Here is a 109,057-nt window from a genome sequence, read left to right as displayed (position 1 = left end):
CAAGTTTTTCACATCTGGATTTGGGTATCCTCTGCCATTCCTCCTTGCAGATCCTCTCCAGTTCTGTCAGGTTGGATGGTAAACGTTGGTGGACAGCCATTTTCAGGTCTCTCCAGAGATGCTCAATTGGGTTTAAGTCAGGGCTCTGGCTGGGCCATTCAAGAACAGCCACGGAGTTGTTGTGAAGCCACTCCTTCGTTATTTTAGCGGTGCGCTTAGGGTCATTGTCTTGATGGAAGGTAAATCTTCGGCCCAGTCTGAGGCCAGAGCACTCTGGAAAAGGTTTTCGTCCAGGATATCCCTGTACTTGGCCGCATTCATCTTTCCCTCGATTGCAACCGGTCGTCCTGTCCCTGCAGCTGAAAAACACCCCCACAGCATGATGCTGCCACCACCATGCTTCACTGTTGAGACTGTATTGGACAGGTGATGAGCAGTGCCTGGTTTTCTCCACACATACCGCTTAGAATTAAGGCCAAAAAGTTCTATCTTGGTCTCATCAGACCAGAGGATCTTATTTATCACCATCTTGGAGTCCTTCAGGTTTTTTTAGCAAACTCCATGCGGGCTTTCATGTGTCTTGCACTGAGGAGAGGCTTCCGTCGGGCCACTCTGCCATAAAGCCCCGACTGGTGGATTGCTGCAGTGATGGTTGACTTACTACAACTTTCTCCCATCTCCTGACTGCATCTCTGGAGCTCAGCCACAGTGACCTTTGGGTTCTTCTTTACCTCTCTCACCAAGGCTCTTCTCCCCCGATAGCTCAGTTTGGCCGGACGGCCAGCTCTAGGAAGGGTTCTGGTCGTCCCAAACGTCTTCCATTTGAGGATTATGGAGGCCACTGTGCTCTTAGGAACCTTAAGTGCAGCAGAAATTTTTTTGTAACCATGGCCAGATCTGTGCCTTGCCACAATTCTGTCTCTGAGCTCTTCAGGCAGTTCCTTTGACCTCATGATTCTCATTTGCTCTGACATGCACTGTGAGCTGTAAGGTCTTATATAGACAGGTGTGTGGCTTTCCTAATCAAGTCCAATCAGTTTAATCAAACACAGCTGGACTCAAATGAAGGTGTAGAACCATCTGAAGGATGATCAGAAGAAATAGACAGCACCTGAGTTAAATATGAGTGTCACGGCAAAGGGTCTGAATACTTATGACCATGTGATATTTCAGTTTTTCTTTTTTAATAAATTTGCAACAATTTCTACATTTCTGTTTTTTTCTGTCAAGATGGGGTGCTGAGTGTAGATTACTGAGAAATAAAATGAACTTTTTTGATTTTTGGAAAATGGCTGCAATGAAACAAAGAGTGAAAAATTTAAAGGGGTCTGAATACTTTCCGTACCCACTGTAATTGTTACAGTCGCTACCCAGAGAGATTGAAAGGAGAAGTACGATTTATTCTCTTTCCAAAACCTAAAAACAACTTAAAACAAATGTTCCTAATGTAATGTTAGTTAGCTAACACTAGCTAACATCCTACTGAATGTAACATTATATAAACCTACTGTTCTGCTTTTTAATGACTGTTATAGTGAACAGAGACCTACCCATCTGTACAGGAACAGTGTTGATCCTTAAAATCGTTGTCCTCTTTCTCAATTGTCAATTATAATACGGTGGTTCACTTTTACACTGTGATCGGCAGGCTCTAGCTTCTATCTTTCATTTTTTTCCACGTCAGTTTGCACAATGCAACTGCAAAACTGTCTGCTTCTTTCTGGGATTGCCTTTTACAAAAATTAGACAATATTTCTCCAGGGAGTGCAGTAACAGACAGTGGCAGCGCAGTGCTAAAAGTTGGACAGTTTGTATATTATTTTCAAAATAAGGGCTGTAGTTTCTCCTTCCTTTGAGTATGTCCACACTAAGCCGGGTACATTTGTAAAACGCATCTTTTCCATTCTCCATCCACACCAACTGTTTAAATCTTGAAACAGCAGCTTGATGTTTCAGTGTGTAAAACAGGCGCTCACTCATATTAACAGTGGTGGAAGAAGTAGTCATTTTGCAGAATGATCCATTTATTATATAATATTTCTGGATTACAAATATTATTATTGATGCATAAATGTCTAAACATCACTAATGTAGCAGCTGGTAAAGGAGCAGCTCATTTTAAGTTACTTCATGCACTGCTGGGCAGCGTAATCTAACAATATATCAATTAATATTAGCTGGTTTATATTTAATATTAATTAAGAGTGTAAGTTTTAGTCATCTAGTGGTGATGGCTCACTGTGCATTTACATGCTCCTCGGACTAAATAAGTACTTAAATGATACATAAATGTATTAATGCTAATGGAAAATGTAAATTCAGCAGTATAAACTTTGTACCTTTTCTCCACGAAGTTGTACATTATATCAATTTAATTTCTAAATCCAACAACAAAAAGACTGTGAAAGCCGTCAACATATGGTCCTCTTTTAAAATCTTTATATAAACAGACTTATTTGTATGCTGTTCGTTATACTTCTTTATGTCCTATGTACACTTTATTACTGTTTTTGCGATTAATATTTGAGGAGGAAACGCGCTCTGTAGCCTGTTTGTCCGTTTTTCAGCTACTGTAGAAACATGACGATGCAACGTGGCGACGCCCATGGAGGGGGGGGGGGGGGGCACAGTTATGGACTCATAATGACTCATTCTAAGGTAATAAAAACATAACGGCTCATTATGTCAGGTGAAAACATAGTTATGGATCTTATATTGCATTTCTGTCAATAGATCCTCCTGAAAATGACGCACTGGACCTTTTAGCATTTGGGAGAAACTGCAGGTTAACCGGTAGCATGATGATGTTGCTGCACTTTGTAATCGTGTCCTGTATAAATACAATTTATTAGTATTATTATAATTTATGAGCCGCAATAAAATAAATATTTCTTCTTCGTCCTGTTGTCTGACAACAGGAACAGCTACATGGTGTGTGTGTGTTGACCCAGTTGTTGCTACCCGCTGACATACAGAGTTATCTTTACTCATCGGAGGCTGAGGACGATGGCAGCTGCTCTGATTAACCACGGTTGCCTAGCAACAGGTCAGACTGTTTACAGCATGTTTAAGCAGAGGTTAACAGACGCCTGCTGACTAACGCCTGGCGGGCTGCCTCATGCTGTACAGAGCGACGTTTATATGTTGTTTATGTCGGTGTATAAACCGGGCTTGAGGGTGCGTTCAGCTTGGGGTGGGGACAAAATGCACAGCTGCGATCAGGGACTGGATCCTCCTACAGCCGGCCCCACGGGGGCCTAAACTAACGATGCTTTCAGGTGCTCGAAATGTTCATCTCCAGGAAGTTTCCCCCCCCAAACAGAAATCACGTGTTTCTAGGAGGAGAAGTGACGGTGAACGTGGCGGGCATTCATCACTTTAAACAGGGTCAATAAATCCATGCAAGGGAGATTTTTCTGTAACAGTCAGGTTTCCATTCAAACGTGGCGTAAATGTAACAGACTTTTCTGTTTCATGTGAGGAAGGTGACCGCCTCCTCATCGCCGTGCCTCTTCATTTGCTGAATCTGTGGTACTTGCTGTCATCGATACACAAATCTTTCCACCTCGGTCAGGTGTAAAACCTTTTTTCTGCCATTTTCAGTGTTTCCATAAACAGGTGGCTGGAAACACACCTGACTCGTCTGAAACAGAAGGAACAACCCAAGAACACTGGGGTTGGTATTACAGCCTTTTAGCCTAGCCTTAGCGTCAGCTAGCTATTAAAAGGCAAATAACAGAAATCTTACTGAACAAACTTGGTTGGATGCAGTCACAGGCTGATAAGATAGTTCAACGTTTAGTTTGCCAACTTTTCAAAAATCAAAACGAGAAAACTACAAAAACTTTGTAGACGAATCCTTCTTGTTTGTCCGCCATCCTGTAAATATTTCTGTGAGCTACCTCAGGCGCACAGATTTCTGGGAAATAGTCTTCAAACCGACCGTTATGTGGGCAGTTTGAAGGCATCTTAGGAGACAGGAAAAGATAATTCGCTGTCCCCAGGAAGTTCCTCCTGGTTGAGAAATATGGCCTTTTTGAAATCAGAACACCAACGCACTCGTGTACTTGGAGTTAAATTTAATTCTGGCTTCACACTAGAAGATAACTGAGCCGACAAACCCGTCTGAAACCCTTTAGTATAAACGGCGAGTGTGTGGTCCTGCGTCTGGACCGAACCGTCGGGTTTGTTTTAAGATTAAAATATTAAAGTTTATTCTTTCGTGGTGTCTGTGGGATCCCACCTCAACATCTCTAAAATATCCAACCGTCATGTCTGTAATTGGAAGAATTAATGTAGAGCCCCAAATTCAGACGTCTGAACTCTCAAACATCAGTTTCAAGGTCTGACTCTCAAACTGGTCCTCACAAAACTAGAAGTACAAACACACACACACCTCAGCTGGGAGACAGTGATGGACGGGATTACACAGCAGTTTTATCTCATAACACACACACCTCATCAGACTGTATCTCCGTCCGTCTCCTCCCCGTGACCGAGCAAATGACATCAGGAAAGGGCATCTGGTGTGTGTGTGTTGATATTTCCAAGGATTAAAGGTGTTGTTGCTGTTGGTTTGGTGGAAAATATTCTCTAGAGCTGCCACGAGGCTGATGGGAAATATTTCTGAGGCGTAGCGTGTGCGCGTGTGTGTGTGTGTGTGTGTGTGTGTGTGTGTTAAAATGCATAAACAAAGTTTTCTAATCAGATGGAGGCACGTTGCCCAATTTCTTTAGAAATTCTTTAGAGAGTCTCAGTGTGCCCGGAGACAAATAAACATTTGTTTTAAGTATGAAGGGAAAGAAAATTCATGTAAAAGTAACGTCAGATGTTTTGTTTTGTCCGACCGACAGTCCAAATCGTAAAGAGATGTAGGCCATCGTGAGAAAAGCAGCAGATCCTCACAGCAGAGAAGCTGACACCAGAAACTGTTTGGACTTCTTTACTCAATTAAACAAATATATAAAATACTTGACAAATTAACAAATCAGTTAAATCGGTTGACTCTCTGGTGGCATTTATTTGTATTTTCACTATATTTAGCCTCAGCAGCTGTTGGGTGGACCTTCATGTTCCCCTCAGGGTGAACTGTAATAACTTTGATGATCCTCTCACTTTTCCATCTAGCACCATCCTCAGACCAAATACCTGCAGGACTAACTTACACCAGAGGGATCTCTAAAGGACAGCACGAGCAGGATGATACAGCAGCCTGTTTCCCTGGGAGTGAAGGTGGGGTTTGAAGGAATCTGTGTCATGCTGGGTCAGCACCACACACACACATTTAACCATTTATTTACACACACATGCACGAAAATGGTGCAGGGACACAAATAGTAAAGATAGTAGAAGATCATGGAGCGGTGCCAGCGTTGTGCCCAGTCTATGAATGTCTGAGACAGGGCAGGGTTCTTGCACTGGCTTTTTAAATAAAATTTAAGACCTCAAAAGTGTGGAGACAATTTCTTTAAAAGAAAAGAGATGCGCCTTTTTAAACGCACAAATTATATGAACATGACTCATTGACCGACCCTGCTGCTGGTCGATTGTCTCTGCCGTTGTGTTTTTTTTCCCCCTGCATGCTGCTGCCAATTTAACCCAATACAAAAAATGTAAACAAGAGAAGAGATGCCGATAGCTCTCTTTGAATGAACGAAGCAAGGCCATATTTTTCAGCACAGGTGAATGACTTTGCAGAATCTGAATCAGGGAACCAAACAACTGCATGGGCGTTCATACTTTCTGGCCAAGCTACTGCACAGGTGCACTGCTGAGAGGTAAACGTGGATAACCCATGAAGGAAAACAGATTCCGGTGAAAAGAGACACTTTGGAAAGTTATTATAGTCTGTAGTTATAGATGTGACAGGACGAGGTCTGTATGGAAACACCTGTACTTCCATCACTACAGCAGAAACTGATCGGGTCACATTTTTTAATCCTTTAAACTCACAAATACTGCAGCGAGCGTAAACACATACATGCTAACCAGACGTTTTACAGTAGGCCACTGTGCAATGTTCGAGCCAGCCTTAAACGCACCATGGTCATATTTAATACCTACAGCAAATTTAGGGTGTATTCAAGACAATTTATGACCTTAAGTAGGTCATCGTCAACCGCTTGTCCTGCGTACAGGGTCGCGGCGACCTTAATTTCACTTTTTTATTTTAAGACGCGGGAACCCTGTAGGGTCCCACGGAACCACGAGAACATAAAGTATAAAGGAAGGAAGAAACTAACAAGGCCAAAATAACAAACAGAACTCTTCTAACTGGGAGGCGGCGCTCAGTCACACAAACAAACAAGAAACACCAACAAACAGCTCACCTCCCTAACTAATACAAACCGAAGGTCAGCAAAACTCGCAGACCAGCCCTACATCTCTGACAAGGTTTAACTGACGCCGCCGCCATCTTCCCCGATTAAATAGCAGGCCGCCAATGACCTCACAGCGGGGAAATTAGCCACCAATCATCAGGAGGTTACTTCATATTTAAATATTAATCAGAACAGGTGGCGAACCATAACACACAACACGAATCGTGACCACAGTCGTAACGGGCACACAGCAGGTCTTCAAATACAAAGCACATCACTGAACTGGCATGGATACCGGTAACAACGTCTCCGTCAAAATCCAGCTGCATTCTGGTCCGCCCAACGACCAGCCTGTGTGCGCGTGTGCGTGCGTACGCGCCAGGCTGTTAAATGTGACGACGCCTGCGCCTACAGCCCCGCTCTGAGACGGTGTTTAGTCTTTAGTGACCTTGGTCATCAAAGCTAGAATCAAAGCTGCAGCCTACCTCCAAAACGAGCTCCTCGCTGATCACAACAACATCCGGTGTATCAGCAAGCAGAGTGTAAGAAAGTACTAGAATCACACACACACTGCTGGAGATCAATACGCTGTGACGGAGCCAAGCCAAGGTTGTGAGTCAGCACTGACTCCTCAGCTCTTTTAATCTCATTCTGTCCATCGGCAGTAAGAGTGAAGCAGTGTTTTTATATATTAAGCCTCCGAACCTTTAACCTTTGTTCACTATCTCCACTCTGCAGGCAGTGGTGGAAGAACAAGTACTGAGATCTTCATCAGATCTAAAATTAACAATTCAATTAAAGAGTTTTGTTCATTGTTTCACTGTAGGATCAACCGATGACCAGCTGCTCTGTCTTCCTTCATTAATATCATGTATAATATAGATAATATAATCCAAATAAATCCTCTGAGGGTGAATTAACAGGCTGTTCCAAGCTGTTAATGTAGAAATGTGGTTAATTTCCTTCCACTGCTGCAGAATAACTTGATCCCAGAAAATAGTTTCTCTCAGAAATTTACATTATTTCTCAGTTTTGCTGACCCAAACTTTGTCTTTACCTTCTTTGGTAGGTTAACATTTTATATTTTATATATAATATTAATGAAGGAAGACAGAGCAGCTGGAACAAAACTCCTTCATTTAATTGTTCATTTTAGATCTGAAAATGTCTGTTTTGGTGACGTAAACTTTTATCTTTTGTACCATTTTAAGTTTTTTTCACTGGACTTCAAGTACTTAGATTTACATAAAAACTACAAACATGGGGGCTGTTCCAACACTTCTGACTGGTGACACTACCATTCACAAGTTTGTAGCCCATTAAAATAACATCAAATTGATCAGAAATGCAGCGCAGAGAGTGTGAATGTTGTTTCCGCCATCAGCCCTGCGCTCCACTGCTGTGTTTATTATCGATCGTTATAGTCATTAGCAAAGCGCAGTAAGATATGTAGCCGTCATCTGCATATATACATTCTTGTTTTAGAACGAGCAGCTGGAGACGTCGGCTGCAGATGAGAAAACAGAAGCTGCTTGGAGCCACCTGAATGAATTTGTGCCATGAGAGAACAGACAGCGTTATTTGAGGTGTGCTAACTGAACATTAACACCTGTTGCATCCTTTTTTCCAGGAAACTTCCTAAGACATATTGAGAGTTTATGGATCCCAAATAATAAAAGTGTTACAGAAATCAAACAATATAAAATAAAGTAACCATAAAACTTGCGTCTATGTCGGTGCTGTTCCTTATTTCTGGGATCCACTTTCTGATCCCTGAACAGAGAAAGGTGTCCGGGCCAACGGAGGTTTAGAAAAGGGAACTACATGAAAGGTCACGCCACAGTAAAAGCTTCATTTCCTAAATTTACAAGCGTGAGAGGGCACATGCAGAGATGAACAGAGAGGATGCTGGGTAAACAGTGGGCCCGCTGTGGCTGCAGGCTCTGTTTATAGACTGGTGGGAGTCTGTTTGTTCAGCGTGTGAAGCTTCATTCACGGTGATGAGGCTCAGATTTGAGGCCTGAGGCGACACAAAGCCTCCTCTGTCTGGCCTGCAGAGAGAGTGTGTGTGTGTGCTGGCAGGATAGATGGACTTGTGAGGACTCGTGACAGCTACTGTGCTACCTTTATGAGGACGCTCATCATTACTACAAAATGCCACTTTTCAAGAGTCTGTTTTTATTTCAGGTCACTTTTCATGACAGCTGTTTTGTCACCACCGGGGGGCGGCTGTGGCTCAGGAGGTAGAGCAGGTTGGCCGTTAATCGGAAGCGGTTCCATCCCTGGCTCCCCCTGGTTGCGTGTCGAAGTGTCCTTGGGCAAGATACTGAACCCCGATTTGCCCCTGGCGGCTGTTCCGCCAGTGTATGAATGAGTGTAAATGTTAGTTTCCGTTTGAGCACTTAGGCTCAGTGTATGAATGTGTGTGACTGGTGAATGCAGATGTAGTGTAAAAGCGCTTTGAGTGGTCGAAAAGACTAGAAAGGCACTATACAAGTACGGAGGATTTACCCTGTTTGCTCCAGTTAGTTCCTGTTTGCTCCTGTTAGCGCCAGTTAGCTTCAGTTCACTCCAGTTTGCTCCAATTAGCTTCAGTTAGCTTCAGTTAGATCCAGTTAGCTTCAGTTAGATCCAGTTAGCTTCAGTTAGATCCTGTTCGCTCGTTAGCTTCTGTTTGCTCCTATTAGCTCCTGTTAGCTCCAGTTAGCTCCTGTTTGCTCCTATTAGCTCATGTTAGCTCCTGTTAGCTCCAGTTAGCTTCAGTTAGCTCCTGTTCGCTCGTTAGCGCCTGTTAGCACCAGTTAGCTCCTGTTTGATCCAGTTAGCTCCAGTTAGCTCCAGTTAGCTCCTGTTAGCTCCAGTTAGATCCTGTTCGCTCGTTAGCTTCTGTTTGCTCCTATTAGCTCCTGTTAGCTTCAGTTAGCTCCTGTTCGCTCGTTAGCGCCTGTTAGCACCAGTTAGCTCCTGTTATCTCCAGTAAGCTTCAGTTAGCTCCTGTTTGCTCCAGTTAGCTCCAGTTAGCTCCTGTTTGCTCCAGTTAGCTCCTGTTAGCACCAGTTAGCTCCTGTTATCTCCAGTAAGCTTCAGTTAGCTCCTGTTTGCTCCAGTTAGCTCCAGTTAGCTCCTGTTTGCTCCAGTTAGCTCCTGTTAGCTCCAGTTAGATCCTGTTCGCTCGTTAGCTTCTGTTTGCTCCTATTAGCTCCTGTTAGCTCCAGTTAGCTCCAGTTTGCTCCTATTAGCTCATGTTAGCTCCTGTTAGCTCCTGTTCACTCGTAAGCTCCTGTTAGCGCCAGTTAGCGCCAGTAAGCTTCAGTTAGCTCCAGTTAGCTCCTGTTTGCTCCTATTAGCTCCTGTTAGCTCCTGTTAGCTTCAGTTAGCTCTTGTTCGCTCGTAAGCTCCTGTTAGCTCTAGTTAGCTCGTAAGCTCCTGTTAGTTCATGTTAGCTCCTGTTTGCGCCAGTTAGCTCCTGTTTGCTCCTATTAGCTCATGTTAGCTCCTGTTAGCTCCAGTTAGCTTCAGTTAGCTCCTGTTCGCGCGTAAGCTCTTGTTAGCTCCTGTTAGCGCCAGTTAGCTCCTGTTTGCTCCTATTAGCTCCAGTTAGCTCCTGTTAGCTCCTGTTAGCTTCAGTTAGCTCCTGTTCGCTCGTTAGCTCCTGTTCGCGCCTGTTTGCTCCTAGTAGCTCATGTTAGCTCCTGTTAGCTTCAGTTAGCTCCTGTTCGCTCGTTAGCTCCTGTTAGCGCCAGTTAGCTCCAGTTAGCTCCTGTTTGCTCCTATTAGCTCATGTTAGCTCCTGTTAGCTCCAGTTAGCTTCAGTTAGCTCCTGTTCGATCGTAAGCTCCTGTTAGCGCCAGTTAGCGCCAGTAAGCTTCAGTTAGCTCCTGTTTGCTCCAGTTAGCTCGTTAGCTCTAGTTAGCTCCAGTTAGCTCCTGTTTGCTCCTATTAGTTCATGTTAGCTTCTGTTTGCGCCAGTTTGCTCCTGTTAGCGCCTGTTAGCTCCAGTTAGCTCCTGTTTGCTCCTATTAGTTCATGTTAGCTCCTGTTTGCGCCAGTTAGCTTCAGTTAGCTCCTGTTCGCTCGTAAGCTCCTGTTAGCGCCAGTTAGCGCCAGTAAGCTTCAGTTAGCTCCTGTTTGCTCCAGTTAGCTCCTGTTAGCTCCAGTTAGCTCCTGTTAGCTTCAGTTAGCTCCTGTTTGCGCCTGTTTGCTCCTGTTAGCTGTAATAAACACAGTACACAGAAACTAACATCTCTTTCTCCTTTATGTAGCTTAACAAGGCTGCACATGCTACCAGCCTAGCACAGGACTGCGAGCTTCATTTATTACTCCGCACCAAAGCAAAGACACTTAGCGGCAGCAGCTAAAGTTAGCAGGCTAGTCCAGTTAAATCTAAAGATGTTCCTCAGAGCAAGACGCACAACAAAGTGAAGAGCAAAAAGGAAAAGTATTTCTCCTCCAGCTCATCTCAGAGGGAGATATTTAACTTTTTACTTCCCTTTTTACTTTACAAAGTCCGATCTGAAGAGTTTATAAAATATGATAAAATTAAACTCCGACAGTTTAAACAAGTGCAGCTAGAACAGAATTTGGCTGACAGATTTTAATAATCTTTGAAGTCATGTAAAAACATTTCATGGTTCATGTGAAGAATTGCTGCTTTTCCTTTTGATTATTTTATCATATTTCCAATAATTTTGAGGTTTGGACAGAACAATCATTATGAAGGAGTCACGTTGGGCTCTGAGAAACTGTTACAACATTTCTCACTATTTATAGATTTTTTACAATCGATTAACGTAGAAAATAATCAGTGGATTGATCCACAATGAATATCTGATACAAACTAGTTCAAGCTCAACAAACTACAGAAGTGAAATCCTGCTTTGACATGTACGCATGATGAATAATCATACATACTTTAAGTATTCCTGATTATACTTTACTGAAGTAACATTTTCAATACAGTACAGAGTATTTTTACAGTGAGGGTTTTGGATCCAGCACTGCAGTAAGAGTTGCTCCACCTCTGAATGTTTAACCTCAGCTTCAGTCAGCGAGTCTCTCCGCCACCTTCTGGCCTTCAGCCGTCACTGTGTCACATTTTTCCCTGAGTCACTTCGGGCCAGCAGCTCAGAGGTCGGCTGGATAACGGAGGGAGCACGTGATCAGGGCGTGATCATGGTGACAGAAACCTGCACAAAGTTTTCACTGAACAAAGGCGATAAAAACAGATTCACATCTTTAATGAGTCTTTAGCAGAAGAACACAAGTGTTTATTCACGGGGTGGTTTCACTTTTGTGGCCTGGACGACAGTTTCAAGTCTTTAAATTTCACCAAACATGTGTGCGTGTAAACACAGAAACTTAAAGAGTCCTACACAACGATGGTTCTACCTGTGGGAGGACCGGTTTTCACAGGAAGACGTGTTCCATGAGACGGGCCCCCTCCAGGTCCGGGGACAGGACTCTGGTCCCGCTCTGGTCCAGCAGGACGGACCGGACGGCCCGGCCCAGGTCAGCACGGTTCAGCTCAGAGCACAGAGACGCGATGTCAGTCCAAAGGTCCACCGAACAGCTGCTGTCCTCCAGGATCGCCTCCTCCAGGACCCCTGAGAGGACCGAGACACACGGCGAGGTCAGAGGTCACGTGTTTCGTTACTTTGCTTCTTCTTCCTCCTGTTTTATTATCAACGATCAGATTCAGGATCTGTGTTTCCAGCGGCTTGACGCTGTCACTACAGAGGCACCGGGGATAAACGGTTTAAAAATATCACGCTGAAGAGCTCAGTGTTTCCCAACAAATTAGACGGCTCGCCGCTGTCTAATTTGTACCGCCATGAAGCGGTAACTCGCAACTCGTCATTATCTGTGTGCTGGTAAAGAATATTCCCAGGGGGCTCCATTGATGGAACAGGGTTCAAAAAGATGAAGCGTTGGAGTCTAAACATCAGATAGATGTGTTGTTGTAGGTTAAGGCCGGCTAAAGATGAGCTAAGAGGGAAACCTACAGGCACAAAGGGGAAGATGGAAACATAACAGGGACCAAAAGATCCTCCAGAAGAAACAACGCCATGTTAAGTCTCCAAAACTCCTTCATCACACCTGAACCTGGCTCACGTTAACTCTTCAACATGTGCGGCAGCAAACACACATAACGCAGGAGTTATCATAATGTTGGGCGTTACTAATCAAGTTAAAGTTACGCTGCTGTTTGAAGCTCAGTGTTTGTTCCCTTGATTTTCAGATCCTGAGTAATATTTCAGAAAGAGAGCACCTCACATTTTCATTCAGCTAAACCTTAAAATCACAGTGTGCCTGCATGAATGTCTTCGTCTGTTAGCTGCGCCCAAAGTTATTCATTTACAGAAGAGCTTTAGAAGTGTTTTCTTTTCAATTAAATGTCCAGATTCACGGTGCAAACTCCGCCAATAGGAAAGAAAAACCAGTTCAACACAGCTAAACATTGACTTCATTTCTCTCGCGCGTGTCCACCCTTTATATCTGCACAATGTGTTTATGATCCAATTGCTTCTAAGAGCACTAAGCCTCTTCATTTTAAAGTGAACCAGATTAATGCTTTTCACTTCTGGTGGCATGGCTCTGGACCCCCCAGAGGGCCCCGGGTCCACCAGCCATAGTCTGGGAAACACTGGAGATTTATGTGTCTGCCTTACAGTTTGTCTGTCGGTCCACGCACCTGGACCTCTGCTGACCAGGCCGTCCAGGAGCTGCAGAGCCAGATCCTGCAGCTGAGGGTCCGCCAGCAGAGTGGAAAGGGCCACGCCCACTGACAAGATGGCCGCCTGGCCCCGCTGAGGCTCCGTCAACAGCTGGAGGAGGGAGAGGCCGGGCGAGCGACACAGAACCCACATACAGTCCTCTGAAGAGAGAGAGAGAGATTCATACAGAGGTTGTTCTGATAAGCCCCCCCCCCCCCCCCCGCACACACACAGACCAGCTGTGAGGTCCTCGCAGTGCTTCATGAAGTCGACAGCGCTGTGGATCAGGCCTCTCCTGCACATGCTCAGTGCGCTCTTCCTGTGCAGCCTGCAGGCCTCATAGACGACGGTGGCCAACGCCAGGCACATGTCAGCCGCGCCGGGGTGCTTCTGAGCATGCTCAGACAGGATGTCGCCCAGGGCCTCAGAGAAGGTCAGTCTGAGAGGATAAGGACTGTGAGGACCTGATCAGCAGCAGCAGCGGGGATCAAACGCTATGATTGGCGGCGGTTTTTACTTGCTGTGGGTGACAGCGTGGGCGACGAGCCGTGTGGCGCCGTGCCGCAGGGCCCGGCGGACGACCTGCAGGGAGAGAGCGGCTGGCAGCTCGTCGCCGGCCGGGACGGTCATCAGCAGGGCCTGGAGGAAGAGCAAGAGAGGGGGGACGGACCCCGGGGGGCCCTTCACACCTGAGAGAGAGACAGGACTCAGATGAACCAATAAACACAAACTTTATATCCCAACGTTCTGGTCTTTATATATCTACTGTTCTTATCAGGTTTTTCTCTCATCATTATTTGTAACTGAAATACTGTGACTAACAAATTAAACCAGGGTTATGTCAAGTGAGGAAATTCTAGTTCCTGGTGTAAGACTGAAGTATAACTTGGTTCTTTAAAACTTTAGGCCACAGGGTAGTCGGGGAGGTGATGGAATAAATAATGTATTTCATTATTTAGAATTCGAGATGTGTACTTTATTCATCTGTGCTTTTGTACTTCCTCTTCATCTATGTTGATTTATAAAAATGTTTCAATGAGAGAGGAGACCACTGTGATTAAATTGTTGCCCCCCAAATTGACTGGAAAATGAAAAAACAACAAAAAAAAAGGTCAAATAAATCATGGAACGTCCAACTTATCAGGTTTTACCTTTACATACACGTCCAGCGGCGGCGGAGGAAGTACTCAGAGCCCTGAGTTCATGTGTGCTAATACCACACTGTAAAAATACTCAAAGCATTAAAGTGTTCCTGAGAGTGTAAGGAGGGAAATGTCCTTAAAGTGCACCTTTGAACATCTCCACGGTGTGGAGGTTCCTCAGGACTCCTCGAGGAGATCTGGCGGCGAGCAGAGCAGCTTCCTCATACTGAGCCGAATCAAAGAGCTCGATGAACCTGGCGAGAGGAGGAAAGGTTGACAGAGAGCCCGCAGGGTTCAGATAAACCGATCATAGCGTGTCAGTGAACGCAGCACCTGTCCAGGCAGTCTGCCAGGAGCCCGGACTCGCTGACTCCGGTCGGCTCCTCGTCCTCAAACAGCTCAGCGTCGATGCTGCGAGCGTCATCGTCCGTCACTGCGGGATCAAACACGAGGAGGTTTAAGTACTCGTGTGATCATTACTGCATTCTGAATAAATTACCATCAGTGCTGCAACAAGAGCTTTAGAAGCAGTAAAAACCGAAGGAGCTGTGTTTGCTGAACACATAAAAAAGCTCTCATGACTTCGTACCTACAACAAACCTACAGTAGTTTTTCTTTTTAGGGCTTTAAAACATTCCTACCAGACATCACACCCTCGTGGGACGCTAAAACTCTCTCCCCAGGTGTTTTTGTTAAATTAAATACCGCTGCAGTGTCTCACCGCCGGTCCGTCTGACGTTCTCCAGTGTGGAGCCCAGGAGTTCCTCCAGAGGAACCGGCTGCTCCTCGTCCTCCCAGCTGGACAGACGGTCAGACACGAACCTCAGACGCTGGAATCTGCAGACAACGGTTTGTGGTAACTCAATTATTTGCTCAATCCGTCACCAGGAATATAATTTCCACGACATTCTATAGTCTGCGGTTTTCCTGGCTATCATTCTGAGGGTGTTCATCCCAGCATGCTTAGCAAGATGCCTGTGAAGGTTCTCAGTCCTCCGGGTCACAGTTATTCAAGCAGGGCTCATATCATAAAGGGTCAGAGGACTCAGCTGCTCTCTAACTGGGTCAGTCTGCCGCCGCACGACGGCTTTTTACAGGAAAGACACAACGAGCTGAAAGCTGCAGGTTCAGCTGATTATTGTCGTTTCAAACGATGTCATTATTAAAATATTGATTACAGCCAGTTTAAAAGTCTCAGGTGAAAGTGATCAGTTTACAGATCAGGCTGGACTGTGTGTAACTGGCTGAGATGCTTCCTTCATCCTTCATCCCGACTCTTCCCAAAACATTCTGCAGCAGCGCTGATCAAAGTATTTACAGGTGTGTCAGAGAGGGAGGTGAAGCAGAGAACCAGTAGGGACGAGTAGGAACGTTCCTGAATGAACTCATGTTATGCTGACGTCCAGCCTTCAGCAGCCAAGACACAAGATGTGAGAATTTTGTTAAGTTCATTTTTCAAAGCTCCTGATGCCTTAGAGGGAACTGCTGGGACGCTGTCTCATACTGCTTCCATAAAACTAAACTAGTGTCTGAAAGCTGCACGCTTTATTTATTAACTTATTAACGAAATGTTCTGTTTTTCTGTTCAAGGTGTTTCTGATCTATATTCTCACATCTTTGTCTGAAAACAGGTGTAGAGCGAAATCAGTGCAGCAGCAGGTTTGCTGTTTCTGCTCTTACAGGACTTTCAGCCGGGCGTTCTCGAGGCTCAGCTGGTCTCTGTGGCGCTCGGCGGCCTGCAGCTCGGCGTCCAGCTCGGCTTTGACCTCCAGAGGGACGCAGTGACGCTTCCTGTCCAGCAGAGCAGCTCTCCGGTCTTCAAGACTCTTCAGGTGCCCGTCCAGAGCGTCAGGATCCTCAGACTCAGCCACCGTCAAACCTGGGGGACGAGACGGGTGAGATGACAGGGGGGGCTACAACCTACGGACGCTTTTCATTTCCCCAGTGTCTCCAGGCAGAGGACATTCAGTGGAATCACGTTCTCTGTCGGCTCTTTCAGAGGCGTCTCCAGCAGCTACACACTCTTTTAATGTCATTCAGAGTTTTTCAAAGTAAAAGCTCAGTTCAACTCCAAATACAGCATTACAGTAAACAAGCTTCTTGTGCTTTTATTTTGTAGGGAAAACCACTAAAGAGGAAGTGATTATGTGAGTAACTGTTGCTGTCGTGACTGAGATCTATTTTTAAGCTAAGCTATCAAAGCATTTATTTATTTATTTATATTTTTTGCCGCTAGATGTCACTAAATCTCACACACTGATCCTTTAACTGGTTTAACACGTTCAGCAGAGGAAGTCGGGGGCCGGGGACGATGAAGAAGTCTGTTTTTGTTTTAATGCAACCAGCACCGCATGGACCGGTACCGGGCTACAGCCCGACCGCTGAACACCACGTCTGCTTGCATTAAAACAGGCAGCACATCATTTATCTCCGACACATCATCCACTTCACTGGGAGCAGTTTCAGGAGTACCAGGGATCCACGTGGTCTGCTCTTTAGAGGATTTCTGTCTCTGGATCTCCTCTTGAAGTTCTGCGGTTTCCCTCTGGAGGACGGAGATTCTGGAACAGACACAAAGACAGAAACACAACCATGAGGAGGCCGACGATCTTTTCCTAAACCTACCCAGGTGGTTCTGTTGCCTTAACCGAACTACATCACGAGTCGGCCTGTCACTGGACTGACGGGGGAAACGCTCACGTCGACCGGTTTTGTTGTTTACTTGAGAGGATGTTGGACAAACTGTCGTCAGTGTCCAAACCTGGAACTGGTCCTCACTAAAGAGAACACACCTCTGCCTCAGCTGGGCGGCTCGTCTCTGGCAGGTCGTCAGGGATTTTGAATGCGACGTCGAGGCCGCCAGACTTCGCTGAGCCGTCCTGGCCTCGTCCTCCCTCCTCTGCAGCGCCCTGATGACATCATCGTACTCCGCCTTTATGGTCAGCAGAAGTCTCTTATAGGCCGTCGCTCGTGCAATCACCTGTCAGAAAGCAGACGATCAGTTTGACTAAACATTCATACATTTCATGGAACTCTACTCTACATATTGTTATTACACATTTTTCACACCAGAACCTCACCTTCTCACAAAAGGTGGTTTAGAAACTGGCTATTTATTGAGTTATTAATGTGAATCTGATGTGTTTTAGAATCAGAATAAAGGATATGGCCAAAAAAGCTAGCTAGTCCTAAAAATGTCAGGTCAGCATCTCAGAAATTAAAAACATAGTTCTTTTTGTGATTCGGGTCAAACATTTTGTTTTAATTTCAGTGGAAAACACAAAGGACGAAATAAAGTGACGACTTTGGAAAGTGTTAAACACGAACTTCGTATCATTTTAAAGGATTTTTCAAGCTCTTTCTATCTATGTACCATTTTGTTTTAGCAGTTGAACATGTTGAACACTTTGCTCACAGTCTATAATGTGTCCAAGTAAAACCTGTGCTCTTATTAATGGCTTGTTGCTGATCTGGCTGTTTAAATTCTGCCTTTGTTGAAAGTGTTACTGAAATAACGTCCCCATGTTGGACCCGAGCAGGAACCTCCGGGTCTGAAAAGTAAATCCAATGCAGAAGTTCCTTTAAGGCGAAACACCAAAAATATGATTTTCCTTCAATCTGTCAGTTTTTTTAAGTTATTTTATTATTACACCATAATCTTTAATAACATACATAAACATTATTATTTGTCTATCTTACACCAAGTCCATTAACCGCAGACTGAGTAAACTTTATCTTTGTGTATTTTCATCGTATATCTATCAGAGACGTGTTCATGTGACAAGTGTTTGGCAAGTGTGTTTCTAAAGCATAATTATAATAATTAATTATAATTGTTTCCTGTACGCCAAGTCATTTTCCTCGTCCTTCGAGGCCGTTAGATCATCATAACTTTACACGCTGTTTCTTTAAGTGGCATTTTATCTGTAAATATGTTTGGAAATAAAAGCATGTCACACATATGAGTGGTATATTTTGAACAAATTAAATATATTAATTAAATATGAGTCATTTCGTCTAGTTTCACTTCTGACTATTTTCAATGTGCTGGAAAATAGATTTGTCTGATATGCAAATCAGCGCATATTTAATGAGCAAATACCTCATTTGCAATAAACATCTATTTATGTTTACATACAGATTGTAAAGTTTCCCCTGATATGAGTAAAGCTGTCTGAAAAGCCTTCTTGACTGTGGTTCTCTCTACTGGCCAGCAGGGGGCGACTCCAATATCATTGTCTCTGAGAAACTGTTTCTACTTGTCAGCTGATTTATTCCCTCAGTAAACACTTTCCTGATGAGTTTATGGTCTCAGTCGCTAGTTTCAAGTCTTCTTCAACACAGCATGATGTTCATTTAGTAAATTATGGTCCCATTTAGAGGTGTGTTATAATCATAGACTGGATGATTAACAGACCTGAAATCAGATCTTACGTGGACAGAAAGCACATTAAAGCCAATCTATGTAGGACTACAGCTGCATCTGGATCAAACAGACATCACGTGCAAACAAACACAGCAAATGTTTGTATTTGTGAAACTTTAACGTTCATTTTAACGGAATAATCACAATTGTGGCTAAATAAGTGTTTGCAGTTTATAACGTAACCAGGCCTGACATTTACGTGATTACAGGCAATTAAAGAAGCCTGTTGTGAATATGTGTTTGTCAAATATCCTTGTTTATTATGTTTGGAAAACAGACTGTAGCCTATAATTAACATGACTTCCTGCTGAGTTATGTATAAAATAAAGACATGATCTCTTTTGCAATTATCCTTATAACTCTACATTATTTAACTTGCTGTGTACCAACCAATCCAGTCCTTTCTACCTGCTGAAATACTTTTAAATGGCCAAAACAACACATGAAACGCAGTATTCTACTTGCCTGAAAGTGACTTATTGCCTGAAAGGTAGATTCTGCCTCAAAATGACTTGATTATATTCACGAGGGTTAAATTTGACCGATTATAACTCACCTAGAACTTTTTTACCTCTTAAAATACCTTTAAATGGCCAAAACAACACATGAAATGCAGTATTCCACTTGCCAGAAAGTGACTTATTAGGTAGATTCTGCCTCAAAAGGACTTGATTTCATTCAGAAGAGTTATATTTGACAGATTATAAAAAACGAAACTGTCCCTTTTTTATTCCACATGTAATAATATTATGTTTTTTAATCACATTCTGACCACCAAACCAAAAATGTCAGACGTCTGGTCACCTTAGTTTCAATTCAATTAAATTCAATTCAAATTACCTTTATTGGCATGAATGTGTAACAACAATATTGCCAAAGCATCATACATACAACATAAGAACAATCAACCCCATACATTTCATCAAACAAGTAATCAAAGCGTAAAGTAATCAAAGCGTATGTGTGTTTGTGTTAAAAAAAAATATTAAAAATTAAAATAAAATAAATAAATTGGTAAGCGTGTGTGTTAAAAAAATAATATATTAAAAATAAAATAAATAAATAAAACAGTAAGCACGTGTGTGTGTTTGTGTTAAAATATTTATATATTAAAAATTAAAATTAAATAAATAAAACAGTAAGCGTGTGTGTGTAAAAAATAAAAATATATTAAAAATAAATTAAATAAATAAAACAGTAAGTGTGTGTGTGTGTGTGTGTAAAAAATAAAAATATATTAAAATAAAATAAATAAATAAAACAGTAAGCGTGTCTGTGTGTGTAAAAAATAAACAAAAATATATTAAAAATTAAAATAAATAAATAAATAAAACAGTAAGCGTGTGTGTGTTAAAAATAAATAAATTATATTAAAAATAAAAAAATATATATTAAAAATTAAACTAAAATAAATAAATAAAACAATAAGCGTGTGTGTGTGTGTAAAAAATAAAAATATATTAAAACTAAAATAAATAAATAAAACAGTAAGTGTGTGTGTTAAAAATAAACAAATATATTAAAAATTAAACTAAAATAAATAAATAAAACAATAAGTGTGTGTGTGTTAAAAGTAAATAAATTATATAAAAATAAAAAATATATTAAAAATTAAACTAAAATACATAAAACAATAAGCGTGTGTGTGTAAAAAATACAAATATATTAAAACTAAAATAAATAAATAAAACAGTAAGCGTGTGTGTGTGTTAAAAATAAACAAATATATTAAAAATTAAACTAAAATAAATAAATAAAACAATAAGTGTGTGTGTGTTAAAAGTAAATAAATTATATTAAAAATAAAAAAATATATATTAAAAATTAAACTAAAATAAATACATAAAACAATAAGCGTGTGTGTGTAAAAAATACAAATATATTAAAACTAAACTAAATAAATAAAACAGTAAGTGTGTGTGCGTGTGTGTAAAAAATAAAATATATTAAAACTAAACTAAATAAATAAAACAGTAACGTTAGATACCTGACTGAACACCGTGCGGTAGATGACGTACCGGAGCTCGTGCGGCCGCCCGTCCTCTGAGCACCGCAGCAGCCGCTTCTCGTGGTCGATAAACTCACGCAGAGTCTGGAAAAACCTCCCGTCGTCGCTCCCGGATCCCAAAATGTCGGGCGTCGAGCGTCCTCCTCTTCTTGGAGAGGAGCCGCTGGAGTTTCGCGCCACAGACATCGTTATTTGTTATTTACATCGTTATTTGTTATTTACATCTTTACTTGTTTACTCTTAAATGTCCGTTTTCACAACTTGAAGCCGTTTGGCAAACAGCCGCGTTGCTATGGCTACCGCGAAAGTATACCTGGGAAATGGAGTTTCTTAAAACAAAAAAACAACCTTTTCTCTTTAAATACACAAAGCGATGCGCCGTAATGTAGTTTTTAAAACTAACGTTGACGCCAAATGCGCTTAGTAAAAAAAGACAGACGCTAAAAACGGAAACAAAATGGAGCGATTATTTTCGATCGGGCAGCGTGACGGTTACCTACAGCTCCGTGCAAACGCGGAGAGAAAACCCCGTCGCTCTCCCTGAAAGCCCCTTTTCTCATGATCCGCCATTAGGAGCGAAGCTGCGGTAAGAGCTCCGCGTTTAAACCGACTAATCCTGACAAAACAGCGCGTTTTAAGAGCTCGTTTCAGCTCAAACTACAAGTTAAAGCTCTCTTGTGTTTCTTCGTGCAGGTGGGTTGAACGCCAGGATGCAGATTTTCGTGAAAACCCTCACGGGGAAGACCATAACCCTCGAGGTGGGTACAGCGTCATGGAGGGACGCGGCGTTCAGTGGCCGCAGTTAACCCGAGTTTTACTTACTTTACAGCAAAATAAGTGCGATAAACCCACGTTAGATTCTGTTATTGAGCATCTTATATTGTCCTTGTATGTGTTTAACTCCAGGAAAGTGGACGCCATGTTCTGTCCTACCTCTGTAAGCTAAGCTAACGTTAGCGGCTAGCAGTCACTGAAAGCACCGTAAACACGTGTGACAGACAGCGGCGCTCATTAACGCGTAAAAACTTAAAATAAGTGCACTTTTATGTCACATACACGTTTTGAGTCTTCATACCAAACACGTGACGGTAGATTTGACCGGAAGCTCGTGTCCTGACTTACCTGTCCTCTTCTTCTTCTCCTCTCCAGGTTGAGCCTTCTGATACTATTGAAAATGTCAAGGCCAAAATCCAGGACAAAGAGGGTGAGTTCGTGAATCCAACCCGTTTAGATCCGTCAGGAAACGAAGTCTGAGATGAGAAACGTTTTATTTTTCTTTATTTTGTACAGAAAGTTACAGAAAGCAACTAATCTGGCTTTCAGAAACAAAAGCCTAAAAAGTGGCTTCAGCTTCTTTAATGATTGTTTTAAAGAATCCTTATTGATAAAACAAGCAGTTTGTTTTTTGCTGTGGGGTGTTTAAAAAAGATTGATCAGCACATTAATGCAGAATAAAACGACTGCAGCCCTGCTGGAAGATGTTTAATTTTAGAGACAGTCTCATCACCCCAAACTAAACCTCCTTCCTGTTGATGACCTGATGCACACTTAGATAGAGATCGGCATCTTTCTGGCTTCATTGAAGTGAAATGTTCCGCAGCATCGTTGGACACGTTCAAGTGGAAACTTTAAATGAACATCTGAGACTCTAAACAAAGTTCAGCTGTAGTTTGACACGCTTTAAAAAACTAGAACAAGCTGAATAAAGTTTTATTGGTCAGCATCTTAAAGCCACGAGGACGACCAGACGTTATTAATCTAATGAGCTTTGGGGTAAAATGGTTAATTTTCACCAGCTCCAGTTCTGAAAGGGTTCATATGGTAAACAAAGTCTTTATCATAGTGTATATCATATCAAGGAAATTGGAAAACAGTCGTTGAGGTTACAGCGAAAATCCAGCGGCGTAACCTGTGGTCTTCTGTCTGCAGGTATCCCTCCCGACCAGCAGAGGTTGATCTTCGCTGGAAAGCAGCTGGAGGACGGACGCACGCTGTCCGACTACAACATCCAGAAGGTAAAGATCATGTGACACGTCTCATCACTACCGTGTGTGTTAAAGGCTGTTTAATAATCCAGCTGAGATTCTGATAGAAGCTTCTACAAGTTTCACAAGTCAGTGAATTTAATTCAGCCGGTGTAGAAACTTACAATGACAGTAAATCAGCTGTTCTCAAAGGCCGCGGGTCCGACGGACTCCACGCCACTCTGCCTCAGACAGGAACCCGCCAAGAGTGAAGTCGATCGGATCGCCGGCAATTGGGATATATTAACATTACATTTTATTTACGGAGGTACAACATGCTTCACATGGTTGAACACAAACTAAGAACAATTTAAAACTGATGCAAACGACAAAGTTAAAGAGAAACGATTCCACAACAGTGATGCAGATAAAATGGACGAGTGAAAGTGTGAAGTGACTAAACACTGAGCCTCAGGTCCAAACCCTCAGTGAACATCTGTTAAACTGCTGTATGTACAAAGTTTAATGTCCCGGCCCTGAGACAGGAGTGGTTGAGTCGATCAGATGAAAACTCGACAGACGCCTTCTTTAGAGTTTATTGTGACACAACGAATGGAAACTGTGTCGCTGGAAGTGACTGCAGCTTCTGAGACTCGGCTCGTTGTTTCGGCGCTGCTGAACGTCCGACTGCTTGTTAACGGTTTGTTTCCGCCCTCAGGAGTCCACGCTGCACTTGGTGCTGAGGCTGCGAGGTGGTGCTAAGAAGAGGAAGAAGAAGTCCTACACCACCCCCAAGAAGAACAAGCACAAGAGGAAGAAGGTCAAACTCGCTGTGCTCAAATACTACAAGGTACGAAACCGTCTGACTGATAAAGCTGAGAGTCAAACCTGCTCCGTCATGGAAGACGGTCACTGACGTGTAACTTCTGTCCGCAGGTGGACGAGAACGGGAAAATCCACCGGCTGAGGCGCGAGTGTCCCGCCGACGAGTGCGGCGCCGGCGTCTTCATGGCGAGCCACTTCGACCGCCACTACTGCGGGAAGTGCTGCCTCACCTACTGCTTCAACAAGCCCGAGGACAAGTAGACAGACTGGCGTTTAAATAAAGACGGAAATGTTTGACACAACTCAAAGACTCGCCGTGTTTATTCTCTCAGCTGGGCGGTTTGTTTCCACGGTGACTTGTGAGCAGCTTAGTTTCTGGGTGTCCCGTGATTCACTGAGGCCACAATTAAATTTGAGGATTGTGCCGCTGAGTTCACCGCTGCAGGAGGTTTAATGTACCCGACGCCTCTTCACAGGTTATGATCTGAAGACATTTAGCAGCGTTCAGACTGTCCTTTTATAAGAAATGTCCAAATTCTGGTTCCAGCTTCTTAAATGTGAATATTTATTTACTGATTGGTTAACATGATTGAAACAAGAGTTACTTGCAGCCCTAATTTGACCTTTTATAGAAGACTGATCTGGTGTGAGATGCAGTGTCAGGTTTTGTCCAGCAGGGGGCGCAGCAGACCTCTGAAGGTTAATGTTAAAGCTGATTATCAGCTCAGCATTTAGAAAAGACTGGACCGTTACACACTAACTTTTATATCGCTGCCATCTCTGAATAATTCTAAAATGTGCTGTATTTAAATTCAAGCAAATCTTTAGAAGAAGTGAAGTGACACCAGTATTCAGACCTCTAGGAAAAGTAATACCAGTGTAGAAATATTCGGTTACACTTCATGAATACTTTTACCACCTTAGTGTTGCAGCTGGAGCTCGTTTATATTCTGCTGCCTAAGTGATGTAAATAAAAGCTCGTTACTTCCGCTGCTGCACAATTACTTTATTTCTCAGTTCTGCTGATCTAAACTTTGTCTTTTCTGCAGCAGTGAAAGGAAATTAAAATAAACATTTTGTGCATTAACACCTTAGAGCAGCCTGTTAATATTCCTTCAGAAGCTTCATTTGGATCAATACATATTTAAATGTTAGAGTTGAAGCCTTCGTTTCACTAAGACGACGTCCCCGTGGTTGAGTCAGGTGTCCCAGTACTTTTGTCCACATTGTGTATTCCTTTGGGCGATCACCTGCTGAACTCTCGCTCTGAAAACTCTGGAGGGGAGAGTTGTTGCAGGAAGACACGTTGAGCCCGTCTGGCCCCTGGCGTCACACGGTGAGCCCGTCTGGCCCCGCCCACACTACTGCGTTTTGGTGTTAAAACAGACTTTTGCTACGTTTGCTCTCCCGTCCAGACTGAAACGGTGGAAATTTATTTCCTTTATCTGGATTTTGTTTAAATTTCACATTTGATACAGATGTTTCAGTTTTTCAGTCTATTAATTTAAACACGTTACCTTTTCATTTTTAACAGTTTTAATTTAGTATATTTTTTAACACACAGGGTTACTGATTTTATTTTTAATATGTATTTTATTAAAACAAAAACCTTTTACAGTCCTATTTACTTATTAAATGAAATGTATGAAATTAATTATGTAATTTATTTGTAGCTTTGACATTATTGTCATTATACATTCATGCCAATAAAGCGGATCTGAATTGAAAACAAAGACGTAAAGCGGAGAAATTTGAAAACGCTGCTGACCCTGTTTTTCGTTTTAAAACTCCAGAGAGTGTTTTTAGTGAAGACGGGACAAAAACAATGACTCGCGCTCGGCTCTCTGATTGGCTCTTATCAGCCAAGCAAAGCAGAACCACGACGCTGCTGACAATGTTTTTGATTAGATATTTTTATTAAAATATTTTATACTGTGTATGTCACCATGTTTATATTGCAACGACTCCCGGTCGGTTTCCCGCCGCCATCGCCGCTTTTAACTCCCGTGTTACACTCAGTAACGGTTCCAGCTCGTTATCGGTCCACGCTAAATAAAATCTGCATTTCTTTACTCTCTCGCCAAATCGTCTGTAACCACCACGCACGGCCACTAGATGTACGTTTTAAAACTAAAACTTTCATTTCAGGACCAACATGAGGAAACAGGATTTACAAAGAACTGATGCTTTAAATAAAAGGTTTGCATCAGCATCTAAATTTTGACCTTTTTTAAAAAATCTTATCAACCAACTTTTCTTTCTTTCTAGTTCTGGAATAAAAACTCTAGTATTTAAACATTTACAGAAAGTTTTCTCAAAGTATCAGATATTATTATTCAACTATAATACAAAAAACAAAACCACCACCAAGAACATCGAGATTTCATCGTTCTTTTAGGAAAGCTGCTGTGAAACCGGACAAAGAGACAAAGAGATCGTGCAGGAACTGATGTGGGAAAAGAAGCAGAGCGGAGGCGAAGCAGCTTGTGTACTAAAATAAGGTTATTTTACTTAAAAATCGTTACATTGGACAGACGGTATACAGAGTTTTTCATTTCCTTGGTAAACTCATAAGGCACCGAACCAGAAGCTGTACAACAACAACAACAACAGATTATTCTATACAGGCGGCTTCTTGCATGTTTATTACAGAGAGAGAAGCACAAAGTTACTGTGTGGTCACGTGCACGCCGTCACGTGCACGCCATCCCGCTGCTGAGGACAGAAACACAGTTAAAGAGACAGTCCCACATTTCAGGTAAGGTCCCCCCCCCCCCCATCTCTGTGCGGCGTCCAGGGCACAGAGGGGTCCAGCGCGTGGTTAGCTTAGCTTAGCTTAGCACAAAGACTGGAAGCGGGGGGGGGGGATGCTAGCATAGCTTTGTTGTCGCTAACTGCTGGTAAAACCACAAGGTCTCACTTTTACAATGCTAGGCTAACAGTTTCCCCCTGCTTCCGGTATTTATGCTAAGCTAGGCTAACCACATTCTGGACGAGTTTCCCAAATATTCCTAACGGGACACTTTTGTCCCCGAAAATGCAACTGAACCAACTTCCTGATGTCAATGCAGTGGAAAGAAGAAACTGAAGGTCATTTTTGGAATAAATTAATCTCAGATCGATAATCTGATTGGCCAGGTGAAACCTCGGTGGGAGGAGCCAAAGAACGACTAAAATCTGAGAGTTAACCCACGCAGCAATTTAGCGAAACCGCGCGACGAGGACGAGACACGGCAGGAAGTAGACGAGAGCTCCGTTAGTGATATTTTAACTAAAGATTCAAAATATCTTCTTTTCCTGACGTCTTTAAATTATTATTTTTTTCAACAAACAGCTGAACAAACTTTCAAAGTGACACGAGTACTCTGACCTTAAGTAGAAGCAGTAATACCACAGTGTACAAATACTCGTTACACCTTAATGTTTCCTTTATTTTCTGCGGTTTAATCTGTTATTATACTTCATCATCGTCGGTTTATTCTGAATTAATAATCTGCAGAGTTACTAAAGCGGTCGGATCATAAAGTGAATAAACTGCTCGTTATTGACCGGCACAGTTTAGATCAATCAATAATAGAAAATTAAACCGTCCTCTTTGAGTTTCTGTCCCGGTTCTGGCGTTTGTAAGATGCCGTATCTGTGTTTGTCCAGCAGGCGGCGCTGCATTCAAAGGCTGCAGGACTGAAGCTACACTTCAATAACTTGAGGTCGTTAATTCAGTGTTAATCTCTGAAATTTACATTTTATTTAAAGTGACCAACTCTCGCTCGTCAGCTTATCTCGTCTTCTGATTGGCTCTCCCAGCTGAACGGGATCTGCAGTTGGCTCTCTGGTCGTTTGGCTCCACCCACTCAGGTTTAACTCACCCAATGAGATTAACTCCTGCCACCAGAGCGGCTCCACCTCGTTATAACTGACTCCTAACGAACAGACAGACAGAGAGACCAGGATGTGGACAGACGGACAGGACGGGAGACGTCTCTGTAGCGAGCGGACGTCAACGCCACTGCAGCATCACGTTTTTAAAATCTTCTAACGAGAACATTTATTTACACATTAAAATTCAGATATCATAAAAGTACCTTACTTTGCTTTTTGATAATTAACTCTACTTTCAGAGTGGAGATATATTTCAATATGGCAGGAGAACTCAGTCCTGAAGAGGAAGAACAAAACAAAAAATAAATTGGCGTTTTTAGCGTTTTAGCAGAGTCGCAGGACGCCCGGGCGAGGCGGCTCCTTAAAATGAACAATAAGAAGACGATTCCAAACTTTCCTCTGCGCCGAGCCGACGCTTCCTCTCCCCTCCACAGGAAGTCGTCACCTAAAGTGTTTTAATCGTCTCGTTGGCTTTCACAGAAAGCGTCAAACTGTCTCGCCGCCATGAGCCGCTCGGCGGCGGCGGAGGAGGAGGAGGAGCACAGTTCAGCCCTGAGACGGGTCCTTTTTTTTATACCTCCCACTTCCTCCTCCTGATGAAGAAGAGTAACGGTCAGGTCGAGTTATGTTCTGGGTTCGGGTGAATCCGGTGGCGGCGGCGGCGGCAGTGGGAGGAGGAGGAGGGCGGTCAGATCTTGATGTCCTGGGACTCCACCATCTTGGCGAGCGTCTTCTTGACTCTGAGGATGGTGAGGCGGGAGGCGGGGTTGTGGGCCCAGCACTCGGACATCAGCTTCAGCATGGCCCGGAGGCACTGCGGGAAAAACGCACAAACCGTTAGTAACGTCTTTACCCAGAGGGCCCGCTGACGACATCGCCGCGAGACGTTAAGGTCAAAGCGGCGCCGCTAGCTCGTCTCACCTCGTCGCTGTTCCAGCGGTTGGACACGGTGGGCCGCAGTCCTTTCACGCACACCACCTCCAGCATGTCTTCGTACGACGGGTCGGAGGGAACCATCTCGTAGTACGGCAGCTGGTAGTCCTCCACGATACCTGCGTGCAGAGAGGACGCCACGGGCGTTTTTATTTCCCACCAACCTGCTGGACACTTTGTCGACTGATCGCTGAATCGTTCGGTCGACAAAACGTCAGAAAACTGCCAAATGTTTGTTTTTTGATCCAAATAAATAAGAACAAATACTTTGTTACTGCACTTAAGTAGTTTTTGTACTCGAGTATTTAAAGTAGGAAAAATCAGCTGTGTGATTCACTGTAACTAACGACGCATTCAAAGACCGTTTCAAAAGACAGGTTGGCTGTTTGTAAGATCAATAGATGTGAATGTGTTTTTACTTCAGTACTTTTAAAACCGGGCACTTTTTTACTTTCCTTGAGTAACATTTCAGAGGTTTCGGTGCAAGAAACACAACAAACGTCAGAAACTGTCACATTTCAGAGGGTGAAAAGCCAAATGATGTAATTAAAACCATCAGATAAATCTTCTGTTGGCGTTTTCAGCTCCGTTTAGTTCACGTGGAGCCGGCGGTCCGTTTCTGGGAGCTGTATTAAACATTTTAACATGAGAGCCAGCTGATGTTTTAATACTGTAAGTGAACAGCAGGAAGAAGCCCATCAGTGTGCAGTGACGTGTTCTCACCAGCAGGTGGAGCCACTGAATCTAACTATAATAACTGACTGACTCAAATATTATCAGAACTTTGGCCAATCAGAGCAGAGTATTCAAACCCCGGAACACCTGACAGAAACGATCAGCTGACTTTTGGACTTCTGATGTTTTGAGAATAAATTTAAAAGCATCTCATTCAACAGCAAGTGTCGTGTTTTAAACATGTGTTTCTAAACTGGATCTAATTCAACTAATTGATTATATAAAAGTTAATGTTGAAACAAACGGATCCTAAACGGGTTTTAATTTCAGACTTTCCTGCAGCTGAAGATGATTTCACTTCCTGATTTATCTGCTGCTATAAATGAGCGTTTTATTATAAACACTAACATTAAATAAAAGTATGATGTTGATTTCAGAGTTACTACATTTCTTATTCCTGAACATAAACAAAAGCCTACAATCTTTCCAGGACATTTTCCAGGAGGAGTCTGGAAATTTTAAAGTAAACATTTTAAATCCGTCCAGCTGGTTCTTTTTATTTCTTCATTTTTTTTTTTTTAGAAAGGTTAAAAAGGAGAATCCTGGGAAAAAAACGGGACGCTTGATGAGTTCGATTAGAGCTGCAACAACAAGTCAATTAATCAGTTAGCAGAGAGACGGAGACACGGAGCTACACTCGGTGGCGTCTCCGTCAGGTGTTAACGTGCGTGTACCTCCGGTGACGCAGCGTCTGGCCATCTCCCAGACGACGAGCCCGTAGCTGTACATGTCGGCCATGATGTACGCCTGGAAGTGGTTCTTGTTGAGGCTCTCGTCCAGGACCTCGGGGGCCATGTAGCGCCGCGTCCCCACCCGCGTGCTCAGAGGGACGTCCACCTCGTTGGTGTCGCTACGGCAACACAAACGTTCGTCAGTCAGATGCACGCGTGTTTTTACCAAATAATAAAACATCCTGACATTTTTTCATTTGAACGTTTTTTCACTTCCGCCTTGAATTCTGGGAGAGTTTCAGGAAACTGTTCTGGATCAGAGAGAAACTGGTTTATGTTTCCTCCACAGGTTTAACAAACGTGGGAAAAACAACGAGTCGAAGTGTAAAAACCTGTTGAACTTGACGGCGAGGCCGAGGTCGGCGATGCAGCAGGCGCCGTTCTTCTTGATCAGGATGTTCTTGCTCTTGAGGTCTCGGTGGGCGATGGCCGGTTTGCCCTGCGTGCCGTAGATCTCCGTGTGCAGGTGGCAGAGGCCGCAGGCGGCCGAGTACGCCAGCCGCAGCAGCGTCTGCGTGTCCAGCGTGCTCAGCCTCAGGTAGTCGTACAGGGAGCCGTTCTCGTGGTAGTCGGTGATGAGGAAGAGCTGCGTGAAGGCGCCGGTGCCTTTGATGTCGGCCGCGATGAAGCCTGCAGGGGAGAGAGAGAGGAAGGTCAGAGCTCAACCGATCATCATCGCCGCCTTCAGCCCGAGAGACTCTGAGACGCGACTAACGAGCCGGCCGGTCGGCTCACAGAGTAAAGACCCACAGCTGTGAGACAGTTTTAACGTTCTGTCACTACGGAGTCATTTTGTAAGAGACGTCTGGATGACGTTCATTCTTCTTAGAACGACTGGCAAGAACGTTCTCTGCAAGAACACACGGCAGTTCCTTGCATTCCTGGTTTTGAGAAACATCCGTCACGCCGTCAGACACCTGGTGTAAAAATCTGAGCCCTTCGGTACCTGAACATAAACCTGCTGCCGTTCAGTCGTCTGTATTCTGGCTGAAATGTTTCATTTAATCATTTAATTGTACAGTTTAATGAAATTGACTGTTGTGTTTTTTTATCTGTTTAAGCACTTTGTGCTGCAAAGACGTATATTTGTTATTATAGCAGGATCCATTTTCCTTCAGTTCAGGCGTGCGTTGGTTTCCTCTCTCTCTCTAAATGGATTAGCGTGTCTTCAGTCCATCAGAGCAGAGCGCCGTCCGTCTTTAACGGCGTGTCTCATCGGTCCGACAGGCGACCGGCGACGCTCGCTGTCATTAGTTTAAATCAACCAAATTAAAAATCAATCAGGGTATTGATCGGCCCCGGAGTCCTGCAGTCTTCAGGCTGCCGCTGCGTTTAAAGGGCTGCAGAGAAGAAGACCGCTGAAGCTTTTTAAAACCTCACATCCATCTGTCCTCCATCGGTTATGTCATCATTGTTTCTTATTCTTCAGGGGGTGTTTGGGATTTTCGTTTTTAAAGATGAAGCGTTCAGTTTCCTGAGTCAGTAAATAACCGTGATCTTAATACCGATCAGCTATTGATCATTTGGAACTTCTGAAATGAATTAAATTAGTTTCTGTGAAGTGAACGAAACGACGCGCATCATGTTCACACTGACAAAAGTTTTAACATTTTTATTGGTATTCACGATCTAAGCAGCTAAAGCGGGCGACCTGGCGAGCTTTAACCCTTTCACGCATACTGCTCACTACAGTGGACGGCCGTTTACTGTATGTACAGAGGCAGCCGCTAGTGTGTCATGCCATAACGCTGCCACCCGCTGGTAAGCTGTTGTAAGTGCAACTTAAATTCGGCAAAACCGAGATGGCCAGAAAAGCTGAGCAGCTCAGGTAAATCAAACTTGGTAACATCTAAAAGGAGTAATACAATTGTTAAACTTTCCAAGTACTGATTTTATGTTTGGAGGAAATTAATCATCTGTCCACTAACTGGGACATTATGCATCACCAAGACTTTGTTTTTCTTCAAAATGCTTCACGTGCACCAACTGTTTTGGATGTAAATCAGTGGATTTATGTAAAACCTGTGCAGATTAGTTCCATTATCTGAGTAAGCTTTAGTGTGTTGGAGCAAGAAACAAATTCCATGAGAATCAAGTGATGATGAACAGGAGGATCCCCGACGGTGCAGCCGAGGAGTCAGAAGTGAGGTTCAGCGTTTTTGCGTTGCATTAAACAGCATCAGAATATGTTAAAATGTGTGACCACTTTAGTTTAACAGCATTAAAAATATAGTTTTCACATGTTATATCATTTTATTCACTGGTTTGTTAAATACATATTTCTTCAGTTGATAGCTGACACGCTCGCCGTCCACCTCAGCGGACATTATTTTTCAAGCCTGAAGAGCAATAAAAGTCATTAAGTGGTTTTAAACATCCAGATAACTGGTATAAAAAAAACAGACCAGGCGTCTGATCGAGTTCATTTGTCAAAACGTGCAGCCAGCCTGTAAACGGGACAGGCGTCTATCGGGGGCTTTATTTTGAAGTGCTTTTATTTACTTCTACCTGTATTACTGTATTTCACCATGTTTGACTTTGACGACAGAAAGGACGACTCCTCTTTCCCACAGAGCGAGTTTTAAAGAGTGATGCTCTCAGTCAGTCCTCTGACCTGCAGCGACTCACTTTATAAACACGATATTAATGTTTGGTAACTTGTGTTTGTGAGGGGGGGGGGGGTTGCGGCCGGTACCGAGGATGTTCTCGTGTCTCATCAGGACGGTCTGGTAGATCTCCGTCTCTCTGAACCAGCTGGCTTCCTCTCGGGTGAAGAAGACTTTGACGGCGACCTTCTCCCCCCTCCAGCGGCCCAGCCACACCTCGCCGTAGCGCCCCTTCCCGATCTGACGCACCATCTGGATCTGCTTGGCGATGGTCCGCTGCACCTGAGCGAGACAGGAGGAGGTTTCATTCTGATTGTCTCTTTCAAACATCCAAACAAGGCTGCTGACCAACGCAAACACCTGACTCATGATGCTTTAAATACGTTTTTTCTGTTTGCTGTTTTTCTTTGACTGCTTCAAACATGTGTTGGCTGTTTTTAATCTTTCTGAACTGTGATGGTGAAAAAACTGAAGTAAGCTTCGTTTATTTATGACCTGGTTCTTCTTCCTTTAAACGTACAGAAAAGATTTTCAGTCACTTCTTCTTCTTGAAGAAGAACTGGAACACAGTCGGACTGAGTTTAACATTTTCACTCCACCTGAAGACATTTGGCAACGGCAGAGACTTTATCTTATTTACTTTGCCTTTTGGACAACATCTAAATTTAAGAACTTTGGCTTCTTTTGCTAAATTAAAAAAGGATTTTTGTTGTTTAATGTTGGTATCAGAACTAAAAGTATCACCAGAGAGGAAATAATTAAAAAACACCCAGAAGCCGGAATTATTTTCAGTTTCTGCATAAATCTGTCAAGCGGTGAAGAAAACAACTGATTTTTAGATGCATTGCGATGCTGACTTGGGCGATTATGAATCGATTCACAAATGTCAATAATCGATTATCTAGAGGTTAACTGATAACGTCATGTTGACGGACCGAAACAGACGGTGCAGCTCCGGAGGCGTGTGGTTCTACCGAACAGGGCGTCCTCTCCTCATTCGTCAAAGGACAGTTAAGTGATGGTGAAAACGAGCGGAGCAGAGGAAAATATGAGAGCTACGTTTCAGTCTGGCTGTAAGTTTACAGTGTCCGTTTATTAAAGTCTGTGTTGTTTTCCAACTACTAGACAGGCAGTCAGCGTTATCAAACATGTCCTCTTCAGACTGCGGTCTGGAAGCTGAGCAGGACGTTATTTGGCTGCTGTAAAGTTGGTTTGTTGTCATTCATCCACGGTGCTCAATACAGATTACAATAATCCACTTACAGGACAAGACAAACATGTAGCGACAGCGGACGAGACAAAACACAGGATCAGATATGTTAAGGTGGAGTGAACGTGGTTTGGCTGCAGCGTTGTAAAGTGCGAAGTTCAACACGTATCTGACTCTGTGCTGATAAAAACAGCAGCAGCAGAAGAAGTCAGTGATAACGCTGTAACCATAGCGCTGTAACCATAGCGCTGTAACCATAGCGCTGTAACCATAGCGCTGTAACCATAGCGCTGTAACCATAGCGCTGTAACCATAACGCTGTAACCATAGCGCTGTAACCATAGCGCTGTAACCATAACGCTGTAACCACGTCGTAATGCTGTAACCATAGCGCTGTAACCATAACGCTGAAACCATAACGCTGAAACCACGTCGTAATCATAATGCTGTAACCATAGCGCTGTAACCATAGCGCTGAAACCATAACGCTGAAACCATAACGCTGAAACCATAACGCTGAAACCACGTCGTAATCATAATGCTGTAACCATAGCGCTGTAACCATAACGCTGAAACCATAACGCTGAAACCACGTCGTAATCATAATGCTGTAACCATAACGCTGAAACCATAACGCTGAAACCATAACGCTGAAACCACGTCGTAATCATAATGCTGTAACCATAACGCTGAAACCATAACGCTGAAACCATAACGCTGAAACCACGTCGTAATCATAATGCTGTAACCATAGCGCTGTAGCCATAATGCTGTAACCATAGCGCTGTAACCATAGCGCTGTAACCATAGCGCTGTAGCCATAATGCTGTAACCATAACGCTGAAACCACGTCGTAATGCTGTAACCATAGCGCTGTAGCCATAACACAGTAACCATAACGCAGTAACCATAACACAGTAACCACGTCATAACGCAGTAACCATAACGCAGTAACCATAACGCAGTAACCATAACGCAGTAACCATAACGCAGTAACCATAACACAGTAACCATAACGCAGTAACCATAACACAGTAACCACGTCATAGCGCTGTAGCCATAACGCTGTAACCACGTCATAGCGCTGTAGCCACAACGCTGTAACCACGTCATAGCGCTGTAGCCACAACGCTGTAACCACGTCATAGCGCTGTAGCCATAACGCTGTAACCACGTCATAGCGCTGTAGCCACGTCATAGCGCTGTAGCCACAACGCTGTAACCACGTCATAGCGCTGTAGCCATAACGCTGTAGCCACGTCATAGCGCTGTAGCCACGTCATAGCGCTGTAGCCACGTCATAGCGCTGTAGCCATAACGCTGTAACCACGTCATAACGCTGTAACCATAACGCAGTAACCACGTCATAACGCTGTAACCATAACGCAGTAACCACGTCATAACGCAGTAACCATAACGCAGTAACCATAACGCAGTAACCATAACGCAGTAACCACGTCATAACGCTGTAACCATAACGCAGTAACCACGTCATAACGCAGTAACCATAACGCAGTAACCATAACGCAGTAATCATAACGCTGTAACCACGTCATAGCGCTGTAACCATAGCGCTGTAACCACGTCATAGCGCTGTAACCACGTCATAGCGCTGTAACCACGTCATAGCGCTGTAACCATAACGCAGTAACCATAACGCAGTAACCATAACGCTGTAACCACGTCATAACGCTGTAACCATGTCATAACGCAGTAACCATAACATAACGCAGTAACCACGTAATAACGCAGTAACCATAACGCAGTAACCATAACGCAGTAACCACGTCATAATCATAACGCTGTAACCACGTCATAGCGCTGTAGCCATAACGCTGTAACCACGTCATAGCGCTGTAACCACACCATACCACTGTAACCACGTCATAACGCAGTAACCATAACGCTGTAACCACGTCATAGCGCTGTAACCACGTCATAGCGCTGTAACCACGTCATAGCGCTGTAACCACGTCATAGCGCTGTAACCACACAATAGCGCTGTAACCACACAATAGCGCTGTAACCACACCATAGCACTGTAACCACGTCATAACGCAGTAACCATAACGCAGTAACCATAACGCTGTAACCACGTCATAACGCAGTAACCATAACGCAGTAACCATAACGCTGTAACCACGTCATAGCGCTGTAACCATAACGCAGTAACCATAACGCAGTAACCACTTCATAACGCAGTAACCATAACGCTGTAACCATAACGCTGTAACCATAACGCTGTAACCACGTCATAACGCTGTAACGCTGTAACCATAACGCTGTAACCATAACGCTGTAACCATAACGCTATAACCACGTCATAACGCTGTAACGCTGTAGCCATAACGCTGTAACCATAACGCTGTAACCACGTCATAACGCTGTAACGCTGTAACCATAACGCTGTAACCATAACGCAGTAACCACTTCATAACGCAGTAACCACTTCATAACGCTGTAACCGTAACGCTGTAACCACAACGCTGTAACCACATCATAACGCAGTAACCATAACGCAGTAACCGTAACGCTGTAACCGTAACGCTGTAACCGTAACGCTGTAACCGTAACGCTGTAACCGTAACGCTGTAACCGTAACGCTGTAACCACGTCATAACGCTGTAACCATAATGCTGTAACCACGTCATAACGCTGTAACCATAACGCAGTAACCGTAACGCTGTAACCGTAACGCTGTAACCGTAACGCTGTAACCGTAACGCTGTAACCGTGTGCAATATGAGCTACATTTATATTAAGTAAAGTTAAATTGCATTTCATTACTACCTAATACTTTGGATTGTTACAAATACGTTAAAAGTACCAAATAGTCAAAGAGTGAGAAAAATACATCTGTATCCTGTTCGTTTTACAGTCGCAGCCTCGTAATCGTAATGAGGTGCCTAGAAACTCACAGCTTTGAGGTGATGCATCGAGGTACCGAATCGCTGACCTGGTAATCGTGAGACCAGTGAAGATGTTGTTCACTGGTTTTTACCCTAATATTTACTTTTACTCTCCTGTTTTCGAGGTGATTTTTTAAAAATAATATCAGATGTTCCTTTCTTATGAAACTCTGTTTCTCCTCTCTCACCAGGAAGTGAGAGCAGGTCCTAACAGGGTAGGATTAAGATTTCATCTGCACTTTGACCGCTTTAGACTGTAGCTGAAACAATCTGGATTCACGGTGATGATTGTGAAAAAGAAGAAATAAATATCATGCGAGGTTTGAGTGGTGTGAGAGATGGGAATCAAAGAAGCAAAACAATGAAAGGCTGATTATTCAAAACACCTTAGAATTATGGGTAAACAAACAGGTTTATCAGGTAAATTAACCTGTTTTTATTTCCTAATTGACTCTTTTTAAAACTAGTATAATGTCTTTTCTTTGAATTGCCTTGTTGCTGAAATTAGCTCAACAAATAAACTCTGCCCTTCTAGCATCAGTTTAAACAGAAAAACATGACGGGACTGATTAAAGGCTGAAACCAGGTGTGACTCAGAGAAAACTGGAGATAGTTTTGACTAATTAAGTTTTTAACTTTGAGTCTGAATTGTGCTGTGTGTGTTTGTGTGCGTCCCGGTGCAGCGTTGTGTCCCTACCAGCAGGGGGAGCCCGGAGCCGCTGCCTGAGCTCTGAGACTGGTGGATGAGGTCTTTGAGAGACTCTCCAGCAGGGATGAAGACTTCCTCCTCCAGGTTCTTGTGATAACGCTGGCGCTCACTCTGCCACTTATACCTGCCACACACAGATAATTACATTTCTAAATACAGACGGTTTAATCAGCTGTTGAACAACCTTCAGTGGCTTCCAGCCGGGAGACGACAGGTACAGCGAGCGGCGCTGTGCGTCGAAGGGAAGGCAGCAGATATTACTGAAGCGGGAATAAACATCACAATCTGATGATCTGTTTCTAGGCCTCTGCTAGATCACGGCGATATTTTAAATATGAACGCCTCAGCTCACTGTCTGAAATCTGTCGGGGTCGGTCCCTAGAAACCCGTAGACTCACTCTCGGGTATTGTTTACAAAGCCGCACTGGGTTTGTGCGGTTTTATCATCGTGTGGGTGCCGTCTCTGCTCACAGGACTTGTCCCACATGTAAGAACAGATTTTAAAATAAGGTGCTCTGCCTAATCACCTTTGTGTTAAATATTGTGAGTTGAGTTGTTTCTGTATTGTTTTAAGTTATTCTTGCATCTTGGCCAGGACGCCCTCCTGGATCCTGAAGAGAACTTAAAAACAGGACGATTCTCAGGTTCTGTGGCGTCTGTCTTCTATAATTTATAACGCTATAACATTAATGAATGAATCACCTCACAGCCAACACAAGATGTCATCAAGCCCCATTCGACCCCAGCCTTTGGAAACGTTTCTACGTCCATTAAGATGAAAGTTGTGAATAATTTGTCGAACAGACGGTGGCGTTGATAACGCACAGGTGAGGTCCTACCTGTAGTAGCAGACCACGGTGACGCAGATCAGAGTGCAGCAGCAGACCGTCATGGAGATGAGGAAGGCCAGCCAGTGGGGGCTGCCTTCTGGAAACATCCGGCGGGGAAGAAAACACAAAACACTGCGGTTAACTCGGCTCTGCGTTGGCCTGACGGAGACCTTGACGGCTCCGGGGAGGGAGACGTTACCTGAGGGAGGCTGAGGGGGCAGCGTGGGCTGCAGGTCTCTGTTGCAGAAGTCTGTGTTGCAGCACTCGATGGTCCTCCTGGTCTGAGCTCTGGGAGAGTCCTGTCAATCAAACCGATCACACGGTCAACCCATTAGACCTCCTGATGCTCCTCACCTGAACAGGTACGATCTGCTCCCCTGTTGCTGCTGTACCCGGCGTTCAGAGCGGGAAATCATTCCCAGCTGACACAAACACAAAGTCGCTGCTTCTTTCACAGCGTTTTCATCAGCTCCTGTTTCCCGTCTCGGCCTGACCAGCAGTACTTTTCATGCTCCCTCCACATACAACAGCAGCGGTACACGGAGTACACAAATACTGTACTTCAAAGTACAGATACCCTTTGCTTAAAATCACTCCACTAAAATTAGAAGTCTTTCTACTTGGATGAAAGTACAAAAGTACCTGCTTTTACAAACAAGTAAGTGTCAAAAGTACTAATTATGGTACGTACAGGTTGGCCTTTCAATGTAATTCAGGCTACTCAGTTATATATGTGTGTACGAAGTATTCAGATCCTTTACTTCAGTAAAAGTACTAATTCCACAATGTTAAAATACTCTGTTGAAAGTTAAGTAGGTCCTGCATTGAAAAAGTTACTAAAGGAAAAGTACTCATTGTCCTGTTATATATAATACGTTAGATTATTCTTCTTCCTCCTCATTAACGTGAAGCAGGATGTTGCTGCTGCAGCTCTTTCTGAAATGTTCAGCTGACGATCGTTTCCTCCATCAATTGATTTTTTTATATTCTGAAAACAGAGAGAACTGCCAGAAGTCCAAAGTCTCACCTTCTTAATGTGTTTGTGTTTGTCCAACCTCAAAGTTATTAAAAATAAATTAAAATAGTTAGAAGCAGCAAATCGTCAACGTGCATGAAAAATGTTTTAAACCATCAAAGTTGTTGCCAATTAAATTTCACCGTCAGTCTAATTACGGCGTCAGCTGTACTTGAGTTTAATTTATAACACATCATATCTTGTAAACTCTTCGTGTGTTTTGTGTGTAAAAATCTGAAGCTGCCAGATAAATGTAGAGAAGTAAAAAGTACAAGAGTAGAAGGTGGCATGAAAAGTACAAATACCTCTAACTGGTACTTCGGTTCAGTACTTGTACTCAGTTGCCTCCTTCACTGAGCGCCAACTTACAGAAAACCAGCTGCACTCAAACACAACCTAAAAAGCTCCGTTTCACTTTCATGCACTTGAAGCCGATTCACAAACACGTCCGTGAGGGAAGATTAAACTCGTCTTAAACTTAAAAGTCCTAAGATTCATTTTGAGGACAGTTCAAGAGCATGTGGGACAAACTGACTAACTGAAGACAGACCAGTCCTGCTCCTGAGAGAAAAACCACACGGGCACTAAAATTCACTCAACTTTAGCTCCAAAATACGTCGATATCTGTTCAGATCTCAGGAGATCAGGTTTTCTGTGCGTATGTTGTTGTTTCATTATGTTTGCGAGGACTTGCATGCTGAGCCCAGCAGGTTTAAAGGCCTGCTGGGGAGACAGGACTTGGTTTAGGGTTCAGGTTAGAACCAGGTTAAGGGCCTCACGGTTCGATTACGATTCAGAGGGCCGATCATAAAACCATTAACGATGCATCTGGACGCATCATTTCTTTCTATACAGGCTCTCGGGATAATTACTAAGCATTTAATTTAACATTAAAATCCAAAACAAACATCTTCTAACTAGTTTGCATCCCTAATTTACTTCTTTAAGCTCTCAGCTTTTTCTTGACAGGATGTGTGCAGGACAGACCGGTGCACCAGTCTCGGCATGAACCTGATGTTCTCAACCCTTAACAAGGAGGTAAGTTAGTACTGATGACAAACTAACGTTACTTAACAGCAAAAGAAGTTTTCGGAGTTGAGGAGCTCCGCAGGTGGAGGTGTGTGCGCGTACCTTGCACTGGAAGTGTGAACCTTCATACTTCATGCAGCCGGAGGTGAGGATGGCCTCGCCGTGCTCGTCCTCCTCGATGATGGCGAAGCACTGACCGTTGGTCCTGAGGAGACGCACAGATCAATAAGAGATTTGAATGATTAGCTGATCAAACGGTTCTTCGCTCCGTTCTCTCAGAGTCTGGACTCACTGGCAGGTGTTGTTGGTGGCGTCCTCAGGACAGTGTCCGGAGCAGTAGCAGCTGAGGAAACGGGCCGCGTCCTCTGGCGCAATGGTCGAGTCCTCACCGGGCCGCCGAGCCTCGGGTTTCACCCCCGTCCCCTGCAGGACGTGGTCCGGGTTCTGACCTGCAGCTGGAGGGAGAAACCGCAAAGTGAGTCGGGACCAGATTCTAATTTACTAAACAACAACCTCGTGTGAAGTTCAGATCCAGGACTCAAACGGGGACACATCTCTGTCTTCAGCCCACCGTCACTGCCTCCTTCTGTTTACCTCCGCTCCTCTAACCCTCCCCCCTTCTCCCTCTCCAGACTTTGTTGTTTACTGAGCTCCCTCCCGTCTCTCCTCTCATTGGCTCGGACTAAAACCCCTCTGAGGTGTGTTCTGCCGTGCGTGTTGTCATGTCTGGACTTGAACTACCTGCACGCCTACTGTTTGAGCTGCCCCTCCTCCTCTCTACAGTTAAACCGGGTCCTTGTGGTTCAGAGTCGACCAGAGAATCCAACATCGACCGTGACTGACGGCGTCTGACTCGCTCACATTAAAACCTCCGCCGACACACCGAGGACGTCGGCGCTCAGCAGGGGAAATCTGCCCTCCGTCCAGACCGTAAAAGCATTTCGTCCAGTAAAAAAACGAAGCTGTAACGAAAGAGTTTCCAGTTTGTTCACTACCGGTCGGACGGCCATGTTTGTAGTCCAGTGAAAACCCTTAAATGGAACCAAAGTAAGCAGCAAACTGCCAAAGTCACCAAAAACGTTTTCAGATCTAAAATGAACAATTAAAGACATTTGTTCCTTATTTCACTGCAGGATCAACTGATAACCAGCTGCTCCGTCTTCCTTCATTAATATTATTTATAATATATAATCCAAATAAAGCTCCTGAGGGTGAATTAACAGGCTGTGTAAATGTGTTTCATTTCCTTCCACTGCTGCAGAATAACTTGAAGTTGTTAACTCATTAGTTGATCACTGAAAATTATCTTTTTCCTGACCTGAACTTTTTTACCTTCTTTGGTTTTTCTGCTGCAGTGGAAGGAAATTGAACACATTTTCCACGGTCTGACGCCACACAGAATTTTTGCACAACTGATAACATCGTCTCGCGGAGTGAATCAACTCCGCCCAGCTGATGTGACACCAGCGTATGCCGGGACAGTAATCAAGTCAACTCGCCGCGAGTCCAGGCCCGTTAATCGAAAGGTCGGGCGGCTCAATCCCCGGCTCCCCCAGGCTGCATGTCAAAAAACATCTAAAAACTGAACCTTGCTCTGTTTGGGACCGTGAGCTGTACTTTATCCGAGCTGCTGGGGAGATCTCTGTGTTTTCAGTCAGTCTCCACCTCCTTCTCTCATCCAGTACGGTAACGTAATGCACAGCAGAGTATCGGACAGGTAGACATTTAAAATGTAAACGACGTTATTCTCGTAATATTCTGCCTTCTCTCTGGACCTGTCAGAGATTCTGAACGTGCAGAAAGTTTTGAAGACGAGCAGAAGAGCTGCTGAAACACAGGAGCTGTTAAAATTAAATAATCTCTCTCTTCTTGGAGGTGAAAAGGAGCCACAGTCACATTTAAAGAGGTTACGTCCCCAAACAAAGACACAAAGAGGAGAGAAGACTGAACCATGACTGCAGATATTAAATAAGATGATCTGCAGGAGGAACAGATCTGAGAGCAGCACTGACTTAGTTTTGTTTCCCTTTACATAAATAAAAATCTAATTAACGGTTTAATGCTCAACATTTTCATATAATTCAGCTTGGAAGATTTCTTTAAAATCTCGTCTCGTGAGCCGGCGTCTCGTCAGACCCCGACGAGTGCGCAGTTTGTTTTTAACAATCCAGCGGCGATCAATAAAGGTTATTGTGATTCTGCTGAAAGGCCACACGGTTTGCTCGCAGGGTGAATTCGACAGGTGTCCCGTGAAATCTGTGCCGCGGCAAAACGGCTCAAATGAAAAACATGAAACTCAAAAAAGGACAAACAGAGCAATGATGTCATCGGCGTCTAGACCTGAAGAGCCTCACACAGAGCTCCCCTCTCAGGCCGGGACAGCTCTGATTGGCTGAGGGAGTGTGTTGAGGCTGGAAATGGAAATGGCTGCTCTGTTAGTGTGTGTGTGCGCCAGTTTCCATCCACATGTGTGTTTAATTGCGCCGGCAGTCAGAGTGGAGACTGAGGTCTGGCAGAGAGCACGCTGGGTAATCAGACGCTCTCCGTGTGCTCTTAAAGACGCAGCGCTGCTTCAGACCCGACTGTTTGTCTGTCCGTCCCGTCTCACCTGCAGTCGTGGACGCCGTCGTGTGGTATTACAGATGATGAGAGCGGCAGCAGAGAGAAATCAATGCAGCTGCAACAATTAGTCTGCTGATAATCCAATCAGCGTTTCCTCCGATGTGCTTTTCTTTTGTCTTTGGACTGAACATCTTCAGGTTTTTGAACATTTGTTTTCATTCAGACTGCGTGGCCATTTTTACAGTTTTAAAATATATAAATATAATTTCTATCTGACGGTTGTGTTGGTCCCAGATGTACCTTGGACACACGGATTAGGGGCGTTCACTGGTCGTTGTTTATGTTCTTTTCCTGTTATTTGTGTTTGATGGGTGTAGATTAGTAAGGGCGAGATCAGCGTGGAAAGAATATCCGCATTTATGTCGCATTCGCTTCTTCATACTGAGCAAAAGTTTGCATCATTATCCAGCAACCACGTGTGCTTTCACATAGCGGCCCAGATTACCGGAACCAGCGGCGTGCCGCGGCGTGGCTTTTCACAAACGGATCGTTCCGTCTTTCTGTCTCGAGTCTGTCACCAGCTTTCCTGCTCAGAGGCGGATAAAATCTGCTCCATACCTTTCATAAAGCGCATACAGCAAACCCCCGTGAAATAAGGCAGCGTGAAAGCTGCTATAAATCCAAAGTTGAGCAGATATACATCAATACGCAGAGAACAAACAGGGTTGCTAAATTAGAAGTCATTAATTACACATATAAGTATGAAGGAAGGAATGTGGTCGAGCTGCTGGTTAAAGCAGACTGGAGGGAGCGCTCGTTTTAGCTCCCGCCATGTCCCGGTCGCCGGTCGCTGTGGTCTGCAGACACAAAGTTAGCCGCTCTGCTCTCATGCAGAGAAACCGTGCGTTAGTCAACAGTGACTCAGAAAATATGCAGAGTAATAAAGTTGATAGGATCAAACTCAACACGGCGCTGAAGCAGAAGGCAGTGGAGGAGGAAGGAGTACTCGAGTAAAAGTACCAATACTACTATGTGAAAACAAGTTAAAGACCTGCTATGAAAAGGTTACTTAAAAGGATAAATCGGGAAAATGCATCTCAAAAAATCTGAATGTTGTGGATATAATTTATTATTTATTTGTTTTCATCTCAATGATTAGTGCTTACAGCTCATCTAAACATATTATTATATTAGGATAAACTATTTATAACACGGGAACTTCGACCTGAGAAGATCTCCGATCAGCTGTTTCACACCTGCTAAGGTTTCTGGTTCTGCTGCTTCACCACGTTGTACATTTTCTCTCAAATGAATAGTACCCAAATAAATGTCCTGTGACTCTTATACTAATACACACTACTCAGAAGAATTGATTTAGTCTTTTCGAGCTTTGGCTATAAAATAGTTTTACAGAAAAACATGTATTTATTTCTTTAAAGTAAAAAAGTATTCTGTGGGGGGGAACAGCGAGAGAGGAAAACCAAGAGGAAAAAGAGATGGCCTGTAATGAAAAGGTCGCAGGATCGATCGGACAACAGCAAACTTAAACGCCACACGGTCAATATAAGATATGGCGGCGGCGGCTGAGCTAAAGGGTCTTAACGAAGGTCACTGTGCAGCAAACAGAAAGAAGTGTTGCAGTGTTTGGAGCGCCTCACGCCTCGTGCAGAATACACGACGACGTCAGCAGAGAACAGCCTGCTATGACATCAGTGCGTACGTCTTCGTTGGCCCAAACGCTGCACAGGCGCATGTCTCTTAAAATGAGCCGGAGGAAGGATTTGTAAAGCGCGTGTCGTTCAGCCGGCTTGTTTCTAAGTGCTGGACTTACACTTACATCCTGAATCAGCTGGGCGTCGTCCCGCTGACGAGCCACGTGAGGTGTGTCGCCTCTCTCGTGTCCCTCAGCACCTGGACCGTTATACAGAAACCTCCTAACCGGCAGATCCTATCCTAACTGCTCGGTAACCGTGGTGATGAGGACGAGGAAGTGATTTAGCAATAGGCCATAACAGATTAACAGTTGCTGAGTCAGCGTTCATTTCCTAACTTTAGATAAGTGTTTTACAGAAACATCCTACCTTCATAAATAAACTCTCCTTTAAACCACACGGCTGCTCTTTCACTGCTTTCACAAGATCACTAAAAGGTCAAAAGGCGGAACTTGTTAATTGATTCTACCGACGTGTTTGGTGACCAAAACCCTCGTTAGTAGGAAGGCAGCAGGCGACGTGACGCTGGATAATGTGTCATTATGTAACATGATGTGAAGGCTTGATGGCTTTGATAAAACATGATGACGTCAGCCCGCAGCCTTTATTATTATTAATAGCCCCCTTTTTTTTTTTTTACCGTCATTATTAACTTTCCCGAGTAGCCTACGGGTTTCAGCCAGCAGCGGTTCCCTCTGCTCTCTGGACACTACAGTGGCCTGCGTCTTCATATCACTGTCAACGGACTGATTTCCTGTTTGACAGCATCAGCGCTCCGCTGGACGCCGGATATGAGGCGGAGACTGCGTCCGCTATTTTAGCCCTCTCTCTCTCTCTCTCTCTCTTAAATCTCCCGAGTTAAGCGTTATGTGGATTTGGATTTCTTGACGGAGGTTACTAACACCTCAGTGATCGTTGTTTCATTTTCCATTTTCAGTGCATGTTTCATTTAAAAAAAATGACCAAAAAACGGCGATTAAAAGTTGGAAAAATGTTGGATTGAGTATTTAGGATTTCCTAACCTGAGAAAAGATAAAAATCCTTAAGTTAGTTAGGATTTGCTTCTGTCTTAACTTCAGACTGAAGACAGGAACTTCCTGTAATCCGGCCCCTGGTCTCAGTCACAGAACAAACGTTTTGTGTTTCGCTGCTTCAAACTGCTTTGAGTCCAAGTGAGCCGGGGCCAAAGCAGGGATACGATTAACATCCAAAACTGACTCAGGTTAGTTCTTACGTTGTCTTTTTGATCTGCGGTGTCACACACACACACACACACACACACACACACACTCAGGCTTCAGCAGCACTGAAGCATCTAAATTACAATACTCTTATTTTGAAGGGCTCCTATGTCGTGACATTTTGTTTCCTCCTGAAATCTTTAATTCTGGACTTCACAGCCATGTATGATATATATTACCGCACAGAACTTTCTCTTATGATCCATTGTAGTGTCTTTATAGGAGAATATTAACTGTAAATAAAAATCCAGACGTATTGGAGCTGGAGTCTGCAGGGTTTCCTTTCCTTCCATTCAGCATTAAGGTAGAGGGTCTGCCATAAACGCACATGTGCCTGCATCCTAAATCTCGTCCGTGTTCGATCCAGATCTCGTCACAGAAAAACTTGTGTGCTGTGATATGAACCTGATCCAGGTGATCACCGGCCTCTGGCTGCTAAAGACTCGTCATGATAATTAACTAAAGCAGAGGATAATCATGTCCAGGTTACCAGCAGTCAAACTCGCTTCAGTGCTGGATGATGTGTTCATTTAAATTAATTAACTCCAAGTCCCTTCTTAAAACTTTCCTTATGTAGTTGATTTTATTTATCTTTACCTTTTAAATGTATTTTAATTTCAGTGTTTTCATCTGGGTTTTATTGTCTTTGCACTTGTTAAAGCACTTTGTAACCTGTTTTTCAAAAGCGCTCCATGAATACTGACGGTTATTATTATTATTATTATTATTATTATTATTATTAACAGTGAGGATTTCATGACCTAATAAAGTGAATATATTTTATACATAAAGACACATACTTGACATTTCACTTGACTACTAAATTTAATGGTGAAACTAGAAATAATGGTTTGCTGCAGCCCTGATTCACACTGCAGGCGACTCACTGGTCTGGATGCAAAATAAACGTGACTATCGATGAACTGGTTTTCGGCGCGTGGAGTTCAGCCGCTCTGTCACTTCGCAGTGCCAGAGAGAAATAAACTGTGTTTCAAAGGGGCGAATGTGTCTCCAGAGGGAACGATGGATATTTCCGGAGAACAATGGCTGTTTGGAGCATTTCGTGCCGCAGACAGCTCATACAGTGACATACAGGAAATGGTTAATGTGCAGAGGGGAAGTGAGAGCGGCAACAATCAGTTCAACAGCTTCCTGCAGGGAGGAGGCGGCGGCTGCGGACCGGCCAGAGAGGAGAGAGAGTTTCTGATGCAGCTGCTGTTTCTGGAAATGAAATCGAATTAAATGTCGTGTTACACGAGAGTGGAGCTGAGATCTTTATTTATCCACGAAAAGCAGTTTACAAGTGCAAAGAAAGTCAAACCTGTACGCAGATGTAGAAGAATCGCAAAACACAAACAAACATTATCCCTAAAATGTTGACAGCTCACCAAGATACCATGACATAATGCAGAATAACAACTACAACCAGGATCTTGTTAAGCTCACGTTTATTCACAAGTCTCCTCTGGTTTAATCATTTCTGACACGCCGACTGTAACTAAAGACGCTGCAGTTTAATCGCTCTTTAATGTTAGAGCCCCCTCCACTCAAAAACACGCCGTTCTGTCGATTTTTGCCGTTCTGCGCATGTCCCTGGTCTGTTTCCACGGCCATAAATATGTGCAACCTTGCAGCAAAATATCTGCACAACGATAAATCGGTCGGGCTCTATTTTAAATCAGCTTTCGTCGACCAGCTAAACTTCATACAGAAGAACTGACGTCAACCGACTGAAGATGTGAACAAACGAGTGGAAAAATAGTTTGATAAGACGGCAGAGTCTCTCCTTTTCCTCCTGAGATTACAGCGAGTGTGTTATCAGAGGCTCCCATTCAATCCCAGTCAGCAACACTCGGCCGAGCGCCGCCCCGCTCTTATCGGCCCGCTCTGTGAGAGTGTTTGCAGGCCGGCGATTGGCAGCTCTGAATGTGACCTTCCCGCAGAACACATTCAAAGCTGTGCCGACAAAATCTGAAACGGCATGTTTACACTACAGGTCAGAAGTGTTAGGATACACCCAGTGTTTCTAGTTTCTATGGAAATATCAGAAGCTCAAATCCAGTTTTGTTCATTATTTCATTGCAGGATCAACCGATGACCAGCTGCTCTGTCTTCCTTCATTAATATTATATATAATATTGATAATATAGTCCAAATAAAGCTTGTGAGGGTGAATCAACAGGCTGTTCCAAGGTGTTTACTGTAGAAATGTGGTTCGTTTCCTTCCACTGCTGCAGAATAAAGAAGTTAAAGACAAAGTTTAGCTCAGCAAAACTGAGAAATGATGTTTATTTCCAAGATTAACAATTTCCAGGGATCAAAATAACTTAAAGTTATTCTTCAGCGGTGGATTAATTACTTAGTTAATAATTAATAATGCAGATAAGCAGGGAATTTCACTGTTCTTGGTAAATTGGTATTTACTGCTACGACTACTACATTTCGGTTATCCTGACATCCGTCACAAGCTGCAGATCCTCACACTGCAGAAGCTGCAAACACGTGAATGTTTTGCAATTATTGTCTGTAGCTTGAGTATTTTTTAATATGGACTCCAGCAACTAATGGATGACCAGTAACGTCCTCAAGATATTTATTGCTGCTGGAATTCTCTGGACTCAAAGCATTCAAAACTTAATCGATTCTTAACAAACACCATTCAGAAGCCGATAAATCCACCAGTTTCTGCCCAGAGCAGAGAGTCTTCCACCAATGGTTCTTCTTTCAGATGTTTTCTTTTGTTTCCCCGGGTAGAGCTTCATTTCTAAAGTCTCTCCGTTATCAGCCGATTGGCTCTTAATCACGGCTCTAACAAAAGGCTTCTGGTGCAGCTCTGTGTGTGCAGGGAGGGGCTGCTGATTACAGAGGAGGGGGCGTAATCACTTTTTATGTTAATGTGCGTCTGAACGTCCTGCTTATCTCACTGAACGCAAACTAAAAGGGCTAATGAGTAACTCTGCAGCTACAGCGCTCCGTGGTTAAAGGCAGAAAAGAGAAACGGTTTTAATTTGAAGGTTAAAAAGTAAAACACAGTTGCACTGAATTCACTGGGATTTTATTGAGTTTGTGTTGATAGCTGCGATCACGACGTCGCAAAATCCCGGAGGGAGTGATTTAATAGTTTTAAGTGACTTTATGTAACTTGTAACATCACAAAGTTTAAATTTGAAAAGTCTTACCGTCTGCTCTGAGGGTCAGCAGGTGAGCGGCGGCCATCACAGCCAAACAGAACGGCAGGGCTGCCATCCTGCAGCAGGACTGGGCTGAGACCGGAACCTGAACTGGGCCCGGACTGGGCTGCGCTCTGTGATGGGGAGCTTCTGGTCAGCTGATCAGCGTCTCCGATCGCTCCTGATGAAAGTCTGTAATCCACAGTGGGGGAGCGGTGGGAGGAGGCGGGAGGAGGTCCAGCCGGCCGGGCGAGTCCTCGGAGAGAGAGGGATGGTCAGCTGGAGGACACGCAGGAGGGATGGAGGGGGGGAGACGACGGGTCTAGAGTATCAGGTCCTCTTCTGTCTCACTGGCTCTCTGGGTCCAAAACCCTGAAGGAGGAAAAGACGGGTTTAAATTTAACATCCGCTCACTGAGCAAACGCACCTGCAACATGTGAGTTATTTTCTCTGTTCACACTTTCAGGCTGCCGTCCTGAAAGAGGAGAAGTTCCTCTGAGTCCGAGTCCGTCCTTCCCTTAAGAACATTTCTGTCATTCGGCGCGCAGAGTGAACATTTCACGGCAGCATGAGGAGCATCGTGAACGCGAGGAGCTATTTCTGCTTTAGCCAGCTGGCTGTAATGTTTGTTAGTTTACCTGTTGGAAAACAAGGTCTCCTGGACGCCGCTGGCTAAGAGAACGTGGTTTCAGTTGCAACAGGAAATCAGTGAATTGGAGGAGAGGTTTCCCCTGTACGCACTCACTGTGAACGCCACTGCATATATATAGCCTTTTCAGATGTTATCGACCGAATGGATCACATTCTGACCAGTCATCTCGCTCGGGTTGTGACCGTGTTATAGCCGCCGTTTTGGCCGCTGGTAAAGTTTACTACAAAGCACGGGGCGCTTCCTGTCGGCTTTTTCAGTCCCTTTTCCTCAACAAAATTGATAAATAAAAAAATAAAAAAATTAAGTGCTAATTTGTTCGTGATTTAAATGAATTAAACCAAATATTTATTGAATATATTGAACATTTTTACATTATTACATTGTTATTGAGGAAAATTATATTGCAATAATCATCATTATTGTTTTATTGCCCAGCCTAAGCTCAATTTATAGGAAGTAACAGGTAGCTGTATTTTATTACTACCTGGGCTACTTGTGTAAAGTTGAGAACATCAGGTACAAACTTAGACTAAACTGGCGTCCAGCTCTGTCCTGTACAGACTGATTCATCCTGAAAAAGTGGTTTTGGAAAAGAAAGGACGTTGGTGACCGGAGGACCTCAGGTTACTAAAGCAAATTAGTGATGCAAACCTGTCCTTTTAAGCAAATGAGGAGACGTTTACTTTTGGATTTAAATGTGCAAATAAAATGCAGCTCAGAAGGGAGGAGGTTTCTCAAGCTGCCTGTTGCTTTTTTATATTGATGTCTATACAGATAAGTGTCAGAAGCTGTAACATAAAGACACAAAAGGCAAACGTGATGTTAAATGTAACATCGCTGGAGGTTGTTGTTCCTCCAGTAGACTTATCTTTGGGTGTTGCTTATTTATTTATCTGCTCTAGCTTTTCCATTTCATATTTGTTCAGACATATGGTGAAAATAACGGCCCAATATGATGTGAAATTACATATTGTTCAAAATTTGCTTCACCTCGGCTGCTACAACTCCATCTTAGGGAAAACACTGTCATGTACTCGCAGGTTTAAGCCTGAGGATACCACAAAGCGTCGCCGTTCAGGCTCATAAAATCCTCTGTAAGGTCTTGGAAAGCTGACGTCTGGAATGTGACCAGTCAAAGTTTTGTCCACGTGAAGCTAGCGGCTAGCCGATACAGCCTAAATGTTTACCGTGGTAAAACATTTCATATCTTTAGATATTTGCTTCCTCTGTCTCATCTCGCGTTCATTCTGATTAGCAAACCTCCTCCACCTACTGGGAGCCAGTCAGGCTGAGTGTTCAGTTGTCTGATATTTAGTTAAATGGTTTCATTACCGCAGCCAGGACCTTATCTGTGATAAACTATGATCCAAAACCTTTAACTTGTTAATCAAAGCAGCCAATTCTGTTGGTTGATTAGCTGCGGCCCTACGTACACGGCTCATGTTCAGCGTTTCCATGAAACTGTTGATCTGAAAACATCATCCTGCTCATAGCGGAGTTATGAAGTCTCTCCTGCGGCCGACAGCTCTGTCATCCGGACGCTCCGCAGCGAGCAGAACGAGTTTCCACCGCTCCTGATTTCCCATTTAAATGAGTTGCTTTTATTGTGACGTACTTCATAAAGACTCTGACAGCCTGCCGTGCTGCTCTGCAGAACACACTTTAAAGAAGGCTTTGGTTCGGCTCCGGCTCTCCCTCCGTCCCCCTGTGACCCGGTGACCCCTGCCTGCCCGGCGCTGGCCTCCGACGGTCTAACTAACTACCAAATTATTTGTCCAAGGATGTTCTGCAATTACAGACGCTGGCCCCGCGCAGCTCTGATATCGGCATGTCGCAATTAGTGGGCGCCGAGAGGGACCGAGGGGCGTGTGAGCGAATTAGCGGAGATGCACGGCCGGTGTCTGTCACTTTTCATTTGCCCGGGGGGGACAAAGAGGTCCGACCTGTGACCCACTTTTCACACATCTCCGAGAACAAAGACACACACAGGGCAGCGTACAGGCTGTGTGTACATGTGTGTATTAATACGAGCTCTACAGCGAGAGTACTTCACTCCCATACGCCCCTAAAGCACAGTGTGCGAGTTGTTGTTGTTCTGGGGGCCACATTTTCAGGCACTGGGCATTTCCCTGAGCCATTACCCTCATTATTTATGTCCATGTCAGACAAACACGGCGCCACACTTTCAAAACTTTTATTTCGCCACATTGTGAAAGCATCCTGGTCATAAACTAAAAGCAGAAAATAAATAGCTTAATTTTATTTTATCACATGCATCCAGCTCTCATCATGAGTCAGGAAACACTGACAGGCCTCCTGCAGGCTATGATGGGAGAGACTGCCCTCCTTTGACTGGGCGACGGCAGAGAAGACTGGTTTACATGACGTGATACAAAAGCTCGTTTGTCTCGGCGGTACGAGCGTTCGTTTTAACGGCGTTCATGTCAGAGGAGCTGGATTCACTGGCCTCAACAGTGTGCAAAGGAGGGTTTTCGTCATCAGTAATACACGCTGGGTCGAAGCATTTATTGTGGTAAAAATTTAGTTATTCACATTAGTTTTTCTTCAGGTTTTAAAATTAGACTTGCTGGATGGTGGCGGCCCGCTGGGAAACGGGTTGGTTTCTTTAACTTTCAAAAATCAACCTTTAAACTGATTTGATATTGATAATCAATATCCAATGAAATGAAATGTTTTATCGTGACGGCATTCTTGGCCGTTTCGCCCAGGCTCTAGCGTCACGTTGCCAAAACTTCAACTGGACCCGGGGAGAGTCCGATGACATGATATTTCTCGTCAGTAAAAAAAATGTATTACCAAGACGTCAACTTTTCAAGACCGTACAGTGGATTTCATGAGCCTGAAGGGCGACACCTTGTTGTATGTAAATCTTTATGCTGCAGGTAACGGACAAGGAGGCAGATTATTCAGTTTTTTGGACTCCATTTGCACATTTTTCTCTGGAGAGAAACTGCAATCAGACCTCACGATGCAGACACAGCTGTAATAGTTTTTAATAGACTGCAGTGTTAAATCTTTTCAACAACTACAGCTGCGCTCTACAAAGTCCATATAAGAAATGTGAACAACAGACAGAGGAAAGGAAAGAGGATCAGTGCGTCAGACTGAGTGCGTGTTGTGATAGTGGCTGCTTTAGCGATATATGGCGATATAGCCTACGATGGCTAAAGCCAGCTAGATAACGAGGTCCTGCATGCGAGGTCAAAGACCAAACTGCACACCGCCACCAGCAGGACAGGCGGTCTGCTGCAGGTTTCATTTGAGTTAAATTTGTCAAAATGACGGAGACCCTTCAGATTGTCCCGTCACTGCTTTAAAAATTCAGTCAATAACAGGATATTTGGTTAACGTGAGTCCTGACACACAAACACACACTTGTCTGTGCGTCGGCGTCACAATGTTGATAACAGAAAGTGGAAATATCTTCACCTCGCTGCCACAACAAAACCTCAAGTTTGTTTGTGGCTCTTCGGTCCATTTACAGACCGACAGCAGCAGCAGGGTGAGATAACACACACAAAGACACATTCAGACAGAGGGAGGACGGAGGGCAAGACGAGGCAGGTCCAGGAAGGACCGTCTGTTGTGAGCCCCCGAGACAGGAAGCTGCCGCCCTCCCCCTCCACACACACCCTTCCTAAATCACCCGACACATCCACTTCCCTTTGAAAACACAAGGTAAGATGACGGCACACACACAACATGTACAGCTGGTGACTGACGTGGAGACTCGGCGTTATCACGAAGCTGAAATACTCAAAACACCCAGAAAAACTCACTGGAGGCTGAGATACCAGAGGCCTCCGTCAACAAACAACTTCATCTGTTCACTCACAGAAGCAAAATAAAAAATATGGACTAAACCCTCTGGGTGTCAGGTAACTTTCCCTCCTCCTGCTCCTCCTCCTCCTCCTGCTCCTCCTCCGTAAAGTCGTGATCAAACTTGTCTCTGATCCTTCGGTATGCTTCTCAGCCAAACAACAATCCATCTTCCCCCAGCAGAAAGAAACAGACAGCAGAGTCTCGTTTTCTTCAGATATTGACTACTGAATGTACGATCGATGTCAGGTTAGGCTCTGCGGGACATGCAGATGTTCAAATAATCACGTATCATTGGGAGTGTTGATTCCTGTTCAAATGATCCCACAATGCTTTAAATGGTTACACTCTTCATTACTTTCAAGCATCTGGGGGTATTTCCTCTTTCTTTCTTTACATAACAGCAAAGCAAATTTACTTAAGTACTGAAGAAATGTCACCTTCTGACATTCCTCTTCAACATATTAACCGCTCAGGTTACAGCCTCCTGATGGAGCTTAATATAGTTACGCTATATTTAGATATTGGGCGACAAAGACCATGAAAGAGAGCCATGAAATCTGTTTTAATTTTTGCCAGATTCCAGTTTGTTTTTTACAAATTAAGTGTTTTCTGTCTCTTGTGTTTTGCAATTTAAGTACATGTTGTCATGTAATCCTGTGATGGGTGAATAACATTTCAACAATTCAACTGCACCAACATTTGGGCAGATTCCACAATATTCCGCGTTTTATAGTTAATTTCATTTTGTTTGTTAAAGTCTGTGATTCTATCCGCATAATAAAATTTCTTTCTTGCAAGGGGGGCGAGTGATCGTTTGGGAGGGCCGGGCCACCTTGCCAAAACAATGGGTGGGCAAACACTGCCGTGCTATACTGTGTATAAAGTAGTTAAAAACTAGCTAACCAGACATTAATTAGTTAAAACTAACTAACCAGATATTAATTAGTTAAACTAGCTAACCGGGTATGAAGTAGTTAGAAAACTAGCTAACCAGATATTAAATAGTTAAAACTAGCTAACCAGATATTAAATAGTTAAAACTAGCTAACCGGGTATAAAGTAGTTAAAAACTAGCTAACCAGATATTAATTAGTTAAACTAGCTAACCGGGTATGAAGTAGTTAGAAAACTAGCTAACCAGATATTAATTAGTTAAAACTAACTAACCAGATATTAAATAGTTAAACTAGCTAACCGGGTATGAAGTAGTTAGAAAACTAGCTAACCAGATATTAAATAGTTAAAACTAGCTAACCGGGTATAAACTAGTTAAAACTAGCTAACCAGATATTAATTAGTTAAAACTAGCTAACCGGGTATAAAGTAGTTAAAACTAGCTAACCGGGTATAAAGTAGTTAAAAAACTAGCTAACCGGGTATAAAGTAGTTAAAAAACTAGCTAACCTGATATTAATTAGTTAGAAAACTAGCTAACCGGGTATAAAGTAGTTAAAACTAGCTAACCGGGTATAAACTAGTTAAAACTAGCTAACCGGGTATAAAGTAGTTAAAACTAGCTAACCAGATATTAATAAGTTAAAACTAGCTTACAGTGTATAAAGTAGTTAACACTAGGTATTTGTATGCATCAGTATTTTTATAATAATGTCAAAACTGTCACAGGAAACATTTTACTGCAGAAACTACTTTTACTGCAGATACTTGTACTACATTTTTCTGATCATGACATTGTTGTCTTGCTACTTTTTGAAGTGTGCTCTACCGTGTGAGCTAACAGGCGCCATATTGGTATTTTAAGTTCTGTTAAAGTACCAATGACCACTACAGATCAGACAGCTGACTGAAGCCAGAGATGGATGATGTGTGTTCCGTCTTCTGTGGGGTTCAAACCTGCGGACAGTTTATTTTGCACACTGGTCTCTGGTCGTCTCCTCAGTTAATGTAGCGTAGCTGCTGTGGCTAGCTGGACGTGACAGCGTTCAGCGTGACAGGAATGAAAGGAGGTATTGTTACTGGGTCCCACCTGTGCAGAATAAACAGCCCTTATGAGGAACCACTGAGCCGTAGTCGGACCCCTATCCCCAGGGGACGGAATCTGAGGTCACAGCACTCCGGGGATGCTGGGAAATTTGGTGGGATAGAAACCCAAGCAGTGGGCTAAGACATGAAGAAGAAAGAGAGCTCTTTAAAAGGCTTTTATGGAAGCTCTATCTTGTTGGGTATAATAACTTTTCATTTGGCTGGAGAGGCAGCCAGCTATAAAAACTATTATGTAAAATGATATTACCCTGCCGTGACTGGTGCCTGCTGCAGCACTCTGTAAGGAGAGTTTAATAAAGGAAATGCACTGAGCTTTACCGTGATTACTTTTATTACTACAGCCCATGGATCTGTCTTAGCCACTTTAATGGAGAGCACGGCAGCCACACTGACGGGGTTAGAGGTTCAGTTCCCACAGGGTTTGGTAGAGAGAACTGAACAATAGTTTGACCAAAAAACTTAAGGTCCACTTGTTATTTGACATAAGAAACCTCTCAGTGCCTCCGTGTGCAATCTTGTCTTGAAGCTCGACAGAAATACTGAATAAAATAAGCAGAATGCAGAAAGAAGTGCGACTGTATAGAAGTCTCTGAGAAAATGTTTCTACTTCTCAGCCGATTTATTCCCTCAGTAAAGTCAGGTGTTTGGATCTTCTAACAGCGTCTTTGCTAAGAGGAGGCTGTACAATGTGGTAACACGACAGGTCACGCAAACCAGTTTGTAAAGTGCATCACACGCTGGCCGAACAGAGGTAATTAAAGTAAGCTAACCCGTCTGCAGCAGTGTTGCTGCTTGAATGTTTCCAGCCTGTTGCTCTGCCCACATTTTTGTTGTACTCAAAAAGGTTTTGAGGTTTAATAAAAACCTCTACTTCCCACTGAGCTCAGTTACTCCTGTTACTGCCAAGTAAAAATAACACACACCGAAACCTCTGAGGCTCAGGACACGACTTACGGCTTCACAGAGCAACGCATCACTCAAACCTGAGGTCTAATTGTTCAAATAATAAATAAATAGAAGTTTCTGAAAATGCTGTGTGATTGTTGGGAAAAGGTTTTACAATATCAAAATCTTTCAGGAGGAAACTGTGCTGCAGCTCCTCGTGTCCTCAAACTCAACACTAGACCTGGCTGGGGAGGAGGTAGAGGGGGTTACAGGGCCAGACATCAATAATCAAGCCTTAATGCGTCTCCACTTCCTGCTCTGGACGAACGGCGGCAGACTAAATAAACGACACGGAGGCCTGATTGGAGGATCGGCAGAGACAGGCAGGACTGAGCTCCACAAATAAATGCAGTAATGAGGGAGATCTGGATCGGTGCTGGTGCAGAATATTAAGGGGACAGCTGGGCCGGAGCAACGCGAGGAGGAGGAGGAGGAGGAGGAGGAGGAGGAGGAGGGAGGCATGGACGGCTTGCATTTCTGTTTGTTTTTCCTGTTTCATCCCTAGCTTCTCAATTAATGATTTAATCCGTTAGCGTAATAAAACAGTCTTCAAGCTGAAGTTACTCCGTTCCTAAAGATTTAAAAAGAGAAAAGCAGCAAATTCCTTACATTTAAGAAGCAGGAAATTGGAAATTTGTTTTTAGTAAACGACTCTGATTTTAACTCGGACTTTATCAGCAGATGAAGATTGAACACCTACTGTTATCTGAGCAAACTTCCCCAGCGCCCTGAGCACTTTGTGACCTTCTCATCAATGTTGGGTTAAAAATTTAGTGGAAACAGCAGGCGAGCTAACGGTCTGCTGATGAAGACCGTGTGAAGCAGTCAAAAGCCCCACCGCAAAGCGAGTAAGTGGACCTTGAGTGCAACTCTTTCTTTGGTTCACATTCATGTACGTCACTTTTACACATTAACGCGTTTCTGCACTTTACTCTGCAGCTGAGGAGTGGACGATCTGCTTCCTGTTTCCTGTTTGTCACCGGCACGCACATGCCCAGTGTACATTAATGGTCACGTGATGTGCGTTTCTCCAGGCGTTTTACTATAGACTTAGATCAACTGAGATCAGGAGATCGTTGCAGTTATAAAGAAAGTCTTGTTTGTTTGGATGCCGAGTGAAAGTGACACGACACGAGCAGCCCATCAGACTGCGCTCTTATTTATGCGTTTATGCACATTAGTCAGGAAGTCGCGCAGCACATCCTCTCGCTCGTCTAATTTTTCCTCTTTACTGACATTTCCTTTCGTTCCTCTCCGACACATCACTTTTCCAGGATTGTATGTTTTGCTTGGTTCTCTGCTGTTTTCTTCTCTTCATCTTACCTCCTCTTTCTTCTCCATTTATATTTGTTGCTTTTCAACACCCCCCCACCCCATCTCCTCCTGCTTCTTCTCATTTCTCCCCTTCTCTCTCCCCCCATCTTGGCCCCGTTCCCTGTCCCCTCCAGGGGCCCCTCCTTGCAGGCGGGCCTCTGGGTGCCGCAGCAGCCTCCCGTTGGTGTCGGCGCTCTGCCCGACATGCCTTTCAGGGCCTGGGAGACTGCAGGCCAGACTTTCTGGCTCCACTGCCATTGTTACTTGGCTGCTCTGCACCTCATCCCCGGCGATGGATTAGCATAAGAATACCCAGAATACCCGGAGCCACGGTGAGCGGCGCTGCGGGCCTCTTCCTCCTTGCATCTTCTGCCTCCTCCTCTTTATCCTCCTCCTTCATTTAATCCCACCAGTTCTTCTTCTTCAGTGGAGTTTGTTAACGACAACATTTAGAGGATGATTCTTAAACCACAGGTTCACTCCCAAGGTTCTTATCTTTAAAATAAATCATACCTGTACTATGCAGATCGTCTCTGGATCTTGTACTTAATAAATTTAAATGTTTAGTAAGAACTATTTTTACAAGGAAATGTAAACCAATGTGAAAAATAAATGTATACAGAGCTCAAAGGATTAAGCGGTTAATAGTCAGATAATCTATAATAATCTAAATAAATCGCATCACATCAATAAGACTTTTTTTTTTTACTCCGGGCTCTAACGTGTGATGGTTTTACAGGCAATATTAACATGATCTAACTGATACTTCGGTACCAATTCAATACCAAAATTGTGAAGACCGTAGTTAACGGGGCTCCAACATGTGGAAGATGGAGACAAGTTTAGCTGCGGCGACGGCTCCCCCTCGACTCGCTGAAAAGAAGCACAGTAAGAGTCGTGTCTGGAAGAACTTTGCGTTAACATTATTTTAGTTTGAGACAGCTGGCACTGCCGCGCCGCCCGCCGAACTGTGCACCGGCCGACGTCTGCTAAACGCCGAAGGCTAACGTGTTTAGGCTGACATGATGTAAACAGCTCGGCTGCCGTCCTTACTGTTCACTCCGCGTCATCTGTGGTTTTAAATCAAGTTATGACTCTCACAAAGAGCGGACACCGGTTCAAGTTCAAGTGGAATAACATCCGTCAGGTAACGCAGGTTTGGGCTGTCAGCCTCAGAGGGAATTGAACCCCGGCAGTGTTTGAGCCTCGTTTTAGCTGCACTCATCTTATTTGTGTGGGCAGCAGTGAAGGCTAACTTCATTAGCGGCTAAGAGAAGATCTGCTGAGCAGCTGCAGCTTCAAAACCAGAGGGGAAACATTTACCTCAGCAGCTTCCCCTCTTTCATTTATCCTGTTACAGCAGCACAAATTACCCAGCATCCACAGGGGCAACGCAGGTTTAACGTCTGTGTAAACTAAAAGGCATACAGTATCAGCCAGTGACTGATTAGGAATAAGCCACAGCGCTGGCGGACACGCAGACGCTGAGGCCGCTCTCACAGTCATAAAGTAATAAAGCGGTCGGACGGGGTTCCCTGAAGGTGATTTTAATCACTCCGTTCGCCATAGAAACAGGTCTATCCATCACAGCGTTGTCTCTTTCCCACGGCAGACTCATAAAACAAACACACTCAGACCATAAAAACAGCATTATGACCATAACTCACACACAGCCCTCCCAGTTAAACCAGTTAGCGCCTGCTGTCGCTCAGAACACCAGAACCCCAGCTCCTGGTTCAGAAACAACACTGGGGGAAAAGTTTCAGAGGAGGCGAACAACACCGGCTCACGCTGGGTCAGTCGTTGACGTTGGCGTCTTCTCTGCGTCACTCATGAACCTAAATTAGCAGGTTTGACCTCTGAGACAATATTTGATAATATCTTTATATTCTGAATTGTCACCGGCCACATGAATTTTGTTTCCCTTCGTTTAAATAAAGACATTTCCACCATAAATTGATGCGGAAAATGTCTCTAGAAAGCAGAAAATTAAGAGTTTCATGCTCCTAATCCTCTGGGGGAGGAGCCAGTGTCCAATCACATCTCTCAAAATAAAGTTACTTCTTGGCAACAACATCATGGCTCACGCTGAAATATGTAAAATCAAAAACTTATTTACCACAGTAAACACTTTCCTGATGAGTTTATGGTCTCAGTTTCAAGTCTTCTTCAACACAGCATGATGTTCATTTAGTAAATTATGGTCCCGTTTAGAGGAACAGAGACAATTTTGTTCTTGGAGACTTGTTTTTTGATCGTAACGTAAACCTAACAAATGCACGTGTAGTCATTTGCAACAGCGCTGAATTACACTAAAACACCAAATCCTACGTCATCTTGCTTTAATCTATATACTGTGTTGTTGATTAATTAATTGATTAACAATCAACAACAACTGCCCCAAACCCCCAAAAATATTCAGTTTTCCATGAAGCTGAAACAGAGAAATATCCTGAACGATTAATCGGTTATAGAAAAGCAGACGTAACGCTGAGAGAAGTGGCGACTCCTTTCTTTGGAGACGCAGGAACCAGAAAATTTAAACATCTCTAACTGATGCTTAATAATAAACAATTAACCCTTTATAACAAATAGTTTGTGATTAATCTTCTCTTAACCGACTAATCAAGTTGTCGTTTCAGCCTCGTGTTTACAATCTGCTGCCCTAAAGTTGCAGTGAGCCTCGCCCTCCCCGCTCCTCCAACCGCTGCTGGAATGTGGAGACCAGGTAATGGAAAACAAACGCACCCCCCTCCTGCTACACGCTGCAGGAAGTCACAGCTCTCACAGCGTCCTCGCCGAAGCAGCGGCTACAATCTGAAGGAAGCTTACCGTTGACGCCCCGCCCTCCACACACTGAGCTCGTCAAGTTCCCACCCTCATCTGCTGTCGGTCATTTTTAACCAGCTGTCATCTATCTATCTATCCATCACGCCAAGTCTGAGGTCACCGGCGTCCGCAGAGCCAAGCAGTCTGCACTGGTCTGATCCCAGTATGAAGGAGTGGAAACTAAAACACAACTGCAGCAGACAGAACACTGGCCCGGTGTGTTCTGGCGGGTGGGTGGTCCGGTCAGAGACTGGACTCAGCGCAGGGAGGCCGGATGGTTTCATCCACCGTGTCACCTCTGAAACTACAGCCAGGCCGCAGAGCCGAGCGCGGACGACACTGGTGGTCCACAGGCGCACGTTCAGAAATAGAAAGTTACGGATGAGGGGAAAAAGGAGAAGAAGAAAAAATAAAAGGGAGGAAATCATAAAAGGCGAGGCGAAAGACAAACTTTACTGTGGCTCTGAAATCTGTTTAGTTTCCAGGCTTCAGTTTCAAAAAGGTAAAATGTTCAAAACGTCCGCCGACCGTCTCGATGACAGTTTGCGTCACATCAGAGAAAAGGTCAAAATTATTTACTTACATTATTTTTGGACTAGATGATTAGAGCTGCAACGATTAGTTGATTAATCTATTAGTTTTTTGATGTTTTCATAATTGATTCATCGTTCAGAGTCATTTTTCCAAAAAACAAAACAAAACAAACATCCACATTCTTTGATTCCAGCTTCTTACATGTGAATCTTTTCTGGTTTCTTTTCTCCTCTGTGACAGTTAACTGAATCTATTTTGGGTTGTGGACAAAACAAAACTTTGAGGATGTCATCTTGGACTTTAGGAAACACTGATGGACATTTTTCATAGTTTTCTGACATCTGATAGACCAAACAACAAACCTTAAATGTATCTTTAAAGTCGGACCTTTCTCACTTCACAGCTGCTCAGAAGCTGAATTCAGCTATGGATCCACCTGCTCAGACAATTTCCACTATGTTTTTTTTCAAACCTGATACAACTGCAAAGAGTGAAGCCGTGACTGAAAGCTCGCCGCCTTGACTCATAAAGCCGTCAGAGGAGTGTCTGAAGAATTTACAGCCCATCTGGAGAGTTTCTGATTAACACCGCCGACAGCTGGGGGAGCGCCGGCGAAGATAACATCAACACCAAAACACTCCTACATTTCTACATATTAATCACTTCACAGGGGGACTAAAACTGCTGCCACTGTCTGCTACATCCAGCAAACATAACAGAGCGGAGGAAGAGAGAGAAAGACGGGAAGCGTCCAAAGTCTGGGATCATTTCAAGCTCGAATAAAACAGCAGCAGCTCCGTACAGAGTGTCTGCTGTAAAACTGAACCGGCCGACCACAACAGAATCACGGTTTCAGCGTCTGAGCAGAAGGACCACGGAGCGGGCTCCAAACAAGCTACCGTTTAACGTAAATCGTGACTGATAGCGGAGATGAAGGCTAGCAAAGCTAAGGCTCAGTTCTGAGCTGTAAATGTAGAAACACACGTTTGTTGTTATTGTTCCCCCGAATGGTTAGTCCGTGAGTTTGGGTTGGAGCGGTACAGCGATCTGAGTAAAGTGTGATTTAAGAGAAGCACTGCCACTGCATCTGTAACACGGTGCATCAATATCGATAACATTTGAAAAGGCTACACTAGCCGCACAGAAATGTTATCACTATAAAAACATTTCATATCATTCGATAAATATCAGGATGTCACATTTTTTGAGTGAAAACTGAAGAAACCTGAAGGTTGATTATGTGGTTCAACTTTTCTTTATGGCCAGAATGGGACAAACACTCGATGCCAAACAGTGGATCACTTCACAAGTCTGAGGGAGAACGTTTAAAACTAATATGATAAAATCATTTTCAACAAATATGATAAGTAAATCTTTTTTCAGTCCCTTTTCCTCAACAAAATAAATATTTTAATAGAAAAAGTGCTAATTTGTTTGGGATTCAAATGAATTAAACCAAATATTTATTAGTTTTTTTTATTCATATTATTTATTGACGATATATTGAACATTATTGAAATATTAATATAATTATCATTGTTTTATTGCCCAGCACATATACAATTTTACTCCCATGAGGGCTAAACCTGAAGTCAGCCTGCTCGGCCAGCAAAAGTCAACACAAGGAAGCTGTAGCGTTTGGCGGTGTAATTGCAGAACGACAGAGACGCCAACGCACAAGTCTAAACGCACGGCTACGCACGTAGACCCGGCGCAGGAGTATCACGCTTTACACAGATGGTTGAGATTCCGGGGCCGCCAAGCGAAAGTATTTTTAAACCAATTACTCTGTGAATGGATGAAATAATCTGTTGTAGGGGTGTGACAATAAATCAATACGGAAATAAATAGTTGTACATTTTTCCACAATACTGTATTGATATTCCAGCCCATCATATCGATACATAATAATAAAAAATAGCGCTTTGACGGTTAGCTCAATGCTAACATATAATGAGAATCTCCATTAACGTGCTAACGGACATTAGCATCGCGATCGCGAAAATACAATCTTATCCTAAACTACACATTTTGCTTCACATGCTGAACATCCTGAGTGACACACATGTTTCCTGAGCTCTGTGTGAAATAAAAAGAACAGCTGCAAACTTCACTGTCTTGATCTGCTGCTTCTGCACTCCACACAGACCAGCTACAGCAACCCCAAAGGGTCAAACCCAACATTCCCACTGGCCTAAAAATACATCAGTAGGTGGAGAAAGGGGAAGCACAACGACTTGATACGACTTGTGCATCAGTGTCAAGCAGAAAAGTAGACCTGAATAAGCTGCATGATGCACAGCCTAAACCTCTTTGTATTTAAAATCTCAGTGCCGTTGACTCCTCTACGTACATCCAGGCCGATCTGATCCGAGCCGGGCTGCAGAGTGTTTGGGGGAAGGCGTGCAGGGCGGCGGGGGAAGGCGTGCAGGGCGGCGGGGGCTGCCGAGGGACATATGGGAGTGATTTGGTGCTGCAGACTGGCCGGCTCTGTTTGAAGGTCTGTCAGCGAGTTCTGAAACTCAGACGCTTGAGTCACCTCGTTTCAGCATGCAGTCACGTACTCCTACAGCGCCTGGCACGATGAGGAAACGGAACGCCAAGAAACAACATCTATAAAGACTTTTTAAAAGTACGCCATGTTATAAAACATTAGAGCCGACTGCGTGCGGGGATCTGGTTAGACCCCCCCCGGGTCCAGTCTGCAGGTCTCGGGAGGAGAGCCGAAACAATTCACCATTTTTAAGAGTAAGAACTTTGTGCTAGTGAACTGAACATCAAAGTTTAATGACCACATGTGTCCAGCAGTAAGGAGAGTAAACGGATTATACAGAAATATAAAACGTTTCCAACACGTTAGAATCTATCAAATCAAATAATAAAACAAGTACATCAGTCTTTCTACGCTGCAACTAATGATTATTTTTATTTTAGATTAGTTGTCTGGTCTATAAAATGTAGATCAGTGACGTCCTCAAACGTCCTGTTTTGTCCCAAAGATATTCAGTTTACTGTCACACGTTAAAGAACTAATCGACTGATCGTACAGACGCAAGATCAAACCTTTCAAGGCTGAGGAACTCACAACACTCCAGACATTATAAAGACTTTCCAGGACTCTCTGGAAGCAAAGAAGATTTCTGACACGCTGCTGTGGTTTCAACCAGAAAATACGTCGCAGCTGACTTTCAAAGCGCCACAACAACCCTCAGAAACTACAAGCAGTCGACCTGTCGAGGCATGACATCACCTTGTACACACACACACACTTTCTGTTTGCAAGGCTTTACTTCACCGATATCACACACACACACAGACGCTCGGCGTAATCACCGCTCTTCCTGCTCTGTGGTTATTAATCAAACCAGACGACAGCTCAAATGACCCATTCAGAGCCTGCAATTAAAAACCAGGAAGCCTCCTGATTGGCCAGCTCTGCCTTCAGCCCCGGGGGGTCAAAGGTTAATCTCCTTGACGAGCAGGAGGGATGGAGCGGGGTAATCAAGCTTTAAAAAGGAGTAATCACCGGTGCCCCTCCACAAAAAATAACGTTTGTTTACATTTTCTGTGTGCGTGTGTGTCTGTAATGTTTTTCATGTGACCACAATAAACATCCTGCAGACGCTCTGAGTGTGTGTTTCCATACCCGACTGGTGACTCCATGGTAGAACAGTGTGCGTGTCGGCGCACGGCTCCATGGGAAGTGTAGTCCTGCAGCAGGGGAAGCTGGTCACATCATAACCTCCGACCTGTAAAGAGACGACGAGGACGGTCAAACCAACACATCGGTACATTTCAGTTTTTCAGTGAGCAACACGCTGCTGATAACCCTGAAACACGCCGCCGTCTTGACAGAGCGCTCAGGGAAGATTTTGCATCGTCACATTTTTAATCTCCAGAGAGCTCCACGTTGTCAGGTCTGTCTAAAATCCTCCCAGACTTCAGACGGTCAAAAGCGAGGGAATCCCTGCTTACACCGGGCGCAGCACTTCACTGCAACGCGCCAACGCACGTTATGTCAAATCAACGGATCGATGAATCGCCCCAGCCCTGCTCAAATACCCCTTTTAAAAGTCCACCTTAAGGATCATTTAAAAAGGCAGCATCCTATAAAAGTTTCTTTAAAAACCCAACCCCCCTGAAGGACCCTGTAAGGCACCCTGCGTCCTCTAAAGTTCACTAAAGCCTCCTTGAAGACCAACAGATCCACCATTAAGACTCCCAGAACCTCTTCCAGGACTCCTGGGCCCGACTCTGGCCCGTCATTAGATCAGTGTGCGCCGTTTGTGAGGAGATAAGTGGAGCAGTGTGGCCGACGGACCGAGCCTCCTCCAACACACAGGCCTTTTCAGAGCTCCTCAAAGGAGGCTTTATTCAGAGAAGGAGGGGGGAGTTAATATTCACACCCAGAGAGCGCCAGAGTCAACGCCAGCCGGCGGTTTATAGAGTCTGCGGCCGAAACCCCCACTCATTCACTACCCCCTATGCAGGGAGTGTATGCAGAGCACTATATAGTGAGTGAACAACACTGTCACACACTGCTCCAATCGTTATTTCAGCGCCGTTAGTTACATCATTCCAGTCGGACAACCAGATAATGGACAGGTTTTTTTCTATCAGTGCAAAGCATGATGGTATGTAGGGCTTGGTTGGTGACCATCGGTTGTGCACTACTTTTCAGAATGCATTCTGGGATACATTGATGGACTATAAAGGGTATAATAATTATCACTATTCATTCGGATGGCGCGCTCACTATATAGTCCACTATGTAGTGACCTGTAGAGACGGCAAACAGAACAGGAAGCCGCTCACACGGCAGCCAAACTACCAAAATAAAACAGTCAAGCTAAACTGCAAAACTACACGTCAACATTAAACAGTTAATCTGACCTTTCAAAAAAAAAAAAAAACATCATGAAACTTTCCAGGATTATAACTCACATTGAGACAATATTTTTTTTTTATTGCAGGTTTTCTGAAATATTATGTTTAAATATGCAAATGAGACAGTATCTATTGAAATATGTGCTGATTTTGCATCTATTTCAAGAAGCTAAATCTGAACACCAGCTTAAGGCAAAATGATGGTTTTATTTTGTTGACACATCAGCCTCAAATGTTTTTACAGAGGGGATTTAGGATCTCTCAGTAACAAAAACATTCATTTTCGCCATGTTTTTGGAACAAAATGTTCACTAATCCAGGCTGTGACTGATAAATGACCAAACCCCTCAGTGAAATCCTTCAGAATATAGTCAGGAAGAAAACTAAGGTTTGGGGTCTGTAGGAGATTTTAGAGTTCGAGGATGAGAAATAACTTCAAAGATGTAAAATTCCACACATTGTTTCGTGAAAATCAATATTTACACAGCCAATATCTTATAGAAATCTACAGACGCACAGAAGGAAAATAAACTACTAAAAAGGTGTATAGTGGACTAAAATGCCCAAAACGGTGAACAAGCCAACTGGGTGATGTCACGTTAACTGCGTCCGCTTCTTTTGTACCGTCTGTGGTGAAAACTGCTCCCGGAGGTCAAAGGTCGGGGTCAGCAGTGAGCAGCTAGTTAGCAGAGAGGGGGTGGAGGGCTTGAACCCGCCTCCTCCAGCTTCACACCACACCGCCGCCGCCGCCAAGACTAACACTCAGCTGGAAAATGAACTGGAGACAGTGTGGAAAACTGTGTTGATGAGTTGACCAGCAGCTCCAGAGAGAGCGAGAGAGCGAGAGAGAGTTCGGCTTCAGCCCATGGGAGGAGAAAACGGCAGCGGTGGGGATTCAGCCGGCGAGTTATTATAGAACAGACCGGGAGAAAATAGATGTCCGGAGACGGGGGCTGAGAGCGGTCACGAGGTTGGCTAAAAAACAGCTGCTGCCTCTCCGTCCAACACACACACACACACACACGAACAGCTTTAGTTTATGGATGGAGAGGCGTTGCCAAGAAAAAGAGACAGACGGAGGGAAAAACAGATCCTGCTCTCCCACACACGAGCAAGAGGACAAACACAGAGCTGCTATTTTTATGTGAACAGCTGAGTGAAACCCTCCCCAACACTGCAAATAAATACAACAGAATAAAAACCACACTATGCAAAACACATCTGTGTTTTCAAGTCTTTTATTCTTCAGCGAGACGACGAGACACTTCGCTCACGAGACGACAGGGCAGCGACAGTAACAATGCTTTCATTATCGATTAACAACAAACAAACGGTGGGTGCAAAGGATGCAGGAGTACATAAGTATTATGTACAGGTGTACTTGGGTTTAGTATACAGTATATTCACAATATGAACATATAACAGTTGATTTTTTTCAGCAGCAGGGGCCGGATTAATGAACAGTCACACTTCACAAAACAAATAAACTTCAGTGTTTCCTCCTAGGATGGAGTTGGAGCAGCGGAGGTTTGTCTGAATATAAAAGCCCAACACAACATGTCTCAGCAGCATCGCTCTTGTGTCCATGAGCCAGCGATGCTCCTCAGAATAGCTTCAAACTGCAGTGTTTTCCCAGTTTAATGTGAGCTTTAGATGAATGTTTTGGTGTTGGTCGGGGGGGGTTTGGGGCTCCTCCCCCAAGAAAATGTTACGTTTTCCAATGACAAATCTGTAATTTCACATCATATTGGGCCGTTATTTCCACCATATCTCTGAACAAATATTTGGAAAAGCTGAAGCAGATAATAAATAACCAACAGCCACAGATCAGCCTGCTGGAGGAACTCCAAGCTTTAGATCTGGAGAAAGTGATCTGGTTGGTTCTGATGCTCCACAGTGATTTTACAGTGACGGCACTGCATGTTTTGGGCATCACCCCCTGAAACCCTGTTAATATGACCTCAGAATCATTATAGACACGACTGTTCATATTTGTGTCTTCATTTCACAGCTGACATTTCTCTGTAGACATTAATATAAAAAACATGAGAAACCTCCTCCCTTCTGAGCTGCAGTTTATTTGCACATTAAAATCCAAACAGAAACGTCTCCTCATCAGCTTTAAAGGACGAGTTTGCATCACTGATTAGCTTTGCTAACCTCAGCTCCTCCGGTCACCTCCGTCCTTCTCTTTTCCAAAACCACTTTTTCAGACTGAAAACTGAAAAATAATTTAATCAGTCCGCGCTCAGCTGCGCAGTCTGAAGGGGAGATGTTCGCTAACTCAGCGCTTAACCGGCTTCACTTTTCAAGCAGGTGGGAACTTTTCTTGGTCTTGAGAAGCTAACGCGCTGTAACAGACACCGTACATTTACTGCCAGAATATTTGCATATAGAGGAAACACTGAATGTGAACAACTCTGAAATAATTAAGTTTTCTGTCACAGAGGAGGAAAGAAACCAGAAAATATTCCGACTAAGAAGCTGGAATCAGAGAAATCAAGACATTTTATTCTTAAAAAAGCGATGAATCCAATATCAGAAGAGTTGCAGATTAATTTAGTGGTTGCCATCTAATCGATTACTCGACTAATAGTTGCAGCTCTATGAAAACGAGACTTTAACCTTATTTTTATGAAATCTTCAAGGCTGAATTTTATGAACATTTCAAACATTAAACGGTTTTATAAACAATTTCCTGCATTCAGGTGAAGATTTCTGCACCACGTCACGGTGGACATGTTTCTAAATTGTGTAAAGGTAAGTTGATATAAAAAACATTCAACTTTTAACCGTACTAAAAAGAGAAAAGTTGGAAGCTGGAACTACCTGGCAGCATGATGATTAAACAATCTAAACTGTCCTTGATTTATTTTCTGTTATTGAGCTGCTCAGCTTTTGTTTTAGAAGTTATTTTTATGCATCTTAATATTGTATTTCCCTGCGTTTCCCTTTGAGTGTCAGCTGAATAAATGTAAACGTTAACAACGAGCAGCCGACTGATGATCTATTCCTCATCGGATGTAGGCGTACTTAGAAACAACCACATTTAATTTTAAACTTCTGCTGAACATTCGACCGCTGGAAAAGGTGGTGGGAGGACAGAAGCGGTGTTTCCACCCGCTGACGACTGTCATTTAAAATGTCACAAACAGATGAGCTTAATGGAAAAATCTGTCACATGTCAAGAGAGTCTATGAGATATTAAAAAATGCCCTTATGAGCCAACAATGACCTAGATTTATCTTTTGCCTATGCACTAAAAAAAAAATTGCTTAACCTTATTTACTATACTCATGTCATCATTGATTATTTTTCCTCTATAAAATATCAGAAACAGTTTGAAATAAATTCACATTTAAGTGGCTGGAAACTGCAAATATTCTGCATTTTGGTATTATTTACAATATATTCAATTATTATCATTAAATCGTTATTTTATGATGTTTCGGCTAACGAGGCGATTAGTTCAGTGAAAGAGAGAAAGGAGGTGTGCGGTTGAATTTTGTTGTTTAAGGGCCATGATGGAGTTTCCGGCGGCCACTAGCGGTGCAGTGCTGAGGTCGCTACCAGGCGTGTGCTCGTACGCGTGCTCGCTTGAACTCGTGAGCGAGCGGAATCTGAAACACAACCGCTTTAATACAGAAATACATACAATACAAACAGAAACGCAGGCTGCGGCTTTTCTTCAGACGTGATCAGGCTCTGTTACTTCAACGTTCCCGTCTCAGAGGTCAACACCGGCGCAGAGTGACGGGGTCTACAGGCAGGCAGGGACAACAGACAGAGCTGGAAACTCAGCTAACGTTACAGTAACAGTTTCATCAGCTGCAGGTTGAACTAATCCGTTACATGATACGCGGTACATTTACTGCATTTAGCCGACGTGCTACATCGTTAGCTCGCCTGCTGCTTTCAGTAACCATCTTTAGTATCTGCGAATGTGTCTCCGGAGGCTCGGCGACGTCAGCACAGCTACATGATAACGAAACGTTTGGTGAGCTGGACTGAATATTATAACGAGACTGTGTCACTCTTTATAACAGTCAGACCGCAGTCAGTGACTTTACTGTAACTAGTGGCGTCTCTTCCTTCCTCTGGGTTGTTGTGAACGTTTTGTAGCAGTGTTTTATATTATGTGGGTCACGTTAGTTACAGCGAGTGAGAAGATGTATATAAAACAAAGCAAACAGCTGTGGATCCGTGCTGAATCACTATAAGTTAGGCTAGTAAACAAATCGCTCCACATCTGCTTTTTACCGTTACTTCATTTCTTGCAGGCTAAATCAACACTGACATTTCACCTGTGGTACACATGATAGTAACATGAGTTAGTTGGTGAAATAATGTGGAAAGCGACACAATTTTGCACCGGATAACGTTAGCAACTGCTCTGCTGACGTGACTCTCCGTGTTTTTTCATCCTTTCAGATGTTCACTGTTCTTACTCGACATCATCTGAACCTGTTCTGATGATGGGCTTCAGCACAAAACCTGAAAATTAAATGAAATCAAAAACTTACATATAGCCCCTTTAATAAGAAAAATAAGACTAAGAATACATCGAATTAAAGCCTCTCAAGGTTAAATGTGTAACTACAGCACAGGAAAGGGCAGAGGCTAGCTGGTTAGCATGCTAACCCCTGCAACACGTAGACGTTGCTTCTTCACATTCTGTTCTCACACAGTGCACCTTTAAATCTGAAAATCTTAAAAATAAAACGGAGAAAATACTTTATTGAACGAACCAGCCTGTCGTCATGTCAGATGATTTCCCACAGTTCCCTGCGTTAACAGCCCAGCCTCAGTAAAAGCAGCAGTGCCGTCGCTCTGGGCTGTTTACACTCTGCTATTTAAAGGAAACCCAGCAGTGAGAGAGACGCCGGGAAACAGGAAGCCGCAGAGGGAACGTCTTACTCCACACTGACCTCATCTTCACTGGACGTTCCTTCTGCTTTTTCGCTGCTCACTTTCCTTTTCTCACATCTGCAGGCTCTAAAACATGACACGAGATCTAGCTGACGGACAGCAGCACAAGTGGAACCTGACTCTCTGTTCCAGCGCTTAAATTATGAGCAGGAAAACAAATACTTTTCCAGACGTTTGAGCTCGTTCCCCAACTCTTCTTGTACTTAAAATTATCACATTTGTTCTGTGGCCTTTTCCAAACCTGCAGAGGCAGCAGAGTAATGCTCTTATTTTACTGACTGGCAGTAGCCTTTATTACTGCAGCATTAGTAAACACAGAGAGAAACCGGCCGTCGTCTCGGAGCCTTTATTTGGTACTGCGGTGAACGTTGATGACGTTTCTTACGTCTGTTTTGAAGCACCAGATGAAATTTCAAGTGACACATTTAGGTGGCACCGAAAATCTGAAAACATGTCGGTGCTAGTTTTGCTAGGTGGCGAAGGTGGAAGACAACAAGTGCAGCTGCAGCGACGGCGCCGCCTCGTCAAATAGGAAAGAGAAAGGAAACGAGGTGAATTTCACTGGTATCAGCAGGAACCGGTTCAGTAACTGGCACTGGGTTTTGGTACCCAACCACAGCAAAGAGCGGGAAGAGAGAGACAGAAAGTGTCCATGAAAACGCCAAACAGCGCGTCTACTTTCACACCGAGCTAGCCTACAACAATCACACGTCAATGCTTCAACACCTCAGCGGAAAGTCTGTGCATCCAGTCCACAGACACAAGATCACGAAGGCCAGTAAAGTTAATAATGACTTTCTGTAATGGCCAGTTACCCATGTACATCAATGTGGTGGCTAATTCTGTCGTCTAGCGAGGTTCTGTTCAAGATATTAACCAACGCTGCAGACCTGAGCTTCATTCATGTTATGTCTTCTGTCACAGTTGTTGTCTACTTATTTCTTGCCATAGAAAAGACACTAACAGCTTATGTTATGCCTGAGCTGTAGTTATAGTTCCCCTATTTATATTAATTCTGCATTTTAGAAATGTTTTTCTTTAAAACCCGAGATGTAAAATGGCACTAAATGGGTTGCGGCAGTCCTGTGAGAGATACTTTGCTGTCATGTAAAGGTGCATTCAGTTAGTTAAATTGTTAAGCAAAGGTTGGTTATTTTTCTCTCCATGTAAAACCCAGTGATTTTAGGCGTGTCAGAAATTCAACCACGCGTTAGTCTGGCAGCATGCAGTTGCTGGCTGAGTTCCACGTCTGTTTTGAAGTATAAACTGCTCCCAGGCGGCTGGTGGTTAAATGTAAATTCCTGCGCTGGAGAATCGACGTGTCGGATGAAGGTGTGAAACCACAGTCCGACTGGAAAAGCTGCGAAACAAGTCGTCCTCACGTAGGAGGGCAGGCGGAGGTATGCAGGCTGTGAGGAGACAGAGCTCAGCAGACTCTGGCTCGTGTCCCGGAGGTTCATCAGCCGAGGTGAAGACTTAAGGCTGAAAAGATGTGTTTGGACTGTTGGGCGAACCTGGAGGATGTTTACAGACCTCACCTCTGCCTTTTATTGCACAAAGCAACTTAGGCAGCGTGACGTAAAGTCAACTAATCAATTAATAGACGGACAATAAATTTACTGACGAATCAGTGACGGGGTTTGTTTACTTCATAGTTTGCTTGCTTCTGGAAATGTGTTGCTCTCACAGCAGCACCTCTGTTCAAATATTTTAACCATTCTTCACTCTGACTTGTTCATCTGAAAGCCTCGTAAGCAAACGTGCTTCCTGCTCGAGCCTGTTTAAATGTATCCGACACCGTTACCAATGAAAAAAACAACTTTACAGCTAAATAAATTCCCCATTGTTTCCCGTCCTTATACGCGTCACCACCTCCACATGTGAGCACATCTGCTTTAACATATTTTTGGAAATACATTTCTACAGTGGCAGGCAGCGACCCCGGGTGTAACCATGACCCTGAAGGTTTGCGTCCCCGTCTGTGTTAATGTTTTTAGTCCAGTGGGTAGGAAACTTTACTGTCTGTTGCTAGCAGGACGGCCCTCCTACATTTCACCCAAAAACAGCGGCAGCAGGCATGAGTGTCTTGCACGGCGGGCTGGACGCCGGCAGGAAGTGGAAGCGAAGCGTTCCGACTCTGATCGCAGCAGTTAAAAGCCGGGCGGCAGTTAAAAGCTGGGCGGGCTTTGGCAAAACCAACAGAGGAAGACGAGAGCAGAGGGACGAGTGTGGAGGCCGGGAGGAGAGGCTAATGCCATCAAAGTCAACCAGCAGCCAGAGCTAATTGAAATTAAAGACCAGAAACGAGGACGCGGGGAGGGAGGGAGGGAGGGAGGGAACGGCGCTGCTTTCACAGGCGCAGTGGGAAAACTCAGCCATGAGGTCTGAGGGCTGGAATGATATTTGCTCCTGGCTGCAGCCTGCCGGACGGCTGAGAACAGAAAACCGTAGGTTTACCAGCCAGACTCTAAACATACACACTGACAGACGCCATCTTGCTTTCAAACATCTCTTCAGACAAACAGTGTCGAGTGTTTCGTTCCCTCTCATCAACTCATTTCCACAAACCCCGCGTGAAGCACGCAAAAAAAAAAGTTGCTTTTCCAACATTTCATCTCATCTGAGCAGATTCAGCCTCGACGCTCAACGGCCGACCACCAATCACAGTAAAGCTGGTCAGACGGTCTAATCCGGGCGGGGAGGAGACGGCTCTGTTAGTGGTAAGCTGACAGGGGTTCAAGGACCCGGGGGTCAGGGGGTAGGAGGACTCAGGGGTCATGGATAGAGGTCAGGGGCCACGTCACTTCAGGGGGATCACTGCGCCTATAAGGCAGGAGGATTAGTGAGAAAGGAAAAGAAAATCCCACCTCATCAATGAACTCTATACAACCGGGAAGCCTGGCGGCTCAAGACCGCCACGGCTCAACTTTACCGTCCCTGAAAGGTTTCCGCTCTCCGTTCAAGCTACTGGTTTGACTTTGATAAATGATTTCTTCCTGCACTACTCAGTTCTGAGCTCGTGTTTGTCTTTATATGTTGCAGAGATTTGCATTTAATGACAGCTTCCTCAATCAGTGTTCAATCGATGCCGAACAGCTTCGTCCAGTAGCCTAAGCTTTTATTTTGAGATGTGTCTGAGTGAGAGAAGGTCCTGTAACCTGCCGCAGTGTTGGAGGAAATGTAAAAGTCTATAATCAAGGCTTATTATGAACACAGAGTTGAATGGACCCCAGAGAGAATAGCCAATAAAGAAAGAAAGAAAACCAGAAAAGGCAAAAATACTATCGGTGCATTTCTCTTAAAAAATGTAAAATAATTAAAATAGTTTGATTCGTCTGCACAAAGAAACCAGGGTGGTTTAATTTAAAGTCGCCCTACATAAGAAGCAAGTCGTGGTTAAAAGGCGTAGAGCTGCAGCGATTAGTCGATTTATCGAGAATTAATTGACGACTATTTTGATCATCAATTAATCGTTTCAGTCATTTTTTTCAAGCAAGAGTGTGAAAAATGAACGGGTTTCAGCTTCTTAAACGTGAGAAACTGCAGCTTATTTAGTCATTTATGATGAAATGAAGAGTCTTTGGGTTTTGGACTGTAAACATCAGTTCTTTTAAATTAAGACTGAAGACTTTTTTTTACCGCTGCCTTTAACTAGTAGCAGATAAGTTACACTGCACTGTAACTTTTACTGTCCTGTTTTCTTTTTCTTTAGCTTTTTACCATTGCTTTTAATTAAATGTTTACACGGTGAGAAATGAGTGAAAAGATAATGAGTCAGATTGAACAGAGTGAAGGAAGTGGTCTTAAATCTCGCGCCTGAGTGATTTGCAGGAACCTCTGTCCACCTGTAAACGTGCAGGTGGGTCCAGAGTATAACTGGATCAAAGCGGTCCTGGTTTCTCTGTTGTGTCCGAGGGTTTCTGGAGTTTCGGTGGACCCAAAGATTGCTGTGGACCGAGTACAGTACAGTACAGAGTACAGTAACGTGAGTACAGACTAGCTAGAGAGAGTAGTTTAAGTGTATTTCTGTTTATTCTCTTTTCAAAATAACTGTAACTCAGTTATTTGCTCAACCCCTCAGCCTGTTTTTATTTTCCGTTTAACTCTTTTAACCCTGATTGTAACACTGCACTGTAACTTTTAGTATTTTTTCAATTTCCCCATGCTACTTTTTTTTTCATATTTCCCTGTTGCTTTTATGTTTTATGTAAAGCACTTTGAATGACCTTGTTGTTGAAATGTGCTCTACAAATAAACTTGCCTTGCAGGTTGGACTATATGATGAATCCTGAAAATAATCGGCAGATTAGTTGGTAATGAAAATAATTTGCAGCCCTTAAGATTTATGTAATTCTATGTCCTAACTTGGGTTTTATTTCTTACCACTTCAACAAAATGCTGTAAAGCAGAGAAGGAAATGGCGTGTCGCTGCGGCCGGCCCGATCTGACCTCCGGGGGACAAACGCTGGACGAGACTGCAGACAAAACACAGCTGAGTTATTTACTACAGTCAAAACACTATTCCCTGTTGTTCTGTAAAGTTGTGAGCTCTCTAAATATAAAGATCTGATTTCATTCCTGCGGTTTGGCGAACCCTTCACATTTCTTAACCCTCTAGGAATGCAGTCGCTGCCGTCACGTGACCGCGCAGAAACAAAAAAAAAAAAAAAACACACACACACGGCCGCAAATAATCACATTTTCATGTGTGGCGGGTGAGAAAAAAAAAAGGCAGGTTTGACTTGAAATAGATCTTGGCAGCGCCTCCGCCCCCCCACTCCCTCCATTAGGAGGAGGGGAACGCTTTCTCCGCTACCATCAAGCCACTGTGGTCGGGTGATCTGAATTATTCACTGGGTGTATTTAAAGCAGGGATCGATACCATTAAAGGACAGCTGGAGCCGCTGAACAAGGAGGCTGCGTCGACCTTCAACCGAAGGCCCAGAGAAGGAAGGCATCATGGGAGAGCTTTCTGTTTGGCTGCAGAGATTACAATCAGTTTCAAAACATCTGAAGTCATCAGTGTGGGCTGTGGGACGTCACGGAGGATAGACCGAATGATTAATCAATTAACAAGGTAATAATCTGCAGATTAAGTTAAAAAGGAAAACGGCAAGAAACCTGGAAACTTCAGCTGTAAAGCTTTCCTGATGCTTTTATCGACCAGTTCATCTCAGGGGACGAACGAAATCTATAAAGTGCTTTCAGCAAGAAAAATCAAACGTATAAAAGAGAAAAAAAACTCCAAAACAAACAAGATACAAAACCATTAGAGAGTCATTTCTGTATGTTTAAACTGGGCCCTGTTTTCACATGTGTTGGTTCAGAAAGTTGAGAATCCAGACAGACGGGATGCGATCAATCCAAATATTCAGCGCTTGTGGGACAAACGTTATAAAATATAAAATGCATTTCTCTAATTCCCATCAATCCAGTCCCCGACTTCCCTGAGATTTGTATCTGAAGGACTGGAGAGCAGAGAGAGAGCTGACGCCTGACTGTCTCTTTGCTGGAAGGATGTTAAAAAGCCTAAAACGGGCTCAGACTGTTACACCAGGCGTCTGACTCCTGGTGATGCCATTTGTTTCCTCGTGAGAGGCGAGTTGTTGCAGTGAGACGCCGGCGGAAACGTGAGTCAGAGTTGGAGAGAGGAGTTTGTTGTGTTGGAGTAACGTTAGGAAATAAATTCTTGCTAGCAGCTCCTCTACGTACACGACAAACTCCCCTCCCTCGTTTCCACCGGCGTCTTGCCGGGCTCCAAACGTGCGCCCACAAATCTGCCGTGTGAGACTAAATAAAAGATTCTTGGTAGAACTGGAACCAAACATTTTGCAGGACGATTTTTTGTCGGCCGAACCGCTGTGTCCGTGCTCTCCCCAAAACTCACTGGCGGAAGAAGGTGAGCCAATCAAAAGCAGCGAAGTGGCGCTGGATTTATCATTTTAAACTGGCAACGCACAGACCCTCACATTTATACTTCAAGTGTGTTGGTGTCTGGGTTGCTTTGCAGTAACTCCGCCAAAGCGCTGGCTGGCGGTGGGGTGTCCTTCCCGTTTGGCCCTCTGCTGACTTGAATGGGGGTTAAATAATTATCGTGCGTCTCTTCTAGACTTTCCAAATGTTATCGACCCAATGGATCAAACTCTGACAGTGAAGCGAGTCATGTTGCGGGTTGTTTGGCCGCTAGTAAAACTGGCTTCAAAGCACGACGCTACCAAGCCGACCAATCACTCTTCTTGTCCTCGGCGTCGCCGCGATGTGTAGTTACATTTTTCGGGTGGCGCACGTCAGGCTCCTGTTTACAATCATTTACATATCTATGTTTGGGAAGTAGGGCTGAACGATTCGGTGATTATTTAAAAAAAAGTTCCGTTAAAGTTCAATATTTACTGCCAGTCTATTTTTCACTGAAGCCACGTCAAGCAGCACGGAGCAGATGAACCGGGCAGGAAGTCAGACACAGAACGGCAGAGAGAATCCGGTCGATTTTCAAGATAAAACACCCTGTGGAGACTCCCGAACGTATACATCAACAAAACAGACAAAAAACAGACAAAAAAACCCCAAACAATTAAACTACGTAGCCTACCGAAACATGACAGAAGCACAAAAATCAAATTAACAAAATCTGAACAAGTCAGCAACATTAGGCAGGCAAACGCTCTTATTCTGAAATGCTCCATGTGGGATATGTAGGCTGCACCGAGCGGAACGAAACACAAATTAACAGCACGTCAACAACGTAGGGCGGCTAAACGCTCCGGTCAGTGCGAGTTGAGCCGCTGCCTGTGTCTGATCGCCCGACGCAACGTTTTCCTCCCGTTCGTTTGTTGTTGTAAAATGTACACGCCCCGCGGCCGCTCTGACTGGTGACCGTAAGAGGAGGAGCATGGCACTTGTGATTGGTTAGCAAGTCTAACACACAAAGATGACAATGGAATCTGGACAATTAACCTACATTTTAATCGCAGTTTTGAACCTAGACAGAAGGTTGGAATATAAAGGTGCTGTGAAATATTTGGGTTGCGGTGCACCTAAATGAAACCAGTGCAACGAATGCAGGTAGTAAGTCTGGAGCACTGGACAGGCACAACTACCAGCTGCCAGCCTCCACTACACGGATTCAAACCTTTCTGTACCTGCTAGACATTTCAACATATGTGGGAACAGGGTGCAGATGACTATCGCCTCTCCGCTTTCGCTTCCACAGACACGCTTTACTGATTTCTGAGTCCAGGTCTGATCCTTCGGCTTCGGCCGTGTGGAGAAACTAAAATCTCCCTGAAGTAGTTTCACCTTTGCCTCACATCCAGGGGAATGAAAAGACACGGCGCAGGATATAAAACCTCCCTGCAGGGATGGAGGGGGGAGGTGAGGGAGGTGAAGAATCGTCCCTCTGTGTGCTCAGCTCCCCATTTACTGCCTTTATTTATCTGCTGCAGCAAAGAGGGTGGACGTATGATGGAGGAGGAGGAGGGTGGAGGATTGCATGTTTTCCTCCCTGGCTCAGCCACTCTGTCTCCAGGCCACCGGGGGGGAAGAGGAGGAGGAGGGAGGCAAGGCAGACAGAGGAGAGAGCGCTGGAGACGTGAAACCTGATCTCCTTCCCCTACCTCCTCCTCCTCCTCCCCTCCATCCCTCCTGCACCACTGCCACCTCGCCAGAGAGCCTCCGAGACTCCCTCAGTAATCTGATCCTCGGCCTCCGAGACTGGAAACACACTCCGAGAGAGAAGCAGGGAGGAGGAGGAGGGAAGAAAAGAAGAAATGGAGGTGAAAAACAAGGGGAAGGAAAAGGGAGGATAGAAATAGAGCCGAGGAGAGAGAGAGAGAGAGAGAGAGAGAGAGAGAGAGAGATCTCCGAGCTCTGCCTCCAAGTCTGGAAACACTCCCAGGAGAGAGAAAGCCGAGACGAAGGAGAGGAGGGAAGAAACGAGCAGAGAAAACAAGACGACTGCAGACTAGAAAGGAAGAGAAAGAAAGGCCCGAGTTTGTGAGCTGTTTTATAAAACACACAAAATGTGAGCTGATGCTCTTCCAAAGTTAGTTCTGGTGCTGATGAAGAGAAACAATCAAGATTTAAACTTTGCTTTCAGGGAGACGGTGCTTCTGCACTGAGATGGAGAACAAACGGAACAGAAAAGAGAAACGAGGATGAAGAGTCTGACAGAATCTGACAGAATCACATGCCGTTCAGTCAATAAAAGAAAAAATGAGCTTATTCACACCCAGCAGAGCGCTGATGTTTAAGGTGCTGGACAAACTGAAAATTAAAAAGTGCGTGCTGCTCTCGGAGCGTAGCAGCAGAGCGACACAAACACCAACTCACGAATATAGTCCCTGTAGGAGTATAAATCCAGCGCTCCTTCTCTGCTTTTCATTGGCTCCCTCCTTCTCCCACGAGGGGAAAACACGCACAGATAGAGAAATAACTGTCCTGTGAAATATTAACTGAAACCAGCGCGTCCCAGAAATAATTCCATCGCGCTTGACAGATCTTTGGTCGCCCTGAGCGTTGAAAATAAAAGCAGCCAATGTAAAGAAAGGGTTTGGTTGGATTTAAAACATTTGCTCTACGTGCTGCCGCGACATCCACCAACGTGTCCCTGAGCGGGCCTTCAAACAGCCTTCAAACTCGAAGGAAATAACGATTTGATATTATCGTGATAATTATCGATATCCAAAGATATGAAACTTTTTATCGCGATAACATTTTGGGCCGTATCGTCCAGCCCTAGGCTGAAGGTGTGTTTGTTAGTCTGAACCCATCCAGTTTCTCCCCGTCTAGACTCCACCAGCATCGGTCTTTCCCTGGAGACCGGTCTGGTCCCAGTCCATAAGTCAGGACTGACCCCGGGCTCTGCTGTCACCTTGTAAGAATAGATCTGCGGCTGAGCGACAACACAGACTAATCAGTGGGAGAAAGAGATAACGTGGCGTCTGTCCTCAGCAAGAGGCGACAGAATAGAAAAGAAAATGTGGCGAGACGTAGGGCTGCACAATATATCGTTTCAGCATCGTCATCGCAAATGGGCCCATGCACAAAAGTCACATGGCAGGACAGTGCAACGCCAAGCCAGTCAAATTAACTGTTTAAAATATCTTTACAGCATTAAAGCTCAAGAAAGGATGGTTTGCACTCAAAAAAGTCGTCAGACTAAAGAGACATTTCAGGGTTTTTTTTGTATTATTATTTATTTCCTATGCAGTTTCCCTACAAAATCACCTCAATCATTCTGGGATGCTTAATGGAGGAATCGAAGTCATCTGGTGAAAATTCCTGTTTGTTTTTTTTAATTAAGAAATATTGTGCAGCCCTACTTCCAACGATTATAAAAACACGTTCATCCAATTAAAACTATTATTGTGCGCACGCTGTTGTGTGTAGAATCAAACGTTATTCGTCTTGTTTAATCTCCGTTTCTACAGATGAGTAATAGGGTATAAGTTGTACAGGAGAGACTTAGTGTTCCCTTCAGGGAAATAAAAAAAATAACGTGTAAATATCGTTATCGGCCAAAATGAGCTTTAACAATATCGTGCATCCCTGGTCGTTCTTCAGGTAACGTTTCCATAGATCTGAAGATCTTTAGGACATCTGAAGACGTCGCCTTCGGCTTTGAGAATGTGTCATCTGTGTGATTAACTGATAATGAATATAATCGTTTCTTCTTCTCCTGAAACGCCACCTCCTCAGCAGCCATCGCCTTCTTTCTCGCTCTCTCTCTCTCTCTCGTTGTGGCCCAGCTCTCTCGCCCACTGTCAGTCTGTTATTTTGGTAACGGAGCTCCTGAGCTCGGCTGAGGAATGTACAGCTGTCTGACATACGGATAATGCTAGATTTTTAATTTCTAACACCACCTTACCCCTACTGATATCTCCCCCTCACGGGGAGGGAAGTCGACTGACTGCATGAATGCAGGCGTGCAGAGCGACTCTTTGTAAACTTGAAGGTTCAAAGACACAAACAGTTTGAGGTCAAATGTATAATTCTACCACTGAACAGCAGGAAAGGAGACGTCCTTCTGGACCCGTTTGCGTCGCCATCTCTTTTTAAAATGCATTTTTGTTTTAGCTGGAATGTGACCTTGCTGCTGTTTGGACATGTGTAACAGCCAGGTCAAACAGGTTCTTCCCGCTGGGATCCTTCCTCCCCTTCATGGCGCCCTTTAAGGCTCCGTCCACACGACTACGTGTTCGTTTTAAAACGCACACCTTCTGCTACGTTTACGCCTCCATCCAGACTGAAACAGAGAAGCTGGAAAACGCAGCTGAGCCCCGTTTTGTTTTTAAACTCAGGGGTATCGCAGGTGAAAACGATGACGCAGACGCTCGCGTTTGGCTTCCTGACTGACTCTCATCAGTCACGCTAAGCAGAAACACGATGCTGCTGACTTTGGAACGACTCCCAGTCTGTTATAGATAGTACAAAAGACACGGGAGCTGCAGAGCGCCCTCCGATGGACAAGACATTCAACGACAACGCGACTGATTGGTCCGTCTCTGCTGTTCTTTTCTAAACGGTCATTTATCTGCTGTTGTGAACACAGATACAGATTTCTCTGGGATTAGATCACATCTGTAGTTGCAGCCCCAGATTCTCGCCTGCAGAACTGAATTAGCAAACGCAGGCGTGCGTTCAAAGAGCCGAGGCGTCCGACAGGTCCTGTGACTGTAGATAAATTGTTTGTTGTTGTGCTGCTTGCTACCTGGCTGTGGGACTCTGTTACTGTTTCATGCAAATAAAATGTTCTGTTGCTGCATGCAAAGGAGGTCTCCTTCACACACAACCATCCTGTATACAAAATATGACTTTTAATCTCTAAATAGAGCAGAGGACGGCAAATCTAGAGTTTCACACTCCTGCTCCGAGACAGCAGCAAAATCAGGAAGTAAGGAAACCGCCTATTTCATGAAATGCTGTCACTTTATAAAGAACTGTCATGGGTAAAAAAATAAGCTGATGACTTCCCCTTTTTCAGAGGAGTGTTGTCTCGCATCACAGTGATGACTGATGGGTAACAATGTTTTATAAAGCTTTAAGAGTAGTTTAATGCTGAGTGTGCAGATACCTGGGTCTTTACTTCTAAAGCTGGGTTTCACATTATAATTGCAATTGTAATTAATTGTTAATAAACTTGAACAAAAAAACCCTGATTTATGAAACTGAACTCAACTTCTGGCTTTTTTTATATATATAATAATAATAAAGCTGGACTCAACAGTGACTGTGCAGCCAAACAAAAAGGGTTCATCGTGATGGAAAATGCAGTAACATGACACCGTGAACAGGGAGCGCTTGATTTGAGCGCTCACACAATGCAAAAGTATCAGCAATCACACTTGATATAAGAACGAGTTGTTATGGAAGCCGAAGACCGCAGACATTTAAATGATGAAACGATCATCCTCATTTCAGTAACAGACTTCCCAGCGAGCGGAAACGAGCTGGCCGAGGGCGGCGCCGTTGTTTGCATGATCCTGTTTAAATCTGATCTGAAATAAAAACTGTAATGTCATTCGGGTCATCGTAACATAACTGAGCTTCGGCATAACGTAGAAGGAGCTGACAGGATGACTGGCACGAGTGGACATAAAGCGCTGGAGCAAAATCTTTGCACTAAAAATGAGCATATCTAAACAAAACAAAACGTTCTAATAACTTGAGGAGCGTTGATAAATATTTGTTCATCTTTCTACATTTAGAAATCTTTTGGATCTATTAAGTGTTATATGTTTGGGTTTTTTTTAAACACAATTTCAATACTTTTATCAGTAATAATAGTTTATAGACTTACATAAGCTTTTAGCTTAGGTTGTACAGATTTTATAGATATGAAGCATTTGAAGATACTCTAAGAAATGACATCCCAGTAAGCAAAAATACCAATGTAGTCACTTTCTTTGTATAACCAGAGTTCAAAGGGTTAAACTGTGCTGAACTGAAGACAGAATGAGAGTTATGAGACTTATAGCTGATAAATCTGTTCACCTATTGATTACTTGGTGCTTTCAGCAGTTTTTCCCTGGAAACTGAAGCTGCTAATCGGGACCGTTTGGTTCCCAAACAGAATCAGTTAATGAGCGGACTCCTGGTTTATATTAAAAAGAAATAAAGGGGCTTCAGTCATGAGAGCTGGACGACACAACGCAGAGGTCACATTCGTTCAGCCGCTTATTTATCACGAGAAAACAACATTTAAAACTAGTGAAAGAGCTTTTCTGTTTAACCCGATACATCCTCACGCCGCTGACATTACAGGTACAGTCTGTGACAGAGTTCACACAACAACCAAACAAGACGTCACGTGATGCTGCTGCTCGTTTCTGTAGTACCGGTATGTTTGGGATGACATCATCCCTAAACGAACATGGTCAAAAACCCTTTCAGGCTTTAAAACAAGTCACATCACATTTCTGACACAAGCTGATGTTTGTTTCTTGTTTACGTGATAAATAATCAACTTAAAAAAAGCTTTAAAGCCGAGATCCTGAGCTGCTGTGTCACGTAACGCCCGTTCAGACGCAGTATGTAGGGGCTGAAATGGTCAGTCAATTTATTGATTAGTTTTAGATAACGCAGTTCTTTAAATATAAACAGCATTGCTTCTGGCTGCCCAGACTAACACTGGAAAAACACATCTGTACCACAGCTGCAGCTATTATTTTTATTATCGATTAATCTGTCGATCATTTTCACAATTAACCGATAAGCTGCTTGATCTGTGAAATGGTTAAAAATATCACTCAGTGTTTCCCAAAGCCCAATAGGACGTCCTGAAATGACTTCTTCTGTCCACAACCAAAACATATTCAGTTTACTGTCACAGAGGAGGAAACTAAAAGAAAGAAAATATTTAAGAAGCTGGAATCAAATTACTCTGAATGATTAATCGATTCTCAAAATGCTGCAGCTCTAATCTGCTGCGTCAGTGTAAACTGAATTTATATATCTGGGTTTTCAGATGATTTACTTCAGTAAAAGTACTAATGCCACACTTTAAAAACACTCAAGTAAAATCCTGCACTGAAAATGTTGCTGAAGTATGTCAGTATAATTAGGAAAGTCTATGTCCTGTGCCTGTTATATATTATATATTAATGTACTCTTCTTCCTCGTTAATGTAAAGCTGGATGTTGCTGATCAGACTGCAGCTGATGATTCTTTTCATTCTGGATCAATCTGCTGATTATTTCCTCCATTTATCGCATTTTTTAAATTGTAAAAATAGCAAGAAATGCCGTCACAGATACCCAGAGCCCAAAGTGACACCTTCATAATGTTTTGTTCAACCAACAGTACAAACCTCAATGTTATTATAAATAAATTTAAAGAATTAAAAAGGAAAAAGAAGTAAATCGTCACATTTGTGAAACCATGAAATGTTTTTACATGAAAAATGTTGCCAGTTAATTCTATATCTATATCATATTTTATAAACTCTTCGTGTGTTTTACTTTGTGAAGTAACTGAAGCTGTCACATTTAACAGGGAAGTAAAAAGTACAAATCTCCCTCTGAAAGTGGCATGAAATACTCGAGTAAAATTAAAAGTACTGTAACGAGCTAAATAAAATGAAAATAAACTTGATTTCACAACAAACATCAAGCCCGTAACTGATCCGTTAATCAAGTTATTATGTCATCATCAGGTGAACTAAAGGTGGCCGGACTCTTTACCTGCCTGTTCACTCACCTGAGAGCTCAGGCCGGTGAGGAGGGGACACGAGCAAAGGTCTTGATCCGGAAAACACGAAGCCGTGGCGGCATAAACAAGGGAGAAGTACCCGGGGAGAGACTGACACGCACTGCGGTTACTAAACCAAACACTTATTAGATTATTTGTTTGTTCAACTGCGATAAAAATAAATAAATCTGAACATTAAAGTTTGGCCCCAAGAAGGAAAAGTTAGCAGACGAGGCTAACTTACCAACCAACAACACACACCGGGGGTTTTAACGACGTAACCGGCCAAAAGTTAACGTGATAAAACAGCACTTTAACTAACAGACAGATTAAAAGCAGCTTTATTAAAATATAAAATAAACTCTCACACGCTTCGTTATTTACAGGTGAAGCTAACGTTAGCAGAGAGACTGCTAGCTTAAAGTTGGTAACTAACGACTTAAAAACGTTCGTAAATAACTTGAGTGGAGAGAAGAAAAAAAAAGGTGCGACTATTTAACATTAAACAGATTAAATTTAAATTGTTCCGGCTGAAGACGTGCTGGTTTAATGTTGAAGCTTTACTATAATTACAGGGGAGATGTGTGAACTATGCGGCGGAGTCAAGCTAACCGAGGAATGTGGCTAACTCAAGCTGTAAATACCGAAAACACAAAACTCTCCTCTGCGGCACAGATTACCGCCATAAACAAGCAGCTGAGGTGTTAATTCACTTATTTATATATGACCTGCGAGGGAGTATCTGCTAGTAAACTGTGATTTTTTTTATTTTTTTTTAAATAGCAAAAGCAAACACAACTTCGTGCTGCAGCAGAAAAAGCGAAGCAAACTTTTTCCACGACAGCAGCCCAGAAAGGACCCGTCTATCTCCTGGCGCTAACACACACACCAAAAAAAAAAATCTGTTCGCCAAACTCCAGCTTGTTTTTTGGTAATTTAATTCTAAGACTATAATATAAACTTAATCGTTTAAGTTACTCACAGAAAATCTACTTTAAAAATACAAACAGATCAGTTTTTTAAAAAACGGCTATTATAATTAAACACGACATAGTAAACATGAAGCATTCTGACCCAGCAGGTAGACGCAGCCCACAAAAGTCGGGCTCAGAGCTGCAGGCAGGGAATGAAGTTTTTGGGATCTTCGTTTGATTCTGCCTTACCTTTATTCTTTCTGTCTTTATGTTATCCCGCGGGTGCAACACTCCTCTCGACGCTATTTCATCCTAGATGTCCCAAAGTCCAAAATTCCCACCAGAAGAAGGTCGTAATTTCCCTGTTTTCCTTGCAACACTCTCAGCGCAGCAACGTTACTCCCGGCGGCTTTCCGCTCACTCGCCCTGCGGTTTGGCTGCGCTGCGGTGGAGGAGAGCGAATACCAGCCCGACAGAGATCGCCTGTGACCGACGCGATGGATCACTCTGTGGTTCAAAAACAAATGGCCGAATTTCCGGTCGGACAGTGTGGGCGTTGACTCACACGTATGCGCACGTTTTTATCACCTTTCAGGTATCTTGAAGTCGGTGTCGAGTTTAAAAGTGGACATTTTCTAATGGAAGTTCTGCGGAATGAAGCTGTGAGGTACGCTGGTGCAGGACTGCAGCCACCACAGAGGACGTGTGTCCAGTAGTCGTGTTTCCTCGAGATTTGTTTAGGTTTTTTTTAGCTAATTATGTGGATTTTATAGACTGATTCCAGTATTTTTAGACTAAAATCTGACTAATAATACACCAAAACAAAAATCTAATCCTCTCCCGCTCTAATATACTGTATCTGCAGAAAACAAACCCAGAGCAATGCACATGTAAACATCTACCTTTTCCAGTGTTCTTTTCCTACACATAGTTATTCTTTTATAACATGCATCTGTTTATTCCTTATTTATATATCTTACAGTTTTGTCAACTGTGTGTTTATGTCTATGCAAATTCCTTCTAGGTGTAAAATACTACTTGGCAATAAAGCTCTTTCTGATTCTCCCCAAAATAATTTTTTAAATGTGAACCTTATCATCTTCTTGTTGCTGCTGTTTACATTCAACCCAGATGCAATTTCAATACATGCACTGTAGTATGTACTTAAATATGTATTTAAATAACTGTATATAGCCTATTGTTTAAAGTTCTGTGTGTGTAGCATGAAGGGACTAAAAACTTTCTGTTTGTTAGACAACCTTGTGTTGTTTAATGACAAATAAACAACCTAAAGTACTCAGTATTTTCCCGGCCAGACTTTTATTCCTGGCAGCGTGGAGAAAGTTTTGAACCCAAATTTTCTACCTTCATTCTGGAAAATTAACTATACAGAAAATACATACAGTTAATTGACAGTTCACTGATTATCTAAATAATAAAAAAACTAAGGCTTTATAAATTGTGTCTGGTCAAAGCTGTCAAGGGGGGTTGTGATATTAAAAACAGAGTTTTCACCTGTATCTATGGTTTTACAGCTGACTCGATCAGCAGATGAAGACTCTGAGATGTTGTTGAAAGCTCTGGAATAACCTCGTTACAGTACACATCTCGTAGACGTCATGAAACTCAGTATTTCTTGTATTCTTCGTGGTGATAATTCAATAATAATAGTGTATTAATACGTATTCCTCTGTGCAACAGTATTGAACAGTAGCCGAAAACAACAAGGTCACACTGAAAAAGCAGTGAGTTTATTTATGAATTAAGTTTTAAATATATAGACGAGGCCAAATCTTTTTAATCTCACAGCTTCCAACATAGATGTGCTGCCAGAACCATGTACATGAAAGTAACTCACTGTAATATTTACATTGAGAGTTATTAAATTAAATTAGCTTTTAGTCTCCTGTCACAGAGGCAGAGTGAGAGCTCTTTATTTTTTCTCCTCCTCTGTGTCTCCAACCAGTGTCTGCTGTCCAGCTCTGCAGAGCGACCTGCGGGCTTTTATTTTGAAATCAAATCTAAAAGAGATCCAGGAGCCCTCTGCTGTCGATGAACGGGACATCATGCAAACTAACATTAAAAACAATAATAACCATCATAATAGAGTAATAACAATGATAATAATCAGCCTTAATAGTACACAGGAATGAAGGTTTTTGGTGTGACAGTCATACAGTAAGCCTGCATGTTGCAACACTCACATGAAACTCATTTCTCTGAGGTCCTGATCTGTGTGTCACAGTTTCAGAAAAATAAGAAGTGATAGAGGAAGGTTTTAGAACACCACATGATTTTAGTTTTTGTGTAAATCTTAAGTAGTTCAAGTCCAGTGAGAAACTTTAAATGGTTCAAAAGTTAAAAACAACGTTTACGTCACCAAAACAGATCTAAAATGAACAATTAAATGAAGGAGTTTTGTTCATTATTTCACGGTAGGATCAACCCATGACCAGCTGCTCTGTTTGCCTTCATTAATATTATATAATAAATATATAATATAGTACAAATAAAGCTTCTGAGGGTGCACTAACAGGCTGTTATGTGTTTCACTGCTGCAGAATAACCAGAGAGAGTAAAGACAAAGTTTAGGACAGCAAAGCCGAGAAACAATGTAAATTTCAGAGATCTACAATTTTCAGCAACTTCAAGTTATTCTGCAGCAGTGGAAGGAAATGAAGCCTTGGAAACTCGCTATATATACAGCTAAGAGTGACAGATGTAAAATGTAAAATAATAAACCTTTAGTATTAGAGCTGATGTGATGGGGAACAATCTGAGAGTTAAGAAATAAAGTTTGGTATGATGTGATTAGTTTGGCTAGACTGGATTACATGTGCATTTCTGACTGACTGTGCATCTATCCATCTATCCATCTATCTATCTGATAGATAGATAATATACTGCACAGTTACAACTTTCAATAGTAGTTTATGGCAGGTAAAACCTGTCTGTGCCTTATACAAACTTGCCTGTTAAGTTTGACTTTGTTCAAGAAATAATATAACCATTTTGCTTGTAATGACTTGTTTCTCTAAATATTTCGAGTTTATTCTCAAAATGTAAGATTCCCCTCCCAAATACTATGTTGTAGACCTTTTAATTCAGTATTAAGACATGTTTTCCTGCAAACTCCTCCTTTTAGCTCAGATTTCTGGCTTAAATCACATTATAAACATCCCGAAATACGTATTTGTTTGTCACATGCTGACCCTAAATCTCTTAGATCAGAGATTCCTTTAGGTAAATATCTGTTTAATAGATCAAGTTTGAAACCAAAGCAGGACACAGCAGCATCTTTAAAAGACAAGAAACCTTTTACAGCAAATGTTTTAACGTGTTTGAAATGCTCACTTTATTCAACTTGCAACACAAATATTCTTCAAATATTTAAAACCTGTTCAACAACTGTAGTAAGCTGAGCCTCTAACGACCAGGAGAGTCTTAATCTGGTTCAGCTTCTTTCCGTCCTTGCTGCCGCACTTCAGTAATGTTTCACTTCCAGCTCATTGACACCAAAACCAGTTCAGTCGCTCGTATTAATGTTCTCTTTTTCATGCCGTGACAAACTGTGTTTCTGCATGCACACATTCACTCTCTGAAAAAACACACAAACTGTATAAAATATCCAAAGTAAAAACTGTACACCAGCACACACATCATCCCCAGTGTGTGTGTGTGCCAGTCAGACAGACAGATCACAGAGTGGCACGAAGGCACGATAAGCTGCAGGGAGACGCCTGAAACGTTAACAGTTTCCCCACAGACACTTGTCTCAAAGTCGTTTAAGTTCATCTGAAAAACACCAAAGCATTTATTCAGGGTATCTGAGGCTCTGCTCACACTGTGAAACATCAGCTTTCAGATCACAGAATGTGTTTACAAGTCTGATGTTTTCATTTATTTGTTTAATCTTTAACGGGGCATCGTTCAAAGTCCCTGCAGCGAACAAAGAAAGGGTCTGATATTGATCGTTATGTTGCAGTTTGTTGAGCTGCAGTTCTTCTAACGGCCACTAGGTGCTGCTTAAAACACCCTGCCTGTATTGAATTGAATCAGAAACAAGTAACTTAAATTTCTTTCTGTAAATACGATCATTTATTTCCACACAAAGTTCAGCTCTCAGAAGGAGGATTCACTTCTTCTCAGTAAAGTCTGAGTGGAGGGTTGGAGGTTAACGTTGTTCAGCCGTGATGTCTTCTTTATAAATCTCTGTAGCTACACTGTGTTATTGATGACAGATGACTGTGACTGAGTCGTTGGTTGCAATTTGCAAATCTCACCACTAGATGCCACTAAAACTTACACACTGAAACTTTAACTACATTACGTAAGTCATTTAATCTACGTGGTTAATGTTTGGTTAGGCTTAGGCACCAAGACTACTTGGTTAGGTTTAGGAAAATGTCGTGGTGTGGAAAAAAATAAGTACATTACGTAAGTGACGTGACGGAAGTCAGTAAAGCTGTTTAAGTTAAAACTCAAAACAACTCAACATTTACTTGGTCTCACATGACCCATCATGCAGACTTTCTGCCTATTTATAATAGGCCACGCCACCCGACTTCTCCCTGTGCTACCATTGAACATAGTGGAGCATTTAGCAGCTAAAGAGCCAGATATTTCCCTCAGGAGCTGGTGGAGACCAAACACAGAACTTTTCTATGAAGTTTATCGTTCAATTCAACTTAAAAGATGATTATATATTATTGTTGTATTCACTACTTGTTTCTGTTGAAAACAAGTGGACAACAAATCAATTACATTTAAACAAAAGTACATTTTGTGTCTCAGCCTAAAATAATTACATTTTTCATAAAAGTAACGGATAAACGATGCCTCATTTATTTATGTGGCACTAATTGGCCCCAAAAAGGGACATTTTTTCTGTTGCCTTGTATCTTTAAGGGATGTAAGTTGTACCTTATAGAGCCCCCAAGTCCCAAAAGATGATATTTGTATTTGATCTTGCTTGTACAAGACAAAAGAAAAGAAAAAACATCATCTTTTGGGGCTCCAGGGACTTCGTAGTATTCTGCAATAGTCATTAAAACAAACTAAAGGCCTGCAGTGTGAACGGAGCTATGAAGTGGCCTTGTAGTGAAAAATATCACTGTAATAAACAGTCAAGCCCTTACAGTTCAGGACAGCAACAAACATTAACAGAGTAATTACAAAAAAACCTACAACTTCAACACTCAAAATACATCTTGTGATTCCAAACATCCTCAAAACAAACTAAAGTAATAATCTGACGAGCACTGAACGCAGCAGTGATGATATATTAGCTTTAAAATAAATATCACACAGTCAAAATAGTCAATAAATATTAAATTCAAGGTTATCTTTTGCATAGTAACACTTACTGTACTGTGAAATCAAAGGATTAGTAGCTACACGCCATATTACATCTTTAGAAACCATCAGCACTCTGCAGCAGCCTCACCTGAGCAGGTTCACCTGGAAAAAAACTCTAAATACGCTGAATTACTGTGTGACAGCAGGAGATACGTCCAGACTGCTCATGATTTACACAGCACGTCTTTTTGAATCAAACACAAATGCTAAAATGTGGTAGTTTTTTTGTATCTCTCTGTAGTCATTTTGTATCTCTCTATAAACGTTTTGTATCTGACTTTAGACATTTTGTATCTCTCTGTAGACGTTTTGTATCTCTTTAGTTGTTTTGTATCTCTCTGTAGTCATTTTGTATCTCTCTGTAGACGTTTTGTATCTCTTTAGTTGTTTTATATAATTGTAGTCATTTTGTATATCTCTGTAGACGTTTTGTATCTCTTTAGTTGTTTTGTATCTGTCTTAGACATTTTGTATCTCTGTAGACGTTTTGTATCTCTTTAGTTGTTTTGTATCTCTCTGTAGTCATTTTGTATATCTCTGTAGACGTTTTGTATCTCTTTAGTTGTTTTGTATCTGTCTTTAGACATTTTGTATCTCTGTAGTTGTTTTGTATAACTGTAGTCATTTTGTATCTCTCTGTAGAGGTTTTGTATCTCTTTAGTTTTTTGTATCTCTCGGTAGTCGTTTTGTATCTCTCAGTAGTCATTTTGTGTCTCTCTGTAATTGTTTTGTATCTCTCTGTAGTTGTTTTGTATCTCTTTAGTTTTTTTGTATCTCTCTGTAGCCATTTTGTATCTCTGTAGTCGCAGTTTTGTATCTCTCAGTAGTTGTTGTTTTTTTATCTCTCAGTAGTCGTTTTGTATCTCTCAGTAGTTGTTGTTTTTTATCTCTCAGTAGTCGTTTTGTGTCTCTCAGTAGTCGTTTTGTATCTCTCAGTAGTCGTTTTGTGTCTCTCAGTAGTCGTTTTGTATCTCTCAGTAGTCGTTTTGTGTCTCTCTGTAGTTGTTTTGTATCTCTCTGTAGTTGTTTTGTATCTCTTTAGTTTTTTCGTATCTCTCTGTAGTTGTTTTGTATCTCTTTAGTTTTTTCGTATCTCTCTGTAGCCATTTTGTATGTCAGTAGTTGTTTTGTATCTCTCGTTAGTCGTTTTGTATCTCTCAGTAGTTGCTGTTTTTTATCTCTCAGTAGTCGTTTTGTGTCTCTCAGTAGTCATTTTGTGTCTCTCGGTTTTGTATCTCTCTGTTGTTGTCTTGTATCTCTGTAGTTGTTTTGTATCTCTCTGTAGTTGTTTTGTATCTCTTTAGTTTTTTCGTATCTCTCTGTAGCCATTTTGTATGTCAGTAGTTGTTTTGTATCTCTCGTTAGTCGTTTTGTATCTCTCAGTAGTCGTTTTGTGTCTCTCTGTAGTCGTTTTGTATCTCTCTGTAGTTGTTTTGTATGTCTTTAGTCGTGTTTTATCTCTTTAGTTGTTTTGTATCTCTCTGTAGTAATTTTGTATCTCTCTGTAGGCGTTTTGTATTTCTCTGTAGTTGTTTTGTATGTCTTTAGTCGTGTTGTATCTCTGTTGTCATTTTGTATCTCTTTAGTTTTTTGTATCTCTCTGTAGCCAGTTGTATGTCAGTAGTTGTTTTGTATATCTGTAGTCGCTGTTTTGAATCTCTTGGTAGTCGTTTTGTATCTCTCGGTAGTCGTTTTGTGTCTCTCGGTAGTCGCTTTGTATCTGTTGTTTTTTTTGTATCTCTTTAGTCATTTAGTACCTCTCAGTAGTTGTTTTACATCCCTGTAGTCGTTTTGTATCTCTCTATAGTCATTTTGTATCTCTCTGTAGACATTTTGTGTATCTGTGGTTGTTTTGTATCTCTGTAGACATTTTGTATCTCTGTAGTCGTTTTGTATCTCTCTGTAGTCGTTTTGCATATCTCTGTAGACATTTTGTATCTCTTTAGTGTTTCGTATCTCTTTAGTTGTTTTGTATCTCTCTTTAGACATTTTGTATCTCTTTAGTTGTTTCGTATCTCTTTAGTTGTTTTGTATCTCTCTTTAGACATTTTGTATCTCTTTAGTTGTTTCGTATCTCTTTAGTTGTTTTGTATCTCTCTTTAGACATTTTGTATCTCTTTAGTTGTTTCGTATCTCTTTAGTTGTTTTGTATCTCTCTTTAGACATTTGTATCTCTTAGTTGTTTCGTATCTCTTTAGTTGTTTTGTATCTCTCTTTAGACATTTTGTATCTCTTTAGTTGTTTCTCTCTGTAGCCAGTTGTATGTCAGTAGTTGATTTGTATATCTGTAGTCGCTGTTTTGTAACTCTCAGTAGTCGCTGTTTTGAATCTCTTGGTAGTCGTTTTGTATCTCTCGGTAGTCGTTTTGTGTCTCTCGGTAGTCGTTTTGTATCTCTCGGTAGTCGTTTTGTGTCTCTCGGTAGTCGCTTTGTATCTCTCGGTAGTCGTTTTGTGTCTCTCGGTAGTCGCTTTGTATCTCTGTAGTTGTTTCGTATCTCTTTAGTTGTTTTGTATCTCTCTTTAGACATTTTGTATCTCTTTAGTTGTTTTGTATCTCTCTGTAGACACTTTGTATCTATGTAGTGGATTTGTATCTCTCTATAGTCGTTTTGTATCACTGTAGTTATTTTTTTAATCTTTGTAGTCATTTTGCATTACTGTGTATTGCATCTCTTTGTAATCATTTTGTGTGGGCCTGCAGCCGTGTAATCAATCCATGATACTACCAATTAGCCAACTACCTTTCACCTTCTGACTCTGGTAAGGGGAACTCCGGGGGCCTTGGCCCCCATTTGGCCCCTCCCCCAGTCTCTGTATCCCCAAGCTTACAGAACCACCTATTTAATGATGCTGCGTGAATGAATTCTGCCGTATCATGTTCTAGTGACCGTGTACTTACACAGTATCATTGTGCACCTTGACTTGTTTTTCATATTTGACTAAACATGGTTCACCTGCTGGAATGAGGCCAGTGGAAAGAGTCACTGGTCATGTTTCCAAACACACGTATGTTACATTTACTGCCAAACACACTTCTAACACATGTCAGACATAGTTCAGATAAGGCAGTTCACTGTTACACAGAGCACAGACCGGCTCCAGACCGTTTTTTTGTCTTTTTAAATGTAAAAGTGATGCTTTACTGTCCCATCTGCTGCACGAAATTAACCTTTAAAAAAACCTATTGTCTGTGAATTCTACACGTCAAATATGTTACATTGTAGTGCTTAACCAACATTAATAAAACATATTTTTTTTAGTTTAGTAAAGTGAAAAAATAACTAAGGTAGCATTGAAAATACCTAAACAAATCAAAATAGGCACATTACAGAGACAAGTCCAAGATACAGTCTGATGAGAACAATATTCGGGAGACAGCTGTGCAGTTCACACGTCTCGAGTGTGCCAGTGGAATACATATAGTATTTTCTGTGTTTAATTATAATAATTTTGTAAATTAACATTTTTAAAAAAGTAGAAAAGTGATTAAAACATTTTATTTAATACATTCTAAAACTCAAAGGAAAATAAAGATAGATTATAAATCTATGTAGTATCCAAAAAATGTATTTCCTTACTTTGTAAATAATAATTCAATATTAAAATACAAATTGCAAAATAAATTAAAAACTTTAAATTCATTTAAAGCTAAGCATTCAAAGAGAATTATCCATCCATCCATCCACCCATCCATCAACCGCTTATCCTGCATACAGGGTCACGGGGAAATATATATATATATATATTTTTTTATTCATTTGACAAATTTCAACCTAATTTCACGCACCAAATTACGTTGAAATTATTATTAAAGATGCATATTTTATTGCATTATCGGTTTAGTTTCATATTTTTTTTCTCACATTTATCAATTTATTAGTTTGTTAGAATTTAACACTAAAAAAAGTCTACAGTTATTTCACTTGGCACACTCCAGACTCCGTACAAAGTCCTCCGTTTCACATCAAACACACAAGTAGTTTCTGGTAAAACACAATAAAAACTAAACACTACAGTACAAATGAAAGTGGGCTGGATGGACAACAGAAAACATCTTGACTTGGTTTTTGCACATGTTCCTGTTATGAAGCAGAATCATCAGGCACCGTCATTTTAACCTTTAATATTAATGCACAAAATCAAACCAAAGTGTATTTTGCATAAAGAGCGTTTACACACGTCTGTAAAAGTTGTTGTCTTCGGCTTGCGTTCGGCGTCATCGCCCGGCAGTGTTTCCCCCGGTGACGACAGGAGCGGCAGAACTGCAGCTGGTTGGCCCCGCCCCCATCCCCCTCCTCCTCCAGATGGCGAGTCTACACGTTGATGGCGTGAGCGTGCTTCTTGCACAGAGGTTTGTCTTTCTTTGAGTAGAAAGGCTGGCCCTCTAGGTTCACATGGCAAACCTGCGGTTGCAACAAATACGGTGGTTATAATGGCTAGAGGTGAAGTCAGCGAGGAGAGTTTGCTCACCCAAATAAGAAAAGAACCCACTACCTTCATTTAGAGGAATCTGTCCAGGAAAATAGTTTATTTTTTATTTTTATTTAAAAGGTAAAGGTACTTTGTTGTATCCCTAAAGAACCTTTAAGAGGTAGGAGACGTCTTCCCTTTCAACAACAGTTTTAAACAAGAAGGCCCAGTCAACTGTTGTTGATAAGCCAGTTGTCCTTTTGTTTGCCCAACAGACATTTGTCCTTCTCAAAACTAAGCTAATCCCCCTCAGAGGTTTCAGAAAGCAGGGTTTCAGCTGAAAATACTGTGACTAAGGTCAGAAGTAAATCAACTGATACAGTTCTGCTTAACATAAAGTACTATTAACTTTACTTCATTTCCCTGTGGTATAAAAAATGGTATAGGATATCAATATTTTCAAGGTATTGTATCGAAGATAGAAATTCCAGTATCACTAGTAACAGTAGTAAAAAGTAATTCTGAATACAAACTGTCTTCAGTGCTGTATGTGGTTTTTCCACACTAGTCTTGTTGCCATCAATGTTTTTTATGAGCATTTTAAAGTTTCGCATTAGAAAAAGTTGATGGAAACGTCAAAATATGAAACAAAAAATCTCGCTTGAGGTGTTTTTTTCTGGCAAATGGCATCGTTTGTAGAAGCAGCAGCTCCTTCAAACTTCGCTACACTTTTGTTTTTTATCTGTTTTGTCCAGCTTTATTGCCGAAACATGCGTTACCTCTGACGTAAATCCAGTCATTGGAAGATGAAGACGGGTTTTTGGATTAAAGAGCAGCGGAACATGATCCACCGGGGCCAAACAACTGGACCAGGCGCCACGGCCAATACTAGCGGACATGAAAGAAGAATGACACCTTGCCCAGTTGAAACACTTTCCTGCAGACCTCTCTCCATCTCAGGTCCACGCGACTGGTTTTGTTTCCAGTTTGCAACCTCTACTTCGTGTTTATTACAGCCATGCGTAACGTCAACTCGCAACTTGCTCCTTGCATATCCTGGTTAATTCGCTCCAGACCAGCTGGCGTAACGCACCTAAATCACCTTTTCTTTTTTTGCGATGTTTCCTAAGTTAGATAACAATTCACTAGACAATCAGATGGAAACACGGCTGCTGTTTCTGGAACAAGATGTTGCTCTTGAAATATTTAAATATAATTTCTAAAGCCACAAACTCGACTCCATTCACCTCCACTGTGTTGAAGAGGAGGCAGAAAACTCCTGGACAAACAAAACCAAATCTGCCTGGACAGACGCCTCCATGACGTGACTGTTTCACTGTTTGCATGGTTTCTTACCGCACAGACGAAGCAGGTGTCGTGCCAGGTGTGACCCAGAGCCTCGATGAACTTATCGCCAGCTTCCACTGGGAAGTCGCAGCCGTGACACTTGGTGCTGAAGAGTGAAATGTAATCTGACACAGAGAGAGAGAGACAATCTGAAATACGTCTTTGAGCTCCTTCTCACACCTTCGACCTCGGCGACAGCGTGAACACCATCATACCTTTCTCGCAGTACGGCTCTCCGTCCTCCATGTGGAAGAGGCTGTTTCCAAAGGGTTTGCCGCAGGCGGCGCACACGAAGCAGGTGGTGTGCCATGTCTGCCGCAGCGCATGCATCACTTCCTGCAACACACCATATATATATACAACAATACAGCACTGTGAAAATACTCCACTACAAGTCCTGCATTTAAAACCTCCTTCAAGTAAAAGTATGCAAGTAAAAGTGCTCATGTTGCAGTAAAATGTTCTTGTCAGAGTTTCTTTTTATATCAGATATTTCTGCTGCATTGATGTGTCTGCTGCATTTTACTGCTGTAGATGTTTTTCTCCTTTATATCCTGTTGGATACTCATTGCAGTATAATGTGCCTCTTGTACTCTTTCATCTCCTCTCCTCAGATTGTTATTCCTCATGCATTAACGTAAAGCAGGATGTTACTGCTGTAGTTGTTGAGCTGTTCAGTATCAGACTGCAGCTGATGATTCTTTTCATTCTGGATCAACCTGCTGATTATTTCCTCCATCAATCCACTGAATGAAAATAGCGAGAAATGCCGTCACAGTTACCCAGAGCCCAAAGTGACACGTTCATAATGTTTTGTTTTGTCCAACCAACAGTCCAAAGCTCAACAAACATCACAGCTATTAAAACAATTAAAATGAAAAGCAGCAAATCTTTATATTTGTGAACCATGAAGCGTTTTCACATGAAAAATTACTGAAATGATCAAAATAGTTTCCAATTAATTTTCTGTAAGTCAAACTCTTCATGTGTTTCGTGTGTAAAAAATCTGACTTTGTAAAGTAACTGAAGCTGTCAGATAAATGTAGTGAAGTAAAAAGGACAACATCTCCCTCTGAGATGGAGCAGAAGGAGAAAGTGGCATGAAATAGAAATCCTACTACACGGAGGCTCTGAATCTGAGTTTCAGGTCACTTGTTTTGGTTTAGTGTCACTGAAAAACTAATGGAGCATTTAGCAGCTAAAGTGCCAGATACACCATCCTCACCTTTTCATCTCGTCAGGGGGCAGATTTGAGTCAGGTACCACATGGGGTCACATGTGGTAGTTGTGGCCGAGCGGTTAAGGCGATGGACTCGAAATCCATTGGGGTTTCCCCGCGCAGGTTCGAATCCTGCCAACTACGCAAATCTGAAATCTTCATTCTGGTTAATGTCACAAGTACTGACTTCTTACTTGAAGTCCTTGGAGGAACCAAACTGAGCTTAACCTCCTCCCAAGCAGTGAATGGGCTTCATGTCTGGCTCTGTTTGGGACCTCGATTGGTGAACGTGATTCAAACTGTCTAATTCACATAAAAACATGGACTTGTTTCACATTTCCTACTGCTTTGCATGTTGACTGGGGTGATTAGAGTGAGGTACTGAATCGTAGCGTCAAACTCTTGGAGAGTCACAAGAGCATCACAGTGCTAAAACCACATTCCCTCACAGTGAATGGAACCCAAAGAGCATCAGGGTACCATATGTGGACGGACTACACAACTGTAAATATAACAATTATCAGCCCGTCCAAAGCTCTCTGAGTCTACAGTCAGAACAGCTCAGGTTTCCCTGACCGGGAATCAAACCCGGGCCACGGCGGTGAGAGCGCCAAATCCTAGCCACTAGACCATCAGGGACCCTTTTGGTGAATCCAAAAAAAGTTTTTTTGTCTCTAATAAACACAGTTCGTCTTCTGTGCGACAGCCAGTTTCATCTGGCTTCATGTCAAATTATGTCGTCGCTGCCAAAAAATGATCAAAAGTATAGTCAGGGTCACTGGACTCACTGGCGAACCCGCCATGTGACCGAGCTTCCTGCAGTGAGTTCAGGAACCTCATAATAAATACAGGTGACGTTAAATGACAAACAGCCTTGCTGCTTTAAGTACATCTAGCTGTCTTTAATAGTATAAATATTGTACATATCCATTCCCCTTTATATTTTATCTGATTCCCCTCGGGGATCAGATTCTGATTCTGATCTACTAATTTATTAACTCTTTAAGTTCAGTTTTCAGGTACCGGGACTCCAATTTTGAGGGACTGTACCGGCCATCGGTACCATAAGTACAGGTACTTTGCCCCCGTGATAAGTAACAGTAGAAGTCTAATTTTTTCTTCTTCCCCAAAGACAGTTCCAACTCTGAACCGGTTCTTGACACCCAACCCTAGCCTGTGACCTCTGACCTCCCTGTGAAATCTCTCTGAGAGGATGAAGCAGGCAAAATAAGGAGCGGGAGAAAAAAAATTACTTTTACAAGCCTGTTGTAATATGACCATTAAATCTACCTCGTAAGAACTGGATCCATCTCCCGTTAGATCTGAACACACATGCACGCAGGACTCGCTTCCCTGCTTCTTTTGTGTGCATCTCGTGTGAACGAACGTAATAATTTAGCAGACACATGTCAAGAGATGTTCGACTTCAGCGAAGTGTTTTCAGAGGAAGCCTATTAATCATCTGTGGTTTATTTTCTGCCTCATCCTTCGCTGTAAAGGGAAGCTGAGCAACATCCTGCAACAGCTGAGGCTTCAGGCCTCGTAAACGTTCAGCCGGTTTGTTGTGAACGTTCAGAGCGTTCTTGGACTCTGAGGGGAACCCAGTGATGGTGGACTGCAGAAAACCCAAATAAATAATGAATGAGCCAGCTGAGATGTGAGCGAACACAGCTGGTGGCGTAGAGCACTGAGCTGTGATGGTGAAGCTCTGGTGAAGGGAGGTTTCTCTTTCTCACGCTCTTTCTCACTTCTGCTTTTCACTCTGGAGAAGTCCCTTTAGTTTCCAACGTCACCGTATATGACCAAACATCTTCCTGCCTACGCTTCTCTTCCGACCCCTCCCTGAGTGTTTCCTGTAAGTATCCTTGATTATGTTATTAGTACCATGAATGTAGCTGTGATCTGTTTCAGTTACTGGAACACACAGAGGGTTGCCAGTGGTAAATATGACAAGGATTTAAAATTAGGTTTCAGTCTTAGTCACTTACTGAAAATCACATTTTGATCTTTTAGTTTTGCTTTGTTTTAGTCAAGGTTTGATCAGTGGACCTCTGTTTTAATTGTTGTCTAATTTTAGTCAAAGTCTCTCTGTCTGCTGAAAGATCGTCGAAACGTTGACGTTACATTTAAGTCATGGACTAAAACATTTTTGTCTGAATATTTTCTGTAAAAAGCTCGGCTGTGTGTTGAATAATATTCATTTGTCTTTCGGTGTCTTTCTTTGCCGTTCCTAAAGTTTGATGCTGTTTTAACTCTTCTGATTGGTCCTCAGTTAAACTGCCTCTCAAGGTGTCTTTGATTAACAGTTCAAAACATTCATTAGAAATGTAGAAAAGTACTAAAAAGTAATTAAATGTCATAAGTTTCATTACTTACTAAAGTAATTATAATAGTTACACTACTATTGGAATCTATAACCTTACATTTAGAAAGGAACTGAGTATCCGCTTATTCTGTTCACCTTCTTCCAAGTCCCATGATACCTTGCGTGAATAACAAGCGCCACTTCCTTGGTGGTATGTCTTACCTTTTCTTAGAGAGTTTTGGTAATAAAAATAATAAAAACTCCATAAAATGTACAAAATAACACATCTGGTAAAAAAGGACCTTCATTTTCAACAAAAATGGAGACAAACAAAAACATTTTTGAGGTTTTTAGCATTTAAAGAGTAAAAATGCTTAAAATTGACCTAAACTGTATGAGAAATAAAGATTCAGCTACTGTGACTTTCCAAAGGTGGACACGTAGACAGGTAGACAGACACTCTGGTGGACAGACAGATAGACAGACACTCTGGTGGACAGACAGGTAGACACACACTCTGGTGGACAGACACTCTGGTGGACAGACAGGTAGACAGACACTCTGGTAGACACACAGGTAGACAGACACTCTGGTGGACAGGTGGACAGACAGGTGGACAGACACTCTGGTGGACAGACACTCTGGTGGACAGACAGGTAGACAGACACTCTGGTGGACAGGTGGACAGACAGGTGGACAGACACTCTGGTGGACAGACACTCTGGTGGACAGACACTCTGGTGGACAGACAGGACAGACACTCTGGTGGACAGACACTCTGGTGGACAGACAGGTAGACAGACACTCTGGTGGACAGGTGGACAGACAGGTGGACAGACACTCTGGTGGACAGACAGGTGGACAGACACTCTGGTGGACAGGTGGACAGACAGGTGGACAGACACTCTGGTGGACAGACAGTGGACAGACACTCTGGTGGACAGACAGGTAGACAGACACTCTGGTAGACACACAGGTAGACAGACACTCTGGTGGACAGGTGGACAGACAGGTGGACAGACACTCTGGTGGACAGACACTCTGGTGGACAGACAGGTAGACAGACACTCTGGTGGACAGGTGGACAGACAGGTGGACAGACACTCTGGTGGACAGGTGGACAGACAGGTGGACAGACACTCTGGTGGACAGGTATCTCACCCCCATGATCTTGGTGTTGCAGCGGGCGCAGGTCGGAGCGAAGAACTCCTCGTAGCAGTTCTCACAGTAGACGTTGTTCTGCTCCTCCACGAAGCTGACGTCAGCCAGAGACATGTGGCAGTAGTGGCAGTTAAACTCCTCGGGGTGCCAGGACCGACCGAGGGCCACCAGGAAGGGGCCCCTGAAAACAGCAACAGGTGTTCATCTTCAGTCTGCTTCAGGTGACATGATTTTTAACAGGTCAATTTGATTCCACCTGCATGCTTGTGATGCTGTTCTGCACCATGGTGATAAAGATCACTTCTATTCAGCAGGTTTGCATTTATATTACATACAGTTCATAAAAATATGACACATTTTCACTGTAATAGGGATTTTCACCTTTTAAGCCTATAATAATTAAAGGTCAAAAAATCGTGATTAATAAAAGGACTTTAATATTTGAATTATGCAAATTCAGGGTTTCACCTACCAACTGACCCTTCGCTAAGCCACGCCCCGAATATACTGGGCTGGCCAATCACAGAGCAGTACAGGTCTCGTTTTAACTGAGGTCTGACACTTTCATGGCGGCGCTCCATTGACTCTGATGCAAAAAGAGTCGTTTTCTATCTTTTTCTGGCTGTATTTATCTAAGATATGGTCAAACGCTGTTCCTGGGGCGTCTTGTAATTGTTACAGTCGCTACCCAGAGAGGCTGAAAGGAGAAGTCAGATTTATTCTCTTTCCAAAACCGAAAAGCTTCTGTCTTTTATTTTTTTCACGTCAGTTTGAGCCTGAATAAAACCTTCAAATGCACAATGCAACTGCAAAACTGTCTGCTTCTTTCTGGGATCGCTTTGTCCAAAAATGAGACAATATTTCTCCAGGGAGTGCAGTAACAGACAGTGGCAGCGCCGTGCTAAAAGTTCAACAGGTCCGACAGTTTGTCAGACTTAGCAACAGTAACTAAGGGGGGCGTGGCTTAGCAAAGGGTCAATTGGAGTTAATAATTAATAAATGAATGGATTGTGATATAATTGGGGGATTAAATAATTTTTTTTTTTTTTAATTGGCCAAATATCTTAAAAGCGACCCTGAACTTCTCTTAGAAAGTCCTTAAATTCAGCAGATAATCTCATGTAAATATTTTGTTATGACACAATCCATTTATTTATTTATTCTTTATTCCCTATTAAAAGTCGAAATAAGCGGAAATGTCAAGAATAAAGTCGAAATTATCATACACAGAAAAAAGCAGGTGTGAATTACCTGATGATGCTGTTGCAGGACCCACACAGAGGCGTACGGCTGCTGGCGGCAAATCTCTCCGCCCTTTGTGCCACGCCCCTCGCCACAGACGGGAAGGGGGCGGGGCTTGATGTAAGGGGGCAGGGCTGGGAGCTGCAGGTGCGGATGAGGAGGGGTTGGGGATGTATGCCGGTGGAGGAGGGGCGGCCTGGGGCAGCGGCTGAATCTTCACGGTGGTGGTGGTGGTGGTCTTACTGGGGTCAAACTTATCTGCGAAGTTGGTGTCGGACACCCAGGGGGGTCTGTTAGAGGAGGCAGGACCAGCTGGAGCCGGGGCTGGGGCCGGGGCAGCGGCTGGAGGGCGGGGCTGAGATGGGACTGGAGCAGGAGCAGGAGCTGAGGCTGGAGAGGAGAAAACATGGATCTGGATCTTTACAGTCAATCTGAATGTGCTTGTATTCTGTGAATCAGTGCGCAGGTGTTCTCACCTGGCTGGGGGGTAGATGCAGGCTGTGCTGACCACCTTGGGAGGGGCGGAGCCAAGAGGGATCTGAATGGAGCTCTGCTGAGTGGGCGGGACCTGTTGCGAAGGGGGCTGCTGGTACTGCTGTGGGATTGGCTGGTACTGCTGCGGTATTGGCTGGTACTGCTGCGGTATTGGCTGGTACTGCTGCGGTATTGGCTGGTACTGCTGTGGAGGTGGGGCTTGTGGTGCCTGATACATGGCAGGAGGCTGAGCGTACGGGCTGGAGAGGGATAAAAAAAACACTGATTCATCACTTCTTCCAAGCCTGTACACCTGTACACCTGTACACCTGTACCACTCACAGCCTTTCTCTGCGCTGCTGTCAACCTGACTGGAAATCTACTTTGGCTGTTGTTTTATATGTGAAACTTTTATGGAACTTGGTTTTTGCAATTACTGAGTATGGAGCCTCTATCTGACTTGGAATATAAATCAAACGACCACAAAGAGACACAGAATGACTACAAAGAGACAACAAATGACTGCAAAGAGACGCACAACAACCACAAAGAGACACAGAATGACAACAAAGGGACACAAAACGACCATAAAGGCAGAAAATGACCACAAAAAAACAAAACAACCACAAAGAGACACGGACAGAATATAAAAGAGACACAAAACAACCACAGACACATAATGACTACAAAGAGACACGAAAAGAATATAAAAGAGACACAAAACAACCACAGACACAGAATGACTACAAAGAGACACGAAATGACTATAAAAGAGACACAAAACAACCACAGACACAGAATGACTACAAAGAGACAACAAATGACTGCAAAGAGACACCAAACAACCACAAAGAGACACAGAATGACTACAAAGAGACAAAACGACCATAAAGGCAGAAAATGACCACAAAGAAACATAACAACCACAAAGAGACACGAAATGACTATAAAAGAGACACAAAACAACCACAGACACATAATGACTACAAAGAGACAACAAATGACTGCAAAGAGACACAAAACAACCACAGACACAGAATGACTGCAAAGAGACACCAAACAACCACAAAGAGACACAGAATGACTACAAAAAGACACAAAACGACCACAAAGAGACAAATAATGACAACAAAAAGACACAAAATGACTACAAAGAGACAACAAATGACTGCAAAGAGACACCAAACAACCACAAAGAGACACAGAATGACTACAAAGAGACAAAATGACCATAAAGAGTCACAGAATGACTACAAAGAGACACAGAATGACCATAAAGACACAGAGCGACTACAAAGAAACACAAAACAACCACAAAGAGACATAGAACGACCATGAAGACACAAAATGAGCACAAAGACACAAAACAACCACAATGAGACACAGAATGACTACAAAAAGACACATAATGACTGCAAATAGACACATAATGACTGCAAAGAGACACCGAATGACTGCAAAGAGACAAAATGACCACAAAGAGACACATAATGACAACAAAAAGACACAGAACGACCACAAAGAGACACATAATGACTACAAAAAGACACAAAACGACCACAAAGAGACACATAATGACAACAAAAAGACACAAAACGACACAAAGAGACACAGAATGACTACAAAGAGACATAGAACGACCATGAAGACACAAAATGAGCACAAAGACACAAAACAACCACAATGAGACACAGAATGACCACAAAGAGACACAAAACGACCACAAAGAGACACATGACTACAAAGAGACACAGAATGACTGCAAGAGACACCGAATGACTACAAAAGACACAAAACGACCACAAAGAGACACATAATGACTACAAAAAGACACAAACGATCACAAAGAGACAAATAATGACAACAAAAAGACACATAATGACAACAAAAAGACACAAAACGACCACAAAGAGACACATAATGACTACAAAAAGACACAAAACGACCACAAAGAGACACATAATGACTACAAAAGACACAAAACGACCACAAAGAGACACATAATGACTACAAAAAGACAATAATGACAACAAAAAGACACAAAACGACCACAAAGAGACACATAATGACTACAAAAAGACACAAAACGACCACAAAGAGACACATAATGACTACAAAAGACACAAAACGACCACAAAGAGACACATAATGACTACAAAAAGACACAGAACGACCACAAAGAGACACAGAATGACTACAAAGAGACACAAAGCGAACACAAAGAGACACAATGACTACAAAAGACACAAAACAACCTCAAAGAGAGACAAAATGACCACAAAGTTTCCATGTGCTCCATTTAACTTTTAACTCAATACAAAGACCAAGTTGCATTAGTACTTCATGTCGTATTGCTGAAATATATTGGCATTAAAATGTAACCTAGATGTCAACAGAGTGTGTGTCTCTTACCTTGTTATAAGTACATACACAGGATACTTAAACGTTAGTGAAGGTTTTAATACAGAAAGCAGACCAGTGCAAACCAGCCTGATAACCAGCCAGTAAGAAATGAGTGTCAGTATCATGACAGATGACGTGTACAGCTGGACTCCTTCATAGCCAGTTGGAGGAGATTCAGCCCGTGAATGGATGAAGTTATTATGTCTTTTCACTCAACAGTTACATGGTACTGAAGTGAGCATTGCACCAACACTGCCAGGGTTACTGGTTCAATTTCCATCAGGTCACCCACTGTCACATAAAGACCTCAGTATGCTTCAAACAAAGTACTTGTTGGATCGTCTAACCTTGTTTTTGACTGCGGAATCAGGTCGGACAATTTTTCGTCACTTCTCATTCTTCACACAACTTCCTCTATTATTTTCATGCAATCAACTGAGTGCGATACAACGAACGTCTTCCAGGAGAGACGGTCTGAACGTGTGGCGGAAGAATTATTTAGATCCTTACTTCTTTCTTCTGTAAATAATTGTATTTAAGCCTTACTTAAGTAAAAGTATGTAACTATTATCAGCTAAATGCACTTACAATATGAAAGTAGTCACAGTGCAGTAAAACGTTCCTGTCAGTGTTTCTTTATTATATCTGAATATTCCTTCTGCATTAATGTGTATGTTGCATTTTACTGCTGCGTGTGTTTAACCACTTTACATCCTGTAACATAAAATGGTAATACTTAAGTAAAACTATCTCAAATTTGTACCGTACTTAATTAGATAGATACAGAGGCGCTGTAGCTTAGTGGTCAAAGTGCCTGTCTCGTAAACAGGAGATCCTGGGTTCAACTCCCAGCAGTGCCTTGTGTAAGCTTAAACACTGGAGGTCAGCAAAATCAAGATGAACATAACAAAGTTTCCATGGTTCTGTTTAAGGTTTCTACCTTCTAAAAGGGAGGTTTCCCTTCCCTGTGTCACCAAGTGATTGCTCTTGGCGTTACCTTTTGGGTCTCTGTAAAAAATAACACCAAGAGTACGCTCTAGACCTGCTCTATGAAAGGTGCGATGAGGAACCTTTATGAACTTAACTTACATAAATTAAAAAAAGGATGTATGACACCTCAAACACACAGGTTCATTTGAAGCATACTGAGGCCTTAAATCCAACCATGGTGCTGCGAGGAGTTTTACAAGAAGAAGCCTCTGTTAATGGCAGATGGCGTGTTATGTAGCGTAGAAAAAGGAGGCAGCGTGAAGCGGACTAAATGGCGGCAGCGTGATGACACCCTGCGGGTGTCGGTACCTGGAGACTGCAGCTTTGTGCTGGAGGCTGTAACCAGACTGTCGCTTCAAGCTGCAGGTGTAGAGACAACAACAGCCGAGGTCACCATGACGATCCGCATCCTGAGTTAAGGCCAGTTTATACTTCTGCGTCAAGTCGTAGCAGACGCCGTAGGCTACGTGCTGACGTGAACATTTATACTTGTGAGTTGGTGTCTGCGTCGCCCTGCGGTTATCCGCCAAAACACTAGTTGGCGTGGGGGTTTCTATGTTCCTCTGTGTTGAGTTTCTTCTTCTTCATTGATGTAGGCTGCTTCAAACAGCGAGCGGATCATGTTGGAGCTGATCGATGTTGAACAGCAGTTACTTTTAGTGAAATTACTAAAACGCAGACGCGAGAGAAGGCGTCGGAGGAGACGGCATGTACGACCTTTGAACCGGTGGAGCCAGAAGAAGGACGAGCCAGAGATGCGTAGGATGAAATGCGACGCTTCCAAGCCAATCAATCAATCACAGTTGTTGTGGTCTGAGTTGGTGCGATGTATAGTTAAATTTCCAGGGCTACAGCGTAGGCTCAATGCAGAAGTATAAATTGGCCTTTACATCTGCTGCTGGTGATGCTTCTCATGTTTTTGTTACAGAGAGAAAACACTGGATTCATCAGGTGACGAAAACACAACACGACCATGTTGCACTGTGTTTACTAAAAGTGGAAGCGGCTCATCGTACATCAGATACAACGGCCACAAAGCCCTAAAATATAACAATAATCTCACTCAGTGCACCATCAGCGCCTACAAAGAGTCAACAAACATCCTGTGAGTCTCAGATGACGGACTCTGCCAGCAGCACGTGAACTCAACACGTCTGACCACAAACTCCTCCTGCAGCAGAAACCTCTGATCCAAACACACACAACAGTCAGTCAAATCTACGGAGAGCCACGAGGGCCAATACCTGCTGCTGAGCTAGCAAACACACCCAGTCACTTCAAATCCTCAGAAACATGTATGTGTGTTTTTAAATTACTTTAAATGAGGCTCCAGCTCAAATGAACAGCCAGCACGTTCTCATTCCCAGAGCGTCAGATACCTTCACCTTGTCACGTCCTTGCACGTGACAGCCTTTCACGTCATGGTTAAACTCTAAAAGTAGGTCTTTATAAATAACAGTAAAGTCTGAGTAAGGAGGTGGATAGTGTGGAACAAAAACCGGACTTTCAACCAGCAGACGGTGTTTGTTTCCTGTGTTAAAACAAAATCTGCTAGTTACGTTACTTAACTTACGTAATTTTACTCACGCAAGTTGTTATTTTAACCCAAACCTAAACAAGTAGTTTAACTGCTAGTCTTATTTTGAAAGTCTGTTAACTTGACCACGACTTAAAAAGTTGCACAAAGCGTCCAAATGTGCCGCCCTGGGATGAGAACGGGTTGGAACAGAACAAAAAGTCCACAGCTGATTGGTTACCTGTAAGGGGCGGGGCTAGATGAAGCAACTGCGGGGTCCAGAGGCCGCGAAGCGGCGCTAGCAGGCGGGGCAGCGGGGGCGGAGCCGGCACAGGCTGGAGCATGCTCAGTAGGGCTATAGCACAGGAAGTGGTTAGGAGCAACAGTGAGATAGAGACAGAGGCATTCTGGGCTGGAAGCATAATATTTTATATTATTAATATTAGTATATAATATCGTAACATATCATCCAGTTTATACAGTTATATATTCACACATGCAGTCCTTCCCAGGCTGCACGCACACACATATATCCAGTATAAATCTGTTTGTACACAGATCAGATTAGTTAAGAAAAGATCATCAAGCTTGTATTGGTCTCATGCGCAAATCAAACGGCTCGATATTGCTCAGGTTGATGAGAGGATGTTGATCAAATGTGAAGTTTTATTTTTCTTCCAACCTTAAAACAACCCAGATCCTGCACATGTCATCTTTTACTGAGCCATGTAATTCATCTTGCTCCTGTTTTAAATCTTGAACCTCAGTTTGTCAAATATTCTTGTTTTCTTTGCAGGAATTCTTAAAGCATCAAATCCCAGTTACACTGAGATGAATATGTGTATCAGAGGAAGGCGTTCCTGAGCACCAGAGGGCGGGGTTCACATCCCGAGTCCTGCACGTGGTCACACACAACAGAAACACTTCTAGTTAAGGTTAGTGAAGAGATGTGTGGTTTCAGTTAAACGTTAGTAACTGCTGACTCTTTCTGTCCAGGATCTCTAACCCTAACTTTATTCCTGACACCTTTCTGAAGCGGGTTGGAATACTTTAGCAGATTTAGATGTTTTGAGAAAATGAGACTCACAATGAGTCGATAAGATGGAGATTTCTGCAGCGTTTATAAAATGACTACAACTGGTGATGAACCACAGAGCTCCTTCATACCTAAGAATGTAAAATTAGGAATCAAAAACGGACAAAAACATCCAGTTTGCACACAGTTTAAACCAAGCTTTAGCCACCTGCTGCAGAAACATGATCACCGGCTCAACCTGCAGCCGCTCTTTTGTTTTTCCATTTACAGATTTTGTTGTTTAACATTTAAAAGGGAGGATTTTTAAGAGCCATTAAATTTCACTATTTTCATGCCAAGGAATGTAAAGAAAAAAACTGTATGTAGATGAGTAAATTAAAAAAAAACAATTTT

At 42.9% G+C, this 109,057-nt stretch overlaps 4 protein-coding genes and 3 non-coding genes across 11 annotated transcripts; 3 read left to right on the top strand and 4 right to left on the bottom strand.

Annotated features, from left to right (window-relative positions):
- Nucleotides 1-10,899: 10,899 nt before the first annotated feature.
- On the bottom strand, nucleotides 10,900-21,051 carry LOC119911451 (clathrin heavy chain linker domain-containing protein 1-like). Of its 2 annotated transcripts, XM_038730332.1 has the most exons (12): nucleotides 20,589-21,051; nucleotides 16,968-17,155; nucleotides 16,648-16,736; nucleotides 15,856-16,054; nucleotides 14,897-15,012; nucleotides 14,509-14,608; nucleotides 14,323-14,429; nucleotides 13,551-13,722; nucleotides 13,270-13,472; nucleotides 13,012-13,194; nucleotides 11,709-11,923; nucleotides 10,900-11,506 (listed from the first exon to the last, which is right to left on the bottom strand). In XM_038730332.1, exons 1-11 carry the CDS (start codon nucleotides 20,793-20,795, stop codon nucleotides 11,727-11,729), a joined length of 1,761 nt encoding a protein of 586 aa, XP_038586260.1. In that variant the 5' UTR covers nucleotides 20,796-21,051; the 3' UTR covers nucleotides 10,900-11,506; nucleotides 11,709-11,726. The 2 variants fall into 2 exon arrangements, with proteins under 2 accessions (XP_038586260.1, XP_038586259.1); XM_038730331.1 differs by lacking the exon at nucleotides 10,900-11,506 and having other exon boundaries at nucleotides 11,574-11,923.
- Nucleotides 21,052-21,110: 59 nt separating this feature from the next.
- Nucleotides 21,111-23,701, top strand: rps27a (ribosomal protein S27a). The gene is made up of 6 exons (XM_038730337.1): nucleotides 21,111-21,195; nucleotides 21,303-21,367; nucleotides 21,759-21,813; nucleotides 22,539-22,624; nucleotides 23,292-23,423; nucleotides 23,510-23,701. Exons 2-6 carry the CDS (start codon nucleotides 21,320-21,322, stop codon nucleotides 23,657-23,659), a joined length of 471 nt encoding a protein of 156 aa, XP_038586265.1. The 5' UTR covers nucleotides 21,111-21,195; nucleotides 21,303-21,319; the 3' UTR covers nucleotides 23,660-23,701.
- Nucleotides 23,702-25,882: 2,181 nt separating this feature from the next.
- Nucleotides 25,883-85,651, bottom strand: LOC119911452 (bone morphogenetic protein receptor type-1A-like). 4 transcript variants are annotated; one of them, XM_038730334.1, is made up of 13 exons: nucleotides 85,453-85,651; nucleotides 74,987-75,078; nucleotides 64,434-64,536; nucleotides 48,679-49,041; nucleotides 40,277-40,439; nucleotides 40,087-40,189; nucleotides 37,950-38,239; nucleotides 37,099-37,234; nucleotides 32,372-32,564; nucleotides 30,009-30,306; nucleotides 29,620-29,795; nucleotides 28,199-28,329; nucleotides 25,883-28,091 (listed from the first exon to the last, which is right to left on the bottom strand). In XM_038730334.1, the coding sequence occupies exons 4-13, from the start codon at nucleotides 48,743-48,745 to the stop codon at nucleotides 27,966-27,968; spliced, it is 1,683 nt and encodes a 560-aa protein (XP_038586262.1). In that variant the 5' UTR covers nucleotides 48,746-49,041; nucleotides 64,434-64,536; nucleotides 74,987-75,078; nucleotides 85,453-85,651; the 3' UTR covers nucleotides 25,883-27,965. The 4 variants fall into 4 exon arrangements, with proteins under 4 accessions (XP_038586262.1, XP_038586263.1, XP_038586264.1 ...); XM_038730335.1 differs by lacking the exon at nucleotides 74,987-75,078 and having other exon boundaries at nucleotides 37,950-38,037; nucleotides 38,140-38,239; nucleotides 85,453-85,650; XM_038730336.1 differs by lacking the exon at nucleotides 74,987-75,078 and having other exon boundaries at nucleotides 37,950-38,034; nucleotides 38,140-38,239; nucleotides 85,453-85,650.
- A 7,903-nt stretch (nucleotides 85,652-93,554) lies between these two features.
- Nucleotides 93,555-108,000, bottom strand: LOC119913303 (LIM domain-binding protein 3-like). The gene is given in 8 exon segments (XM_038732704.1): nucleotides 93,555-94,964; nucleotides 96,328-96,443; nucleotides 96,534-96,654; nucleotides 101,004-101,184; nucleotides 102,255-102,375; nucleotides 102,378-102,635; nucleotides 102,722-102,979; nucleotides 107,870-108,000. Coding segments are annotated over 8 exon segments (1,248 nt in total). The 5' UTR covers nucleotides 107,973-108,000; the 3' UTR covers nucleotides 93,555-94,874.
- On the top strand, nucleotides 97,600-97,681 carry trnas-cga. Its single transcript has one exon. It is a non-coding gene; the product is annotated as a tRNA-Ser (tRNA).
- Nucleotides 98,105-98,176, bottom strand: trnae-cuc. Its single transcript has one exon. It is a non-coding gene; the product is annotated as a tRNA-Glu (tRNA).
- Nucleotides 105,910-105,982, top strand: trnat-cgu. Its single transcript has one exon. It is a non-coding gene; the product is annotated as a tRNA-Thr (tRNA).
- Nucleotides 108,001-109,057: the final 1,057 nt, after the last annotated feature.

This window comes from Micropterus salmoides, unplaced genomic scaffold (genome assembly GCF_014851395.1).
Source record: "Micropterus salmoides isolate LMB-PRFRI ecotype aquatic unplaced genomic scaffold, ASM1485139v1 Ms_hic_scaffold_2, whole genome shotgun sequence".
Taxonomy (NCBI): Eukaryota; Metazoa; Chordata; class Actinopteri; order Centrarchiformes; family Centrarchidae; genus Micropterus; species Micropterus salmoides.
This window is presented reverse-complemented; position numbering and strand designations above follow the sequence as displayed.

Excerpts from the sequence above, each read along its gene's own strand:
- LOC119911451 (XM_038730332.1), bottom strand. The coding sequence starts at position 20,795 with ATGTCTGTGGCGCGAAACTCCAGCGGCTCCTCTCCAAGAAGAGGAGGA. Across the intron at positions 15,013-15,855 it reads AACGCCCGGCTGAAAGTCCT|ATTCCAGCGTCTGAGGTTCG; the intron begins GTAAGAGCAGAA and ends CGTTGTCTGCAG. Across the intron at positions 14,609-14,896 it reads GAACGTCAGACGGACCGGCG|TGACGGACGATGACGCTCGC; the intron begins GTGAGACACTGC and ends TTGATCCCGCAG.
- LOC119911452 (XM_038730334.1), bottom strand. The coding sequence starts at position 48,745 with ATGGCAGCCCTGCCGTTCTGTTTGGCTGTGATGGCCGCCGCTCACCTG. Across the intron at positions 40,440-48,678 it reads GCTGACCCTCAGAGCAGACG|CTGCAGGTCAGAACCCGGAC; the intron begins GTAAGACTTTTC and ends TTCTCCCTCCAG. Across the intron at positions 28,330-29,619 it reads CAGACGCTGCGTCACCGGAG|GTATCGTGGAGGACTACCAG; the intron begins GTACACGCACGT and ends CTCTGCACGCAG.
- rps27a (XM_038730337.1), top strand. The coding sequence starts at position 21,320 with ATGCAGATTTTCGTGAAAACCCTCACGGGGAAGACCATAACCCTCGAG. Across the intron at positions 21,368-21,758 it reads GGAAGACCATAACCCTCGAG|GTTGAGCCTTCTGATACTAT; the intron begins GTGGGTACAGCG and ends TCTCCTCTCCAG. Across the intron at positions 23,424-23,509 it reads CTGTGCTCAAATACTACAAG|GTGGACGAGAACGGGAAAAT; the intron begins GTACGAAACCGT and ends TTCTGTCCGCAG.